The sequence below is a fragment of the Thamnophis elegans genome, chromosome 7 (assembly GCF_009769535.1).
Source record: "Thamnophis elegans isolate rThaEle1 chromosome 7, rThaEle1.pri, whole genome shotgun sequence".
Taxonomy (NCBI): domain Eukaryota; kingdom Metazoa; phylum Chordata; class Lepidosauria; order Squamata; family Colubridae; genus Thamnophis; species Thamnophis elegans.
In genome coordinates, this window is record NC_045547.1 from 19,095,725 (window position 1) to 19,239,903 (window position 144,179).

General features: G+C 40.5%; 1 protein-coding gene across 2 annotated transcripts; it reads right to left on the minus strand.

Annotated features, from left to right (window-relative positions):
- Positions 1-2,507: 2,507 nt before the first annotated feature.
- On the minus strand, positions 2,508-79,715 carry PKP2 (plakophilin 2). Of its 2 annotated transcripts, none has more exons than XM_032221247.1 (13): positions 79,383-79,715; positions 55,818-55,927; positions 52,850-53,505; positions 46,349-46,484; positions 40,436-40,643; positions 32,278-32,455; positions 12,405-12,522; positions 9,922-10,080; positions 7,616-7,789; positions 6,645-6,798; positions 5,469-5,658; positions 5,083-5,158; positions 2,508-3,259 (listed from the first exon to the last, which is right to left on the minus strand). In XM_032221247.1, exons 1-13 carry the CDS (start codon positions 79,582-79,584, stop codon positions 3,191-3,193), a joined length of 2,430 nt encoding a protein of 809 aa, XP_032077138.1. In that variant the 5' UTR covers positions 79,585-79,715; the 3' UTR covers positions 2,508-3,190. The 2 variants fall into 2 exon arrangements, with proteins under 2 accessions (XP_032077138.1, XP_032077136.1); XM_032221245.1 differs by having other exon boundaries at positions 55,818-55,930; positions 79,383-79,714.
- Positions 79,716-144,179: the final 64,464 nt, after the last annotated feature.

Below are 144,179 nucleotides of genomic sequence, written 5' to 3' on the forward strand. Positions count from 1 at the left end.
GTACCCCTATTTTCTGATTTTGGCATTTCCAATGAGTTATGATTGATTTGAGCTGTGGTGGCGCAGTGGTTAGAATGCAGTACTGCAGGCTACTTTTGCTGACTGCCGGCTGCCAGAAATTCAAATCTCACCAGACTCAAGGTTGACTCAGCCTTCCATCCTTTCGAGGTATGTAAAATGAGGACCCAGATTATTGGGGGCAATAGGCTGATTCTGTAAACCACTTAGAGAGGCCTGTAAAGTCGTATTTAAGTCTAAATTCTATTGCTATTTGTACAATTCGTTAAAAATGATTCAGGTCTGAGAAAACTGGGGGTGCTTTAAGTACATCCATATGGCTCAGATATTGCTGGGCTACAAATCATATCACTCTCAATCAGCCCAAATAGAGGGACAATAATAGGAGTTGGAATCAGCATTATCTGGACTCCTGATGATCAATTCAGCTTCCTGAACTACAACATCAGAGGTGGTATTCAGCAGGTTTTGACCAGTTCTGGAGAACTGGTAGCGGAAATTTTGAGTAGTTTAGAGAACTAGTAAATACCACCTCTGACTGGCCCTCCCCAATCTATTCTCTGCCTCCCGAGTCCCAGCTGATTGGGAGGAAATGGGGATTTTGCAGTAACCTTCCCCTGGAGTGGGGAGGGAATGAAGATTTTACAGTATCCTTCCCCTGCCACGCCCACCAAGTCATGCCCACCAAGCCATGCCACGCCCACAAGTCACACCCATAGAACCAGCAGTAAAAAAAATTGAATCCCACCCCTGTGCAATATTCATATTAGCATTAACTTTTTCAAAGAATGTGCTGATGTCGTAGCAAGCTTCCTTTTGCATATGATTCCTTGTATGTGGAGTAAGATTACAAAATTTTATTTTTATGATCGCATGTGGAATAATTCCGTATTTTTAACTACACACCTAAATCTATCATGCGGGACTAATACAAGGATGTGTTTGGAATACCAGGCAGGAATTTAACCCAAACAAACCAAGTTTATTTTCAGAAAAGCTTCCCTGTCGTGTATCTTGTATGTTGTATTTGGTTTCTAGGTCCACCTAGATCTGATGCCATGTTATAATTACTGCAGAGACTAAAGTAAAAACATTACACCGAAAAGAATTGGCAGCTGGAATGGGATTTGACACATCCTCTCTGCCTTTCACAAGAGTGTTCAGCATTGCAACAATAAACAGAATTTCACAGTAACACACCAAGAAGGTCACACCCTCTGGTGAGTCTCTTAACTTCTCCTAGAAAGAATGCATTGTTGAGATGGGTGTGGGAAGGCTAAATAAATATCTCCCGTGCACGTATTCCTAAAAAACCGATTGTAAAGTCATTTGAGTGGAGAGGGACAGATCGTATTTCTCACCAGCCACATGAAACAAGTTGCACTGAGCTGTTAAGGAGAGTGAGTCGCATGTACAGGGTATAAATTCAATTTAAACAACGAACAAGGACATTTTATGACTGTTTGAGTAATATAAATAATTAAACCATTCTTAACATGCTACTTTTCAGTGCTCTTGCCAGGTATTCTGGAGTCTTTCACCTTTGCTTTTACATGCAGTGCAGACCCACAGTATCTTCTCATGCCTATATTGTCTTTTCATGTACCTTAACTTGTAAATGGAGCAGTCTTGCCTGCTGTTTTGACAAAAGAGAAATTGGCCCACACAGTCCATCTCATAAGTATTTAGGATGACTAAGGGAGGACATCACCAGCCTTCAATTGAGTATGTGCAATGCATCCCCTAGGGAGATACACCTGGTGGGACCCAGAAGAAGGGCCTTCTTTGTGGTGGCTCCCTCTCTCTGGAACATCATTTCCCCAGAGATTAGAATGGCCCCCACTCTTATACTCTTCTGGAAGGCGCTGAAGACCTGGTTCTGCCAGCGGGCCTGGGGAACCCAGAGTGGGATGGAGACCGTTAAATGGCTTATGTGACATGTTGTCAGCGGGGAGAGGGGTTATTTTATTGTATTATTTTATTAATTTGTTATATGATACTCTCTTTTATTAGTTTTATTGTTTTTTATATGAGGTTTTTATATTTTTGTAAGCTGCCTTGAGTCGCCATGTGCAAATAGGCGCCAATATAAATTTTCCTAACTAAATAAATTTCCTAAATAAATGCAATTTCCATAGTTGATAGTTGTCGGGTAGGAGTTAGTGTGACAAAGTTTATTTATTTTCATGTTTTATTTATAATATTTATTAAATTTCTACACCACCTATCTTACCTTGGTGACATAATGGTGCAAATGATGCTACTTGTGCAATGTGCATTAATTGCGTCTTTTGTATGATGACAGCATCACAAATAATCTCTCTCTCCCTCTCTCACACATACACACATACACGCACGCATGCACACATTCTCTCTCTCTCTTTAACACACAAACGCACCAGATGCTTATTCCTGATGAATGTTATAGTTAAAAGCATTAGAAACATTTGGTTTCTCTGGTCAAAACTATCATAAAAGAGACCACACTCTAAGATAGCAACTTGGCATTGTTGGAACAAATTTTACACAACAAAATTTGAAAAGTCTCCTGCACTGATAAATTCAGGGTGCAAGTATAGGGAATTTTAAAAAACATCTTCAACAATACTTCAGTTTTTTAAAAAAAACAGTAATCATACATGCAGGATTATACTGAAAAAATTACAACTTGGGAAAATATTATTCAAAAGCAGTTTATACAAAAGTCTGCACATTCATAAAATGTCTGCAGATAAGAGGCAGTTTTGCATGAAGTACTCACTCACTCTAATAAGTTTAGCAAAAGGAAAACTAACACAAGACTTCGGCAAGAGTTCCCACATCCCATCTTCTTTGGTTATTACTTTCCCATAATACAAAATGAAGACATTGATGTGGACAATTGCCCCCAAACTGACCGAGTATAACGTGTGCAATGGTTATCAATTTCAGATATTAAAATTATTTGTTAGGCCTCAGCTTGGATTTCATTATGTTTATAGATGAGTCTTGATTTTAAGAACAATAAACACGGCTATAATGGCAGATAATATGGGGATTAGCACTTTATTCCAGACACCGTTTGTAAATATAAAACACTCTTTCACTTTTTCTCAGTTCTTGGTACTGAGTGAACGATGCTAACATGTCTGTATTGTTTTTCCACAAAGATCTTTAAGACCCCTCCAGGTTTTCAGTCTCTCAGTAAATTATAGGCTCTTAATGTTCGATTGTTGATGAAATCCACTTTCTTATATCCAGCCTTTAAAGTAAAAATAAAATAAAAGGAAATGGAATATAGTTAACTACAATTTCAGGAACACTGAGGTAAATTCTCCCTGAAAACACAATGGTAAATTATTAAACATATATTAGGAATGAAATCAGAGGTGGTATTCAGCAGGTTCTGACCAGTTCTGGAGAACCAGTAGTGGAAATTTTGAGTAGTTCAGAACCAGAAAATACCACCTCTAACTGGCCCCACCCCCATTTATTGTTTGCGTCCCGAGTACCAGCTTATCGGGAGGAAATGGGGATTTTGCAGTAACCTTCCCCTGGAGTGCGGTGGGAATGGAGATTTTACAGTATCTTTCCCCTGCCATGGCCACGAGACATGCCCATCAAGCCACGCACACAGAACCGGTAATAACATTTTTTGAATCTCACCACTGAATGAGATGCACATCCTACTGAAGCTACTTTGGGAGCCTAGAAAGAATATCAGTTCATTTTTTTCTATTGAATTGGATTGAGGCTGGTTTAATTGATTTAAATTAGTGTGGATCTGAAAGACACTTAAATTAGGTTGGGATTCAGGAGGGTGTAGACCAACTATTCATATCTATGGGCCTCTATTTGTTGGTCATGCTGCCTAGTAATTTGGAGACCTGCAGTCTCAACACTTTTGGGAGTACCAGATGTGAGACAACTAGCCTAGATTGTTATTGTGATCATAAATAAACATATACAAATATGTATTTGTCAGAATTGTGACGAGATAGGGAGGAGTGCATTGTGATCCCTATGAAAACAACCTTCTGTAGTATTACATAAAAAGTAAACAGAGAAGTTAATCATGCAATTAAAATTACATTTAATTTGATACCGATTGATAGTGTATATTGTATTTTCATACGTGGAAAATTTCTATTAATTTAAATGGCTTGTTGCCATTGACAGAAACAAATTGAATGTTGCAAAATAAAGCAGGAACTTACAACCTCTGTTGGGCTAATTAGTTGCCACGATTAGTTTTTGATTGATAGGCTGGAGGCTATGTTCTAAAATTGGTCCAGAATTTCCTTTTCAGTTTCACACTTAATTGAAATTAAACATATTTGATGGAATTACTTTCCTGTTATGTATTCATTAGTTTTGGTCACATTACAAGTGACAATTTGATCATTCCGTTTTTGAGACTGCCCTAAGACTTTTACAGCTAAATGCAGCCCTGGGGATTTAGCTTGTGGTCCTGTGATTTAAAGGTGGGATATCTGAGAAATCTAACATGGAAAAAAATACTTTCTTGCTTATTGGTCAGTCTGAAATCTTTCAACAACTTGGAAGCCTTTGGGGAGCTATGTTGGTTGTGTTGTCTCTAGGACACTCTCCCATTTGAAAAAAACAAAACTAAAAAGGGTTATGCGGAAAACAGGTGTTACCTGTCCAAAAGAATGCAGAAGCAGAAAGTGTTAGTAAATGCTACTTTCCAGTTGAAAAAATGTTTTGCGTATACTATTCACAAAAGCATTTTCTACGGTGAGTGTAGCACCATGGTAACCCCAACAAAAGTACATGGATTTCCATTTTAATTAACAATTCCAAATCTCTAATAGGGTTAATTAGGGTTCAGTCTTGAAATATTTCGAATAACAAAAATAAGTTAAAGTAGGACATTCCTTTAAAAATAAAGAAAACCGATACCAAGGAGGAAAAACAAAATGTGGCATGGCTCATGTCTTTAGATTGAAAAGGCGTTGGTTGAGCTGGCCAGAATGTGGATTTTTTTCAACAGGGACCTCAGAAAAATAACCCAAAGGTTTGTAAAGCCGTTTCAAAAGATTCCCGTCTTGTCTGCCAACTTACTTTTTTGTAAGCACTATGGAGATCAGTGTGAGACCATAAGGAATACAAGAGGATCGAGGCGGCTCTGCCACTTTTGCTGGGAACAATAGTAAAAAAAAACTTTTAAAGCAGTTCAGCATTGTACCAGCATGAAGTTGAAAAGAACAAAACATTTCACAGAATTTCAACTCAGAAGAAACCTAGTAGGGAAAATGAAAGGTCCAAAGGAAGGGCACAGGAAAAGGACAGGTAGAAGAGACCATAGGCCATAAAAATATGCATTTTCAGATTCCCTTTAAACATGTTTTTTTTTAAAAAAGAAACAAGAACAGAAAAAATTCTCTCCATGCAACTTTTTGCTGCAAACTTAAGTGTTACAGACATTTATTTTAGGAATGGATACCTACTTGTCACTTTGGCTGATATTAATAACCTTTGAAATGCCATCATTGTTCAAGAGAAGCCGAGCGTTTGAGGAACTGTTTTGAGTCAGGTTGTACAAAGCATAGCAAGCAGAAGCCGCAATATCGTTGTCCACATTGGACGTTGGGACATAATTTGGCAGCATGGCCATCAATTCTGGCAATAGTACTCTGGCTGGAAAATAACCAAGATGTGCCCTTATTCTAAAGTTTAAATATACCCATCACATGTTCTTCAAAACCTGCTTGTATCTATTTAGTACACTATTCAGTTCTAAGGAAACTTTTCCAATCCCCCCCCCTCCTGAAAATTTACTTCATGAAAATGTTGGGATTTATGAGTAGGCATATAGTTGGATAACAGAATTGGCTAATCTGTCATAATCTGAAGGCCTCCAAATTTTGTAGGGCTTCCAAATTCCCAACATTTCAAATGGCTGCAGCTCTTCTGCGATTTGGGCCCTCAACACATTTGGAGATTCACAATTTGGCGAAAACTAGTGGATGCCACCATACCTGTCCAATTCTGATTCCCAAACAACTAAAATAGTGTCTTGTGGCTAGCCATTACATATCAACCTTATCACTTCAAAAAGATTAAACTGGATGCAATTCACTCTCAGCCTTGATAGCCTATTGAAGAAATAGTTGGAATCTTCCGCTGAAGGTAATCATAATATATCAAATTTATGCCCTCTTTTGCTTTTAGAACAGAATAGGATAACAGAATTCAAAGGGACCTTGAAGGTCTTCTAGTCCAATCTTCTGCTTAGGCAAGAAACGCTACACCACTTCAGACAAATGGATATCCAACATCTTCTTACAAATGTCCAGTGTTGGAGCATTCACAACTTCTGGAGGAAAGTTGTTCCATTGATTAATTGTTCTAAGTGTCAAGAAATTTCTCCTTAGTTCTAAGTTGCTTCTCTCCTTGATTAGTTTCCACCCATTGCTTCTTGTTCTACCCTCAGGTGCTTTGGAGAGTAGCTTGACTCCCTCTTCTTTGTGGCAGCCCCTGAGATATTGGAACACTGCTATCATGTCTCCCCTAGTCCTTCTTTTCATTGAACTAGACATACCCAGGTCTAGTTCAACATCATTAGCATCCTATCATGCAATTTAAACCCACGAAAATAGTCTTCATTAGGAGTGTGTATTTACCTATTTCATTGTGCAGCAAGGTGTTACGAGACAAGTTCCTGAGTAAGGAGACTGCTGTTTTCCTGACGCTTACGTTGCTCACATGTAGCATGCTTATAATATTTGGGAGTCCATTGGCCTTCTTGACAATGATATGAGCCACCCCAAATGGCATCTGTTAGGAAACACATACAGCTTTTAGAATTCGCCACTCCATATCATAGAATCTTGTGTACCATGCATAATTCTCTTCCAGAAAGTGGATTGTTATTATTGTCAGTCCCCAAACAAAGGCATGTCAAGTATTAAGAAAACATCCCCACCTCCAAAGAAGAGCAGAATTCTGTGGCAGGCGATACTGATGGTTTCCTTAGAAAGGAAGGGTGGCTAGGAGAACAGATCTAGAAAAGGCTGAGCGCCAAAGAATTTAGGCCTTTGAACTATGGCACTGGAGAAGACTCCTGCGAGTCCCTTGAACTGCAAGGGGATCAAACCGGTCAGTCCTAGAGGAGATCGACCCTGAAGATGAAACTCAAATACTTTGGCCACCTAATGAGAAGGAAGGACTCCCTGGAGAAGAGCCTAATGCTGGGAAAGATTGAGGGCAAAAGAAGAAGGGGAAGACAGAGAAAGAGGTGGCTGGATGGAGTAACTGAAGCACTAGACATGAGTTTAAATGGACTCCAGAGGATGGTAGAGGACAGGAAGGCCTGGAGGAACTTTGTTCATGGGGTCATGATGGACATGACTTCACAACTAACAACAACAACCAGCAGAGAAATTTGTAAATGTTCACTTAGTTTTATCCAGCTCTTTATTGTTGACCAGGTTAATGTTATACTGGTTTAATTATTCTGTTCTATTCCCTATGGATCCATTATAAGTCCCCACCCCCACCCCCTCTATGTGCTGCTCCAAATGTATCCAAGAGAAACAATAGTAAAATAACAGTATTAATACCAGCCACATCCATTTCCTTTTCAGATACTTACTGGTCCACTGCCAGCAGTGAGGTTCTGCAGAGCGCCCAGAGATGCTTCTTGAGTGAAGTTTCTAGTGCTTTCTGCTATTAGGGACAAATATATCCTGATCAGTGTGGAATGCCAGAGCTTTTCAATGCCTCTGGGATTACTCTTTTCTTCCGGCAGAGGCGTATCTTGTTGCTTCTAAAAAGGCAAACAGATTAATATTTCAGAAACAAAGTGAGAAAGAATCAAAGTCTCTTTGGAGTAGAGCTAGTCTGACTCCTTAATGATAGCTAGTAAAATACCAACGGCCCTAAATTTCAATGAATGTCTATCTGTAAATCATTGTGTGGGTTTAATAGTGCAAAAACCCTCTGTAGCAATAGCAATAGCACTTAGACTTACACCATATTGCCAAAAGTATTCGCTCACCCATTCAAATAATCAGAATCAGGTGTTCCAATCACTTCCATGGCCACAGGTATATAAACTCAAGTACCTAGGCATGCAGACTGTTTTTACAAACATTTGTGAAAGAATGGGTTGCTCTCAGGAGCTCAGTGAATTCCAGCGTGGAACTGTGATAGGATGCCACCTGTGCAACAAATCCAGTCGTGAAATTCCCTCACTCCTATATCCTAAATATTCCACAACTGTCAGCTGTATTATAAGAATGTGGAAGTGTTTGGGAACGACAGCAACTCAGCCACGAAGTGGTAGGCTACATAAACTCATCCAACATCAGTGTGTGACCTCACAAATGCGCTTCTGGAAGAATGGTCAAAAATTCCCATAAACACACTCCTAAACCTTGTGGACAGCCTTCCCAGAAAAGTTGAAGCTGTTATAGCTGCAAAGGGTGGACCGATGTCATATTGAACCCTAAGGATTAGGACTGGGATGTCACTTACAGTAAGTTCATATGCGAGTAAAGGTAGGTGAGCGAATACTTTTGGCAATATAGTGTATATCCTGCTTTACAGTATTTTACAGCCCTCTCTAAGTGGTTCACAGGATCACATATTGCCCCCAACAATGTGGGTCTTCTTTTACCCACCTTGGAAGGATGGAAGTCTGAATCAACCTTGAGCCTGGTGAGATTTGAACTGCCAAACTGCAGGCAGCTGGCAATCAGCAGAAGTAGCCTGCAGTACTGCACTCTAACCACTTGACCACCACGCCTCATAATAGGCTGTAACCCCTATTTGAGCAGCCATATAAAGACTGATCATTAAGAACAACCAGCGAAACAAGATTATTGATGCATCTGCTGATTACTCATGATTACTGGGGATGACCAGTTTTATTATCATCTAAAAAAGAGAGTATTTAAAGAGGAAAGAAATTCACATCTAATGGCTATATTTTTCTATAAGTTAGAAATCCATCTTTAGGTTGTTGTTTTTAACCATTTAGTTGTGTCCGACTCTTGGTGACTTTATAGCCAAGTGTTACTCTGTCATGCACAGCTTCTTTCAATTGTTTTATGTTCAACTTTGCATCAGATATGATGTTATCAAGCCAGTAGGTTCTTTGCTTGCTCCTTCTTCTCTATCCACTAACCATTCCTAGTATCATTGTCTTCTCCAATGAATTCATATGAATAACATGGCCCAAGTAAATTAGATATAGTCTTATGATTTCAGCTTTCAGTGATGTATCTGGTTTTATATGATTTAACCCCTCTCTTTTAGTTACTCTGGCTCCATCTTCATAATCTTAATTAATTGTTAGATCCACAGAACATCTGGGGCAAGGAGACATCTGAAAAACTAGATTAACAAATTTGTCTTTGAAGTCTTACAAACTTGGTGCACTTAACTTTATACCACTTTAGACCAACTTTATACCGGGCCTGATGAATGGTTTTATAAGATTAGCAAGTTTTCTATAGCATTCTGGTTTAGTCCTAATAAAGATATTTCATCCTGGAGAAGGTCTGTCTTTGTTGCTGCTAAGAGTTAATGACAATATGATGGTACATAACACATGCATGAATGCATCCATCTGTCCATCAGAATAATCCCCATCTGTACTTTTCAGATTTTCTTCCCTTACTATCAAGGACTACTTATCTTTATTTTATGAATATTGCTTCATATGTAAGGGATCTTTTTCACCCAATATGTCTACATATTACATATATATTCTATATTAGTAAACCTTCAAAGTAGTATCCATCATCTCTATTAAGATTAAAATTCCCAGAATTCCCAATAAGATCCTTCTAGGGATATTTCATTATGGGTAAGTATGAGTTTCAGACAAAAGTTTCTCAGAGATGTTGGGTAGTCTATCACAAAACTGTTGTTCCCTCCTTACATCTCTGTTACCTGCTTTGCTTTCCTGCTCCTTGTTCCAAAACATCCAATGTTGTTCCTGGATGGATCATCCCTTTTTGGCACATAGAGTTTCTCAGTATAATGATTAGGGAGTTCATCCTCTAACTGGTAAGAAAGATTATGTAGAACGCACACACAATTCTCTGTAGCCTGGAAAAATGAACAAATACATTACTCTGACTGTGTAAATAATGGGGGGGGGGGAGAAATCTAGAATGTACTGTAGATTCAAGCATTCAGATAACCATTGGCCTTATTTTATAGCTCTCAGTAATTGTGAAAAGCAACAGTACTGCAAATTTTCAAATCAGCTCTAATTCCTTATCAGGTAAATAGCAGAGATCTGGAATGAATGAATGAATGAATGAATGAATGAATGAATGGAGTTGTGTGTTTAGATGCACTTAGAACAACTAGTAAAAGATGAGAAATGTTAATTCATTTCATACTTGAATAATCTTCCAGACAATTAGGATTGAATTTAAAGTATTAAATTTTACTCGTTTAAACCTTAAGTTAAGTTAAATCTATTAAGTTAAAGCTTAACCTATTAATTACAGTTTCTACTGTTTTGGAACTGGAGATATGGATGCCTTATACTTGATCAACTCTTCCAAACTTTTTAAGTCAGAGAGAAAAAGCGAAGACAACATTGGGGTGCACAAACCCAGCCAAAGGTCTAGGTTTGATAAGATTCTCCATACTTCTTCTAGTTTGCACCATCCAGACATAACAACTCTTCCCACCATTACCAACCACTATGGCTGAGAACATGAGAACAGCATCTGGAGGATACAAAGTTGTAGATCTCTGGTAGTGTTTTAGCCTATGTGGTGTTTGTGCCTTGTAGTGGTGCTTTTGGGTAATCTCAAGCAAGTTGTTTTCAGCAGAATACCGTATTTATCGGCGTATAACACGCAGTTTTAAAACTAAAATTGCAAGCTTAAACCCTGCCTGCGTGTTATACGCCGATACTCCGGGTGGCAGAAGCCCGGGACCCAGTCAAATTCGCTGCGCAAGGTGAAACGGCCGGCAGCAGCCCTGCTCTCCTGCTGCGGCTTCTGTTTCAATAGGGAAGAAAACTTCCTTTCGCTTCCCGGGCTTCTGCCGCCCGGCAGAAGCCCCGGGACCCAGTCAAATTCGGGAAGCGAAAGGAAGTTTTCTTCCCTACTGAAACAGAAGCCGCAGCAGGAGAGCGAGGCCAGCGTCCGTTTCAGTCGCTTCCCTTCTCCGTCTTGATTGCTGGAAGCAGTAACAAACGGCGCGTCCGCTCCGCATCGCCCTGACAACCACCCCAGCCGGCGGCTGCCAGGCCTCGCTGGAGTCAATTGCAAAGCTGCGTTCAGCGCTTTGAGGACCTGAGGCATCTTGGGAAATGTAGTTCCCTATCAGAAAGAATGGAGTAGCTGCGAATTTGTAACAACATAATATAACTTGGTGCTTCGCAGGTTACGAAAATCTCGTTTGATTTGCACACTGTTTTTTAAAAGTTAGATAAAGAAATTATGCTGTGAAAGCGACTAGATAGCCCCCCTCCCCTTCCTGTGTGTGAGAAAGGGAAGGAGAGGAAGGAAGGAGGGAGGGGGGAGGAAAAGAAGAAGGGAGGGGGGGAGAAGATGGAAGGAGAAAAGATGGATGGAAGGAGAAAGAATGGAAGGAGAAGGAGGAAGATGGAAGAAGAAAGGAAGAAAAAGAAGAAGGGAGGGAGAAGGAAGGAGGTAGGAAGAAAAGGGGAAGAGAGGGAAAGAGCAGAAAGACAAAGAGGATGAAGTTGATAGGCAAGAGGAAGGGGGAAGGAAGGGAAAAAAGAGGGAGAGAGTGAAGATGAGGAAGAGGTTTTTGGTTTTCCAAAAAGCAGTGATTCTGATTAAGTTTTTTTGCTCAAAGAGGTGTTTTTTCATTTCATATTTGCCTTTTAAGAGGAGTTAATGTTATAATTCATGTTCTAATGTTATAAATTTTAATCCAACATTAAGTTCCGAGCTTCCAAGTCATTTATTTTTAATGAAAAAAATTTTTACTCAAATTTTTGTGTTAAAATGGGGGGTGCGTGTTATACGCCGGTGCGTGTTATACGCCGATAAATACGGTATATATAAACATGGAACTAAGAATTTTATAGCTGGAGATGTATTTATTATTCATTTATTTCAGCAGTTGCCTGATTCCAAATGACTCTGGGCAGTTTACCCTTTAAAAGCAAGAAACAATAAAAATTAAGAAACAGTTCATGGATGCCCAGAGGAGAAAATCAGAGTAAGTACAGTGATTCAGCAATCACCCTATCTCAAAATTTGAGAAAACAGCTAGATTTTCAAGGACTTTTAAAACATCGGAATGTCTCCAAAACTCACAGCATAAAGTCATTAGGTGATTTATAAGAGGGGATGAATATCAACACAGTTTGGAGACAGTGCTAGAGAGAAATGCTCTCTATCTTAATCCCAGAGATTTCACTGGTTTGGAAAAGTTACCTTATCATCTGGTTTACGATCTGCAGTTGTTCCTTGTATATAATATACCAGCGAATCAATCAATCCATCACATTCCCTCATTTTCTTTCTCCCTTCAGGGCCAGCAGAGCTCATGTTTCTGTAAATAAGGTAATAAAATTGATCACAAGAATATTACACATCAGTTTCTTAGCTCTGATTTTTGTGAAGGATTTTATAACAGAAGATTCCACTTTTGTGTCTATGGCAGTGGTGGGTTGTTGCTGGTAGGGGTGTACTGGTAGTGGCTCATTTGGCCCACCCTCTATAGCTGTTTTTATGGGAAAGGGCAAAATACGCATGCACAGACAGCGTGCAGCCCCTGCGTGAGCTCCAGCAAGCATCTGGTTGTCACAGGGATGGTGGATTACGCATGCGTGCGCAGCTCACATCAGGCACGTGTACAGCGCACGTCCGGCGTGTGCATGAACAGACCACGAGCAGTGTACCAGTAACGACGATAAAAGCAACCCACCACTGGTCTACGGCTTCAGCTTAGAAACATTGCATCCAGGTTTGGCTTTATTGTTCATCCTTATTTAATGTCAGGCTCAGAATCTGTTTCTTTCATACAAGATAGATTACAGATAGTCCTCACTTAATGATAATCTGTTCAGCGAATACTCAACGTTATGATGGTGCAGAACAAATGCTACTTATTGAAAGGCCTCAAATATCAATAGCACCTAGACTTATATACTGCTCCATAGTGCTTTGCATAATTGTAAATTATGCTCTTTGAGCAATTTACAAATGTCAGATACTTCCCCAATTATCTCGGTCCTTATTTTACTGATGTTGGAAGGATGGAAGGCTGAGTCAACCTTGAGCCAGTCAGGATCGAACTCCTGACTGTGACAGAGTTGGGCTTCAATACTGCATTCTAACCACTGTGCCACCCAGCTCAAAGTTACAGCTATTGCAACTCCCCTATGGTCAAGCGATGAAAATTTGGGTGCTGGGCAACCTTCCATACTTATGATTGCAAGGTGCATTTCACCCCTCTCTTGCCTATCTCCCTCTTATCTCTCTCTTTTGGCTCTCCTGCTCTAATGCCACTGCCTACCACTGCTGGTCCTAGGAGTATCTTCCGTCTCCCATACCACTGAGGCACTTCCAGCCAAAGCAGCTGGTAGCTATTGGTGAAGCCTCTGTGAAGCTGGGCGATGCCACCATGAAGGCACTATAGAGACCTCACCAAGGGCCAGCATCTGTTTTAGCCAGATGTGCCTCGTTGTCAGCAGGAGGAAGAAGGTAGTGAAGGTCAACCAGGGATGGAGATGCAGTAGGGGTGGATTGCAGGGTGGCCAACAGAAGAGAGATAAGGGCAAGATAGGTGGGTGGAAATGTTGAAGCAGAGATGAGCACATTAGGGTAGGAGAAGCAGGAGGTCCTTATCTAATGACTGTAACCAGGACTACCGTAACTGCCGTTGCTATGTGATGAAGTCACATAATGTTTCATGTAATGACTATTTCATTTAGTGATTAGCATTACGGACCCAACTAACCAAGGATTACCTTAATCTCTATGATGTGCCCACATTCTAGACTGAATATAGATAAAGCCCCCACCACCATATTAACCCCCATGACATTCCTTCAACAAGCATGAAGACATGGTTTTGCCAGAAGCCAGAGACCCCTGGACAACCAAGTGGTTGGTCTGATTGTGGTCGTCAGGGGTATCATTATGCTTCATCAACCATGAAAGACAGGGAAGGACTTTTGACTATACGGATAGTCCTCACTTAGTGACTTCTTGTTCAGCAACCATTCGAAGTTACAACAGTGCTCAACAAGAAGACTTATGTCCAGTCCTTGAAGTTGTGGCAGTCGCAGTGTCCCCACAGTCACAGGATCATGATTGGGGCACTTGGCAACTGGCACACAGTTGCAATGGTCACAGCTTCCTACAGTCACATCATCACCACTTGTGATCTTCACTGCCAGCGTTCAGTAAGTCAAGTCAATAAGAAAACCAGCCACCACCTGATGTTGTGCTTAATTACTTGCACATGATTCCTTAACAACCACAACCTGAACTGTCATTGTACACTGAAGATCGCATTTAATTTCATTGTACAAGTGCAATGACAATAAAGTAAACTAAACTAATAAGAATATGGCTCAGTTTTTAAAAAATATTTAGAAGAGGGTTATATATAAATTATATATAACTTTTCTTAAAATATGTTAAAAAGCACCATATAAATTATACCAAATATCTATTTGCAGAAAACAAACCTTTGACTTAGGATGCCATTACAAAATGCACTTAAAATTAGAAACACAGATTTGGAATATGACTGAAAGGTGATTTTTTTGAAAGGCATCTGAACTGTTTTTTTTTCCTTGAGGAAGAAAATGTTCTGCACAACTGATGAAGCTTCTTAGATGAGAAGCAACATGTCTTCTTTTCCCTCGAGAAAAATCAGTCCAGCTGCCTTTTGAAAAAGCACCTTTGAAACAACTATGATCTGGATTACTGAAAATGTCCATAGACATCTAAAATGTGAATGTTGTTTTTCTTCCATTTGCATGGTTGGTATGAAAAAGAATAACAACAAAAAAGAATGTCAGCATTACCAAGCAGATTAAGCTATCAAAGTTCTTTCAATTGTTCTGAATGCCTCCTTGGGAGGGAAGGATTTTGGTATAAAACTCATACACTACTAAAATATTTTCTTCTGAAAGTCCCCATCGATTGATGCAGTCTCTCAAACTCCAAATCAACATCTATTACTTTAATTCTTTACTCATATTTAACACGAAGCTTCATCCTTTAAGAACAAGTGGAGTGCATTTAATTCAGAAGTATGTTCAGTAGAGATTTATAACCAGTAAGGGGACAGATTTCTGCTGGACCATTTGGCTTAATTTACAGAAAACAGATTCTATGATTTATTATTATTTATTTATTAATCAGACTTATATACCGCTTCATAGGGCTTTCAGCCCCCTCTAAGCGGTTTACAAATTTTTTTAGCAAATTGAGTCAGCAACTTGCCCCCACAGTCCGGGTCCTTATTTCACCCACCTCGGAAGGATGAAAGGCTGAGTCGACCTTGAGCCGATGAGATTTGAACCGCTGAACTGCAGATCACAGTCAGCTAAAGTGGCCTGTAGTACTGCACCCTAACCACTGCGCCACCTCGGCTCATTTTATTTATTTTTCATCTCTTGTAATTAAACTGTAATTCTATATATGTTGTAAATCAGTGGGGCTTTACCCTCTGAATAGAAAAGTTTAAGATTGCACAGCCCGACATTTGCTTCTCAACAGAAAATCATTTATTGTACATTCTGGCAATTATCTTAAGCAGTGAATAAAAAACATTTGCTCATTAGTTCCAATTTATGTAACAAGGAAACCACTTTGATAGTCACAGGGGAAAGCAAATTTAATGCTTTTCTTGCATAGTGGCAACACCAACTACAAAATGACAGATGTGTGCATCCTTACCAGGCAGCCCAAATCTATACAGAATTAGATATACCCAAGTTAATTGACTTAGACGCCTTTAAAACCCATCTGTTAAATATATTGTAGAACAGACAGTAACGTCTGAAACTGTTGCAATGTTCTGCACAGAGACTATGATTATTCTAAACCAGATTTCTGTTAGACAGCTCAAATAAGAGCCGTTGTTTCTACACTGTATAACTGAAGATCAATAAAAGCATTTTCAGAAATTTGACCCACTTATATAACAGTGAGCAGGTTGGAGATCATGTTGTTTGTGAAATGTGTGCACTTTGCTTGTTCTTCTTAAAATTTGTTTTTGTACAGAGTTTTCTCTGTATTTCTTTTTTAAAAATGTCAATAAAATTACATTACTATTAAATCACTTTGATGTTCTCTTCCTTCTGCATCCCTTTTCTCTTTTGAATTGATTTTGACAGTGAGTCTGAAGGCAGAGAGGGGCTCTTCCTCTGACTGTCCACATTCTCTTATAAATGCCCTCTATGATTAGTTTTTCATTTCTCCCTCCAAAATCCAGAGGTCGGTCTCTCTGGCTATCCAGAGCCAGATGAAACATGTGTGCAGGGACAGCAGAATAGAGTCGAGTCCAGTCGAATCGAGTCAAGTAGAGTTGAGTAGAATCGAATAACAGAGTTGGAAGTCTTCAAGCATGAGTTGAGTCAAGTGGAGTGGAGTGGAGTGGGGTGGGGTGGGGTGGGGTGGAATGGAATGGAATAGTCCAACCCACTGCTCAGGCAGGAAACCCTACCCCACCACAGACAAATCTTAAAAACTTCCAGTGTTGTAGCATTCACAACTCTGGAGGCAAGTTGTTCCACTGATTAATTCTTCTAACTGCCAGGAAATTTCTCCTTAGTTCTACACTGCTTCCCTCCTTGATTAGTTTCTATCCATTGCTTCTTGTCCTTCCCTCAGGTGCTTTGGAGAAGTTAAGCATCATTTACTGCTACTCAATCTTCCCCTTTCAAGCGTTCCCATTGACTCCACAAATGAGAGGAACATGCATTAAATAATTTTTTTTCTTTTACAAGAAGCTTCAAAATGTTTGTTGCACAGTGTGCTTGTTATTTGGGATTCTAGCCATTCTACTGTACTTCATTCCTCTTTGCTGATATTACACAGGTAGTTCCTCATACTGCAACTGCTCAAAGTTACAACGGATCCCTCAACAGCTACTTACAACCTGGTTTTTGAAGTTCTGATGTTGGCCTTCCCCATGTGACCACATTTTGAGCACTCAGGAAATAACTGGCAATGTCCCGTGATCACTAAGAGCCGAGGTGGCGCAGTGGTTAAATGCAGCACTGCAGGCTACTGCTAGATCAGCAGTTCAGCGGTTCAAATCTCACCGGCTCAGGGTTGACTCAGCCTTCCATCCTTCCGAGGTGGGTAAAATGAGGACCCGGATTGTTGGGAGCAATATGCTGACTCTCTGTAAACCGCTTAGAGAGGGCTGAAACCCCTATGAAGCGGTATATAAGTCTACTGCTACATGACCATAATTTATGACATCCCCCCCCCCTAGAAACTGGTTGCTTACTTTCAGTTCCTGTGGGGGGAGGAAGCTCTATAGTGACAATAGATCTGCTTAACAACTATGGTGTTTGCTCAATAACCACAGTATGTGTTTTATAGCTGCCGTTAAAAAATAGGTTGTACAATCAGATCCAGTCATACTATGATCTACTTTGTGACCATCATGCCTTCAATCATAAATGGGCAGGCTCAGTTATAGTCTTAAATTGAGGACTACCTGTATTTCCTTCCCCACACTCCATTTCTCATTCATTTGCTGCTCAGAACAGTTTTTCCTAGACTATTTTTCAGGGGAGGGGGCTGGGCATATTTTTTGATTCTTCAAATGGTGGGAGTTACCCAAAATTTCCGAAGATTTTTTTTCTTTGCAACTGGGACTGTCCTGTTGCACAATCAAAGCAGGACTCTGTCCTTGAAGAGTGGAGAGAGTGAGAGATATCATCAAAATCCTATCCTTCTGTGTGAAAACACACTCCCAATTTAAATATAAGAGAAGCAAAACAAACCATGCAAGAAGTAAACATTCAAGCAGCAGCAGGTTAATGTCTTACAAGAAAGATACACTCAAAACCCTACAGGATAAACCACCTTTTTCCTTGTATATTGAAAAAACAGGCACGATAATCCCAGAAAGTCCTGCTAATCGATTACTTTTTGAAGTACAAAGGATCGCTTTTTAGTTGGGATTATTTGGAGGCAGGGGAGAATGTGTACCAGGCCTTCAATAAAAACAGCTTCTGGTTTTGTTGGGTTTCTCCTGCCTGCTGCAAAGCTGTTTCCTCTTGCTCAGTTAGCTCCCAGCTCATTATTGATGTGGAAAAAAAAATGATTATGCGTTTTCACAAAGCTATGGCTACACTTGAAAGGGCACGTTCACCCTTTTGTCAGTTTGCAAACACTGTTGACAGTGGCATGTTTGCAACAGCTTCTCTTGTGCATAGAGAAATAGTTGTGTGGCGAGAGCTAAATAAAACAAAAGAGATAAGGGTGGAATTCTGAAATCCATTGCTTGGATTGGAGCACCCTGAGTGCATTTCAAAACTAACCTCACAGCCGCAGCTCTAGCAAAAAGGAAATTATCTGATGTTGGATAAACAAAATGGGATTGTTGCTTTGTGGTCTTAGCAGCCATGGAAGACTGTCAAGAAGGGGAACAAAGCCAAGTCAAAAATGTCCTTTTTCATGGATTTTAAGACACTAAAAATGTGTCTGTCCCCCCCCCATGCTTTATTCCTTGAATGGATGCCTGAAGTGAGGGCTGTATACCTCTCTATATATTACCTTTTAATTTTATCTCACCTGAAATGCAAGTTTTTTTAAAAAAAGATCTGAATGACATATTTCATAAACAGAACAGTAAACCATAATTCTGAATATGGTCTGATCTGAAAAAAAAATCACTTGATTGAGATGGATAGGTATAAAAAATAGAAAGAAAGAAAGAGAAAGGAAGGAAAGAAAGAGAAAGAAAGAACAAAAGAAAAAAGGAAGGAAGAAAAGAAAGGGAGGAAGAAGGAAGGAAGAAAAGAAAGGGAGGAAGAAGGAAGGAGAGAAAAGAAAGAAAAAAGGAAGGAAGTTTTAGTAGGTAGAAGTTTCTTACTGATTTCCCCTGGACCTGGAAGCTAAGATGGGATGGCATTCTTAGCACAGGTAATTCGTGACTTACAACCATTTTTTAGTGATCGTTCAAAGTTGCAGATGATACAACAGTGATTGGTCTCATTCGAGACAATGATGAATCCGCATACAGACAGGAGGTTGAACAACTATTTGACCAACATACCATCACTCAGGCTGGGGGGTCAAAACTTACACCCCTCAGAAAGGGCCAGCAACTTGGGAGTCCTCCTGGACCCACAGCTAACTTTTGACCACCATCTCTCAGCTGTGACCAGGGGGGCATTTGCCCAGGTTCGCCTGGTGCGCCAGTTGCGGCCCTACCTGAATCGGGAGGCCCTCACAACAGTCACTCGAGCCCTTGTGATCTCCAGGCTGGAATACTGTAATGTGCTCTACATGGGGCTGCCCTTGAAGAGCATCCGAAGACTTCAGCTAGTCCAGAATGCGGCCGCGCGAGTGATCGTGGGCGCACCACGGTTCGCCCACATAACACCGATCCTCCGTGAGCTGCACTGGCTACCTGTTGATCTCCGGGTGCACTTCAAGGTCCTTCTCACCACCTATAAAGCGCTCCATGGTAGTGGATCTGGCTATTTGAGAGACCGCCTTCTGCCAATTACCGCCCTGGCGTCCCATCAGATCGCATAGAGTTGGCCTCCTCCGTATTCCATCCGCCAGTCAGTGCCGACTGGCGACTACTCGGAGGAGAGCCTTCTCTGTTGCAGCTCCGACACTATGGAACAATCTCCCCGTGGAGATTCGTACCCTCACCACCGTCCAGGCCTTCCGCACAGCCCTCAAGAACTGGCTAGCCCGTCAGGCCTGGGGATAATCTTATTTTTGCCCCTCCCGAATGCTGAGTGAATGTTGAGTTTTACTGTCTAATTTATTTTTGTGCACATTTCCTTTGTATTGTCCTACACTCCCCTTCCTTTTTGATTGTAAGCCGCCCTGAGTCCCCTCAGGGAAAAGGGCGGCCTATAAATGTCTAATAAATCCAAATCCAAATCCAAACTAGCCTCGTGGTGCGACCGGAATAGTCTGGAACTCAACACACTCAAAACCGTAGAAATGGCGGTAGACTTTAGGAGAAACCCTTCCATACTACCACCTCTTACAATACTACACATTACACTATCAACAGTAGAGACCTTCAAATTTCTAGGTTCTATCATATCTCAAGACCTAAAATGGACATCTAACATCAAAAATGTCATCAAAAAAGCACAACAAAGAATGTTCTTTCTGCGCCAACTCAGGAAGTTCAAACTGCCAAGGAGCTGCTGATACAGTTCTACAGAGGAATTATTGAGTCTGTCATCTGCACCTCTATAATTGTCTGGTTTGGTTCTGCAACCCAACAAGACAGACACAGACTTTAGAGGATAATTAGAATTGCAGAAAAAACAATTATTGCCAATCTGCCTTCCACTAACTACCTATACACTGCACGAGTCAAAAAGAGGGCCGTGAAAATATTTACAGACAGAGTCAAAAAGAGGGCCGTGAAAACTTGCAGCCTGGACATAAATTGTTTCAACTCCTACCCTCAAAACGATGCTATAGAGCACTGCACATCAGAACAACTAGACATAAGAACAGTTTTTTCCTGAACTTTGCTAAACAAATAATTCCCTCAACACTGTCAAACCATTCACTAAGGCTGCATTACTATAATATTAGTCTTTTCATTGTTCCTATCACCCATCTCCTCCCACTTATGACTGCATGACTGTAACTTTGTTGCTTGTATCCTTGTGATTTATATTGATAATGATTGTTTCCTGATTGCTTATTTGTACCCTATGACTATCATTAAGTGTTGTACCTTGTGATTCTTGACGAATGTATCTTGTCTTTTTATGTACAATGAGAGCATCTGCACCAAAGATAAATTCCTTGGGTGTCCAATCACACTTGGCCAATAAAGAATCCTATCCTATCCTATCCTACTTTGCCAAATGGTTGAGTCCCTGAAGAATATGGATATAGGGGATAGAAAAACAGTGCTTAATCTCTTGTACTAATTCTCACAAATACCATTACGTTGACTCCACCATTGCAGATTATTTTTCAATATTCTTGATTTGTCAAATACAAGAATTCTCAACTAGTTTGAGCCAGTAGGCACAGTTTGAATTTTGAAAACAGATCCAAGAATTCTCTCAAAAGGGCCTTTGCTTCTGTTCTGAGTTGTGCTTCCCCCCCCCCCCCCGACATCTGTTTTCCACCCTCTTCCTTTGTACATGATTAAGTCTCTTTCTATTAAGCTTCTTTAATTAAGCCTCTGGCTTCTGCTCCCATTTTTCTTTCTTTTAGTAAAATAAAGAAAAGCGATCTGATAGCACTGGGTGCCTTGATTAAAAACAAAACCATAACCAACACATCAATAGTAAGTAGTACTTCATGTAGAAAAGGTTACACTGATTTTCCCAAAGGTGTTTTTTCTCAGAGCTGAAGAAGCTTCTCAAATGAGAAGCGAAACGACTTCAAAGAAAACCAGAAAGTCCAGTTGTCTCTTGAAAAAGCATCTCTGGACAACACTGACCTGGATGACTGAGAATTCGCCATAGATATTCCGTTTACCACGGAATGCTAGAATTAAAAAATAACTGCACAGTTAAAGTAACATAGTACAATCATTTTACTTTGCAGACTTATAATTTGCCACGATTTAATAACCTGTAGTAGTAAGCCTTTATCTCTGAGAGTAAAATTCAGAACTAGAGCATATGCATTGTCTTCCAACCCCTGGCCAGACTGAAATTGACTGAACCAGAGTTGCTGTTGCAACAGAAAGGTTTGGTTCTATTTTCTTCACTCACAGTAACAAGAGACAAATTATGAATGTGGAAATACTCAAGAACAGTACGAAGAAAGATACAAAACCCCGGCTTAAAAAGATGCCTCAGTCTAATACTAATCCATCGCTCTACACCAGGGGTGTCAAACTCGGTTTCATTGAGGACCGCATCAGGATTGTGTTTGACCTCAGGGTGGGTATGGCCTGGGTGGGCATGGCCAGCTTGATGTCCCTCGTGTCAGGGGCACCTGGGGTGGCCCAAGTGCTCTGCCAGAAAAAACAGGCACCTGAGCTCCATTTTTGGCTGTGACGGCCTCTTGCAACTTTCTGCAAGAGAAAACGGAGCTCGGAAGGGCCGCCTGTGGCCCTCCCAAGCTTTGTTTTCACTAACAGAGGCACTGTGGGCTGGTCCATCACTGCTTCCACGCATCTAAAAAATCCGGCCTCCAGGTCTTTAAGTTTGACATGCCTGCCCTACACAATGTTAGTCACCCAAAGACAGATGGTTTGTAAAAACTCAGATTTTTTGAGCAAGTCAACTTTAATGGGAATGCATCATTTATGAATAATACCCTATTGCAGGGGTGTCAAACTCGATTTCCGCATCAGCATTGGGTTTGAGCTCGGGAAGCGGGGTGGGGGTGGCCAGCTATATGTCACGTGTCAAGGGTGTCTATGGTACAGTGGTGGTTTCAAAATTTTTGGAACCTCTTCTGTAGGTGTGGCCTGCTTTCCAGGTCCACTGGTGAACCTCTTCTAACTGGTTTTGGTAGATTCGACAAACTGATCTACCGAATAGGTGCGAACTGATAGGAACCCACCTCTGCCATGGTAGCTCGAGAGATCTGCCAGTGAAAATGGGCTGTTTCCAGGGTGACCTTACTGGTCAGATCTAAGCACCCCACGGGCTGGATCTGGCCTCCGGGCCTTGAATTTGACACCCCTGCCCTATTGGTTAATATCTATGATGTCATTGCTATCTCTTTCATTATTTCCATAAGTTGTTGCTTTTTTAAAAAGTGAAGGATGCCTGAGCAATGCACTAGAATGCTTAATTTACTAATATGTATATCTACCATAAGGTTAGAATGTTTGACTTATTTCTAAGATGAAGAATCAGCTAGGAATGTTTGCAAAATCTTACAATTGTGACCTAACTGAGCAGCTGGAAGATGGCATGTGATTTCCAATATGTCCTGGTACCAGGAGAATTGTTGGGTTGCAGAACCACGAGGCAACTTCTGCATCTCAGACAAAGAGCAGGATTTGTATCCAGCTGCTTGTTTGATAGCTGTAGTTGAGAACACAACAGCCAACAAAGAACAAAAAGAAAAAGAAACCAATTCTTGTAAATGGATGAATTCATGTTACATGCAAGATCAGAGCCTTTAGTGTTCACAACACAATAGGAAGTCCTGTCCACTGGGTGGTAATAAACACAAATGTCAGACAAAGATTCATCATCAAGGATGTAGTTGGTGTTGAAATATTTCAGGGAGATGTGTTTTATTATTACTCTCAAGAGGTGGAACTAATGGAAGATTAATACTCTGTAGTCTCAGCAGCCTAATTAGGCTACAACTAGCAGCCTAATGATTGCTGGTTCATGTTATTATTGCTTGAAATAATGTAGAAGATTGTAAATTGTTATGTTTGACTAATGGGATGAATTAAGTGATGAAGGAAGTTAATGTCTGGAGACCAAGAGTTGCACTTAAATTTGAACGGTATGTCAGATACTACATTTATAAGGCAGTAGGCAATTAAATTACTTTTCACTTTTAGTGTTTAATTATTTTGAGCTTCCATCCTATTATTAGTGGATACCAATGTTTTTTAATCCTATAATTTGTTACAGTGCTTCAAGTTTTGGGGATGCTGTGACCTAGGACAGGGTCTCTGCAACACCCAAAGAGCCATTTGGACCCATTTCCAACAGAAAAGAAAACACAGGGAGCCACAAAACCTGGATGGGCGTGGCCAACTCAATGTCACTCCCACCCAGTCACATGACACCCCCAGTCACACCTACCCAGGTTTTGTGGCTCCCAGTGTCTTCTGTGAGAAAGGGTCCCTCTCCCTTTCTTTCCCCCCTTCTTTCTTTCTTTCTTTCTTTCTTCTTTCTTTCTTTCTTTTTTTTTTCTTCTTTCTTTCTTTCTTTTTTCTTTTTTCTTTCTTTTTTTTTTTTTCTTTTCTTTTTTTTGTCTTTTTTTTTCTTTTTTTTTTTTTTTTTTTTTTTTCTTTTTTCTTTCTTTCTCTCTCTCCTCTCTTCTTTCTTTCTCTTCTTTCTTTTCCTTCCTTCTTTTCCTTCCTTCTTCCTTCCTTCCTTCCTTCCTCCGGTCTTAGGACATCATACCTGGGCTGAAAAAATCTTAGATGGAAGCAAAGCATTCAAGTTTTCTGAATCTCACTGGCTTCACCTGTCGTGGTCCAATGGATTTTTGCTGCCCAGACATGAAATCCTATTACATGCAGCCCTGACAACTTGGGTGTGCATCAGGGAAATAAGGTAAGTGACACCTGGAGTAATCACAATTTAATTTAGGTAAACAAAGAGGGATAGAAATAAAGCCCATTTTTTGTACAGAAGGCTTTCCAAGAATCAGACCTGTAATCTCCCCATAAGGTTCTAAAGCAGAGGTAGAACATTTGTTCTAGACAGCCACCGTAATCAGAATGACCACTCCTGGGTTGAAGAGTAGTGTCAGGCCTGGAAGCCATCTTTTGCTTGGGCCTTCAGACCTGCCACATTTAATTGCTGTGGGGAAAATGGGAGTGGGGATTATATGGAGTGGGTAGAGATAGTCAAAATAACATTCCTTTCTCAGAGCCAAGGACCTTATGACTCCATCTATGACTGGAGGCATCTCCAGTTGGGCCAGGGTCTGCTTGGATGTGTGATGGACATGTGGGTACTGGGCAGGGACTTTAACTTTCACTTGGGTGGGAAACCTGAAACTTTCAGATTCGGTTTTTCCAGATGTGCCAATAGGACATCTCTAATAAAATGGAACTTTGAGGAAAATCAAGCCTTGGCCTTCTTTGTTAGGTTGGAACCCCGACAAGTAGTCTGGTCATATATTTTAGACTTTCTTTCTATCTCATCAACTGCCCACTTGAGGGAACTGAAAATCCCCATAACCAGACTGTCCAGAAAGGGCAGAAGATGGAGGTGGAGCAATGCAAAGGAGGACGATCTTCTGTGTGAAAGAAATAATCTCATTTTATGTTCCGTCCCCCCCCCTTACTATTTCAATATCCCACTCCAAGTTATTTCCCACATCTGATAAAAAGGCCTGAAACCCACCTGAAGCAATGCTGAGAGTCTTTTACTGCTATGGAATGGACATTTAGATGAATAAGATATAACTCCTAAATGGCAATTAAAAACTAGCTGCAAAGAACAAACTCAATAAAGACTTTGTCAGAGATGGCAAATAGATATTACTTTCTTTACAGACAAGAGAGTAAATAAGGTCTACCTAAATGGATGAAGGGTCCACGGAAAGCGAAAATGAAATATTCTACTCCTTAATCACTGAATAGTCACTATCTCTTTTCAATATGTAATAACTAGCTGGATACCCGGGTTTTGCGATGAAACTATGTGATCGGGCAATACGGGAGAAATGGTTCACTCTGGTTCAATCTGTTGGCTCAGTGGTGATCAGTGATTGAAACACATAAGGGAATATCACTCCTATCGCTTTGAGTCCAGAAGTAGTTCCGTAGGTGGAAGGCATAGACATTTTGGTGAGGTACCGACGTTTAGTACTGTAAGGAGCCCAGACCACTCCTGAGTGAAGGAGTGCAACATCTGCTAGTTTGAACTGAGGTAACAGAATGTGAGGCAACTGGCAGTTGGAACACAGTTCTTTTCAGGTGGAGAAGGGAAGTAGAATGTTTAACTCCTTAGCATCAGTAGTGTTAACATAAGGCAACTGGCAGTTAGAACAGTGTTCTTTCAGGTGGGGAGGGGGAGTAGAACTCCTTAGCATCAGAGCATGTTAATTATTGTATGAGAAATACTAACGATGATGGCCATTTCAAAAAACCCTTTCTAGTGAGCACTTAAAAGCCAAGAAGAACATACAGTATGTCCCAAATTTCAAGTTTGTAGACTGTACAGTTCTGAAGATTTCATGATGAGTGAGTGATATTGGCTTTTATATAAAGACTAGATTCAAAACCTCATTCTGACTTTTACTCAGAAGCCAAGACATGTGCCTAGGAATTATGAAGATTAAATCCAGAAAATTGAGGAAACCTATAGTAAGGATTGGAAAACCAATGTAAAGAGTTGCTTGGATAAAAATATGCCTATATACTGTATCTTGATCTCAAGATTAAGAATTGCTAATTTATATAAATACAGAAATTTATATTTAAATTTATATTTATATATAAATTTATATTTACATTTATATTTATACATACATTTATTAAAGTCATACATGACTGACAGGAAAAACTTTACACTAATTTAATTAAATCTAATATAAATTAAAAAGTATATCATTCCAAAACTTTATTTCTGCTGCAGACAGAACAATGTTAATATGGTAGCAGTCCATAGAAGTGGTTCTTAACCTTTTCTTCACCAAGGACCCCCTTTAAATATCTTTTGTGGCCATGAATCATGGCTGCAGATTCTCAAGACTTAACTCATTATTTAAATCATAACATTTGTTCGAGCCTTGTGGAGCCCCTGTAATGACATAGTGGCCTCTAAGGGGTCCATGGACCACAGGTTGAGAACCACTGATCTATAGAAATGATAACAACTTATAGCAAGGATATCAAACTCAAGGTCCGGGGGCTGGATTGGCCCATGGGGTACTTAGGTTTGGCCCACAGGACCCCCTGGAAACAGGCAGAGGATTGGCCCTCTGTGCCTTGCCAGTGAAAACAGGCTCCCGAGCTTTTGTTTTCGGCTGGCCACGCCCCCTGCAACCCTCTGCCAGCAAAAACGGAGCTCGGGAGGGCCGTGCACTCAGGAGGGCCACACTGGCAGAGCGCTTGGCCACCATAGGAGCCCCTGACACAAATGATGTCAAGCTGGTCACCCTATCCTGGCTACGCCCAACCTGGACCCTGGAAGTTACACAACCCTGATGTGGCCCTCAATGAAATCGAGTTTGACACCCCTGGTCTACAGAAACCTGCACTAGCTACACCAGAAATTCAATTGTTAAGAATGAAGTTTCAGCTATAGATAACAGGAAGAAAATATGGTGACAATCTGCTCTCAGGAGACCTCTCAAGATAAAAAGAGAAGCTTGTTGCCGAAACAAGTAAGTGAAATTGGCTTTATTATTTAAGGAGATCATCTAAAGCTTAGGCACAATGAATGGCATAGCTTATATCTATCTATGCTAGTTTCCATGGAGCTCATCTACAATCTCAAACAAAAGGTCACCCTTTAGCAGTGATAACCTTTTAACTACAGGGGCTAAACCTGGACCTCTGACATGCAAACAAGTACTTACAAACAAGGCTAACTTTAAGCTGAAGCAACCTGAAGAAAGTACTTCTATCAGGAAATTCCAAAGAAAGTTTTCATGATTCTTTTGTTTGCTTATTATCTCTTTAGGCAATGAAAAAGGGGAGCCGAGGAAATGTAGAGAGTTGGCCTTGCCTTAAGCAGATCAAGGCAACTGCCTCAGGTAAAGAGGTTAGGTCAATTGAAAGGTCTTGCCCTGTATCTCCATAGCTTTCTAGTTGTGCTCCAATGCTGTGAAGAAAGTTCTCCTCGTATCAGCACTGAAAAGTTTCAACTGCAGCTCTACTGAGTTTTTCTGTGTGATATCTCTCTTTCTCTCTCCCTTCCTCTGTCCTCCCTCTCTCTTTCCCTCTCTCTCTGTCCCCCCCTTCCCTCCATCCCCCCCCACCTCCGTATACACAACCATTCCCATGTGGGAGGATTCATCCACCACACCACCATACTTAACACAGTGTTGGCAATCCCCCCTCTTTTTTTTTTAATCAGCCATAGGTCATTGTGGCAAACAGGACATATTAAAGTGACAGATGGAAATCACAGGAACTACAATAATTAATTTAAATCTGATTTCAATTAGATTAGCTTTTGCCACAACACCATTCATCCATCAAAGGTGAAGTTCATTAATCACTCCCCGAATATATCATACTTCTACATCAAATCCACTTCTAAGATTTTGCTGCGTTTGGGGGCAGGTACATTCCCACCCGCTCAAACCTTGTCAACTTTTAAGATGTGTGGAATGCAGCTCCCAGAATTCTCCAGCCAGCATGAAATCCATGCATCTTAAAGTTGACAAGACTGAGAAGCACTGCTCCAACCAATGCTTCATTCTGTTACCATGTCCTTTGGATGTAATACTAGTGTCTCTTCTTTCCACTGGTACATTTCATAGAAGAATAGTGACATCTTATTTGTTACAGCTGACCTGAGGTTTGGAGCAATGTCAAGACTTAATTTAAAGAGTGAAAGAGATTTTGTATGTGTCTTCCTCCCACTGTATAAAATCAATCAATAATTTGTGAAGTATTTATTTATTAGATTTCTATCCCACTTGTATTACTTTATGGCAAATATACCTAACACTCCTTCCTTCTTCTATTTCCTCCACCAGAACAAAACTGTGAGATGGGTTGGTCTGAGAGGGAATGACCAGCCCAAAGTCACCCAGCTGGCTTTCATTCCTAAAGTGGGACTAGAACCCAAAGCCTCCTGATTTCTAGCCTTGTGCCTTAACCACTAGACCAAATAAGTGAAGCATGGTATCATTTAGCATATTGTGTCAAATTCAGCTGTGGTTTATTCAATTCTATCTATCTATCTATCTATCTATCTATCTATCTATCTATCTATCTATCTATCTATCTATCTATCTATCATCTATCTATCTAATGTGTGTGTGTGTGTGTGTGTGTGTGTTCCAGCATAACTCTGGAACGCCTTGAGCAATTTCAACCAAACTTGGTGCACAGATGACTTACTCTCTGGAAAAAAATACCGTAGGGGTAAGATACCCCTTTCACCCCTTGGTGTGTGTGTTCTATTAAGATACAACTATTGTGCCATAAAATGGCTTCTACTGTCCAGCACAGTGGAGTTGCCATGGTAACGGCTTCACAATACTCCACAAGGGGGCTCCCTCTGTTAAGGGGGAAAATACAACCGTTAGTAATTACTCTTGGTCCAGACATTTTCTCCCTATAAATAAATACCCAGGCAACACTGGGTTATCAGCTAGTGTAGAGTGTATAAAATCTTATCATCTTCTCTTACCGTATTCTATAAAAAAAATTCTTATGATTTTATTGTTATTCTTCGCAGTGAGATAAGTCTTTGGTTACCCTTGTCTGCTTTCCCCAAAGCATCACAAAAGTCAATAATTTCTCTCGGTTCTAATACTCCTGCAATGCTATGACTCTACTAAAGTATCAGACACGTATTATGTATAAATAACGAAATCCAAAACATTCTTTCTATATTACAGGCTGCAGGCTGCATTCCTTGAAGTACCCAAGCCATCAGCATTGTAAGCATCACAAAAGGAGAAAACAAATTAGGCTGTGTAAGCTGGCAGATGTACAAGCATTTAGGCAAATTATTTTCCCAACTGCCCTGTTAGTGGCCTCCCTTAACAATAACTGGCTCTTCTTCTCTACCCAGAAGAAAAAACAAAATCCTGCAGGGAAGGAAGCTACCTGTGAAGACAACAACATCACACAAATTGGCGTATGGAATATCCAACGAACAAGCAGTGTTGTACGTTTACCTTATTACTCTAAGCACTGTTTTGATTTTGAAGTTATATAAACAGAACCTTGTAATGCCGCAAGAAAGTTTTGCTAGTTAAAATAACAAGAACATGAGCAGTGCTCCACTGGGATGGGCCCCTGGCTCATCTAGCCAAGCAGTCTGCTCTCACAGGGGCCAACCGACTGCACGAGGAAGCCCACTAATCTCCCAGCAGATGGCCTTCAGACAAAGTCACTGGGCCGTCAAGGCTAACAGCTGTTGATCTTCAATCACAGGCTTTTTAGCCCCACCTTCCCCTGCTATCTCTTAAACAGACAAAAGAAGCAGGAAGTAAAATCCACAACAAACTACAGAATAACAGAGTTGGAAGAGACCTCAGAGGTCTTCCAATCCAACCCCCTGCTCAAGAAGGAAACTCTATACCTGTGATGGTTTTTTATGGGTTACAGTTGCAGGTGTGACCACATACCACAAAGCAATTCAGTAAATCAAGACCTCTTGTAGATCTAAAACACAGATCAAAAACTTTTCATGCATACTTTCACACAAGTGTGTGGGTTACCCTCTAAGATTTTAAAATTGTTCAAAATCTGACACCCCAGATCTTTGCCTTATGGAAAAGAAATCAAATTTAATTCTGGAGACCGTTGATGCTATCTATGCGTTTTGCAGGTGTCATGATCCCAATCCCTGATATTAAGATTCTCAGTTTTGCTATGCTTTGTATGCTATGCTTTTGATCTGCTGTGAATTTTCGATTGGCGCAATAGAAAAAAAAAGTACCAGAAACAAATGAAAAAATTGTAACAGTACCTTTCGGACTGTAGGAAACAAAATCTTTGATGAATGATCTTTGGAATCTGATATGGCTATGCTTTAAACACCCAGGAATATATGACGTATTTCTCTGTTCTTGCAAAGCTCAGTTGTGTCAAAGCAACTATTTAATTCTATCAGGCCCCAAGAACAAAGAACAGGTGAAATTAGGTCTGAGTACTAATGATTGTTTTTCTTGTATTATTGTTTTATGGATAGGATTTTGCCAGACTAAAAAAACTATTTGCACAACTACAGATATATGCTAGGGAGGATCTGCTTTAACCCTCTTCCTCTTGATCAAACATTCCAAACTCTGCATTATCTTTGCCCTCTGGAATGTAGCCCCTCCTTGCTGGGAATCCAGACTACATTCCACAACATATTCCCAGAAGTTAGGTGGCTGTAACTATTTTACCATCATAAACAAAGTTCTCTTACTTTATCTAAGTTCATCAAAACTAATTTTCCTTGGGCTTCCGCTGTGAGTCATGGCTGATGGAAGATGTCTTCCACGAATGAGTGGAAAGTACTACTAGATAGATCAGGGAGTAACTCTGCCCTTCAAAGCTCTCTGGAGAAGGAGAGAATGGGAGATTGCCCACAAGTGCTCTGACTGTCAGCTTCTTTCAAGGAGACTGTAAAACAGTAGTCTCCCATGAGTCTGAGTATCAGGAACTGAAGGATATATATATTTGTTTTCAGTGGACTCATAGACTTCAATAAGAACACTAAGCCAGACTCACTCACTTTCTAATCACATTTGGAAATGTTCAATTTAACCATTTTACGGATAGTAAAATAATTGGATCTAGGTTGCACCTCCTCCCCACACCCCCGGTCTGTGGAAAAATTGTCTTCCATGAAAGCAGTCCTTGGTTCCATTGGTATAAAGGATCTGTTGAGATGCCCATCTTTTCAAGAGCTGGGTAGTCCATGGAATGTATGATAACCTTTCTTAATGACAGCTGCTATACTCAGGGGCGGGGGGGGTGGGACTCTTACTTCAGAATACATTCAGCCTTTCTTAAATTTTGCAAACAGGTAAAATATATTATTCTAACATGATTTTGGTCCTAACTGACTCAGTGTCTTTCATAAGAATGTCTATGATTTAATTTGCTAATTTTGTTGTTCACTGCCCAGAGTCCACTAGAAGACACTCGGGCAGTGATAGCTAACCTTTTTGTCACCGCGTGCCAAAAATGCATGTGTGTGTGACAGTGCGTATGCGTGCCTGTCCCCATAATGCACTGTGTGCGTGACATCCTTCCCCCGCATCTGCCCCTCTGCGCATGCCCGCCACACCCCCCCCCGTGTCCTGTTTTTGGCCTAGCAGGCCTCCCTGCAGCCTCCTGGAACCAAAAATGGGGGGGGCAGGGCCTCTCCACATACATGCGGAAACCCCCCACCCCCGCATGCATGCACGTCTCCTGCATGTGCCCTCACATGCATGCATAGCAGAGACTCGAAAATCAGCTGGCTGGCGGGAGGCATGCATGCCCACAGAGAGGGCTGTGTGTGCCACCTGTGCATGAGTGCCATAGGTTCGTTATCACAGCACTAGGAAGTCTTCAACTATTGAAAAACCAAGAACTACTTCTGACTAGTTCCCCTATTGCTGTATATCTATGGACAGTATCTTGCCAAACTAAAGCAATGATCTGCAATAATTATAGTATGTGAATTTCTAGGGAGTGTCTGACCTTGCTCTCTTTCTGTCCATCAGACATTCCAACCTCTAGTGTCTTTTTATCTTCTTGAAAAGAGCCCCAACTCCAGACTACATTCCACCACAGCCTTGCAACTGGATTACAAGGCACACACAGTAAACAACTCACCTCAGGCATCCTGTAGCATTGTAGAAGATATCAGGGTCAGGGATGATACTCGATTTTGGATAATCTCTATCTGGCCATCCAGTATAAGGAATAAGGACAGTTTCTGTCAATGGCTGCAGGGCTTCCCAGATCAATACATTTTTCAGCTGGTCATTGGAGGAGAGATTCCACAACAAACCTGCAAAGGCCATTAAAAGAACAGGATGATAAAGTGGCTCTTCAGGGTTTTTTTTCTGATAGCTACAATGAATGGATTAATGGAATTCACTGAATTCTGGATCAGAGACTTATTTCATTCCAGTCTTTCATGTTTCCTTAATCATAAAGTGCAAAATATATCTATATATATAAAAGCCAAATACAACTCACTCATCATGAAATCTCAAGAATTGTAAAGCCTACAAACTTGAAATAGGCATGTGAAATAGGCACTTGGCTTCTAAGTGCTCGCTAAGAAAGGATTTTTTGAAATGACCATCAGATCATTAGTATTTCTTATATAGTAATTAACACACATTGATGCTAAGGAGTTCTACTCTCCTTCCCCACCTGAAAAGAATTCTGTTTCAACTGCCAGTTGCCTCACATTCTGTTACCTCAGTTCAAACTCGCAGAAGTTTCACGTAGGAGTGGTCTGGGGCTCCTTACAGTACTAAATGTCGGTACCTCACCAAAATTTCTACACCTTCCATCTATGGAACTGCTTCCAGACTCAAGCCAGCAGGAGCGATATTCCCTTATGTGTTTCAATCACCGACCACCACTGAGCCAACAGATTGTGAACTGAATTTCTCCTGCATAGCCTGATCACATAGTTTTGTCACGAAACACAGGTATCCAGCTAGTTAGGTATATAAAGAATTCCCCTGGCACATATTTTGCCAATATTTGGATGGTAAATCTAAAGTTAATATATATAGTTTTCTCCATCAAATCTTCATCACAAAACTTCTACTTTTCATCTTTTCACGCTGGAAGTCTACTTTGCCTATACAAACTTCATAGTACAACCAATTCTTTTGGGGGGGGCGAGCCGAGGTGGCGCAGTGGTTAAATGCAGCACTGCAGGCTACTTCAGCTGACTGCAGTTCAGCAGTTTGGCTGTTCAAATCCCACCAGGCTCAAGGTTGACTCAGCCTTCCATCCTTCCGAGGTGGGTATAATGAGGACCCGGATTGTTGTTGGGGGCAATATGCTGACTCTGTAAACCGCTTAGAGAGGGCTGAAAGCCCTATGAAGCGGTATATAAGCCTAACTATTGCTATTGCAGTGGAGAGCCGAGGTGGTGCAGTGGTTAAATGCAGCACTGCAGGCTACTTCAGCTGACTGCAGTTCAGCAGTTCGGCTGTTCAAATCTCACCGGCTCAGGGTTGACTCAGCCTTCCATCCTTCCGAGGTGGGTAAAATGAGGACCCGGATTGTTGTTGGGGGCAATATGCTGACTCTGTAAACTGCTTAGAGAGGGCTGAAAGCCCTATGAAGCGGTATATAAGTCTAACTGGTATTGCTATATTGCTATTTTAAATTGTGAGCTCTCTGGCTCATTGTTACAGCAGAGATAGACAATCTTCCAGCTGTTCCTGAACTAAAACTTCTATCTTCTCCCACCATTGGCCATGCTGTTGGGGCTACTAAGAGTTGTAGTTCACTAACCTCTGGAGTGTTAAAGTTTCTTTCCTTAGAACAGAGAACTCCCATTTTATTTATTTCACTGAGACCTAAACAGAATCAGTGTTATTACTAAAGGCATTGTCATAACTGGGCTTCTATTTCTGAAGAAGTTCAAATAATAGAGTGGGTTTTTTTTTTTCCTTAGTAAAACTTCTGGGCTAGTTTTACTTGCACAGGAGTCCAGCCAGATTAGCCAATTCCTAACATTTTGCCAAAATTTACCCCAGGTTAGAAGCAGAAGGCAGGATGGAGTCGTTAGTGTAGCTCTCAGATCCAGGGCTGTATGCAGATAGGAGTAGGGTCAGATCTTTGCAGCTGTAAGGTAAGTCCTCATCTCATGATGCCCTATGTCCATGATGGTGAAGCAATGGCACACCTACCACAGATGGCATGCATAGCCCTCTATGCTGGCATGTGTGCCATCGCTCCAGGTCAGATCTTGGTGGCATTTCTTTAGTGAGCTTGCATTTCCATGAAAACAACGAAACAGAAGCTCACCAAAGAAAAGAACTTACCTCTTGACGTGCTGCCGCTGATGGGATGCCCCGCCTCCCACTGGCCAACTGGGTCTTTGGGTCTCTGTTGCGCATGTGCACGTTCATGTATGTCCATGCATGCGCATGCACCTGTCAGTTTGGGCATGTGTTCATGTGCAGTTTGGGCACTTTGTGTCTAAAAGTTTCGCCATCACTGTCCTATGTTCTACAGGAATGAATGGTGGTTATTAATTTAAGGAGGGGGAATAAATTACAACACAGAGGAGAAAAAACTGCTGTAGCAGAGGATTTTTGTCTATTTTTGTCAGCTTCTCAACAGGAATTCTTTCACTAGGAACAGTGTCTCCCCACAGGGAGGCCTTTATAAGTGTAGAACCTAATGGGCTTGTAGATATGAGGAACTCCCTTCTGGAGTTCTTCCTGAAATAACAGCTCTTTGGCAATGTTTGCAATAATTAATCTACCAATTATAACCCTGAACTTTTGCTAGCACTGTGATAAAAGTAAATTTACTTTTGGGGCTATGAAGAATTTATTAACAATGTGGTCGTCTTTGTTCTTTCTGTTTTTAAAAGGTACTTTAAAAATAACCCTAGTCTGGTGATTTAATAATTCAGATTAAAGTGTGCCAAGGGAAGTCTGGATCTAATTTGGAATTTGACGAATCTGTAAAAGTTGACGGTAAGAGTTTAAAAGGATCATTTCCCCCATTTTTTTTTTAAAAAAGAGGTTTTGTAAGTATCATCTGACAGTGCATCACATGCACGCTGGATCTGTTCTACAAAGAGAACAATTGTTCAGCTCACTGCTCCGAATCCCAGAACACATCTTTTAAATTTAGTTCAGTGCAGATGGCATTTAAATCTCCGCCCGATACTTTTCATTCTTGGCTCCTGAATAATCATCCTTTGAAAACTGCCAATATAGTAGCTGTGTTGTCATGTTAAGGAATGTGGTGGCTCAGTGGCTAAGACGCTGAGCTTGTCGATCAGAAAGGTTGGCAGTTCGGTGGTTTGAATCTCCAGTGCTGCGTAATGGAGTGAGCTCTTGTTACTTGTCCCAGCTTCTGCCAACCTAGCAGTTCGAAAGCATGTAAAAAAGGCAAGTAGAAAATAGGGACCAGCTTTGGTGGGAAGGTAACAGCGTTCCGTGTGCCTTCGACGTTTAGTCATGCCGGCCGCATGACACGGAGACGTCTTCGGACAGCTCTGGCTCTTTGGCTTTGAAACAGAGATGAGCACCGCCCCCTAGAGTCGGAAACGACTAGCACATATGTGCAAGGGAAACTTTTACCTTTACCTTTTATTGTCATGTTAGGAGGGCAGCGGATAAGCAATACGTAGGATTTGGGCATTATTGCCATATTTATCCTCCTACAGAGGAGAAACCTTTTGTGTTTTTTTTAAAGAAGACTTTGAGATAAAAAGAGCCAATCTGACAATCCTTTAGGAAAAACAATGAAATTATCAAATCTTAATATGCACTGAGCTTAGAAATAGTTGCACTGGGCATGTATATATTTCCGTAATCAAAAGTGTCAGCTTGGTAGAATCTTAGTGGAAGAGAGGTGTGGCTGATTTTCATATTTATGTTCTCCTCATGACAGGCCTGCCTGCCTTATAATCCTTCCTGTGGAAGGAATGTTCTTTCATTTCTTAGATGTATGTACGATGAGACAAGATCAAATGCAGGTTAGGTGCTCCCCAAAGGCTTTTTGGCTCTCCTTCAAAAGCTAGTTTTGGCTGCCTGAGTTTTGCTGTTCTCTCTCTCGCTACCATCTTTACACTATAATATAAAGAGAATGTGGCTTTCTATCAATCTGGCAGTTATTCTTCCAGAGTTCTCTTTCAACCTCTGTCGTAAAACACGAGCAGTTGACAGAACAGCAAATGCAGCCAGTTCTTACAAAGCTATATGAGTTTAGGAAAGATGCTTAAATAATCCATAAATTAAAAAAGTAAAGGAATCAAAGGTGGTATTCAGCAAGTTCTGATCATTTCTGGAGAACCGATAGTGGAAATTTTGAGTAGTCGGGAGAACCAGTAAATATCACCTCAGACTGGCCTTGGCCCCATCTATTCTCTGCCTCCCGAGTCCCAGCTGATCGAAAAGTAATGGGTATTTTGCAGTAACCTTTCCCTGGAGTGGGGAGGGAATGGAGATTTTACTGTATCCTTCCCTTGCCATGCCCACCAAGCCACGCCCACAGAACTGGTTGTAAAAAATTTTGAATCCCACCACTGAAAGGAATCCCTATGGAGTTTACTCCGCTAGTCGGTGCCTAAGGTGGGTGGATGCTCATCTACATTTCAAGGCCATTGAGACAGCGCTGTCTGAAGACATTTCCACGGTCGTGTGGCCATAGAAAAGCAAGTTTTCTTTATTTTGGATTTGAAAGTACAAGTATTCCCTGACTTCAACAGCTCATTTAGGGACTGTTCGAAGTTACAATGGGAGTGAAAAAGTCACCTATGACTGTCTTTCACGCTTACGATGGTTGCGGCATTCCCTGTTGTAATATAGTTGCAGAGCCACGCTGAACCACACAGGAGAAAACAAACTCCTAAAACTCCATAACATCCTGATAGTTCATAACATAACATCCTGAGATGTGCCCTACCAATGACGCCCAGGATTTGACCATATATAGACAGAACTTCCCTGAGCAGTAGATTAGAAATTGTACTTTTACAGGCTGTTTTAACCACATGCTATTGCTCCTCCTGCCTTTGTCCTATCTCAATAAAAGGGGCTCTCAGACCCCCAATCTGGGTCGCTCCATCCCGAGAAAGATCGTGTCCTGTCTTTTCTCCACATTGGCCTCATGGACGAACCACGGGAACGTTACAATTCCCATGGTCATGTGATCAAAATTCAGATGCTTGTCTACTGGTTCATATTTATGGTGGTTTCGCAATGTCCCCTTTTGCAACCCTCTGGCAAGCAAAGTCAATGGGGAAGCCAGATTCACTCAACAACCGTGTTACTAACTTAACAGCTTCAGTGATTCACTTTGCATCCGTGACAAGAAAAGTTGTAAAATGGGGCAAAATTCACTTAACAAATGTTTCACTCTGCGACAGAAAGTTTGGGCTCAATTGTGGTCGTTAGTCAAGGACTTTCTTGTATTTATCCCAGATTAAATATGGTGGGCTAAATGAGAATGACACTTTCTGAATTTGTGTTATCAAATGCTGAAATCTACACTTTTAAAAGTTTGCAGTGCATTGTAGTTCATAAACATACATCATGCACAGCAATGCAAGTTAGAAAAAAATACACACCACAAAATGCATAGATTAGATGGAAAGGCATAGAAATGTTCACAGACGTCCATCTCAGCTGGGTACAGAACTCCAGGGACCATAAAACAGAAGCTTTCTTAGATGTCTAACTGACCATAATGAGAAATATTACGGTGGATTACAATACAACAGCAGAATTGCTTTGGAGGTCTTCTAGTCCAACCCCCTGCTTAGGCAGGAAACCCTATACCATTTCAGACAAATGGCTATCCAACATCTTCTTAAAGACTTCCAGTGTTGGGGCATTCACAACTTCTGAAGGCAAGCTGTTCCACTGATTAATTGTTCTGTCAGGAAATTTCTCCTCAGTTCTAAGTTGCTTCTCTCCTTGATTAGTTTCCACCTATTGCTTCTTTTTCTACCTTCAGGTGCCTTGGAGAATAGTTTGACTCCCTCTTCTTTGTGGCAACCCCTGAGATATTGGAACACTGCTATCAGGTCTCCCCTAGTCCTTCTTTTCATTAAACTAGACACCCAGTTCCTGCAACTGTTCTTCATATGTTTTAGTCTCCAGTCCCCTAATCATCTTTGTTGCTCTTCTCTGCACTCTTACAGGATTACAGGACTCTGTAAAAATTGTACAAGTTCTTCCTCATGTTCTTACATAACAATGTCGAGATACAATACCTGACTATAAACGATTAAGAAACATTGATAAGAGAAACAATCCACAATTTTGAGAAGGAAATTTCACCAGAAAAAAATTGTTGGGGCTATTTAGATAGCTGAGAACAAGCAAACCATTGTATTTCAAGCACTTTTATTGTGCAAGAATTTTAACTCTTATTTCTAAACCTCTAAAATGCAGAGCCTCGGATAACAAGAGACTTCTGCCCACCACCTAACGATAAGATTTTAACATGACTCAAAAACATCTCTAAAGGCGAGCATGCAAAAAGAGCAATCTCTTTAACAGGATTTATATCGTCTTCTGCCAGGCTCCAAACATTCCTGAACAATGACATAAGGGGCTACACAATCCATAGAGGTGCTAATCAAATGGTAACGCTATGAATCTTTCTACAACTTTCCGCCCACCCCATCACCATCACAGGGCTGCCTAATTTGCAATTGTGATTAAGCTGAAGAGAGGTTGTCATCATTCCAGAGAGTGGGATGAGAAGTCTGGCTTGAACTTTGAGCCCAGCGTTTTCCTCAGCTTGTTATCGCTGCATTGCAAAGGGTCATGGGACCCTTTTTCATTGTCTGTGGTTGATGGCTGAGGCATGTAAGGGCATTGTTCTTCCCAGCCTTTGCTGGGTTGAGCTTCAAAAGAAGCAATGCCGTTTCAGGGAAGACCGCTGTTAGCCTGCCAATAATGAGACCTTTCTGTTTTCACTGTAGTTCTTCTCTTGGGCCTGTTTTTCTTCCCCTGAGAAAAACACATACCAAGGGTGGATGGGCCTGAAATCAGCAGTGTGTGGAGCCAGAACCAAGAGTGATAGCCTAAATTTTTCTCTGACATCTTCTTCTCTCTCCTATTCAATTCCACCAAGTTCAGTAGACTGCCCGAATGAAGCCTATTATTATTTCCAGATATATGAACTCCTGGAATTACTAGATAGGATGGCTTAAGACCATGGGAACTGCAGCCCCCACACATCTGGAAAGGGCTACAAGGCAAGCTGGAATAGGCTAGACAGGAGGAACTGATACAGCTCTTCAGTCTTCCATTATCATAGCAGCCTACATAGGATTTCGTCTTTTCTTGATCTAGAAAAATGAATACCATATTTTCGGAGTACAAGATGCACCAGAGTATAAGATGCACCAAGATTTTGAAGAGGTAAATTTAAAAAAAACAGTTTTTGCACTCAGCAGACCTCCCAAACCCTCTGCACACCTCACTTTTCGTGAAAAACAGGGCGTGCAGACAGTTTGAGAGGCCTGCAAAGTGCTTCTGGGGCCCAGGTGGTGGTGGTGGTGGTGGTGGAAATGAGTAAAAAATGGCCCATTTTTGCCCCCAAAAAGGGCATGCATAGCCTTTAGGAGGCTTGTAGAGTCCTCCTGGGGCTAGGGGAGGAGGCTAATGAGCAGAAAATGGTCTGGTTTTCGCTTGTATTTGCCATCCCCAGTCCCCAGGAGCACTTTGCAGGCCTCCCAAACCCTCTCCGTATCTATTTTTGTGAAAGGGGGGGGGGGTTCAGGAGGCCAAAAATGCTGTATTCAGTGTATAAGATGCACCCAGATTTTCACTCTCTTTTTTGGGGGAAAAGGGGGCATCTTATACTCTGTAAAATACGGTAGTTAAGAGGGACATTCGCCCTGGAATTGTAAATTCTGTTCATTTAATGGACTGACCCTAATATTTTGGTATTCCACCCCACTGATTTAATAAAGCGGCTTACTTCCTAATAAATATTGCAGAATAAAAGTTAGAGAATAAAATACACAAGATATAATGTGCATGAGATGATTTTCAGATTTTTTTTTTGAAAACCTAAAATTCATTGTATGGTTATGTAGTTACACAGGGTATTTTTAAAAATAATAAACTATTTAAAATACAAACAAGATGGATAAGTCATGATATAAAAAATTGCACTCCCAAGCTTTATAAGATACTGGAGAACAACCCATAATAAACTCAGCACAACATGCTTATAGAATATAGAATAGAATAGAATAAACCAGGATATCAGTTTTAGAATCTGTATGCACTATGAAACCGTTCTTATTAGTTACCTGTAATTTGCTTTTTAGTCTCCACATCTCTGGTTTGTTGCAGTAATCTCAGCAGGATTGAAATGCCTTTCCGCTCGGACACTTCCAATTTGTTGTCGTTGTCTTCATATACCAGGTTCCTTAAAGCTCCACACGCTGCCCTCTGTACTTCTTCATTCTGCACATTCAGAAGCTCTAAAAGTTTGGGAATACCAAGTAGGGAATACACCTGTGAAGATAAGATTATTTATTTTTATATAGATAAGTTTTTGTCTCAAAGGATTATTTGACTGTTGGATGAAATCAGTGTCTCGAGTTAAGGATACTATACTGCCCAAAGGTTTTCTTAAAGAACAAACTTACTGAATGACCAAACTCAGTCAAGAAAAACCATCTGAGATGTTCTGACAATATGTGGCTTAGCACATTTCTCCTAATCATTAACCATGCTTGCGGGAGAGTCCAGACATCATAATTTAAATGTTTAAAGATAGTCCTTGATTAATGACCTTAATTAGGACTGGCAAATCCACCAAGAAGCAAAGTGGTTGCTAAATGCACCAAAGACAAATTCCCCGTGTGTCTAATCACACTTGGCTAATAAAGAATTTTATATTCTACATTCTAAATGGGAAATTACATGACCTGAATGTGCTTTCTGGCTGGAAAGTGATAACATACTGTTCTCAATTTCACACCTTCGACTTTTGTTTGCCTCTTAAACATTATCCCACCCTTCGCAATGCTTGAGTGCTTCTTACTTCTCTTTGTACACAACAAAAGCAATGCAATCACACCTGGGATTGGTAGCTGCAGGCCTGCTGTGCAAATACCTTATAGTACTCCCTTAAAATCTCTTCCTCTCCAACCCTGTCTGCTCTATGATGCGGTGGGGTGAGAAAGGTCGGGCACAGTACAACATATACTGACTGTAATGGTGGTTAATTTTTTCAGCACTTTCTTAATTTCATAATGGTTGGTAAGCAAGGGCTACCTGTATTGGGTATCAGTCTGTCTATCCTTGAGATAGATTTCCTGCATCGGATGAGGAGAGCACGTCTTCTCCTTCTGTCCTGGCCACTTTTTACAGAGGCACAATTGAGAGCGTTTTAAGAAACTGTTTCACTGTTTGGTTTGGTGGCAGCAGTGCCTCAGATAGAAAGCCCATACAGAGAGTGGTAAAGACAGCAGAGAAGATTATAGGAAGCTTATAAGGATAAGCACTATGTGCTTAGAGCTCAAACCATTGTTAGAGACCCCATACACCCATTTCATGGGCTGCTTCTGTTACTTCCCATTGGGAGGAGGTTTCGAAGTATTTTTAGCAGGATACCAGAATCTGTAACATTGTTCCCTATGCCATCCATCTGGTAAACTTGCAAAATTCGTTCTTCTTGCCATGTACATGTATACATCTGAATTAGACTGTGTTGTTTCTCTGTGTCATATAATATATGTGGCTATATACATAATTTTGTATTTATTTATTTTGTCATATTTATTTAGTGTATATTGCAGGTGGTGACCCTTTGAGAGCTGTATGCAACGAAAATTCATTTTAATGTATGCGGATTAGTGTACATTCAAACTGACAATAAAGTTATTATTCTAATGATTCTATTCAATATGATCCTCCTCCTCCCATTCTGTAAGTCTCTTGCTCTTGTAATAATATTACAATATCCACTAATATTGCTTCTTATAATCTCATGATACCGTCTACCCTGGGCAAGATCATAAGGCAGCCCATTGGCTTCCATAAAAGATGATTAATATATGTTCAAAGACAAGAATATGTCTAATAGTTTGGATCAGATTTAGCCAGCTTTACAAAATAAAGGTGACATTAGTTCATAAAGTGAATATTTAAGCCACAGACTATCCCACAACAATATTGTACTGCCTCATTCTTCATATATGAAATCCATGTGCAATGCTATTTTAAGAAAACACCAGGGTGGGGATGATTTCTCAATATTAATTTAATAATCATATATGAAGTCATTAACTTATGAAATTCACTGCACAAAACAAATTGGTTATTACTAGCTGCCAAACTCCTCTTGGCTTGACTTCCTACAAAATCAGCAAGATACAACTAAGCAAATGACTTGTACTGAATGCTGTAGAGGTAGTCCTCAATTTATGACCACAATTGAGCCCAACATTTCTGTTGCGCAGTGAGACGTTTGATAACTGAGCTTTGTCCCATTTTACGACCTTTCTTGCCACATTTATTAAGTGAATCACTGCAGTTGTTTATTTAGTAACAGGGTTGTTAAGTGAATCTGGCTTCCCCATTGGCTTTGCTTGTCAGAAGGATGCCAAATGGACCTTCTGACATGACCCCAAGACATTACAATTGTCATAATTATGAGTCAGTCAGCATCTGAATTTTGATCACATGACTATGGGAGTGCCGCAACAGTTATGTGAAAATCAGTCATAAGTCACTTTTTTCAGCGTCATTGCAATTCGAACGGTTCCTAAACAAACTGTTGTAAGTCAAGTCCTACCTGTAGTTCCTTCAACCAGTTGATTGCTCTTTGATATTGAGCTGAAGTCCACATTTTATACGTCTATGAGTTTAAATTCAGCACCTTTTCATTATAAGGTTTCCATGGCCTCAGTGGCAGGCTACTTGATACTTCTCATATTCAGTACTATATAAAGGTAAAGGTTCCCTTCACACATATGTGCTAGTCGTTCCCGACTCTAGGGGCGATGCTCATCTCTGTTTCAAAGCCGAAGAGCCAGCGCTGTCCAAAGACGTCTCCGTGGTCATGTGGCTGGCATGACTGAACGCCAAAGGCACATGGAACACTGTTACCTTCCCTCCAAAGGTGGTCCCTATTTTTCTACTTGCATTTTTTACATGCTTTCGAACTGCTAGGTTGGCAGAAGCTGGGACAAGCAACGGGAGCTCACTCTGTAACAGTTCTTAAGTTGCAGTGCTAGGGATTTGAACCGCTGAACTGCTGACCTTTCTGATCGAAAAGCTCAGCGCCTTAGCCACTGAGCCACCACATCCCTTCGGCACTATATAGCAGTTGGCTATTTTGATTTCAGCATTTCCGTCCTGGAAAATTCTTTCTCCGAATATATCACCTACACCAACTTAGATTGTTTTAGAGAGAATTCGATCAGCTTTCTCCAATTTAACTTACTCACCATATTGGACTCAATCCCACCAATGTTGGCTACCATAAACAATGATTGAAATCCATAGAGAACCAATAGGGGAATTCAGCAAACCATCAAATTTCAAATAAATGGGCAAACAATTAACACAAATTGTTCAAATTCTTATTTTATGAAATGTTAATTATAAATCACTCTCCTTTAGAAACAAGAAGAACAACACATACTTTAAAATAAAGGCTAAAAAATAAAAGCAGTTGGGCCTCATGGAACATATACCCAGGAATAATTAACACATAGGAAGTTAACAACTGTCTGGCCCAGTGGTGGGTTGCAGGTGGTACGCCCCAGTACAGGCGTACCAGTGCCTGCCGGGAGCACCGGGTACTGTTCCGGTTCTGTGGAGGGCCCGCTCGCCCACCATCCTTACCTGTACTTGAGCTCTTTGGCACTTCCATGCACAGAGCATACGGGACCTGCACGATGCTCCGCCGAGCAGCTGGAGCGTCACGGAGGCATCGCAGGAAGTAAGGATGCATGCGCGTGCTGCACGCGTTCATATGGTGGACGCCGGGCCCCATTACACCGTACCGGTTGCACCGGGATCTGGAACCCACCACTGGTCTGGCCACATCATTTTGCTGGACCAAGACTGCTGAATACTGAAGACTGCTGAAGTACATGTAATACTTTTCAGTTCTGAGTGAGGTATTATGAAAATCTAATTTATCAAGAGTATGGAATCCCTGAATTAAAAAAAAAACTTTTTGAGCCAGATCTTTGCTAAATTATATTAGAGTAAATGCTCTGCCCAAATAGTTTTCTGATTATGACGAAGTGTTCAGTGCAAAAGAGATAAAGAGGAAGGAAAGAGAATTTGTTTTGATAGTTTGAGGAATGCTCAACACTTCACTATGATCAGTATTTACTCCTTGTTTATCAGTTGTTGAGATATGAAGGTGGTTCAGGCTTTATTAGGGCAGGATATTGCTGCTAAATAATGCTAAACCCTTGTGCAAACAGTTTCATAACACTCTTTTAAAGCTGTTGATGTGCCAAATATAGAAATGAAACAAGAGGTACAGAATTGTGTGGGCTGAAAGTGCCTCAAAGATTTCCAGCCCAAAGTCCTGTGGAAGGTGAGAACATTTTTTATTTATAAAGGAGCAATAGAGACAGCTAGACAGCTTGTCTCCTATTATGGCAGGAAACTGGTCAACGAAAACATGTTTCGGTCAAGAACTCACAGACCCCAATCTGATGTCCTTCAGATCTATTAGAATCACAATGTAGAAAACTCAGTTAAGTTTGCAAAATAGCTGGATGCTGGGAGTTATATTTTCTAAAAATTAGAGGACTCGAGACTAGGAAAAGGTGACCTTGTTTCAAGAGATATCTACCACGTAGGATGAATATACAGATTGTTCTCTGGGAAATCATGTGGCAAAACAGATGGCCATGGGCTTTTTGTTATCGTTTTTAGTCATTAGAGTAAAATGTTGTTTTTTTGGGGTAAGACCAAGCTTATTTTAGTTTTTATACCTCATTCTTTCTCCCCCCCAAATGAATTTAAGACACTTTAATGAGATTTTACCTCATGCTATTCTATCCTTACCACAACCATGGGTACTAGATTAGAATAAGAGAGGCTGATAGGCCTTAAATCACCCAGTGAGCTCTGAGGATGAATGGATACTTGGATCTGAAACTCCCAATCCCAATTCCAATCTCAATCTCAAACCCAATCCACTGTCTTGTTATTATGTCTTTTTTTAGCTTGAATGTATTAAGGAGTCCTCTTTTTATCAATTAATTAAGTACCCCCAAAATACATGTAAATACATTCCTCTCTCTGTCTCTCTTTCTCTCTGTCTATATACATACATACTACAACACACTGTATGCAGAATATATAGGAGATAGACTTACAAATAAAAAGGTAAAATCTCCTTCAGGTTAGCCTCCTATAAATTCTTGGCAACAAATAAGTTGCCAAATTCCTTCCTCTATCTACAGGTAGTCTTTGACTTATGACCGTTTAACTACAGGTCCAAGTTACCTGTAGTCAAAGGAGAAATGTTACTTTTGACTTGTACTGTCATTTACAACTCATTGACTCATTCCACTGCCCCTGTCGTCATGGGAACACAATTTGGGTAGTTGGAAATTGGCTCACATTTACTGTACAACTGGCTGCAGTCTTCCACAGTCATGGGATCATAATTTGCAACCTTTTCTGCTGTTTTCCAGCAAAAAAGTCCCATTGGGAAAGTTGGATTTGCTTAACAACTGCACAATTCAGTTCGCGACTGATGTAAACGTAGTTGTAAAATTGGGTCTGACTTGATCTACGGTGCAACAACTTACGTTGGAAATTTCTGTACCAAATGTGGTTATAAGTCAAGGATTACCTATATGGCCAATCTAGCCTATTATTTTGATATTTTATGGCAAGTGTTCCATCCCAATTATCAACCATATCCAACACTGTTTAGTTTTCCCAAAATAGCCAAGTTTGTCTAGGCATCAATACGGGCTTATTTCGGTCGACTGCTCCTGAAAATTAATTTTCTTATTTGTGTCACGTCTGCTCCTATCTTCCCTTCTACATGCATTCCTTTGAGAAAACAGGGCTCATCTGGAGCTAAATGAGTTAATATCCACCAAGGATTTTTTCCAGGATGTTTTCCCATTCGTTTCTGCACATTATTTTCTTCCACCAATTCCGTATACAAGACTTTATAGGCAAGAAGTATTGAAAATCTGAAGAAAGAAAGAAAAAATATCACTCACTTTCCTTCTGGCTTCTGCTCTCTGAAAGCTCTCGTGCTGTATAAAAACAATTGCTGAAAGAACTCGAGGGGACAAAGGATTTTCACTTTGCAATATATGTACTGCACGCTCCAGGTTCATCTCTGCTTCTGGATTCCTGGATGATTTAAACACAAACAGACACCAAATCAACAGGAGAAGGCAAAGATAAATTCTTTTTGAAGAGGAGTCTGACATAATCTTGTCTATGTAGTACAAAATTTTGCCACTGACTTTTTCTGGGATATTTTCTTCAGTTTCTACTGCTTTGGGGTCCCCCATCCAAGCAGACCTGAACCTGTTTAACTTCTGACCCAGACAGAACCTACAGTGATTAAAAACAGCTGGTCTTCTGGAATCTTAAAAGGCCACCAGATTTTCTACGAGAAACGAGTAAAATAACAGCTTTGTCATTAAATGTAATCTTCAGGGGACAAAGGATGATAGATTTATGATATTAAAGTTCAAATTAACAGAGGTAAAGATTCATTACCCATACAGAACTGTTCTTTCCTTTACAACTTTCCTTTATAATGTGAACGTTCAGTCAATTCAAGACCAGATTGGACTTGTAAAATATATCAAGAACCACAATCTCCCAATAGCAAGGTTAGGACCCAAAGTGTATAAGATCTGGTTATGAACGGGGCTTTACAAGCGCAATGAATGTTTGAGTCCCAACATCATATTGAATCAAAGCTAACCAAAATTCTAGGCAATCTTCTATATACTGGTGTATAAAAATGGCTGTCTGTGTGTCTGTGTCTGTGTGTGTATGTATGTATATTCCAGCATAACTCTGGAACACCTCGAGCAATTTCAACGAAACCTGGTACACAGATGACTTACTCTCTGGAAAAAAATACTGTGGGGGTAAGACACCCCTAGTGGTGTGTGTGCTGTTAAGATATAGCCTGTTGTGCCTTAAAAAGGCTTCTACTGTACTGCCGTAAAATGGCTTCTGAACAGTGCAGTGGAGTTGCCATGGTAATGGCTTCACAGTACTCCACAAAGGGGCTCCCTCTGGTAAGGGGGAAAAATCCAACATTAGAAATTATGTGTGGTCCGGACATTTGTCCCCTATAAATAAATACTCAGGCAACATCGGATTATCAGCTAGTATAATATAATAAAGCAGAACCATTTTGCACTTCAGATTGCATTTGATCTATCCCTTCATAGACCACTCTTGTATGAGGTCATCATATACAACATATATGCTTTTCTATAAATTGTTGCCCAATTTCTTATTAGTGTAGCCTTTCTAACTTGAAACTCATTACAGTGGATGCATTGAATTTAACTCCCATAAGCTTCCAACCTCTTGGAAGGTTCTGATGCCACCAGCCAACAAGAAAGAGGAAAAATCCTATGGATAATTTGAAGAAGAAATCCCTACACACTAATTATCTTGATGCAACATTTTATACCGTATATACTCGAGTATAAGCCGACCCGAATATAAGCCGAGGCACCTAATTTTACCCCAAAAAGCTGGAAAAGTTATTGACTCGAGTATAAGCCTAGGGTGGGAAATGCAGCAGCTACGGTAAATTTCAAAAATAAAAAATCAGTGTTATTTGAAACTCAAAGTTATGTTTATTCAAGGGACCCGCTTAATTAAAGTGTTCTATAATATCAGTATGACTTATAATACTGCAAGTCTGCAATATTAAAATACTTGTATAGGGGATCCCCGGGATCCCCCGAAGAGATCAAATCACAACCAGTATGCCACCTTCTTGGTATATTGTTTTTATTTTCACTGAGTTTTTTAAAATGAGCATTATTTCATCCTTTTTTTCTTTATGTTTGATTGGTATCTGCAATTTGTGTTAATTCTGTTCATACATATAATATAAATGAAAAACCCAGCTCTCTTAAAAAATATTTTAAGTTCTTTCTGGTGCTCCCTTTTAGAATTGGCCAACTAATATTTCTGTTCACCCAACTAATGTCAGGCAGAGTTAACTGAAAAAGTAATTTTTCATGAAAGGACATTTTCCTAGGATTTTAATTGTTCTTACTGTCAGATTGCTCGTTATTTCCAGCTTGAGTCTCCTTCTGACAAGTTTCCATTGCTTCTTGTCCTGTCCTCAGGTGCTATTGCTGCCGCCGCCTCCTCCTCCTCCAACAGCACCAGCACATTTGCTGCCCAGAGCTGCGGCTGAGGTGAAGCCGCCAAAGCTCCCGCTGGCGCCCCCGCAGCGTTGGGCGGATATCCGGCAGTGCTGTTGGAGGAGGAGGAGGCGAACCAGCCTGCCATCGCCGGCCACCGCTAGCCCCGCCGCTCTTCCCACCCCCTTCCAAGCCCCACAGTCCAGCGGATGGAGCAGCGAAGCCCCGGGGCTTCGCTACTGCTCCCCGCATTTTCTGCACGGGGATCCCTTGGAGAGGGGATTCCAGCCTGCCATCGCCAGCCACCGCTAGCCCTGCCGCTCTTCCCACCCCCTTCCACGCCCCACAGTCCAGCGGATGGAGCAGCGACGCCCCGGGGCTTCGCTACTGCTCCCCGCATTTTCTGCACGGGGATCCCTTGGAGAGGGGATTCCAGCCTGCCATCGCCAGCCACCGCTAGCCCTGCCGCTCTTCCCACCCCCTTCCAAGCCCCACAGTCCAGCGGATGGAGCAGCGAAGCCCCGGGGCTTCGCTACTGCTCCCCGCATTTTCTGCACGGGGATCCCTTGGAGAGGGGATTCCAGCCTGCCATCGCCAGCCACCGCTAGCCCTGCCGCTCTTCCCACCCCCTTCCAAGCCCCACAGTCCAGCGGATGGAGCAGCGAAGCCCCGGGGCTTCGCTACTGCTCCCCGCATTTTCTGCACGGGGATCCCTTGGAGAGGGGATTCCAGCCTGCCATCGCCAGCCACCGCTAGCCCTGCCGCTCTTCCCACCCCCTTCCAAGCCCCACAGTCCAGCGGATGGAGCAGCGCTGCAGTGGCAGGCTGGAATCCCCTCTCCAAGGGATCCCCGTGCAGAAAATGCGGGGAGCAGTAGCGAAGCCCCGGGGCTTCGCTGCTCCATCCGCTGGACTGTGGCGCTTGGAAGGGGGTGGGAAGAGCGGCAGGGCTAGCGGTGGCTGGCGATGGCAGGCTGGAATCCCCTCTCCAAGGGATCCCCGTGCAGAAAATGCGGGGAGCAGTAGCGAAGCCCCGGGGCTTCGCTGCTCCATCCGCTGGACTGTGGGGCTTGGAAGGGGGTGGGAAGAGCGGCAGGGCTAGCGGTGGCTGGCGATGGCAGGCTGGAATCCCCTCTCCAAGGGATCCCCGTGCAGAAAATGCGGGGAGCAGTAGCGAAGCCCCGGGGCTTCGCTGCTCCATCCGCTGGACTGTGGGGCTTGGAAGGGGGTGGGAAGAGCGGCAGGGCTAGCGGTGGCTGGCGATGGCAGGCTGGAATCCCCTCTCCAAGGGATCCCCGTGCAGAAAATGCGGGGAGCAGTAGCGAAGCCCCGGGGCTTCGCTGCTCCATCCGCTGGACTGTGGGGCTTGGAAGGGGGTGGGAAGAGCGGCAGGGCTAGCGGTGGCTGGCGATGGCAGGCTGGTTCGCCTCCTCCTCCTCCAACAGGCAACAGCACTGCCGGATCCAGTTGTAGACTCGAGTATAAGCCGAGGCGGCTTTTTTCAGCCCAAAAAGTGGGCTGAAAAACTCGGCTTATACTCGAGTATATATGGTAATAACCGGCCTTACTACTAGTCAAAGCATATTAGCTATCTCAGAGAGCAGGTACAGGTGTAGGATCAGTAGTATTCTCTCTCCCATTATTTCTCTTGAACCTTCTCAGCTTTTGAAAGGTAGAGCTTCAATTGGCATAGGGCCAGCTCTGTGCATTTAAACTAGTGTGATGTTCCATTGCAGATCCATTGCATAAGGCAACATGATTCTGTTTGGAAAACCGCTGACAATCCATGCACTACATTGTTATATAAGTCAAGCATGAGTCTATTTTTCCAGCCACTCTCTATTAACACTGATAATTCCCAAGTTTAATCTGAAGTCTACAATTGCCAGTATCACACAGATATACAACAAAGATTTTCTTTACTTCCCCGGTATTTGTTTGACAGCCTTTCATCTATCCTATATCAGTTCAGTCTTTCTATTTGCTCCCTATCAGTGAATAGCAATCTTACAACATAATTAGACATGATGGCAATGTTTGTCTTTAAAGTCATCAGCCTTGCCCACAGTTTGCTTCTATGGATGGATATAACCAAGATATAGAAACCAAACATTTAACAATTCTTTGGTGCATACAACAAGTCCTAACAAGCCTATTAAGAAGCAGGATCCTTCTGAGATTTAGTAAGATGTAAGTTGATTTCCATGATAGACAAATTCTAGATTCAGTTCATAAACTATTCTAACACATCTCCAAGCCATTTTTCTAGCCTCTTGACTCGACTATTATTAATCTAAATAAGTGTGTTATTTACTCATTGCTACATTATATTGCATCTTCCTTTTAAAGGGTTGAAGGTGTACTATATCTCATAATTATTATATGAGATTGGTAAAGAGGTACAGTTGCAATTATTCCATGGCTTTTCCTGCTTAGTATCAAATATATGTAGAACTGAGGGAAACTTAGTTTTTTCATGCAACTTACTCTAAAGCCACTCCTGTTATTTATCTGGGTTTGGTTAAACACATTTCTCTTTCTTTAACAATGGCTGGATTCATACATGATGTGCCAACCTAAATATATGACATAACACATGGAGGTAGCACAACCAGAAACATATTGAGAAGAGGGATTTCTTCTTCCTTTTTTAAAGGAGAATGACTCTTCTGTTAAAAATAACTATAAAAGTAAATAAAGTATACTGGCAAAAGTATTACTTGATAAAAAAATAGTTTATTTTTATCTATTTGATTGGTAGATTCAACCCCAGTCATTTAGGCATTGCAGCCCTGGTAATTATGCCTCAGTTGTTTTATTTATCACTCCTTATTTAGAACTGCCAAGAATAATTTGTAAAGAAAAATAAAGGCTATTTCAAGAAACATTTTTTAAGGTGTACTCATCTTTTTTCTACATGTCTCAAATTTATCAGCTGTTTCTATCTGGATTGAGATATCTGGCTTCTATCTTGCATTGGGAAACACTGATATCACCTAGAAGATTCAGCTGTTACCTTCAATCCAGTTGTTGCCATAGCTGGAACTAGCTCACTCCACAAACTTGTTCCGACCTGATATTACATGAATAATCCCTCCTCCCCTTCTACTTTCCTGATACTGTATATCTTAATAGCTCCAAACTTAATTGCAGGAAATACAAACTCAATCACTAAGAATCAGTAGAATGTAGCAGGATTTCCAAAAGTGAGCAAATGAAATGAGAATTGGAAAATGAGAATTAGTGGTTAATCATGAATTAAACTGAAGCTTAACATTCTGCCTTTGGGAAATGAATCAATTCTAACACACATATTTAGCTGTGTACACTCAGAATTCTCTCTGATTTAGTTGAATGGGACTCAATACAAAGAATATTAGCTGGCTTCCTATGGTGTACTAAACTATCATTTCTGCTGGCCATTCTTTGTTGAATAAGTCATAAACTCATTAACAAAAATTGTCAAAAATCAATCTCTGTGCATTATCAAAAATCAGAAAAGAAAGTGGTGGCAGAGTGGTTAGAATGCAGTATTGAAGGCTAATTCTGCTGGCTGTCAGGAGTTCGATCCTGACTGTCTCAAGGTTGATTCAGCCTTCCATCCTTCCCAGGTTGTAAAATGAAGACCCAGATTATTGGGGGAAATATGCTGACTCTGTAAACCACTTAGAGAGGGCTGTAAACCACTACAAAGTGGTATATTAGCCTAAGTGCTATTGCTATTGGAGAAATATCACTGTACTATGCACTTCAAAAGTGAAGATGAATGAAGGCAGAAGCAAGGATTGTGGGCATAATTCTGCTGCCCAGGGGGATATATGCCGGATAGATGGAGAACATCAGCTGTTCCTGAACTAACTTTCTAGAACCCGTCACTATTGGTCATGGCAACTGAGCTTCTGGGAATTACAGTTCATAACTCTAACTAACATATAGTTCAACATTTGGAGGACTTTTTATATACTGCCTTGATGTGAACCAAAAATGCACTACCGCCGAGTGAGTAGTCTTGGGCAGGGGTGTCAAACTCAAGGCCCGTGGAACAGATCTGACCCACAGGTGCTTAGAGCTGGCCGGTGGGGCCGCCCTGGAAACAGTGAAGGACTAGCCCACAGTGCCTCTACCAGCAAAAAAGAAGCTCTGGAGGGTGACCCTCCCGAGCTCTGTTTTCGGCTGTGATGGCTTCCTGCAAATGTTTGCCAGTGAAAACCGAGCTCGGGTGCCCCCGACATGAATAACGCTGAGCTGGCCATGTCCACCCTGGCCACGCCCACCAGCAATCTGGTCAAATACAACCCTGATGAAATCGAGTTTGACGCCCCTGGTATTTTGCATTGCTAATAGTGGCGCAACTTCAAAGACATACCCTATTTGACATCTGCTGGCAGATATCCTTTCCTGCTCAACGATGCCATTTGCTCCAGCAGCAGCCATAGCCGCGGTCATTGTCGTCCTCTTCCCACCTCCCTCAGAGAATGAAGTTGACATGGAGGCTTCCTTCGTGCTCTGCTTTCTGACGGTGCCCTGATGCCAGCTTGAATGCCTGTGCTGGGTTCCAACTTGGGAATGCATAGAAGACCTGGCTTGGCCCACCGCAGCCCCGGAAGTGGGATAATTCTCCTTCTCGAAAATATTGCTCATACTCTGGCTATTCCTCACACGCTGATACAGAGGCACTCCTGGACTGAAAGGTATATAGTCCACCATCGTCTCATTGGTCGGCTCAATGTAGAACTGCCTGGGGCCTCTGCTGGAAGGGCTGCGGCTTGTGTAGCCAAGGATTTCAGAGCGAGCGTATCTTGGCGGCAAGGCACAGGCTCTCTTGCTCTCATTCTGTCGAAATGTTAAAGCCTTGTTATAGCGCATGTCAGCGTGGAAGAGAAACGGCTTCTCGGGAGTGCTCTCAGGCGAAACCTCCAATCTCTTCAATGGCTGCCTGTGGAATCTCTCTTCCATTGCCCTGTAGTTGTAAGGAAGGCTGCGAGGGCCCCAGCCATTTTCATAGCTGCTTTGGGAGCCAATCTGTTAAAGCAAAGAAAGTAAAACTAATGTCAGCTTTGGAAGCTACCACATTTTTCGGTGTATAAGACACACCTTTTTACCCCCTAAAAGAGGGTGAAAATTTAGGTGCTTCTTATACACCGAATGTAGCCCCACCCACCCATCGGCCTTTGGCCTCTGCCTCCCAGCGATTTACCTCCTTGCAGCAAATGGGAAAATGGGGCTTGAGGGGGCAATAGGCTATGGCAATCCCTGCAGCATGAAACAGCTGATCGTCGGGAGGCCCTGCTGAAACTGAAATTGAAAGTGAAACTTGCTGTTTGCAGGAAGGAGTTAAGTTGCATCCTTAGCACTGCAACTTAACAAATGTAACGGAGTGAGCTCCCGTTACTTGTCCCAGCTTCTGCCAACCTAGCAGTTCGAAAGCATGTAAAATATGCAAGTAGAAAAATAGGGACCATCTTTGGTGGGAAGGTAACATCGCTCCGTGCACCTTTGGTGTTTAGTTATGCCGGCCACACAACCACAGAGACATCTTCAGACAGCACTGGCTCTTAAGCTTTGAAACAGAGATGAGCATCGCCCCCTAGAGCTGGAAACGACTAGCACGCATGTGCGGGGGAATCTTTACCTTATATACAGTGTTTCTTTCTGGAATGTGATTTACATGTGAGGATCATGCCTACATGATTAAATTGTTACTCTCTACAAGCAGCTATCCAGTTTTCAAGGTTATTTTAGTTACCAAACAGAAAACACGGTTTGCTGTTTCCTCATAGGTTTATATTGCATTCCTATTCTTCCCTTCCCAGTGTAACCTAATTGTTGTAACCTTGAATGAAAAATAGATGAAATAGCTTTTAATTCTACATGAGGAATTAGGCAGGTGCAAAGTAGATTACTGATAGTGGAGAAATGACAAGGCAAAGCAAGCAATTACATAAATGCAGACATTGTAATTAAAACTGGGGCATACAATTTAATCCAAGCAAGATGTTTGAGTCTACAGGATCCACGCTAAGCCTGGATAATATAATAACAAAGATAAAATTCTTTTTTGGCTTATGTGCAATCAGAAGCCTCAGAGTCTGATATGAGGATTAAATTCCTTCCTGGTAGGGAGACTGTATTGGAGAGCAGCTTTTCCTCTTTAAAATATCTCTGTTTTGATTCTACCTTGGTTTGGCTATATAGCTAAGATAGTGATTCATTTGTAAAATTTGAAACATGTGCTATTTGCCAATAATAAACAGATGGAGTCAATTTTTGCAAGCATAGTGAGCAATTAACAATGCAGCCTACATGTGTTCATTCAGAAGTCAAGTATGTCTTAACACTACATAAGTGCGTATAAGATTGCAGCCTGAGATACCATTTTTTTCCAATGTACAAATAGATTCTCAACTTACAAGCATAAGTGAGTTGGAAGTTGTGTGTGACCAGACCCAATTTTACAATCCTTTTGCAGAGGTTGTTCAGGAAACCCAATGATTGCTATAGGATGATTTTGCTGGAATTTGGAAGTAAATGCTGATTTTGGGAGAAACCATCATAAATCATGGTTATGTGACTGTGGGGTGCTACAAACAGCTCTAAATATGGACTAAAATGAGGACATGTGACCGTGGGAGGAGGGGTGGACCTCAGAACTTAAAATTTGGGGAGTAAGTATCTCTTTTGGGGTCTGTTGTAACTTTGAATGGCTGCTAAGCAACCAATTGTATGTTGAGAACTACCTATGTACATCTACTGAATTCATGGCTTCCTATTCCAACGGCAAACATACCCTTGAAACAAACACATGATATCAGTGAACTGTTTAGAAGAGTTATGCTAGAAACCACTGAACTGGAGATATTTCTCCCAACCATGGAGACCTCCCCTTTTAAAACCTATGTCTTCTCCTGCGCTGCAATGAAGCTTCAAAATAGTTTCCTCGGATATCAAATAGAGGCTAATTTAATATTTTTTTAGCCTTTTGTGTCGCAAAGCCTACAGGGAGAAATGGGCTGGGAGAGAAGGAATGGAAAGGAGAGGAGACTAGATACGGGTTAGAAAAAAACCTTATTTTTATTTCACTAGCTGGGAAATTCTGGGAGTTGAAGTCAACACGTCTTAAAGATGCTAAATTTAAAACCAAGAGATACTAATATAGAGGTTTACCATGCCTAGTTGTTGAATTTGTAATAATGGAGAAAAAATCTTTGCACTTTAAATGCAAAAACCTAAGAAAAACTCAATAGTATTCTCACTAATAGCAAGTTGACATTCAAGCTGCCAAATAAGACCTAATTTACATTCATATAAATCTTTATGTATTAAAGACTTCTTACCCGATGAGACTGATAATATGAAGTTGCAAAAGAAGGTCTTGAAGCAAAGTCTGTTTCCACTCCATCTAATTCATATACATACTCTGGAACACTGCTAGCCCGATGCAAGCCTACTGTAGAAATGCAGGAAAAATAAGATTTCAGTAAACCACATAATACGGTGGTCCTTGACTTACAACAGTTCATTTAGTGATGGTTCAAAGTTACAACAACACTGAGAATACCATATTTTTCAGAGTATAAGACGCACTGGAGTATAAGATGCACCCAGGTTTTGAAGAAGCAATTTTTTAAAAAAAGTAGGTAGGTAGATAGAGGGATAGAGAGGGAGAGAAAGAGAGAGAAATATAGTAGGTAGGTAGGGAGAGAGAGAGAGTAGTTAGGTAGGTAGGTAGATAAAAGGAGAGAGAGAGAAAAAAAGAGAGAAATACAGTAGCTAGGTAGGTAAGTAGGGAGAGAGAGAGTGTAGATAGGTAGGTAGGTAAGAGGGATAGAGAGAGAAATAGAGATAGATAGATAGAGAGAAATACAGTAGATAGGTAGGGAGAGAGGGAGAGAGTAGGTAGGTTGGTTGGTAGGTAGGTAGAGGGATAGAGAGAGAAAAATAGAGAGAGATAAATACAGTAGATAGGTAGGGAGAGGGAGAGAAAGAGAGAGTAGGTAGGTAGACATATAGGTAGATAGAGGGGGAGAGGGAGAGAGAGAGAAATACAGTAGGTAGGTAGGGAGAGAGAGTAGGTAGGTAGATGTTTCCAGGTATATTTATCCATGTGCTGGAGAAGGAAATAGCTGACAACCTGTAGTACCTAAAACTTTGTTTCTGCTGGCACAGCACTTGATCAATGTAATTCTCATCAACCATTCTAACTAAACAGCTTTCCAAAAGGGAAAAAAAAAGTTTTGCACTCTGCAAACCTGCCCAAAACAGCCCATTTTTTTGCAAAAATGGGCCTTTTTTTGTCAAAAAAATTGCATGCATAGCCTTATGGAGGCTTATAGAGTGCTGGGGGGGGGGAGAAACAGCCCGTTTTTCGCTCATTTCTGCCCTCCCCAGCCCCCAGGAGCTGTCTGGAAGCCTCCATAAGGCTATGGTGAAGGGGCGGTGCTTCAGGAGGCAAAAAATGCTGTATTCGGTGTATAAGACGCACTCAAGATTTTCAGCCTCTTTTTAGAGGAAAAAGGTGTGTCTTTATACTCCGAAAAATACGGTAGTGACTTATCACCCTTTTCCACACTTATGACCGTTGCAGCATCCCCATGGTCACATTGTTTACATTCAGATGCTTAACAACTGATTTGTATTTATGACGGTTGCAGTGTTCAGGAGTCATTTTGCGACCTTCCAACAAGCAAAGACAATGGAGAACCCAAATTCACTTAACAAAGTCGTAGCATGAGACAAATTCACTTAACAAATTTTTCACTTAAACAGCATAAATTTTGGGCTCAATTGTGATCGTAAGCTCAGGACTACCTGTGAAAGTAGACCTGAGGCTGCTGAATTATATCAGCTGGAAAGCCAAACCAGGAGTTATAAGAAATAAAAAGAATACAAGTAATCCTCAACTTACAACCATTCCTTTAGTAACCATTCAAAGTTACAACAACTTAAAAAAAAGGTGACTTATGACTGCCCCGATGCTTAAAATAATCACAGCATCTCCACACTCACATGATCAAAATTTGGGCACTTGGCAACCAGAGTGTATTTGCGACAGTTGTGGTGTCCTGAGATTGTGTGATTGCCATCTGTAACATTCCCAGGCAGCTTCCGACATGTACAGTCAATGGAAAAGTCAGATTCCCTTTACGACTGTGTGATTCACTTAACATTTAGAGTGATTCGCTTAACAATCAGGCAAGGAAGGTCATAGAAACAGGTGTGACTCATTTAACAAAAGCTTTGCTTAGCAATGGAAATTCCTTGTCCCATCTATAGACAATATTTGAGGACAACCTGTATTAACATGCTTAGAAGGAGTTCAACATTTGTAGAAAGAATTAGAAAACACTTCAAGAAGAACTAAATCTAGTTCTTTTTTTCTTTTTCAATGCCGTAGGGATCAACCAGACAAAACATTTGCTTTGTGGTTGGATAAGTTGCAAATAGAATATTAAACAGCATTTTATCTACAATGAATGAAGGACCATGATGGCGAACCTATGGGCATATGTGCCAAAAGTGGCATATGAAGCCATGGTTGCCCGGCACACGCAGCCTTGCCTGTTTGTTTTCTGGGTTTCTGGTGCACATGTGCACAATGAACAGCTGTCCTTCGTGCATGTGGCAGTGCCGAAAACTGGCATGCGCATGCGCACTGGCCAGCTGATTGTCAGGCATGCATGCACACTAGAACCTGGAAGTTCAGTTTTTTCAGAGCGCAATCCTTTTGCGCACGCAGCAGTGCCAAAAACCAGCATGCACATGCGCACCAGCAAGCTGATTTTCAGGTGTCCATGGATGTCAGAACCCAGAAGTTCAGCTTTTCCAAAGCGTGATCCCATCATGCACGCGGCAGTGTCAAAAACCAGCCTGCACACATGTGCCGGCCAGCTGATTGTTGGATGGGCATGTGCGCCAGAACCCAGAAGTTTGGCTTTTCTGGAGTGTGGCCCCAATAAGCATGCGTGTGTGTACGACATTTCCACACGGCTTTTGGGGCAAAAGGTTCACCACAGTGGTGGGTTGCAGGAAGTACACCTCGGTATGGGTGTACTGGAGGGTGCCTGGAGCACCCGATACCGTTCCGGTGCTCCGGAGGGCCCACCTGTCCGCCTCCGCTCCTTACCAATCTTTTAAGTCTTTGGCGCTTCCACGCACAGCACCTACGTAATGCTGCGCTGGGTAGCTGGAACATCGTGGAGGCGCTAAGATGCGTACTGGTTGGAACGGGATCCAGAACCCACCATCACTGTTGTAGGATATAGGCAAGCCCATTGGGTAACTTTGAATTGCAGTAGAAATTGGACACAGTATTCAGTAGGACACTTTCCAACTTCATGTAATGTCAACATCTTTGCTTCACAGTTTCTTGTTACGTTCATTTTATCTAAGTTCAAAAGCCACTTAAAGCCACTTGAGTAATACGAACTTCCAACTTCAGTAGTGGAACACACTATCTTTTCTGAACTAAAACCAGGAACACTGTACAGTTATAAGGAAATATACAAGAACAAACATCAAGTAACACTTTCAATACGTTTCTGCATAGTATAATTGAAGCACAGAAGTTTATGGCACTATTTTTGAAATTTAATATTACAACAGCATTCAGAGAATCTGGAAGCCCCACCAGGTTGGTTTCTGTCTATGAACAAGAAATGATGATTAGACTGTTTTTATGCTTTATTAGTGAGATAAGAAATAACACAGGAAACATACTTGGAATACTTTCCCTCCATCACTAAACAAAAACTCTTGTAAAATGTATCTCAGCCTATTTCTATAAATACAAATGTAGAAACCACGGTTGATTCTCTATAACAGAGAAGTCATTTTACTATATAACTTATTTGCTGTCCCAGAACAACTATGTCCCAAAACAACTTTAAGATTCATATTCTCCCTTTTATGTTTTTTTTTAAGATTAGTCTTGGAGCGCACAGCCCTTCAAAGTAAAAGAAATATGTACAATTATTTTAGGATTGCTGCTCTTTATTTTAGCTGCTCTTGGTTCTTGAATTGTCTGTTGGGAACTTGAATTTAAACATGGCAAAAGCTAAATTTGATCTAATTGGTTTTCTTTAAAATTACAGATGGTAGCCAGTAGGTAACCAGATCACCACTCCTGCTATATATCAATCCAGAAAAGGTGAAACAAAGCTACATTCTATCATGTATTCTTTGCAATTATTTCATTTGTAAAAGCCTTGCCAAAAGAATTCCTCCCTTTCTCATTAATAGAGAATTGATTTGGATATCAAGATGGGTGGCATATAAATTTGATAGATAAACAGACAGACATAATTCAATTCTATGTTTATAGATGCCACAGCAATTGTACATCCCAAGTCGGTTTGAGGATAAAGTTAAGGATGTTTGCCTCTTACTGTAAGGAAAATGACTTTCTTGTCTATCACAGCAAAAATTTTTTAAAAAACCACCTAATTTTCACTATCCTGCATTATAGAGCTGAGGTGGTGCAGTGGTTAAATGCAGCACTGCAGGCTACTTCAGCTGACTGCAGTTCAGCAGTTCGGCTGTTCAAATCTCACCGGCTCAGGGTTGACTCAGCCTTCCATCCTTCCGAGGTGGGTAAAATGAGGACCCGGATTGTTGGGGGCAATATGCTGACTCTGTAAACTGCTTAGAGAGGGCTGAAAGCCCTATGAAGCGGTATATAAGTCTAACTGCTATTATCAGTCTTGGGAAACTGATTACATCAGCATTAATCAGGTTAAATCCTTTATGGGTTAATTTCTTCGCTACCTTAACATCCTGGAAGGGTAAAGTTTGAATTCGGGGGGGGGGGGGGGGATCATTTTGCAAATGCTATTTTACATGTTGCAGTGCTAACAAGCATGACGGTTATTAAGATCTACAGGGCAAAGGTCATGTGTTAAATGATCAATGCTGCCTACGTTGGTAAATATTGTACTGAAGTCAGCTCTGTTAGATATACCCCATTGTGTATCCAACTATTAAACTAGAATTCAACCTAATCTCCTTTGAGGATTGTATACATCTTGGCCCCTAAAATATTGGCATAAGCTCATCTAATTTTTTCCTCTGGCATCCCAATTCTCTGAGACCCCCTTGGTTAAATATGGATTTAAAATTCTGTGACCCTTCTGCTAAATATTTGAGCTCAATCTCAGGGACTCTGAGTGGACATAAAACAATGGTATTTGATTCAGACCAGTAGAAAATTCATTGGTTTCCACTCCTAAGATAAATAATGCCATCAGTTAGAATTCTGCAGCATGGTTAAACAGGACATAAACAGGGGTGGGCTGATGGAGGTTCGCACAAGTTCGGATGATCCTCTAGCTAGGATTCTGCCCAGTTTGACAAATCCCCAAATGCCACTCCTGGCTGGCCACGCCCACCCCTCCCTATGCCACCCCTCCCAGGAGTCTCCATGGGGCCCTTTCATCATGCCAGGTAAATGCAGGGCCCGCATGGAGGCTCAGGGAGGGGGGAAATGGGCCTACCAGAGGTTCTGGAAGTCCAGAAACAGGCGTGTTTCTAGCCTCCAGAGGGCCTCCGGAGCCCAGGAGGAGCAGTTTCCGCCCTCCCGTAGGCTCGACAAAAGCCTCCAGAGCCTGGGGAGGGCGAAAAACGGGCCTATCAGAAGTTCTGGAAGTCCGGAAACTGGTCTGTTTCTGGACTCTGACGGCCTCTGAAGCCTGGGGGAGGCAGTTTTTGCCCTCCCAGAGACTTGAGGAAAGTCTCTGGAGCCTGGGGAGAACGAAAAATGCCTCCCTGCCATGGTGCAGGAGGCTGACTAAGCCACACCCACCATGGCCACACCTACCCAGCAACGGGCTAGTGAACCCGATGTTGCAATTTTTGAAGCCCACCCCTGGACATAACCCCCAAATAAGATGCATCATTATCTTTAAACTGGAAAAAAAAACGGTTCCCATAAGAATGTGTCTGCCCACTCTTGCATTGTGGTGCAGTCTGGCTGTCTCTTGTATCATTAAACTTTTGCTTATTCTACATTGACTCCAGCTATTGATCCTCCATTACTTTCCCATGCTCTGGATTCTTTCAATTACAACCAGAGCAAGCTTTCCTTAATCTTCCTCTCTGTCTCCTCTGAGGCCACCAGCAGACTGTGTGTAGATTAGAAGAAACATATGGCAGATAAACTGCAGAGCAGAATTGTGGATTAATGAAACTCTTTTACCCATACCTGGAAAGTTAAGCATTTCTGCAGAAAATGTGAGCGGCAGGGACCCTGTTTTGTCTTGCATTCCTGAAAGATCAAGTTATTTGAGCTGTAATCTATTTCTTTGGTTACAATCGGATTTCTGTTCTAATTTATTTTTTAATCATTCTCTCAAGCTGGGTGTCTCACCCCAAAGTCTCCAGCATACCAGATTCAGTTGATTAAACTGGAATACTGGTTTTTATATGAGTTGCGAAATTCTTTAACGCAGGTAGCAATATGCCCAAAATATATAGCAGAAGTGAACTAAATTACTTGATTAAAAGGTTTGGAAACGATTAAGTACTATAGTGATGTGATTTTCCTCACTAGATGTTTTAGTTTTAATTTAAACAAGAACATAAGAAAAGTTGAAGGTTATATGTAGCACAAGAGCAGAATTGTTTTACATATATATAAAACTTCTGATATATATATATAATAATATAAATTGCTGTATATTTTGCCACTAACGGTTAATGCTGGTATTATGATGGTGCTTCTGCATTTTTGGACACCAGATCTGAAACTAAAAATCTTTAAGAAAGGTTTTTATGGATAAGTAGTGGTTAACCCACATTGTGGTTATAAATTTACAGTTTACATGTTTAAATATTCATTGTATGTATGTATGTATGTATGAGCTGTGTTCCATAAGGGAGGAAGGAATGCTAATTACAGTTGGGAGGCGGGTGGATGGGCCTGTCACGCGCATAACAGCCAAATCGATCAACATTGTATAAGGCAGGTATCTCTTTAATGACTTTTACACTCTACACTCTGTTAGCAGTTGCTAACAAAAGCTAAGTGAGAAATATAATTTTAAAGTTCCGGAGATCACAATGTCTGTTTCTTTTATAACTACACTTGGAACTCGCATTTTTAAGACAATTCACAATATTTACACACACACACACACACACACACACACACACGTGTGTGTATGTGTGTGTGTAACTGGCCAATCATCTCAGATTACAAAACACATTCTAAGTGTTCACAGAAGCTACAAATTGTCAGCTGGAAAACAAAAATAGTAAATTTGGAGGAGAACTGAGGAGAACTAGTGAAAAATAATATCTACATTTAGAAATCAGTTGACAACATTTTCGTGCTAACAAACATCAGTCCCAGGCAATGCTTTACAGATTAAAGCAGGAACGTTTTCCAGTGCTTGGTTGTGAATTCTGGATTCTAACAACATAGCAAGGTCATTTGACCTAGATTAGCCTAGATTGTTGTACCCTGGCTTCACAAATCAAAATGACCACTAAATGGCAATAAGAAAATATTTTTGCTATGTAGTAGCCATGTGGCATTATGCAGTTTAGATATGGACCTACTACAACCACGTCAATGGGTTCCAGAGCACTCCTGTTTACTTACTTGGACTCAAATCAAGGGTGGATAAGTTTTTCAGCTAGTGGTCATCCAACCCTATTGAGCATGGGGGAATGATGTGAGTGTGAGATAGGGGGGGGAGGGAGAGGGGAATAATTGAAAGTGGTTGAAATCTAGTGAGATCTGCAAGAACCTAGAAGAAATCTATAAGATTTGGCTCTTTCATGAGGGTTCTTTTATTTTCACTTTCGTGTTTCAAAAAGTCTTAATTTCGATGGCAAGATGCCCATCGGCATTGTGTCCTATCTACCACCTAAGTCCATAATGTCTTTCCATTTAGTTCTTCTAGGCACAACAATATTTGCCTCTGGTAAGTCTCCAGTGATGCATTGTTGTTGTTTTTGTCTTTGTGTATCTTAATGTCATACAAAAGTTTGCAAGAACTTTTGTACATAAACAGTAAAGTTTTAAGGAGTGCCTGAGATTCAACTGTTTCCTTCCTTCCATTGCATCGCGTTGCAGTGAGGATTATGTTGTTGATCAAATGCAAGTGGATATTAGCTGTTTGCAAAATGCCCAAATTCTTTTTCACAAGTGCTATACAGCGTCCTGATCCGGTTGCCCCTAATTAATAAAGGTGGTCAGTGATGAGACTGAGTAAACCCGAAACAATAGGGAAGATATTCCATGTTGTTGGGGCAACTATTTAAAGGACCCATTAATTATTCTTAAAAGAATTTTAATCTCTTTGCCAGAGCACAAACCATATGATTTGGGTGAGAGGCAATAAAATGAAACTCAATGGAAACTCCCATATGAAAATAAAGCTAAAGAGAGCTGCATATTAATTACTCAAATAAGTCTCCATAGGAAATACTAAAAACAAAACAATCAAGATGCTTTATCTGCATGGTTTCAAGGTTCAACCGTCAAGGGAAACAGAAACAGTCTCTTGCCACAGAGGTCTCATTCATCCTTCAATCCATATTCTTCCTTCTCTGCATAAAACTACCCTGATCTAATTAAACATAAGCGGATGTGTTTGCCTACAAATAGACCAAGACTTTGCCTGTCTTGATACAGTTTAGCCACTCCAGTTTAGCAATTCATTTACAAATTAGTAGATAGCTTCTCAAGGGCTTACATCTGATCTAATCATTGGGTTACCCCAAACTCATCTGGGTTCATAGCATTTTGCATCTGGTAAGTAGGGACTTGGATAACTTCCTTTCATAAAACTTGGATAACTTTTAGAATAGAGTAGAATTCTTTATTGGCCAAGTGTGATTGGACACATGGAATTTGTCTTTGGTGCAGATGCTCTTAGTGTACATAGGGAGAATAATACATTCATCAAGAATAAAAAGATACAACACTTAGTGATAGTCAGGGTTACTAATAAGCTATCAAATCAAACTAGGAAACAAAAGCAATATAAATTGAAAGATACAAGCAATATGGTTATAATCATAAGTGGGGAGAGATAGATACTAGGAAGAAAGATAATAATAATAATAATAATAATAATAATAATAATAATAATAATAATGTCACAATCATAGACATCGCAATACCAGGTGATAGCAGGGTCGCCGAGAAGGAACATGAAAAAATCGCAAGATACCAGGACTTAAAAATCGAAATTCAACGACTATGGCACAAACCAGCAGTGGTAATTCCAGTGGTAATTGGCACACTGGGTGCTATTCCAAAAGCACTGGAATTACATTTAAAACAGTTAAAAATTGACAAAATCACCATCAGTCAAATGCAAAAAGCCGCACTGCTTGGATCTGCACGCATATTACGAAAATACGTTACGACGTCCTAGGCCCCTGGGTGGGGCCCGACTAGTAACCAATGCCAAATCCGGCGAAACAACTGGCCGCTGTGGTACAATTGTACAACAACAACAATAGTAATAATAATAATAAAAAAAAAACCTGGGCAATACCAGTTATAAGATACACAGCTGGTATAGTTAACTGGACACAAGCTGATTTGGACCTTTTGGACCGAAAAATCAGGAAACTAATGACAATGCACTACAGTTTACATCCACGTGGTGATACTGATAGACTATATCTGCCCCGAAAATCAGGTGGCAGAGGATTATTACAAGTGAAGCAAACAGTTGAAGAAGAAAAACATGCACTGGCTGATTATTTAAAAGAAAGTCAAGAACATCTATTAATCGAAGTAAAGAACAAAAATCTACTGAAGACCCAACAGACGAAACAAGAATACAGAAAAGATGTGATAAAATCAAGAATGAAGAGTTGGCAGAACAAAGCACTGCATGGCCAATTTCTGGAAAAAATAAAAGATAAAGTGGACAGTGAACAAACTTGGTTATGGTTAACAACAGGTACATTAAAGAAAGAAACAGAGTCACTAATCCTGGCTGCGCAAGAACAAGCTATCCGCACAAATGCCATTAAGGCCAAAATCGAAAAATCCTCTGATGATGCCAAATGCAGACTTTGCAAAGAAGCTGATGAAACTGTTGATCACATACTCAGCTGCTGTAAAAAAATCGCACAGACTGATTATAAATTGCAGCACAATTCAGTAGCGCAAATGATCCATTGGAATTTGTGCAAAAATTATAATATTAAAACAGCAACAAACTGGTGGGAACATCAGCCTAAAAAAGTCACCGAAAATCAGATGGTCAAGATCTTGTGGGATTTCCGTATACAAACGGACAAAATACTGGCGCATAATACACCAGACATCACACTGGTTGAGAAAAACAAGGTTACAATCATAGATATTGCAATACCAGGTGATAGCAGGGTCGCCAAAAAGGAACATGAAAAAATCGCAAAATACCAGGACTTAAAAATCGAAATTCAACGACTATGGCACAAACCAGCAGTGGTAATTCCAGTGGTAATTGGCACACTGGGTGCTATTCCAAAAGCACTGGAATTACATTTAAAACAGTTAAAAATTGACAAAATCACCATCAGTCAAATGCAAAAAGCCGCACTGCTTGGATCTGCACGCATATTACGAAAATACGTTATGACGTCCTAGGCCTCTGGGTGGGGTCCGACTAGTAACCAATGCCAAATCCGGCGAAACAACTGGCCGCTGTGATACAATTGTATAATAATAATAATAATAATAATAATAATAATAATAATAATCCATAAAAAGGGGCAAAATCACTGCATGTGAGGGAATTGAAATGCCCAATGGCCAACTAATTAAATGCAACGAAAATGAAGCCTACAAATACTTAGGCATTCTGCAGTTGGATAACATCAAGCATGGAGAAGTAAAAACTATTATCAGGCGAGTGTGCACCAACAGAGTTAGGAAAATTTTAAAATCTAAATTGAATGGTGGAAATACAATCAAGGCCATAAATACCTGGGCAATACTAGTTATAAGATACACAGCTGGTATAGTTAACTGGACACAAGCTGATTTGGACATTTTGGACCGAAAAACCAGGAAACTAATGACAATGCACTACAGTTTACATCCACGTGGTGATACTGATAGACTATATCTGCCCCGAAAATCAGGTAGCAGAGGATTATTACAAGTGAAGCAAATAGTTGAAGAAGAAAAACATGCACTGGCTGATTATTTAAAAGAAAGTCAAGAACATCTATTAATCGAAGTAAAGAACAAAAATCTACTGAAGGCCCAACAGACGAAACAAGAATACAGAAAAGATGGAAGAAGACGGGGCTTAGCAGTGAGAAGATGGAGTTTCAGGCTATTCCTGAAATTCCTCTATTCCGAAGGATTTTTGGACGGGTCGTTGGACCCTAGCTGTCCCGTAGAAGACAGTGAAAGGTGAGGGAAGATCCAGTGACCTCAGAGACGATCGCAAAGTCTCTGGGGGGCGTGGAATTAACCCCTTCCTGCCAATTCCTTTTTGGATTAGCTGCATGCTAACCGAAACTGCAGGTTGCCCCTAAGAACGGTCTGAGTGGATTCACCTGGTAAGCTGATTTTATTATTCAAAGAGAGACGGTCCGCACTAAAATCTAAGCTAATTGAAACCAAAGAACAGAAGAATCCAGCGGCGAATCGGCTTTTTTAAAATGGATTTATGGCTGGTGGTTACCCTATCTTTTAAATGCTTTGAATGCTGTTTACGTGGATAAAGAAAAGTTTACTTTATTTCAACACCCCCTCGGGCCTCCCTGAATTGGGCTGTAAACCATTTTACTATAATTTGGCTTCTTATAACTTGACACTTTTATTGCTTGGCTGTGTTGATCTAAGATCAGATAAGATTGCATAGCTCTCAGTGTGTCTTCATTTGCGAATATCTTCTGCGTCACATCATGGCGTCTGTATTTGCTTCAAGTGATTCATTTCAAAAGATTTTTTCTGTTTTTCAAAGGTTGTTTGATACGTATGAAAAATCTGAAAAAGAATCTGAAAAAAAAAATAGACTATTTGTTGCTTTTAACACTAAAATATGAAGGAAAGAATCAGAATGAATGTTTGAATGCTCCTGAAATTCAAATGCAGAATGCTAGAAAGGAAATCTTTCAACTTGCTGACAAGCCGGGCATCTGGTTCACTTTGGAGGCAGAAAGAGGAGGGGGAGCCATACAGAAAATTTATTTCAAAAGACAGAGCGTAGAAGGAATGAGAAACATTAAAGAATCTGTACTTTATGAAACATTATCTGCAGAATTTTTGACACCACCCTTGAAAATTCAGGACAAATTGAATGGAATAAATCAAGGACAACATTATTACATCAGAGGCATCCTAAGCAAAAAGGTCTGAAGATATTTCTGTTTGGACTTGCCTATAAAAACGTTTGGGGAACTTGTTTTAAGAATGGTAAGAGGACTTTGCTATTGGAGAGACATAGGCTGATAGATTGAAGAATACAATTGAAAATTAGCTAAATCTAATTACTCTTATTTGTAATAGATATAGCTGAATAATAATTGATATTGATAGTAATGTATATAATGTGGAGTTGACATGATAAATAATAATTGGATATGAGAAAGGAAGGTTGGAAATATTTTTGGATTATATATAAAGGGTTTTAATTACAATAATTATTACTATTATAAAATAAAATATATACAGTTAAATGTTAACTAATATGGGGAAAATGTTATGATATATGATATAACTATATAAAGAAGGGAGAATGATAATAAATTATACTGTATGGAAGATGGAATCTCTGGTATTAAATATTATGGATGTTCAGCTAAAATAGGATATGAGGATTTGATGTTAATAGAGGATTTTACAAACAAGTAATGAAATGTCAGCATGTGGCTATGGATTAATTCTTTGGCATAGTTAAGGATGAAGGATGTTTAAACAACTATAGTCAACTAAAAGTGGAGGTATAATGATGTTAATATAGAAAACATTTGAGCTAAGATATTTGAATTAATATGAAATAATGGAAGAGATGCACCAAAACATGTTGTAACCAGCTGATATACTTTTTTTTGACAATATATACCTGTGTTCGTTTTTTTCTCTCTCTTTTTTTTTATTCCCTGCCTTGTCTTTTGTTCTTTTTGTCTTTTTTGCTCTTTTTTGTGTGTGTGTGTGTGTTTTTTTTTTTATTTTTTTCTTTTCCCACTGGTGTGGGTATGTATTGTTTAAGAATATTATTATTAATAATATTTTTAAATAGTAATTACAGTCAAATGAAAATGGATATATGATGATGGTGATATGTATGAACATCTGAGTTAAACTGCTTGAGTTATGTTTGTTGACTGTGGAGGAGATGTAACAAAGTTTATTTGTGATCAACTGATACATTTTTTATAGCATGTAAAGAAAGATGTTGTACCTGTTTCAAATTAAAAATTAAATTTTTTAAATATATATATAAAAAAAAGAATACAGAAAAGATGTGATAAAATCAAGAATGGAGAGTTGGCAGAACAAAGCACTGCATGGCCACTTTCTGGAAAAAATAAAAGATAACGTGGACAGTGAACAAACTTGGTTATGGTTAACAACAGGCACATTAAAGAAAGAAACAGAGTCACTAATCCTGGCTGCGCAAGAACAAGCTATCCGCACAAATGCCATTAAGGCCAACATCGAAAAATCCTCTGATGATGCCAAATGCAGACTTTGCAAAGAAGCTGATGAAACTGTTGATCACATACTCAGCTGCTGTAAAAAAATTGCGCAGACTGATTATAAATTGCAGCACAATTCAGTAGTACAAATGATCCATTGGAATTTGTGCAAAAATTATAATATTAAAACAGCAACAAACTGGTGGGAACATCAGCCTGAAAAAGTCACCGAAAATCAGATGGTCAAGATCTTGTGGGATTTTTGTATACAAATGGACAAAATACTGGCACATAATACACCAGACATCACACTGGTTGAAAAAAATAAGGTCACAATCATAGACATCGCAATACCAGGTGATAGCAGGGTCGCCGAGAAGGAACATGAAAAAATCGCAAAATACCAGGACTTAAAAATCGAAATTCAACGACTATGGCACAAACCAGCAGTGGTAATTCCAGTGGTAATTGGCACACTGGGTGCTATTCCAAAAGCACTGGAATTACATTTAAAACAGTTAAAAATTGACAAAATCACCATCAGTCAAATGCAAAAAGCCGCACTGCTTGGATCTGCACGCATATTACAAAAATACGTTACGACGTCCTAGGCCCCTGGGTGGGGTCCGACTAGTAACCAATGCCAAATCCGGCAAAACAACTGGCCGCTGTGATACAATTGTATAACAACAACAACAACAATAATAATAATAATTCATTCTTAGTAAATTATTGACAGTGTTGTGGGAATTAGTTGTTTAGCAGAGTGATGGGGTTCAGGAAAAAACTGTTCTTGTGTCTAGTTGTTCCGGTGTGTAGTGCCCTATAGCGTCGTTTTACGGATAGGAATTGAAACAAATTATGTGCAGGATATGAGGGGTCTGTAGATATTTTCACAGCCCTCTTTTTGACTCATGCAGTATATTATATTGTGCAGTATATGTGTATACATACATACATACATACATACATACATACATACATACATACAGTGTCCGTGTGTGTGTGTTGCATTTGTGCTGATAAATAAAGGGAGACTAGTATAGATCTATTTCAAGCTATTTAGCTCTTATCAGCTGGCCATACCCTGCTAGCTTGAAATAGATCTATATTAGTCTCCTTTTATTTATTTATCAGCACAAATGCAACACAAAAAATGGTTTTCTGCTTGGAAGGCTCCTAGGGTGGAGCTGAAAGGCAAAAGGGAAGCAGTATGCTCCCTCCTATATTTGGGCACACCAGGTCCTTTGACATAACACTCTGTGTTTGTGTGTGTGTGTGTGTGTGTGTGTGTGTGTGTGTGTAAGTGTAATATAGTGCAGTATACCAATAGTATCTCTGGAATACTTTTGGCAGTCTGAAGCACCATAATTTGTTATAGCAAACTCTCTCATACACATACAGACATTAGTAGAGCATATTAGAAACTTTTTGGGGGGTGGGGTGGGAAGACTAGTAGACGAAGCAGCTTCACCTTCTGGAGAGATTGTGTCACCATAAATCAGTTAGCCTTTAAGGTGCCAGGAACCCTTCTTTTATTTATTTTCCTCTCACTCAGAGGAAAAGCAATTATTTAGAACAAAGGCTAAGTAGAGAGATTAGATTTCCAAGGAAAAAGGAAGGGATCTTATCAGTTTAAAGCTGGATGCCTCATCTTCAGAGTTAGAAAACCAGCAGTCTATCATTAGGATCCTCACAAAATGGTTAGCTTATATAATATTCTGCCAACAAGAAATAGCCCATGGTGAAATCAAGTACTCTAAAAGGGATTTTATGTTGGCATTAAGTTCCAATTTCAGGAGCCCATCTTTCTCCAGGTTTCAAACTTCTATCATTAAACTCATAACAAAACCAAATCCATTATTTTCCAGCTGTTGAAGGGTTTCAATAATATTCTCTCCTTGCTTTCATTTCATTCATCCTTCTTGGACCACATATTTGAGATCAAGAAATTAAGTCCCTTGACCCATAATAACAAAACATATTTTAAAACCTAATGTAGGGTCATTTTACCACACTTATTTATTCAGTTAGGATTTGTTGGCAAAAGATATTATTTATTAATAATTGGAGCCTGGTTGATCTATAAACATTCCCGTGTTCCAGTGGTGGGTTTCAAAATTTTTTGGAACCTACTCTGTGGGTGTGGCCTCCTTTGTGGGAGTGGCTTGCCAACCATGTGTTTTCCCTCCCTCCCTCTCTCTCTCTCTCTCTCTCGCCTTCCTTTTGTCTCTCTGTCCCTTTTTTCTTTTTTTCTTTCATCTCTCACTCTTTTTCTTTCTTCTTTTTCTTTCTTTCTTTCTTTCTTTCTTTCTTTCTTTTTCTTTCTTTCTTTCTTCCTTCCTTCCTTTCTCTTTCTCTCTCTCTCTCTGTGTCACTCTGTGTGTGTGTGTGTGTGTGTGTGTGTGTGTGTGTGTGTGTGTCTGTCTGTCTGTCTGTCTGTCTGTCAGTGGTGGGTTTCAAAAAATTTTGGAACCTCTTCTGTAGGTGTGGCCTGCTTTCCGGGTCCACTGGTGGAACCTCTTCTAACCGGTTCGGTAGATTTGACAAACCGGTTCTACCGAATAGGTGCGAACTGGTAGGAATCCACCTCTGCCGTGTTCCAAGAAAAATAAGGCAACATCTTATATATCATTTGCAATGTATTTAACATAGTAAGATATATTTAAAACACTCCCTTTAAAATTTTTATTTTCTACAGAAAGATATTGGAAGAGAAAAAAAAAAATCTGTACCAAGGAAAACAGAGCAACATCTAAAATAACTGATGTAATTAATTTTTAGTTGCATAATCCCCATGGAATTATCTGCCCTATTTGCTCAAGTAAATTTGAAATTCTTTGTTCATACAAAACAGAAACCTTTTGTTCTGTATATAGAAAATGAACAACATCAGATATGTAGTCCAGTATCACCCTTTTAGAATTGAAGAACTCTGCAGGAAAAGAACTTAAGAACGGTGCAGATTTTTTCCCCCTGTGTATGAAAATCCATTGCTATATAAAGAAATCCCTGAAACTGACTCCTATGTACAGATGATCACTTTTGAGGACTGCAGATCTTACGTTGCCGTCAAACTTCTTTTAACTTCAAACGGGTGCATGTGCAATAAAGCACACTTTAATGTATAATTATGCAGTTCCTGTATTAAGGAACTTCAATCGCTACAGAGTGCTTTAAACATTTACTCTAGCATTTACAGGAATTACTGTATGAATATTATAGTCTGCAGAAAGCAGCGTCTCAACAATGCAAAATGATCTGAATTTAAAAGGTAGAAAAAGCGACAAGGAAACAAAAAGCTGTTGCCACTAAACCCAAATTGCAAATGTTTCACATCACAACTGCTCTTAGGCTTCCTCAGTTACAGGTATATTCTAATAAGAAATTTATACTACATCTTTCTACCAGATTTATTTCCGCCTATGGGCCCGATGCCAATTTTTAATTAAGTTCATTGGCCCGCCTCAGATAAAGACATGTTTTAATTACTATCTGTATCAAGGTTTGTAGGCAAGAAGAATCACAAAGAATGCCAATATTGAAACATCTCAGTGCTTTCTAAAGCAGGAGTGTCAGACTCGATTTCATTGAGCACCGCATCAGGGTTGTGTTTGAGCTCGGGATGGGGGCGTGGCCAGTTTGACATCACTTGTGTCAGGGGCACCTGTGGTGGCCCAAGCGCTCTCCCAGCGAGAACAGACTCCCGAGCTCCATTTTCAGCTGCAACCCTCTTCCAACGAAAACGTAGTTCAGCTGTGCATGACCCTCCTGAACTCCATTTTCACTGGCAGAGGCCGGTCCTTCGCGGTCTCCAGGGTGGCCCCGCAAGCTAGATCTATGTACCCATGGGTCCCGGACCTTGAGTTTGACACCCGTATTCTAGACAGTACCGATCTTTGATGATAAAGCTGCCCCCTTAATCTTACAGAATTGGATCTTTCTAGCTCTCTGCAGATTCACCCAAACTTATCATCACTTAATTAATTAAAGAACAGCTTTCCTACCTCTTTGGTTAAATTTAAAAAAAACTTAGTGGAAATCTTTGCAGATGCAGATAAAGCTCTTGAGAACATGTCTGTAACCCCAGTTAATACAGAATATTATTGAGTCACTGTAACCTTAAGCCTGTCACTTTTGTATCTACTTCCAGGATCTATTGACATTTATTATTAATATTTATAGTTCTTGCCTGCAGGCAGCTACATGTTCCTTTAAGAAATTCACTGGTGGATACGTCCTGTGCTTCTTAAACACTCACACTTTCAAATATATCCATTGGGAAATGAGCCAATAGATAATCCTTTTGCTTAAAGCACTTCCATTTACTGTTGCAGTAAGAAACTTACAATTCAAAAGCATAGTGTTAAATAAAAGGTAAATAAAGGGCAGACTACTGTAAAAGCTCAGGAGAGAGTTGATAAAAGCTAAGGGTTGCACATTTCTTTCTTTTTAAAAAAATGCTTTTGTGAACCAAATGCTGGCTGAAATTCTTAAGGCAATAGACTACTGTCAGTAAAGAAAGAAGGTAAGCTTCTTCTACTAATGCAACTGTAAAAAAAGACTTTCCCATACAGTATTTGATAAGTGGTGAAGACAAATTAAGAGCCTTTAAGAAATCGTAGTATGCATTTTTTTTACAGTAGATTGAGTATCATACATACATAGATCCACTCACTATGATGTGCATGGCTTTGAATGAACTGTAACATATCATTCAAATCCTAATATTGGATCAACTACTTTCTAAAAACTAGTTACTGAAATCTCAGCTTTTAATTTTTTAAAAAAAGTTTAGTAGCTCAACATTCCTCTGAGAACTTCTGATCATAAACACGAGTCCTACTTTGTTCTATCTTTAGAACAAACACTGTAATGTAAGTTAACTTAAGAGATAACTTGGATCACGCATTGTCCTAGGTCATGTTGTCTATAATCCTACTTCATTAAATAAATCACCCATTAGAAGAATTCAAACAGCATCCTGAATCCCAATGATTTAATATGCACTAAAGCGAAGTGAAAATAGTCCCCGATTGGGTATTTAAACTAGGATAAGACTAATCTGACATTCAAATGATAAACAAGCTAACAATAAGAACCAAGAAGGAAACTTCAGTGAACCATAACAATCCAATCCAGTTTGCAAAATAGTAAACGCAGAGATTCACTTGCTTTGCAATATTGCAAAGAGAAGGACATTCTTCCTACAATTTGGGATGCTCTAAATCAATCAATCAATCAATCAATCAATAAATAAATAAATATTGCCTTATTTTGGCCAGTGACTATATCATAAAGGTTCCCCTTACACATATGTGCTAGTTGTTCCTGACTATGGGGGGTGATGCTCATCTCTGTTTCAAAGCCGAAGAGCCAGTGCTGTCCGAAGATGTCTCCATAGTCATGTGGCCAGCATGACTGAATGCCAAAGGCACACAGAACACTGTTACCTCCCCACCAAAGGTGGTTCCTATTTTTCTACTTGCATTTTTACATGCTTTCGAACTGCTAGGTTGGCAGAAGCTGAGACAAGTAATGGGAGCTCACTCGGCTATGTGGTGCTAGGGATTTGAACTGCCGAACTGCCGACCTTTCTGATTGACAAACTCAGCATCTTAGTCACTGAGCCACTGGATCCCACACACAGGCAAAATGGCATATAGTTGCATAAAATAACCCCAAACCAAAAGTCACAAAACAAATTTATCTCAACTTCACAATTAAAGGGAATTGGGGAACATGTCTTGTTCCAGTGAGGGGAAGTGAGTTTTGTCATCTAAGTCTATATAGGCTTCGACACACATTTTGGCTACCTTTTTGTCCATCTCTGGACTGGAACAAGCAAGGAAACATGAATTGTGATGTTTCATAGGAAACTTGGAGGCTGATAAAGCAATAGCTTATTTACCAGAGATAGGCAAACATGATCCCTATACAACCTGTGGAATTCAATTCCCAGACTTCCTAAGCCAGCATCCCAGAAATTCTAGGAGTTGAAATCCACAGGTCATAAAGAGGCCATAGATGTCGACTTCTGCTATATAATATGCAGAACTCTTACAATTATGTCGTAAAGAGATAAAACATGAGGAGAAATGGAGGTAGGTTAATTTATGGTTGGTACCTTCAGGCCAGGGAGTGTATCTAAGATATCCTTGGATTGACTGCGGAATTATCTAGTTAAAGACGTTAGTCATAAGCTTGTCACCCTGGGGGAACATTCAGTCTCTACGTTTAGAGAAACAGCTAATAGAGACAAGTTTCCATTCTTGAATGAAAGAACTAGAGCTTCAAAGAGTTTGAAAAAAGTTCTTCAAACATCATTTCAGTAAGAAGGAGTGACAAATATATTCCTTACTCGATTGTTGACAAATCATGCTTTATGCAATTCTATACCATACATTGTTTATAGTGGAGTTATGAAAATAGCAACCTCTGATTTCTTCACAGAAGCATTCATACTAGATACATACCAAGTATCAAAAATAATATTTGTCAAGGGATAATATGGAGGCTGAACTAACATCTCCAAATGATTTTATCCTCAAAGTCCTGCTTTATATATTTCAAACACATATCACTTGACTTCCCAATACCAAAACCTCAAGGCAGTGTGAAAGAATCTGATTATTTAGTTGATTAGTATGGTCACTTTTTGAGTAGTTGGGTGGATGATGTGGGGGAAAATTAAAGAAGCTAGTATTTTCCTTTTAAAAGGAACACGGTGGCTCAGTGTCTAAGATGCTAAGCTTGTCGATCAGAAAGGTCGGTAGTTTGGCGATTCGAATCCCTAGCGCTGCGTAACCGAGTAAGCTCCCTTTACTTGTCCCAGCTTTTGCCAACATAGCAGTTCGAAAATATGTAAAAATGCAAGTAGAAAAAATAGGGGCCACCTTTGGTGGGAAGGTAACAGCGTTCCATGTGCCTTTGGCGTTCAGTCATGCCAGCCACATGACCACGGAGATGTCTTCGGACAGCGTTGGCTCTTCGGCTTTGAAACGGAGATGAGCACCTCCCCCTAGAGTTGAGAACGACTAGGACATATGTGCGAAGGGAACCTTTACCTTATTTTCCTTTTGCACATAAGATCCATACACAGCCATGGCAAAGAATAATGGGAAAGGGCCAACAAAGGATATCAAAAAGTCAAGATGGTGTTCACAACTGCACAAATGAGGGCTCACGTGAGGATGCCCCTGGGAGAAAGCACACAAGCCACATCTCTGTGGTCATGTGGCCGGCATGACTGAATGCCAAAGGTGCATGGAACACTGTTACCTTCCCACCAAAGGTGGCCCCTATTTTTTCTACTTGTACAAGCACAAATTTGGGTGGTGATAAAAGTTACTTCATGGAGTGGTGTTAATATGGTTCTGCAGTTCTAGTCTTTTTCAACTTAATATCAAAGAACTACCAGCGTTCCCAGGGCTCCATGACTAGGTCTTTGAAATATGGATCACGGTAATAACAGTTAAAATTATTACTATACAGATAGTCCTTGACTAAAACAGTTCATTTAGTGATCATTCAAAGTTACAATGGGATTGAAAAAAGTGACTTATGACCTTTTTTTCACTTATGACCATTGCAGCATTCCTTGTGGCCATGTCATCAAAATCCAGATACTCAGCAACTGATTCATATTTATGATGATTGCAATGTCCTGTGGTCACATCATCATCCTCTGTGACCTGCTGACAAGCAAAGTCAATGGGGAAGCCAGTTTCCCTTAGCAACTGTCATTAAATGGGGCAAAACTCACTTAACAAATGTTCCATTTAACAACAGAAATGTTGGGCTCAATGATGGTCATAAGTCGAGGACTACTCATATAGGATTGGGAAGGTGAATGTTTTAACAATTGGGTAAAAGCCTAGGCTTAAAACTTTTTATGTTAATTGTGTAAAGCTTCCGTAGGCTTAGTGATCAAAACAGATAAGTGATATTATTGGGACTCCATTCCAATAATAGTAAAATAGTATTTATTTCTGAGATTGTATTTATCATATAATGTAATGTAATATGTAATGAAATATTGAAAGTGAAATATTTTTAACACTGAGGGTTTTGTTTTATTTATTTCATGTATTATAGGGCACAGATTTTCAACATCTCTTAACTTTGTCTTCTCTTTTAAATATATAGCAGCAAGCAATAAAATTTGCAATGTGGTGTGGCTGCATCTATTCTACAACAGATTTTTATCAGTTGACCTTATGCAAGATGAAAGTCGGCTGTACTATAAATTTGAAAATGGTCCATCCTACTATATCTAAAAAGATCATTTGCAATGACCCATAAATAACTGATCTTAAATTGGGGTGGTTTTGTATGGACATTGGCTCCTTCCTCAATGTTAATAATAATAATTTTATTAAATGTATATGCTTCCCAACTCCCAGTGACTCTTTCTGACAAGGTGACTTAGTAATATATATGAAATTGAAAGAGGAAGTCAGACATAAAAGGAAGGAGGAAGGGAGGGGAAGAACAACCTCATAATTGTACTGTTAATAATGATGCAAACTGAGAATAATGACTTATTCTAGTGAGACCCAGGGTCAAATTTCTCCACTCAGCCAAGAAGCTCATTGGCTAACTTGGATCATATGCTCTCTCCCAGCCTGACCTATCATCTCAACAGTCTTGTTGAGAAGGCAGAACAATGGGAATATGATAGTCATCTACGCTATTTTAAACTTCTGAAGAGAAGGTGGAATAGAAATTATGGATTCATCTACCTGGAGAATTGGCTCCTGTATCCACAGCCTAGACTGGCATAATGTTCCCACGACATTATGAGACATACAGTATATCTCAAAAAAACAACAACAACAACAAACAGTTGGGATCCCCAGCAGTTGACATACTATATCCTATGGTTATGGGGATTTGAAGATGTAACAACATTGTCAGGTGTGCATTCCAGGACAATTAAATAGCCTTGTCTTCCATACACTTCCCTCTCTCTATCATTTTCTGTGCAGTTTTCTTGGCAAGTTTTTTTAGAAATTGCCAAGAAAACTGCACAAGTTTTAGAAGTCTAAAAACTTTTAGAAAGTTTTTTTTTAGAAATTGCCATGGAAGGAGACCATTGCCTCCTTCCTAGGGCTGAGAGAGGGATCACCCAGCCAGCTTTGTGCCTAAAACAGGACTAGAACTCACCGTCTCCTAGATTATACCGTAACAGCTACACCAAGCTGGTTCTCACATATCTTTCTCTAAGCCTATTTTAAAGCAATGGCAAGATTGCTGATGAGTTGTAAAAGTTGCCTGCTAAATTGCAGATTGTTTATTATTATTTTATTTATTTGTTTTGTCAATCGTTTACAAGATAATAGGTATAAGAATAAACATGAGCATGAATGAAATGGGTACGAATAAATGGGGACAGTAGTACAGGGGCGGGAGGCACGACGGTGCGGTTATGCACGCCTTACAGACCTCTTAGGAATGGGGTGAGGTCAATAATAGACAGTTTAAGTAGAGCCAAGGTGGCGCAGTGGTTAAATGCAGCACTGCAGGCTACTGCTAGATCAGCAGGTCAGCGGTTCAAATCTCACCGGCTCAGGGTTGACTCAGCCTTCCATCCTTCCGAGGTGGGTAAAATGAGGACCCAGATTGTTGGGGGCAATATGCTGACTCTCTGTAAACCGCTTAGAGAGGCCTGAAAGGCCTATGAAGCGGTATATAAGTCTACTGCTATTGCTATTTAAGGTTAAAATTATGGGGATCTGAAGATGTAACAACAGAATCAGGTTGTGCATTCCAGGCATTGTGACCACTCTGTTGCTGAACAACACAACAAAAAAAGATTGTAGACCATTATAAGTTCCCTGTAACAAGAGATTGCATTACAGGTGCCTTTGTTGGTTTTAAACCTATCTCTCCAGTCCAGTCCAAAGTTAAAAGTTTCAGAAAGTTACGTTTGTTTGCTGCAGGAGATGAACTGAGGTACTCAACCGGATACCCTGCCTGCACCAAGAAAACTCTGCAAACACTTTTGTGGGAATACAAAACTTTGCCTGAAGTGTAATCCGGTTTCTTTCCCTGGCCCTTTGTGGGGAAGTTTTTACAAGAGCCCAACTTAAAACGCAAGAAGAAGACTTTAAAAATAAACAATGAAAGAGGAAGCGGAGGCGTAATTAAAAAATGCTTCTCTCACCTTAAAGGCGAAGGGAAAGGAAACTTTGAAGAAAACCATTCGCTCACCCGAAAAAACCGGACGGAGGGAGGGAGGGGGGGGGAGAAAAGGGCCCTGGGAAGCCGCTCCCCTGCCGACCCGAGGCACTCACCGTTGACTAGGGAGCCCCTGCTTTTTCGGGCCAAGGTCTGTTGGATTTGCCGCTGAATGCGGAGCGACTTTTGCGCTTCGGCTCTCCCGCCCGACAGCTTCGACGGCAAGGCGAGCGTGGAACTGTCCTGCTCATCCAGACCTTGCTGGCCCAAAACGGTGCGGATGTAGCCGGGGTCGGGACTGCAGACGGGAACGGCCATGGTGGCTGGGCGAGAGAGCGGACCTCGGCGGCTGGTGGGCAGTTGTCGGCCGCGCTCGGCCGGGACGGACTGAACTGGGCTGGGCTGGGCTGAGGGACCTGCCGAGGGGGTTGAGCGAGTCTCCACCTTCTGGCGGAGGAGCGCGGCGGCAACAGCCGGCCCCTCCCTTCCACCCAGCCACCCACCCCGCGGGAATCTGCCGGCCGCACCCGCGGGGCAGCTCCGCCTCCCGGGCCTCCTGTTTGGGCGCGCGTCACCTTTCATCCAGCCGGTCCGCCGAGTTGCCTCTGGCGCTCCGGGAACTGCGGTGATTTCTCCTTGCAATCTAGTGGCGGGGCAGGTGGGGAAGCAAATGGCAGAAGGCCAGAGTGGGGTCTTTGGGTCGTTACTCGGGAGTAAGTCCCCTACACCGTGGGGACCGCGGATAGCGATCACTTTTTAAATGCTGCCATAGAGTAGCAGGGCTCTCCTCTTATAACAACCACTTTTTCCCAAGTTAGACCTTCCCCAACATAGCAATAGCAATAGCAGTTAGACTTATATACCGCTTCATAGGGCTTTCAGCCCTCTCTAAGCGGTTTACAGAGTCAGCATATTGCCCCCAACAATCCGGGTCCTCATTTTACCCACCTCAGGATGGAAGGCTGAGTCAACCTTGAGCCAGTGAACCGCTGAACTAGCAGTCAGCTGAAGTAGCCTGCAGTGCTGCACTCTAACCACTGCGCCACCTCGGCTCATGGTGCTCCCATCTTTCTCTGTGAGCATTATAAAATGCAACACACCCAGAAGTTAGACAAACAAGTCTCCTATAATGGAGCTCTTTTCCTTCTATAAATTAGCTGGTCTCAACACTTCTAGTGTAATGGGATCCCACTATCCATTTACTGTATAAACTGTCAGTCCCGAATCCTCTGTATACCTTAACCTTTGACTGCAGACTCAGTAGCCTTAACTCTTCAACTAAATCCAGGTTTACAAATAATCTGTTATTAATCAATTTGATATGAAAGAGCAATTGATAGTTTTGTGGTAACATCACTAAGTAATACCTTAGGACAGGGGTGTCAAACTCACGGCCTGCGGGCCGGATGTGTCACATGATGGCCTCGTTCCCCCCCCCCCCCGTTTAGCAAAGGGGAAAAAAAGTCCCGATACATCATGTGACTATGCCAATTTGACACTCCTGCCTTAGGATAACTTCGAAGCAATTACCTATTAAAATGACCAGGGAATTAATACTAGACCAACAATCAAGGTGAAACAATTCCCTAATCAAGAAACTACCGACTTAGTAAAGCTAATAGTAAACAACAGTCCAATCAAGGAACTACCAAGACCACTCCCACCAGCACTGACAGAGCAAGCCACTAATGTATAAAATGTGAGCAAACCATATTTCCTTACTAGCATGGATGATGTTACCTAGTTTGGTAATAAAATGTCTGCAAAGAACACCCTCAAGCTCAGAGAACACCAAGGACTCCGGAGTTCAACCTACAAATATTCTCTGCTATCAGCACCAATTATAACGCTGTGTTGATATTTTAAGAAACAGTTGCCATCTTTTGAGCTAAAATGGTTCGAGGGGGATATCAGTTTATTTCCAAGACACTGCAGGGAGAGAAACAATTTTTGTTATGTTCATCTTTTCAAAATAACACCAATGAGCTTTTCACCCTTGGATCTTGGATTTGTAATTTCTCTGGATTACAAATTAACATTTTCAGTAAACTCTTATCTGCTGTGTTGCAATGCTTACACACAGTTTTTTGTCTGTGACTCAGGAAGTTTCCGGTGAATGCTAATCCATGTTTGGAAATCTTCCAAACTGATGTCAATCTCTTCCCTACCCAAAAAGGAATAAGTGTTGAATCATTCCTTTTTTTGGTAGCGTTCTACGGATACTCTTGCATACCTATTGGTAAACACTATTTTTTCTTGAGAGTTGCAGATAGTGGCATTATGACTGAGTGAATGAGGACTTGAATAAAATAAGGATGTGATGGCCTTTAAGATCATAAAATGTGTTCTTTTTTAAAATTTCTGCAGGTTTTATCTTTACGTTATCTTCTTTTATGAATTTACACAACAGTTAGTTTTATTGCTCTTTTAGATATCGTACCTGTATTTGATTGGATTTTATAGTTACCACCTCTTTTTTCTGTAAACCTGCCAAGGAATCCTGGTTCTTGCAAAGATGAACTGCAAATAAGTACCATTTTGAAAGACCTGGAAACTAGTCTTCTCTTCATCAAGGCTATATGGAAGAACAGAAAAACTGTGGCTATGGAGCCTATATTCATTGTTCAAATCAACCCAGAGCTCTCAGTTGAGGCACAAATGACCAAATGATCCTACTTCAGATGTTATGCAAAGACCCAGCTCTCTGGGGAAGGCTTTAATGCTGGGATAGAAAGGAAGAGGAGGAGGAGGAGGAGGAGGAGGAGGAGGAGGAGGAGGAGGAGGAGGAGGAGGAGGAGGAGATAACTAACATCAAGATGTATGGATTCAGTTACAGGTGGCAATGGAGGCTCTATTGGAAGACCTGAACCCCATGTTAAGGGCAGATGTCCATGGAGAAAACCTATCTATGCAGTTGTTAAGAGTTCAGAATGACTTGATGGCATGTAATCAATCACCATTCTTTGGAGGGGAATTTATCATATTGGCAAAGGGTGATACAGCTCTCCTAGTGTTGTGGAGAAAACGTATAGAGTGTATAGAGTTCAATTCCTGAAGGAAAGGTGAGATGGAAATACAGGTGGTCCTCATCTTACGGTCATCCGTTTGGTGACCATTCAATATTACAATGGCACTGAAAAATGTGACATACTTATGACCATTGAAGAATCTCCCTAGTCATGTGATCAGGCATTTTTGCAACTGGTTCATATTTATGACAGTTGCCGTGTCCTGGGATCAGGTGATCACTATTTGTGACCTTCTGACGAATAAAATTCAATGAAGCTGTTACTAATTTAACAACTACAGTGATTCACTTAGCAACTATGACGAGACAGATTGTAAAATGGGGCAAAACTCACTTAACAACTGTCTCGCTTAGCAACCAAAACATTGGGTTCAATTGTGGACGTAAGTTGACAACTGCCTATATAGGGATAAAAATTACCACTTCCTATAGGGAGAGAGTCTGTAGAGATTCTCAGTACTCCAGGTCATGTTCCTCACTATCCTGTCAGAGTTGAAGAAGCTTCTTGGATCAGAAGCGAAATGTCTTCAAAGAAAAAAACAAAGAAAGTCCAGTTGCCTCCTGAAAAAGTACCTTTGGGACTATAGGGAGAGAGATTTATCTGCTTTGAATGTTCTTCACTATATTTTATACTAGCTGGATACCCGTGGTTCTATTTTTCACACTTACGACTATTGTAGCATCCCCATGGTCTTGACAGACTCTCATTGTTATCATCACCAACAAAGTGTATCTGGAGAAATGAAGGCTGCTGCTGAGGTCCCACCATGATACTCCCTATCCTGTGGTAGACCTGCCCCTGAACTTTGAACGTTGGCATACAATTTCCTTCCTTCATCTCTCTGGTTCTAAAAGATGTCATTCTGAAGCATCTGTTATATTTCTGGGCAGTAGAAAGACAGTATTTTCCCTTTAACTGGTGTTAAAGTAGAAGGAACAGATTCGTCAGAACTGAGGAGGTCAGTGTAAGAAGTGAGTTGGGGCTGGGACACTATGCAGGAGAAATTTGCTTCACAATCGGTTGGCTCAGTGGTGGTTGGTGATTGAAACACATAAGGCAGTGTTTCTCAACCTTGGCAACTTGAAGATGTCCGGACTTCAACTCCCAGAATTCCCCAGCCAGCATTCGCTGGCTGGGGAATTCTGGGAGTTGAAGTCCGGACATTTTCAGGTTGCCAAGGTTGAGAAACACTGACCTAAGGGAATATCTCTCCCTCCGCCTTGAGTTCGGAAGCAGTTCCATAGATGGAAGGCATAGACATTTTGGTGAGGTAGCGATGTTTAGTACTGTAAGGAGCCTCTGCTCCTGAGTGAAGGAGTGGAATATGTGCCAGTTTGACCTGAGGTAACGGAATGTGAGGTAAGTGGCAGTTGGAACGTTTCTGGTGGGGAGGGGGAGTAGAAGGTCTAACTCCCTAACATCAGAGCATGTTAATATATTGTATATGAATATACTGTATATGAAATACTAATGATCTGATGGTCATTTCGAAAAACCCTTTCTTAGCGAGCACCTAGAATCCAGGAGGAACGTACGTGCCAAATGTCATGTTTGTAGGCTTTACCGTTCTGGAGATTTTGTGATGAGTGAGTGGATTTCGCTTTTATATTTATAGATATAAATATTAGGAAGAGCCTTCAAATTTTCAATGGCGTCTCACTTAAGTAAAACAAAGAAAGAATGGTAGTAAGAATGCATTTCAGAACTTGACTTTAATCATATCGGGGCGGGGTTGGTAAACAGTATTCCATAAATAGAAAGGAGAAAGGGAAAGTCTGCTTTGCATTGCACCGAGCCATATTCCTGTCTGTTTGCATACACATTATCAGAACCAGTCTTGGCAATGAACCTTTCACTGACACCATGCAAACAAATGAAAAGCCAGCACTGTTGAATTTGGAAACCACCTAAAGGCAAAGGTTCAACTCCAAAGGGAAACTCTACCTGAATGCTTATGAACAATTCTTCAGACTAGAATATCTGAGTAATTACTTAGGTTACTAACTCAGGGATTGTGGTTGACCAACATAAAGCTGGTTTCTTGATATTTCCTACTTGTATTTTATTAGCTAATGGGTTTCTGCTCTGGGCAAGAGATTGGAGTAGAAGACCTCCTATGTCCCTGTGATTTTATGAAATTCTTTTTTTCCTTTTAGTAGAAGAGAATATATAGAATGTAGAGACACAGAGATAAACCACGTTTGGATAGGATCCAAAACAGACAAAGCTAAGAAGAAAACAAAAAGAACACATTCACATCCAAATAAGCAGGGATTAACACCAGACAAAGAAGCAGAAAACAATAACTTAATCAAGGAACCATCAAGAACAAAAGCGCACCCCAGTTTAAAACTGGCAGGACAAGCTACTGTATATAAATAGGGAGCAAACTCCATACTCAGTTGCGCTGATGATGTTACTTAGTTGGGTGGTGAAATGAATTCATGCAAACAAACAATCTCACACAACACTAAGGATTTCACAATTTCTTTCTCTTTACTGAGCGGGCAGCTTTTAATAGTCAAGAACCATAGAATTTGAGGTCCAGGGTTGATTTTGTAAGATACTGGATTGGATATCAGTTTAGAATTTCTACAGCCTGTCAGAAATGGCCCAAGGTCACCCAGCCAACTTTTATTTCTACAGTGGGAATAGAACTCATTCCAGCTTCTGGCCTGTTGCCTTAACTAACTAGACTAATCTAGTACACGTACACACACTCACTCACTCACTCACTCACTCACTCACTCACTCACTCACTCACTCACTCACTCTTAAAAGAATAGTAGCTTTAATAAAAATACCAAGATCAAATTTGCCTGGAAGTGCAGAATGCTGATTTTTGCACCTAAGTTTTAAAACTCTTAGCTGACAAACTTTCCCAGTTCCCAGGAACTAGTGAACAAATTCCTAGTTTGAAAGATATCTGGATTGGTTGTAGATACGGTCAAAACTTTTTTTTTCTTTTATAGCTTCCTTTCTCCTAATTTTATTTCACAATATGGTACTGGTTAATGTTTTGCTATTATTATTATTTTTTGTTGCTTTGTTTGATCTGGTGTAGAGTGTAGTGAAGGGATAGGAAACTCTACTGTAAATGTTGTTGCTGTGTTCCAAGCGGTTTTGCCATCATTCACGCTGGAGGGGCTGTTGGAAATTGTAGGCCAGCAACATCTGGAAATGCAGAGGTTCTTTACCCAGGTGGAATATCCAAGAGACTGAATTGCAAAGCATGAAAAACCTGTTTTGAATCTCACCTCACCCTTGAGTTCTCTGAAAAGTTAGATTTATGCAGCTGCTGTCCCTTGATCTAACCGGTATGTTGGAAAGTAAAACTAACTTAACTTCTGGAGCTGCTATACAGATTCTAATTAAACTAGTGCCCTCCCTTTAAAGTGTTTAGAATTTTAAAATTTATTCAGATATTATTATATAAATTTGTTTTTGTTTGTACATTCCTTAGTTAGATTATATGAAAAAACTGAAAGGGAACACAGGATAAAAAAAAATCCCAATAAAATAAAAATAGAAGACTTTATATGAAGTCTCTCTCCACCCCCCACAGTCTTAAATGTTTTATAAGCAAAGATGTTCTTAGTCTGAGTGAAGTAAATATGTACATTTTAGCCTTTTCTCGGTCTGCATTCTTGAAACAGCAGCAACAATTTTATCTCTGAAGACAGTTGTACTTCCTGTTCTGCAAGAAATAATAGACAAGGGGGAAAGAACAAAAGAATACCTACTTGTTGATGATTTATGTGGATGCATGCATTATATTTCAACAAGCCACTCATAGGTGAAAGTTACAAGATTAGTGAATTAAATCTACGTTTGGAATATCCACTATAGAAAGCTGATATGTGAACTTATGTATCCATTTTACAGGAAATGATGGATTGGAAAATGTTTTGCAAGATACTGTTGGAAGAAATGTCCTTCTGGGTTCGGCTCCAAGTGGGGAAAAAGACACTGGAGGCATGGAGGCTGCTTGGAATGATGGTTTTAATGGTGGACAGGACCACATGGCTTGAGTCCTGAACAGAAAAGGTGATCACATGCTTCAATGTTGGTGGAGAAGAGAAGAGAAGGGAAAGCAAGGGCGGAAGAGAAGCTGAGTCCCTGGTTTTATCCCCCTCTGGCCTTTGATCTTGAGCTTGTATTCTGATTGGTTGTCAGACTCCCATGGGGCCATGCAGGGGCAACTCTCTAGGCTGCGTTTTGAATCCAGGTTTGGTTGAGTTCTCAGATGCCATGTGGTGAGTTGGGTAATGCCTTAATCCCATCACTCTGCCAATTACCTACTGCCAATTACCTACTGCCAATTACCTCCACGCGACCCTCCATGCGACCTATTAGATCTCACCGATTAGGCCTCCTCCGAGTCCCATCTGCCGGTCAGTGCCGACTGGCAACCACGCGGAGGAGAGCCTTCTCGGTAGCAGCTCCGACCCTATGGAACGATCTCCCCGTGGAGATTCGGACCCTCACCACCCTCCAGACCTTCCGCACAGCCCTCAGAATCTGGCTATCCCGTCAGGCCTGGGACTAAGATTGTAATCCCGCCCGAATGGTATGAATGTTGTGTTTTTTAATTATGTATTGTCTTATATGTTTAAAAGTTTGTCTTTCTCCCCCCTTCCCTTTTTAAGTTGTGAGCCGCCCTGAGTCCCCTCAGGGAAAAGGGCAGCATATAAATAAACTCAATACCAATACCAATACTCTGGAGCTGAAGGGGAGAACTCTTTTTACTATGTAAAGTGGAGTAGCTCAGGGTTTAATGGTTCATTGACAAAGGGGAATGGGCAGGAAGCTGCAGGAAGCTATTCTGTCTTTTAAAACACGTTTCTTACTTTTTCACATCCAGAGAAATATTCTGTCTTTTCAATATTGCTTTTACATTGTGTATTGTTCTGTTCGTCTTTTTTATTCTTTATCTGTACCCCCTCCCTTGACTTGGATTGTGAGCCGCCCTGAGTCCCCTTAGGGGAAAAGGGCGGCATAGAAATTTAATAAATTCAATTCAATTCAATATTTCCTAGGATATTTCATTTTTCTGGGAGAGGGCTAGGTGATAACTTCCTACAATACGAAATTCAATAATCACACCCATTAAATTCAAAACTCAGACCACAGCATCAACATATATCAAGGTTTTTTAGCTAAATGTAAATTTCTCAGACTTCATTCCTAAGAACAGATGGAATCACTGTTAGGATTTCACACTGTGAAAATACAGTCAAGGACGAACAAAAATACTTTGACATATTTCCAGACTAAACTCTACAATGAATATTGATTACATGTTTTTACTAATACTGTAGCGCAGTGGTCTCCAACCTTGGCAACTTTAAGACCTGTGGACTTCAACTCTGGGAGTTGAAGTCCACAAGTCTTAAAGTTGCCAAGGTTGGAGACCACTGCTGTAGTGTATGAAGAACTTAAAAACAGAAAAGAAGCTCTATTGACACCTTGTGGCTAATATGAGGAACAGCAGTCATGAAAAGTGGAATTTAGACAACTGTTACTGTAATGTGATTGAATCAAAGTATTATTTATATTTGTTTGCTCAATAAAATTGTTAATGTAATACATTTAATAAAGATAACAAAGGGCAATGCAGAGGAAGAGGGGAGAGCAGCTTTGCATTCCAGGTCAGGTTTCAAACTAGGCAAAGGAGCTCCCTCTGCACTGCCCTTTTAACATTTAACCCTTCATTGTCTCCTTTCCGTCTCACTGCACCAGGCACCTGCTTCTCCCCCTTCTTTTTAAAACTTTTTTTTTTTAATATGAGGAAATATAGTTACTGCAAAGAACAAACTGTGGCTCATTATCCTGTTTTGAGTTAAATAGGCCATGTGGAAAGGCAGAAGGTGGGGGAAGGTGCTGGCTGACGGCTGCTCCCCGTCGCCCAGTAAGAACGACCCACAATACTGAGGTCTCTCACGCAGTGGTGGAGGCCCTGGGAAGCCCAGGGCAGGGATTCCTGAGGCACCTCATGTGCATTTAACCACCCCTGCATTCACACCTACATTTGTTTATCATATGCCTTGGGATGATCCAGGATAAGGGCTCTTTCACTTAATGAGTTTCAGTTAACGTCCTCCAACCTTACGAACAAAACGGGCATGCTCTATTATTGTCGTAAGTCAAGGATTACCTGTACATGACTTTTTGAAATTGGATCACACCCTAACTTTTGGAAAACTATAGATAAAGCAATGCATATCCTATGGCTTCAAATCAATTCTATGCATTTAATAAATGAGTATAAAAATCTCAATAGAGCCAACTTGTCATAAGAATATGATTGGCAAGTTCTTGTAAAGGAAGTTAATGGTTGAAATATCTTGGAGTTAATATTTTAATCTCAAATGGGAAATTATACAAGTATAATTATGAATCACTTTGGCATAGTACACAGTTGGAGTTGAAAAGGTGGGAAAAACTGCATTTGTCCTTGCTGGGTAGAATAGCGGCAGTAAAAATGAACATTTTACCAAAATTTTTATTTCTTTTTCAAATGTTACCAATACTTAAAAGAGATGCGAATCTCTTAGAATGGCAGAAGGGTATCAATAAATTTGTGTGGGCAGGAAAGAAGCCGAGGGTAAAGATGAAAATAATGCAAGATGCACGTGAAAGAGGAGGATTGAAATTACCTAACTTAAAATTATACTATGATGCAGTGGCATTATCTGCAATTAGTGATTGGATTCATCTAACTAATGACAGAATTTTGAATATCGAGGGATATGACTTGTTATATGGTTGGCATGCTTACCTGTTATTTAACAAAAAAACGGATAAGAAATTTAAAAATCACATCTTAAGAAATGCTTTATTGCGGGTTTGGAAAAAATATCAACATAAACTAAATGATAAAGTGCCCATGTGGGCAATTCCTAGACATGCAATTGAAAATATGAATGTAGAACAAAAACACGATAGAACCACCTATAGACAACTTCTTATCTCAGAAAGAGGGGTGATGGAACTAAAATCTTTAGAGGTACTTAAAGAAGAGAAGGTAGTTCAAACGTGGTTTCAGTATGGTCAACTACAGGCTAGGTGGAAAACAGATCAAAAAATTGGCTTTGTAAAAGTTGAGGATAATTTGTTTAAACAAATAAGAGATCAAAGCTCAATGCATATAAAGAGGATATATAATGTATTAGTACAGATGGATTCTGAAACGGAACTGATTAAGGATTGTATGATAAAATGGGCTCAGAATATCGAGGAACCAATAATGCTTGAAACATGGGAAAGAATCTGGGTAAGAAATGTGAAATTTACACAAGCACAAAACTTGAGAGAAAATTTTTATAAGATGTTTTATAGATGGCACCTAGATCCTAAAAAGCTTGCCTCTATGTATCCAAATGTTCAACCTAAATGTTGGAGATGTGGTTCTTGTGATGCTACATATTTTCATATATGGTGGACATGTCGTAATGTTAAGGCATTCTGGATAAAAATATGGTGGATCCTGCAAAACATCTTTAAAAGAAGGATAAAATTTACCCCCCAGTTGTTTTTACTGGGTATATGTATTGATTTTACAGTAGCAGAGACTAATTTGATTCTGTATTTAATAACGGCAGCAAGACTCTTGGTGGCGCAGTATTGGAAGAAGAAAGATTTACCTACAATTCAAGAATGGACTTTGAAAGTTATGAACTTAGCCGAAATGGCCAAAATCTCAGCATATCTCAAAGAACATTCAAACGAGAGATATAAACGAGACTGGAAAAAGTGGATTGATTACATAAAAAGTAAATATGGGACTAAGAAACTCCAGATAGCTTATGCTTAGTATCAGTAATAATTTAAATTGTTTAAAATTTGGGTAACAGTAAGAAGCTGAGTTCAATGTAGAGATATTTTAGACTGTGATTGTTCAAAAATTATACCACGTATGGTCTTTGGGAAGTCGGGGGGAGGGAAGGGAGGTGGGGATTTAGGGGGAGGGGGGAGGGGGGGAAATACAATATGTGTTAAATTCCATGATTGTATTTGTATACTGTGGCTTTTCAATGTTAGTGCGAAAATAGAACAAACCGAATATACTGGAAGGTAATAGATACCGAAGGAAAGAGTCGAGTGAAAGAAGAAGGAGGGTGGAGAGGGTGAGAGAGAGGAGGAGGAGAAGGGAGGGAGGGAATGGAGAGGGAGTGATAGGGTTAAGGTTAGAAAGAAGGGGAGGGGAAGTAGGCGTAGAGGGGTGTGTGAGAAGGAAGAATGAAAGTTGGAGGGGGTTGAAAGAGGGTGTATGGCAGGCTAAGGTGGTATACTGGGTTTGTATTGTAGAGGGCATTTTCTATATAAGTGAGGGCCGTGTTTATTATTCAATGTTATATGCCCTGATTAAGCACAGTGAATATGTGATTGTATAGAATGAAAACATAATAAAATATATATTAAAAAAAAAAAGAAATCATTCCAATATCTCTTAAACTGATTATTTTTTACCTTAAAGTTGGTGTTTTTTTCTCAAGAAACTCTTAATAATAATTTTAGTAACCCTTACATTTAAACAGATAAAAACTAATACAAACTACAAATAAAAAAACTATAATAATAGAAACTCTTAAACATTTGAGTCTATTGTTCACAAACAACCTTCACTGTATCCAAAGTTAAGGTATGTCTTGCTCCATTTTGTGTTAGTAAGTCAAATTAAATGCTCTTCTCTATCTGGTTCCCTCTAGCACCCAACATTCAAATTCCTATCCAGATGTGCAGTACCTGAATATGAAGCATTTTCCCACAGGAAAATTCTTATAATTAATTTCCAAATTTTATTTCAAATTTATCTGGTCCCCTAGTCTGTTTGTAAATTTCTGAAGTCAATCAACTTTTTGCTCTTTATTAAAAAAAATAATTAAATCCATAAATTTATCTTTTAAACTTCTTTCACTAAAGATGAAAGGAAACTTAGCCCCAAACTCCTTAATAGATGAAAAACAATTAAGAAGCAATTTCCAAAGTTTAGTAAGAAACAAAATTAGTCACACTTTGTGTTTTTATAGGCTAAATTGAAGTTATAAGAGCTGAGTTGAAGTCAACTCCAGCCACTAAACTCATGAGATAATTGCATAAAACTTCCTGCAGTTTACTCATATGGAATGTCTGTCTAGACTCTAGAGTGAAGTGGGCAATCTCACGATCTCTCCTTTATCTGCAGAGATTTTGATATCCAGAATTTACCATTTGATGCCATCACTGTGCTATCCTTACTCCTTCAAAGATATCTAGCTCACCATGACTCCTCACTGGAAGTCTTCAAGAAATTCTTTATGTTTGATTCAGAAGCCTCCCTTTGTGTGATTGTTTATCAAGATGCATAAAAGGGAAGCTTAATATTTCTTCCATAAAATTGTCACACCATCTTTGATGGCACTGTAAAAATGATAAATTATAGCTGTGAAGACAATTAGATCAGATTGTCTCATTAGCCCAATATTACAGACTGGCTGTTTAATCTTAGCTGAATGGTAGACAATAAAGTCCCGTCAGAAATAAAACAGGGTCCAATTAAAGTCCAATCTTGGGAATTTGCATTCATGGCAGAATGGATACTTGTACATATGAATCTTATAAAATGTAACTATGGCTTTATCCCATGGAAACATTAAATAATCATCCCCCCCCCCAATATTTATATCTTTCATTGTGCTAGGTAGCATTACTTTAGTCTTCTATTTTTAAATTTCTAGAATAAATATCCTGAGTATTTCAGTCAGTTTGCTTCCTTCCCACTACAGGTTGGTGAGATGCAGGCAATAGTATGTTAGCCTGCAAACCTGTCTATAATTTAAAGATATTGGAGTGCATAAACATGTATCTGCTATGGTGGCATTTGTGATATAAGCAACAAATGTGCCCCAAATACCATCATTACTGTTATCAGTGCATGATTCATGTGACATAGCAACAGGTATGGCTGGTAAGTAAATCTGTACCTTTCTAGGATTCTAAATAATGGATGGAAACTAATCAAGGAGAGAAGCAACCTAGAACTAAGGAGAAATTTCTTAATGGTGAGAGCAATCAACCAATAGAATAATAATCAGAAATTGTGGATGCTCCATCAGTGGAGGCTTTTAAAAAGAGACTGGACAACCATTTGTCTGAAATTATTGAGCAAGATATTGGATTAGAGGATCTCCAATGTCCCTCTCAACTGTATTATTTTATGTTCTATGGTTTAAAAGTATTATGCAAAAGCTTTGATTGATCAGAGCCATGATGGGTGGTGGAAATCAATATCTATGAACCCCTCTAGTGATGGCATGTAGAAGATTGCAAAGTGGAATGCAAGAGAAGTAAATGGTAAAGATTGTGAATTAAACTATAAGAAATAAAAATAGTTACCGTGTGTGGTGGTTAAACTAAGTGAATGGAGAATTACACAATAGATTTGAGTGTAGGTGATCTACTTTGGAGTGAAGTTGATGAAGATATGGAAGAGCGATTGTGAATGTAATAGCTAAAATTTCACTGGTGAGTATTAGCTGCTGTTTTCTAGGCTCATGTAAATAAAAGTAAGAATCTTATATGTTGCGTTTAATGCTCCAGTGAGTAGTAATAATGAAACAACTGGAGATGAAATTGAGAAGGAAATTGTGCAATAGCCTGTTTGCCAAACATGACATTTATTATGTCAGATGAGGGGAAAAAAATAATTGAGACATTTGGTGATCCATAAATAAACAAGAATGGTAACTGTTCAGAAATTATTTGGTTAAGAAAAGTGTGTTTCAAATATGAGATTTACTTCTGTGAGTTTTTTGTAAATTCAGCAGCATAGACATGTTTTCTTGGTACAGAGCCAATCAAATGTCTTCGGAGAAAGAATTCATAGGCTGTTAGCGTAACACCAAGTGCAGATGAAAAAAATGTTAAATCCAGAGAGATGGGGGAGTATTGCAAAGAGTCTAGCAACTCCTTCCTTCTCCCCTGAACCTCTGAGGTGTAAGAGGAAGGGAAAGGAAGACATGGGTGAATTTGCCATATTGTTATTATAAAGCTAAAGGTAAGGGTTCCCCTTGCTAGTCATTCCCGACTCTAGGGGGCGGTGCTCACCTCCATTTCAAAGCCAAAGAGCCAGCACTGTCTGAAGACGTTTCCATGGTCATGTGGCCGGCATGACTAAATTCCAAAGGCACACGGAATGCTGTTACTTTCCCACCAAAGGTGGTCCCTATTTTTCAACTTGCATTTTTACATGCTTTCAAAACCGCTAGCTTGACAGAAACTGGGACAAGTAACGGGAGCTCACTCTGTTATGTGGCGCTAGGGATTTGAACCACCGAACAGCTGACCTTTCTGATCGTCAAACTCAGCGTCTTAGCCACTGAGCCACCGCATCCCTATTATTATTATTATAGTCTATCTCAATATATAGCTGTATTCTTTTCATGGAGTCATATTTTCTGATCTGGTCTATTTTGAAGGTAAAAGTAAATGTAAAGGAATCCCTGCAGATTTGACTCTACTAATTGATGATATGGGGCAGTACTCATCTCTGTCCCAAGGCCATTGAGCCAGTGCTGTCCAAAGTCATTTCCCTGTTCATATGGCTAGTATGGCATTGTGGACATCTGTTACTTTCCCAAATGGTATTATTTATTCACATTCACATGGGTTTTGAACTGCTGGGTTCAAAGCTGGGGTGAGGATGGGAGCTCATCCTGTCATGTGGTGCTCAGGTTTCAAACTTGGGCTGCCGGCTTTCCAGCTAACCAGCCTGGTGTCTTAACCACTGAGTCACCATGTCACCCTATCCTGAAGGGCTAACAATAACGAAAGGGAGGGAAGACACAGGAAGACTTATAAAAGTCTGTAATTATATCTAGGGGACAGTGCTCATCTCTGTTTCAAAGCCGAAGAGCCAGCGCTGTCCGAAGATAATTCTGTGGTCATGTGGCCGGCATGACTAAACGGCGGCACAATGAACGCTGTTACCTTCCAACCAAAGGTGGTCCCTATTTTTCTACCTGCATTTTTTTATGTGCTTTCAAAATGCTATGTTGGCAGAACCTGGGACAAGTAACAGGAGCCCACACCATTATGTGGCGTTAGGGATTTGAACCGCTGAACTGACAACCTTTCTGATCGACAGCCGCAGTGTCTGAGCCACTGAGCCACCACATCCCTCCTTAAATAAATAAACATTTATTTAAGGATAAATAATTAATTATTCGTATTAAATAAATAATTAAATAAATGCAAAATAAAAATAAATACACCAGGAATAAGATATGTCAACATGCCAAGGGGAGGGTGAATATGTCAGTATCTTCAGACCAAGTGGCTGGCAAAATATTTAGTCCGACATATTGGGCACATTTTTGGTTTTGCGTTAAAAGTAAGCTTGTAATGCTGCTTGTTAATTCTTTCTCAGCCAAGGGAAGAAAAAGAGAGTAGGAGTCCACACAAGATGTCAGGACCATGGATAGCTCCAAGAAAAGCTGAATCATCAAGATGCATACAATGCAATAGATCCCAAAAGATCCATTGAAAACTAAAACACTGCTTCAGGAGAGGTCTTGAAGAATTCACCCTGAAAGAATTCAGTGGGGCTTCACTAGGCATGTATATCCGAAACTCATGTTCCATCATTCTATAAAACTTAGGTAAAACTAAAGGTTCCCCTTGCACATATGTGCTAGTCATTCCTGATTCTATGGGGCAGTGCTCATCTCAGTTTCAAAGCCAAAGAGCCAGCACTGTCCGAAGACATCTCCATGGTCATGTGGCCGGCATGACTAAATGTGGAAGGCACACAGAACGCTGTTACCTTCTCACCAAAGGTGGTCCCTATTTTTCTACTTGCATTTTTACATGCTTTTGAACAGCTAGGTTAGCAGAAGTTGGGACAAGTAACGGGAGCTCACTCCATTACCTGGCACTAGGGGCTCGAACTGCTGAACTGCTGACCTTTCTGATTGACAAGCTCAGTGTCTTAGCCACTGAGCTTCCCTTCTGTAAAACGTACTTGTATTTAAAGAAGTGGTGGTTTATTCTTCAGGGCTGGAAGAGAAATAGTGGGCTTTCATAATCAACATTGTAGCTTTCCACTTAGAGAGATCATAACCACCTTTTCAAAGACTCAGAGGTTCTCTTCTCATGACATTGAAATTGAGCAATTATTTCTCTAATTCATCAAGAAGCATTAATATCTTTGGGATCTACTGTTTCTTTTTATTGAATAATAAACTGAAGCCATTTCTGAATAATGATAGTCACAGGAAATCTTCTTTCTCCTCAGACCATGTCTTCCACAAATTGCTGTATATATTGAGAGGCTTCTGACCTTTTTCCCCCCTACTTGGCATGCATGTTGATGTATATTAAAATATTTATTTATAGATTTATATTCCAGCTTTATTTTTTACAACTCAGGGTGTCTAGTACTATTTTTTTTACTGTACAGTAAGTTTGTAATAACAAAATCTTGCAAGGATGTTCAATGTTCAATGTTTATTACATTTGTATGCTGCCCTATTCCCGAGGGACTCAGGGCGGCTAACAAACAAGGTGGGGAGGGGGGAAATACAAAAAACAAACAAAGACAAAAACAAATACAAAAGAAAGCTTAAAAACAACACAACAGTTGCAACAATTCAAGTGGGGCTGGGAACTCATCAGCCCCAGGCCTGCCAGAACAGCCAGGTCTTGATAGCTTTGCGGAAAGCCTGAAGGGTGATGAGGGTCCGAATCTCCACAGGGAGATCGTTCCAGAGGGCCGGAGCAACCACAGAGAAGGCCCTCCCCCGAGGGGTCGACAGTCGACATTGGCTAGCAGATGGTATTCGGAGGAGGCCTAATCTGTGGGATCTAATTGGTCATAGGGAGGTAATTGGCAGTAGGCGGTCTCTCAAGTACCCAGGTCCGATACCATGTAGGGCTTTAAAAGTAACGACTAGCACCTTGAAGCGCGTCCGGAGTCCAACAGGCAGCCAGTGCAGCTCGCGGAGGATAGGTGTAACATGGGTGTACCGAGGTGCACCCACAATCGCTCGCGCAGCTGCATTCTGGATAAGCTGAAGTCTCCGAATGCTCTTCAAGGGCTGCCCCATGTAGAGGATGAGTGCGTTTTCACACTACCTCCATTTTATCTTTCAGACAACTAGTGAAAGCCTTGTGTGGGATGTTTAGCACTAGCACTTAGACTTAAATACCGCTTCATAGTGCTTTATAGACCTCTCTAAGTGGTTTACAGAGTCAGCATATTGGCCCCAACAATCTGAGTCTTCATTTTACCGATCCCGGAAGGATGGTAGGCTGAGTCAACCTTGAGTCAGTCAGATCAAACTGCTGGCAGTCGGCAGAATTAGCCTACAATACTGCATTATAACCACAGCACCACCACAGCTCTTTATTTAGGTTTATTCAGGTTAAACTCCTGCCTCAGACTCAGTCCTCTTTTATCTGACCATTTTCTTCCTCCTATACTTCAAGGCCATTCCCTCTTCCCTCTACACCTTGGGCAAATTTTTGGTAGTTATCAGGCCTGCCTCCTGTTCTCTTGACATCTCCCCATCTTGGTCTATTTAATTTTGTGCAAGAGGTTGACTGTCTGCATCCTGAGAGTAAGGAATACACTTTCACATGATAAAAATGGTGCTATGGCTTTACATAGGCCCCGGTCTGCTCATATCTGAAGACTCTTCCCTGGATTGAAAGGATTTTGCTAATTACTGCCCAGGCACAAAGTCTCCATTATTGCGTTGTTGGAAAAAATGTCCATCTGGGTTCACTTCCAAGTGGGAAGCAAGGCACTGGAAACATGGAGACTGCTTGGGAAGATGGTCAATGGTGGACAGGACCACATGGTTTGAGGTCCTGGGCAAAAAAAGAGCACATGGATGATATGTATGTATGTATGTATGTATGTATGTATGTATGTATGCATGTATGTATATATGTATATGTTTCTTTGTATATATACACATAAATACATCTATCTATCTATCTATCTATCTATCTATCTATCTATCTATCTACACATACATACATACATACACACACACGCACACACGCACACACACATATATGAATACACACACACACATACACACACACCTACCTACCTACCTACCTACCTACCTACTTACCTATCCATCCATCCATCCATCCATCCATCCATCCATTTATACCCTCTTGGGCCCCATCTTGGAGCTTCCCCTTTCTGTGTAAGAAATGTATTCTGATTGGTTGGCAGACTCCCATGAGGACAATGCAGATTGTCTGAGTCCCAGGCTTGGTTGAGACTTGCTGGGTGATGCAATCTCCCCAGGTGCCATGCGGTGAATTCTGTTGTTAGATGGGTAGAGAGCTAATCCTATTATATCCTAGGGGGGGAGGGGAGATCTATTGCTTTGTAGATAATTTGGCCCAGTATTTTGTTTTGTAGGTAACCAAAATATCTGCTGGGGGCAAGGAGCTGTGGCTGAGTTTCTGTCTTAAGTGTTTTATTTCTCTTTTAGGGGACCCTTTTTAACATTTTCTAAAATATTTCATTCTTCTGGGGTGCTAACTTTCTCTAGCATGAACTCAACAATCAAAGTATTTAGGTATTTTTTTTATAACAAGCGTTGTTATATGAAGGAAACTGTGATGGATCATATTCTTTTTCTTGAAAATAACATTTTAAAAGTGTTATTTTCTGTTTAAAATCCTGTCCTTTTCCAAGAGTGATTTAAAAATAAAATTAACTGTTACAGGAAAACAAAGGAGGGTCAGGTGATAGGGTGATGAAATTGACTAAAGGTAATGTTATTCGTGATGAGACTCAAGTTCACACATGATTTGAAATAAACTGACCCTAACATTGATTGTGGGTCTCTGTATTTGATGTGAGAAACACCAACCTAACCACTTAGTTTTCTTTTCCCATAATTATATGGCAGCTGTATTTCTGGAAGCCAGAGTAATATTAGATGAAAGGCACTTAATAGAATGTGCTCTGTCTCGGGCTCTTCGAACTCAGGAGAAATTACACAAAGTAGAATTAGGTCACCATGACCTCTCATCATTGTGTTTTCTCAAAAGGCAGAAATTAATCACTCCAATCTTAGGCTATTGTTGTGCTAATATCTAAACGGACCTGTCCTGCAGGCTGAATTCTCCTCTGAGATAACTTGGTTTCATTTTCTAGCTTGTGGGCATTGTAATATAGGATTGTGGACTTCTTTAATACAGGATTTTAAAGTGAGATGATCTGATGAACTGTAGCTTTTCTCAATCTGGTACGGTCCAGCAAGTCTAGGAACTTTGGAAATGATATTTCCAATAAGGTAAAGGTTCTCCTCGCACATATGTGCTAGTCATTTCCGACTCTAGGGGGCAGTGCTCATCTCCATTTCAAAGCTGAAGAGTCTCTGTGGTCATGTGGCTGGCATGACTAAACACCGAAGGCACATGGAACGTTGTTATCTTCCCACCAAAAGTGGTTCCTATTTTGCTGCAGGGCCTCCATGTGGCCTATCTTTGATTGGCATTTTTGGTTGCAGGAGGCCATTCAGGCCAAAAACAGGGCAGAAGGGGCCACATGTGGCTCCCCCGTGGCCTGTTTTAGCCAGCAAAGTGCTATAGGAGGCCATTCAGGCTATAAACAGGGCAGAGGGCACTGCACAATGCCCCCTTTGCCCTGTTTTGGCTAGCAGGGTGCTGCAGGAGGTGTCCATCCCATCTCGCCCCCGCTTCCCCCCCTGCCAGCCCACGGAGAACAACAATGCTGATCCAGCCCTTGAAGAAATCCAGTTTGACACCCTTGTTATAGGGCTTGGTGTGGCTCCTATCCAGTGGTGGGTTCCGGATCCCGTTGCAACTGGTACAGTGCAACGGGGCCCAGCGTCCACCACATGAATGTGCGCAGCATGTGCACACACACGCACAATGCACGCACACATGCACACAGCACGTGCATGTGTCCTTACCTCCTGCGACACTCCACGATGCCTCCACGATGCTCCAGCTGCTTGGTGGAGCATCGCGCAGGTGCCGTACACTCCGTGTGCATGCGCAGAAGTGCCAAATAGCTAAAATACAGGTAAAAAGGGCAAGCAGGCAGGTGGGCCCTCCGGAGCACCGTACTGAAACGGTACCAGTGCTCCTGGCAGGCACCGGTACTCCCGTACTGGGGCATACTCCCTGCAACCCACTAATGCTACTATATCTTGGAATCTTGTCAGAGATTATGAGACATTGTGAGAAAAAGTTCTGGTAAATTTAAACATTACAGTATAACGTATCCACATGGCTGTATGTTGAAACATCAGTTCTTCAGGGAACACGTTTCATCTTGCAGGCTGATGATTATAAGGTCATACTTCAACTCCAATTGAAATTGACTAACCAAAGAAATATTTAAAAGCAAATTCTTAAAATGTCTCCCTGAAATATAATGCCATGAAGGTGAAAACCTGAAACCTGATTATTGAAATGTCATGTCATTTACTGTGTCTATTTTTCATTCTTTTTTAAAAATGCCAGTAACCTTTGCAATATATAAGGCCTCAAAAAGAATGAATCTGACAGGCAAATAAGCACAGGCTTAGCTAGTTAAGACTCTTCTCAATTTTTCATAAGAATCAAACACGTATTTTAAGGAACAGAACACAGTATTTGCTAGGTTGATAAAAAAAAAAAGAAATACAATCCTTGAGGGAGGAATTGCAGACATGAAAGAATATTCTAGGGAAGAAATTTCGGATATTAAAAACAGCAGGAAGACTTCATGTAGTAAAGATTCCAGTAATTATAAAAGTAAGTAAGTAAGTAAATGAGTATTTATTGCAGTCTTCGACCAGCTTAAGAAGATTTCGACAAAGTGATATGAAACAGTAACATTGAAATCCAAATTTAAAACTATCAGATTAAATTTAATTGCGGGACTTTCTTACATAACAGAGGAATGTTTATCTTCGTATATAAGGGCTGAAGTTCATGAGAAGGAAATTGTTTTATAAACAAGGGGCAAATGGGGGAAACTGGAAAATCAACAACAACCCAATGAATGTTTCTTGAAAATAGAATAGAATAACAGAGTTGGAAGGGACCTTGGAGGTCTTCTAGTCCAACCCCCTACTTAGGTAGGAAACCCTACATGGAAGGAAGAAGCCCAGAATTTAAATCAGTGCAAATTCCAGGTGTTGTTAAAATGGAGACCTTCATAAGCATGGCTTCCCAATTCCTTGCAAGGAATCTACTTGTTTAATTAAAACACTAGGTAAAGATAAAGGTTCCCCTCGCACATATGTGCTAGTTGTTCCCGACTCTAGGGGAGGAGGTATCTCAGTTTCAAAGCCGAAGAGCCAGCGCTGTTCAAAGATGTCTCCGTGATCATGTGGCTGGCATCACTAAATGCCAAAGGTGCACGGAACACTGCTACTTTCCCACCAAAGTGTTCCCTATTTTTCTACTTGCATTTTTACGTGCTTTCGAACTGCTAGGTTGGAAGAAGCGGGGATAAGTAACAGGAGCTCACTCCGTTACGCAGTGCTAGGGATTCGAAACACTGAACTGCCAACCTTTCTGATCGACAAGCTCAGTGTCTTAGCCACTAAGCCACCCTCAACACTAGGTAGACCAGACAATTTTAAATCTGATTATGTCCCTTGTCATCTCCTTCTTACACTTCTGTGAATTAGGGACGTTTTGTGCCTGAGCGTCTTCAGAATATTATTGGTCTGCCGTGTACTTCAGAAATGTCACTTCTTGTTACTTTGATTCTGGAGCTTTCATGTCTCTGTCAAGGTCATTTTTTTTCTTCCTACAGTTATTGAATATCTCTAGCACTTAAGATCATCATTTTGAGGCTGTTTTTGTCTTGACAACCTATCCTGCGGAGTCCTGGAATTGCAGTATATAATTCAGTCTTCTTCTTGACAGTCCTTGAATAGGTTTAATTCTGACTCCAATTAATTATGAACCACATGGCCAACACATTTGGAAGACGACAAGCTGGGGGATAGCTAATTAAGTGGCCTTAATTAGTCCTGTGTTTTGAGGTTCTATTATCAATTTATACTGTGTCCTAAAACTTTTGACACTTTTGGCTGACTCTGTCAGAGGCTGGGCATACAGTACAGAAATAATAGACAAAAAAACCCATAACTCATCAGCATACAATTTGTGTTTTAAGTTTTCCAGATTCAGAAATTTGTATAGTTTTAGTGTTACTCTAAAATATTAAGCCAGAAAGTAAGGTGAAGCAGGCAATGTATATTAAATTGCTTGCTTGTTAATTTGCATTAAATTCCTTCTTATTGCTCATCTTTCCTTTCTTTTAGTAAGTAGCATTTTGGCCAGCCAAAGATATAATGCAAAGAATTACATGAGAATAATTGGAGCTTGTTGCAGGGAATTAAGGTGCAGAGTTTTTGTTTTATCGTTTTGCTATTTATTAATTTTGGTTGTTTTATAGATACTGGTTTTACTGTTGTTGTGAGCTGCCCCAAATTGTTGACGATGGGAAGCCATATAAATCTTTCAAAATAAATAAATAGCAATAGCAATAGCAATAGCAGTTAGACTTATATACCGCTTCATAGGGCTTCAGCCCTCTCTAAGCGGTTTACAGAGTCAGCATATTGCCCCCACAGTCCGGGTCCTCATTTCACCCACCTCGGAAGGATGGAAGGCTGAGTCAACCTTGAGCCGGTGAGATTAGAACCGCTGAACTGCAGATAACAGTCAGCTGAAGTGGCCTGCAGTACTGCACCCTAACCACTGCGCCACCTCGGCTCCTAAATAAATAAATAAAAACACTTTGAAATTAAAGAGAAACTTCTTAACAGTGAGGATAATTAACCAGTGGAACAGCTGGCCTCCAGAAATCATGGGTGTCCCATGGATGTTTTAAAGAAAAGTCTAGACAGTCACTTATCTGAAAGAGTAAATGTTCTCCTGCTTGAGCAAAGGGCTGGATTAGAAGACTTCCAAGGTCCCATCCAGCTCATTTATTCTATTCTATTGTAATTGCTCTGCCCTGAAACAGAAAAATGTTATGTATGACTGTCAACATCAAAATATTTTTTTCTTTTTAGTAGTCTGCTTGTCAGGAGTATAACTTAGAGCAGTGGTGGGTTGCAGGCAGTACGCTCCGGTATGGGTGTACTGGAGCCTGCCCGGAGCACTGGATACCATTCTGGTATGGTGCTCCAGAGGGCTCACCTGCCCGCCTGAGCTCCTTACCGGTCTTTTAAGTCTTCAGCGCTTCTGCACACGCTCATGGCACATACAGTGCACACTCATGGCACGTAAAGCGCCTGCGCAATGTTCCTCTGAGCAGCTGGAGTGTTGCAGAGGTACTAAGACGCATACGTGCGCATACCGGTTGGAACGGGATCCGGAACCCACCACTGCGTCAGAGGTGGTATTCAGCCAGTGGTATTCAAAAATTAAGACATACATAAGCAAAATAGTATAATTTGACCAATGTTTCTGAAACCAATAGCTAGTGTACACTAGCGGTGAAATCCTCTGGTCTGCTACCGGTTCAGTGAGTCTGCTACTGAGTGTGCACTTTGTGCATGCCTGAGGTGCGCCCGTGCAGCGCTGAAAAAGGAACATTTTGAAACCTTCCAGGTAAGTAGAACAGCGGGGGGTGGGGGGAGAATCCGCTGTGCCATGTGATTTAGATTAACTAGAAAGCAGGACATCCAATGATTCTAGCTAATATAAATTGTGCGTCACAGCTGACCGTCGCCTGAACTGGTAACATTTTTTTCTACTGAACCAGTAGCAGTTTTTATTACCGGTTCAGGTGAACCAGTCCGAACCGGTAGCATTTCATCCCTGGTTTACACCTAGTATTATACTAACCTATGGTTTGTGATAATTATAGTATCTTGAAGAAGTCATAATGGTCAGGCTTGTTGTATCAAACACATTACATGAAACTTAAACCATGGCTTTCAAGTCCCAATGCTAGCATTCAACAATTTTGCTATGTTTAAATCCATTTTCTACTGTGGTAAAGCCGCCAAACCTTTGATGCCCCAAACACCACCTAGAATTAAGCAATATTACATCTGCTGCATTTGCCAATTAAGCCTTTACTTCTGTCATTTTTCCCCTGTACTCATTTAATTAAATAAAGCTTCAACTGTGTCTCCTGGCACTCATCAGATTAATTCATCATGTCTTTCATTAACAGAAATAATTGAATTAGAATATATGAATTGGCTATATCTAATTTAACATTCATTGATAAAACTGATCACAAGGCCTCACCTAAATGTTTATTGCAGCTTCCCATGTTTACTTGACAGTGATCTCTTGACCTGCATTCAGGAAAAGCTTTAAAAAATAGAAAGAAAAGAAAAGAAAAGAAAAGAAAGAAGGAAGGAAGGAAGGAACTTTTAGTCCAAGCTTTCCCTGGTCCTTCCCAATACAGACCTACATGGTCCAGAACATCTTGGGCACTGCTTTGGACTACACTGAATTGCAAAAGCAGTATATATTTTTTAGAGATGGTTCACACTAGTGGTGAAATGCAAATTATTTTACTACCGGTTCTGTGGGTGTGGCTTGGTGGGCGTGGCATGGGAAAGATACTGCAAAATCTCCATCCCCTCCCCACCCCTGGGGGAAGGATATTGCAAAATCTCCGTTCCAACCCAACTCTGGGGGCCAGCCAGAGGTGGTATTTGCCAGTTCTCTGAATTACTCAAAATCTCTGCTACTGGTTCTCCAGAACCTGTCAGAACCTGCTGAATCTCACTCCTGGTTCATACAAAGGGTGCTGAAAGAGACTCCCCCACCCACCGGTCTCTAATGTATTAAAACCTGCAGAGCAAGTCCTTTATAATTCCAGGAATACCTGCTTACTTACCTATCTATTATCATGCTATTCCATTTTTGGGGGTGAGCAGATTTAGTCAGCGTGCAAAAGGACAAACTGGTATGAAACCAGAGAAATTAAAGATTTGACATTTAAAAAAATGAGAAGGAAACAAGGCTAAAACTAATTTACATCAACATTACTCACTGGACCTCCCTGTTGTTTTATATCCTTGCAAAACGTTTTTGATTTCACCTTCTCTCACCACATTTATATATCACTCCATACATTGACAGTTTTCCTTAAATTTCTCATCTTTTTCTTTCTGATGGAGGATCAAATACAGCCGTGACAACGAATCTATGACAAGGATGCCACAGGTGGAACATGAAGCCATATTTGCCAGCACGCGAACTGTCTGCTCCAGCGCACATGCACACACCAGCCACCTGATTTTTGGCCTTCCAGAGGCCAGGGGGAGGCTATTTTCGCCCTCCCCAGGAAAGCCACCAGAGCCTGGGGAGGGCGAAAAATATGCCCAATGTGCCAACTGGAAGTTCTCCTGGTAGGCCTCTTGGCCCTGTTTTTCACCATCTCCATGCTTTCCTGAAGCCTGGGGGGGAGGGCGAAAAGGAAAAACCCAGCTCAACTTGGAGGCAAGGAGTGCGGCACATGTGTGTGTGTGTGTGAGCGTAGGGGGGAGGAGGGAGAGTTGTGCACACATGCGCATATGGGAGCACAGTTTGCATTATGGGTGCCGCCACGCATGTGTGGCCTCATGCGCACGCATCCTCACATTTTTGGCACCCAACAACAAAAAGGTTAGCCATGACTGAAATGCAGTCTACTAAATACTGAGCCATTTCTTTCCCTTAATGTTCCTCCAGTTTGCAACCAGCCCTGCATAAAAGCACAGTCATGACAACCAATAGAGCAGAGCTGAAGTACGAAAGGCTCTAAAGCACCTGAGGGCAAGACATGAAGCAACAGACAGAAGCTTATCAAAGAGGGATCCAACCTAGAATTAAGGAGAAATTCTCTGTCAGTGAGAATAATTAATCAATGGATTAATGACTTGCCTCCAGAAGTTGTGGGTGCTCCAATGCTGGAGGTTTTAGAGAAGAAGTTGGAGAGCTACTTGTCTGAAATGTTAGAGGGTCTCCTGCTGGAGCTGAGGTTGGACTAAAAGGCCTCCCTTCCTCGTTCATTATTCTCTTGTTCTGATTGACGATTAGATTTTCCAGGATAGCGTTGGCTTCCCATTGTGTCTGCAAGGACATAAAACAGTTATGCAACATATTGAAAAAGGGGTAAGGGCCCTGGTTACATGGATAAGGATTTCATCTTGACATCTTAAACAGTTCCCAGCATTAACTTTACCGAGCAAATTGAGGCTGTTCAAGGGCACATATAAGACATCAAGTTTGCAGAGAGCAAGTTCATTGAGAGAGTAAAAAGGGAAAGCAATGGTTTAGGGCCGTGATGGCGAACCTATGGCACACGTGCTAGAGGTGGCATGCAGAACCATCCCTGTGGGCATGCATGCCACCAGCTGGTCTTTGCGAGCACTGGAGTGCTGGAAAATGGTGTGAAAACAGCCTAAAAACCCAGGCCAGTTTTGGGCTGTTTTCCAGGCCGTTTTGGGGCTGTTTTCCAGGCCGTTTTCCAGGCTGTTTTCCAGGCCATTTCCAGGCCCTTTTCAAGCCATTTTTGGGCTGTTTTCAAGCTGCCTTTGGGTCAATTTCAGCCTGAAAAATGGCCATACAAGCAGCCTGAAAACAGCCTTAAAATGCCCCCCAAAATGGCCAGAAAACGACCTGAAAAGTGCCCCCCCCCAAATGGCCAAAACAGCCAGAAAACAGGCATGTGCATGCTGGCCAGCTGATCTTCAGGTTTCTGGCACTCTGGCGCACGCACATACACACACGTTCTGGTTTGGGCACTCGGTGATGAAAAGGTTCGCCATCACCAGTATAGTGTTTCCCTTTTGAGGAGGGGGTTGGACTAGAAGACTTCCAAGGTCCCTTCCAACTGTTATTCTGTATTCCACTAAGCCCATTTCTGTAGTGCCATACCTGAAATTCTTATGTTGTTGGCTAATTTAGAATTTAGAAGCTGTCTATTAAAGCAGATTAAAAGAAGTGCCAGAACGGAAGCAAATGAATCATGTTTATTTAAATTGTCCCCATTATTTAGAGCCCCAGAAGTTCTTCCCTGATCTGCCACTCTGTGAGCCCAAGTAGCAGGATGCTGTCTGTAATTCAAATCACAAAGGGGGTTGTTTTTTGTTGGGTGGGTTTCACAACCCTGCCAAGCCTCTCTTTCCACCCTCTGCCTCTAGAGATGCTTAGTTTAGGCACCAGCAAGAGAAGGTTACATATTAATGAGGAATAAGTGTATATCAGGCACGGAACAGGGGTGAAATTCAACTGGCTCAGGCAAACCGGTAGGAACAATTTGAATAGGTTCGCTGAACTGGTAAAAACCACCCCTGGTTGGCCAGGCCCACACTCGCCCACTTGCCCGGTCTCCACTCACCACTTCCAGCTGCTCACTCGCCTGGACAAATCCCCTCGGTACAGCGGCAGCGGGCAATGTATGCATGTGCATGGCCGGTGCATAGAACAGGGCAGTGGCTCAGCATGTTCAAGAAGTGGAACAGCTCCGGTAATTTTTGCTGCAAGAAGCCACCGTCTCTTTTTTTGGAGTAAGAAGTGAAAAGAAGAGCCGGTGGCTGCAAACACCTCGCGACAAGGAGGAGTGAGATGCGGGCCAGTGGTGACGACTCAGCCCTGGCTTGCCTTCCCTGGCAGCCAGCCATGGGAGGAAGTGGCGAAGGGAGAGCAGAAGGTCTTTGACAGATTAGGCCAGGCCTGGGCAGAAAATAGGTAGAATAGAAATTCAATTTTTTTCCTCCCTGGGCGCGCGCGCGCGCGTGTGTGTGTGTGTGTAATGTGACTGAGTGGGTGTGCCCCAGTGGTGGGATTCAAATAATTTTCCAACCAGTTCTCTGCCCTAATGACCAGCTGGGTAGGCGGGGCTCGGTGGTCATCTGATCATGTGGGCATGGCCAAGTCAACGTCACTCAGGTCAATGGGCACTTGTCCTTAGTTGTTACAATGGTAATAAGGTTTAACAGAAGAGGCAGTTTCTGTAAGCAGGGCAATAAAGATTAGGCTAAAAACAACACCAGAATGCTTCCTTCCTGCCTTCCTGACAGGATTAGCCCTGCAAAAAGGGAAAAAAACAAAAGATTTCTTCCAACAACCAGTTCTCCGAACTGCTTAGAAAGTTACCAACCGGTTCTCCCGAATAGGTGCGAACTGGCTGAATCCCACCACTGGTGTGCCCCTGAGTGACGTCGAGTTGGATGCCCACTCAGTCACAGGACACCCCCCCTCCTCACCAAGCCACACCCATAGAACTGGCAGGGAAACTGGCACGGAGAGCTGGGGCAAAAAGAAAAGGAAAAAATAAACAGCAAAAAGTTTGCTATCCCACAACTTGCAACAGTAACTAGGGATAGTTAGCTTGTCTAAGAAGTGTTTTTTCAGCCTTTAATTGAACAGTGCAGGTCAATCACAGGGGAAAAACGTCCACTTGAACTTAGGGGAAAAGAACAAAGCAATACAGCAAATTGCAGTCCTGCCAAGAGGCAGCGCATGCTCTTCCTTCCCTCTTGGCCCCAAAATATTAAATGCAGCCCAATTACCCTATAATTATACTCCTTTGCAATAAGAGATCGACAGCTACTAGTCACTGAATGTCCAGGCCGGTCTGAAAAAGAAGTTTGTTTAATAACGTGTTTCATGCATACTTCTCTGTGAGTTAAACCAACAGGGAAGGTAATTGGGTTCTCAGTATAGGCCACATTCATTGCTGCCGTCTCCCATGGCAACCAAACCTGTTTACTTGGGGGATTAAAAATGACACTTCGTTCTTCCTCTCTCTGTAGGAAGGTGCGGCGAAGAAAGCAGCCGTGTATAATGGGAGAAAAGTCCTGCGGTGGTGATGGGGGGGGGGGGAAATCCTCTTATTTTATCCCCTTATCCCGCCCCCCCCCCAAAGTTAACTTTGTAACTTGAAATCTTGAGCATTTAATACAGTCTGGCCTCAGTTTACGATCACAATTGGGCCCAGAATTTCTGTGGCCGTGCCTGATTTTACAACTGTTTGCAAAGTTAAAAACAACCTGCTATGGTTGTTAAGAGAATCACTGCATTTGTTAAGTAAATCATGCGGTCATTAAGCAAATCCAGCTTACCCCCCCATTGACTTAGCTTGTTGGAAGCAGGCTGGGAAGGTCAATACAAGTGTAATAAATACAGACCGGTTGCCAAATACCCAAATTTTAATCATATGACCATTGTGGATGCTATGAGTGATGTGGTGGCCTAGAGGTGGAGCTCTCACCTCACTATCAGAAGCTGTGAGTTCGAGCCTAAGTAGAGGCAGATATTTCTCTCTGTGGGCACAATGAGAATATATCTACTGAAAAAACCCCTGCACTGGCAACAGGAAGGGCATCTGGCCAGTAAACACTTAGTTCAGTGGTGGGTTTCAAAAATTGTTCGAACCTACTCTGTGGGTGTGGCCTCCTTTGTGGGAGTGGCTTGCTGCCCATGTGATCAGATATGAAGATGCCGACAACACTTGTCAGAACCACCTTAAATTACCTCACACACAGCACCGGCATGCATAAGAATATGATGTAAACTTGTTTTTTAAAAGACATCTTTGGTTTGCGTTAAAACAACTTCAACACACGCAATGTTCTGATTGCACCACAAACGCAGTAGTCATCCTTACCTTTCACAGAGGCACTGAGTTTTATAAATATGAGCATGATAGTGTAGAATAATCATATCCAAGGACCAGTGGTGGGTTTCAAAAAATTTTGGAACCTCTTCTGTAGGTGTGGCCTGCTTTCCGGGTCCACTGGTGGAACCTCTTCTAACTGGTTTGGTAGATTTGACGAACCGGTTTTACCGAATAGGTGCGAACTGGTAGGAACCCACCTCTGACTTAGTTACATTCAGTTGCCCAAACCCACCCTGCAAGGGATTATGGGGTCCTTAAAAGAAGATGATGACCATGGGGATGCTATGACGAATCTTTAAGTGTGAGGATCAGTTGTCATTTTTTCCATTGTCAACTTTGAAAGGTCACTAAACAAATGACTGTAAACCAAGGACTAGCTGTAGTTTGCTTCCAGCTATGGAAAACTCTGTCTACCCGAGAGGTACATTGATAATTTCTGCTCCCTATATAACATGCAACATGTTTCCTTCATTGAACCGAAGAAGCACATTGCGAGCCAGACGGATCTTGCTTATGCCTGAAACTAAATTAAGAAGCCAAATGTTTTGTGCCTGAATGTAAAATAGGCAGCTATAAGAGGAAAAGACCATTCTTGTCTATAAGAAGGCATAATTGCAAATGAGAAGTTATTGTGTTTTAATCCAACCTTAACTTTGCTTAATACAACTGGTTAAATGTAACAAGTTCAAAATTTCCAGCTATATAACAACATTACCAAAGATGACAGCTCCGATCACGCCTTACCCACACAAGCACGAAGCCGAAAACACCAGCCTGAAGATGGCGAATGGGACCTCGCCGAAACGTTGCCAAGACAATCTCAATCTTACATAGGAAAAGATCCGAATACAACAAGAGCAGCGTACCTACACCCGTGAAAATCTTCTGTGGGAAGTTATCATCCAGCCCTCTCCCAGAAAAATGAAATATCCTAGGACATATTGAAAAGGCAGAATATTTCTCTGGATGTGAAAAGAAACATGTTTTAAAAGACAATAGTTGCCTATAGCTTTCTGCCCATCCCCAGCTAATGGGCCATTAAGATGGCCAGGCTAGCCCACTTTACATAATAAAGACTTCTCCTCACTGCAGCTGTAGGGGGAAGGGATATTACTCAACTGACCACAAGGCAACTGAGAACTCATCACAGCCTAGAGAGTAGCCCCCTGCATGGCACCATGGGAGTCTGACAACCAGTCAGAATACATTTATTACAAAGGAACAGGAAACAGAGAGGTGGGACTGAACAGGGTATAAAAAGCCTAGCAAGCCCCTTCCTCAGCCCTTCTCTCTTCTTCTCCATCAACATTGAAACATGTGATCACCTTTTCTGTACAGGGCTCAAGCCATGTGGCCCTGTCCAACAATAAACCATCTTTCCAAGCAGCTTCCATGCCTCCAGTGTCTTCTTCCCCACTTGGAGCTGAACCCAGAAGGACATTTCTTTCAACCCTTCAAAAACATAAATAAGTTTCAGTTTCATTCCGCAAATGTTGTGATTATTCAGAAATGTTTTGTGTGTATGGTTACTCACTGAAAAAAGACAGCACGCTGGGTGAGCCTACTGTTTATCTTCACTGGTTAAAGAAGGCTAACTCAGCTAAACATCGAGATAAAGATAGCATGATGCCCAGAAGGGAAGCCTTATGAAAAGGAAAGAGAAATAGAACAAAATAGAAATAGAATAGTATGAGCTAGAAGGGACCTTGGAGGTCTTCTAGTCCAGGCCCCTGTTCAAGCAGGATAACCTATACCATTTCAGGTAAGTGACTGTCTAGTCTCTTCTTAAAAACCTCCAGTGATGGAGTGCCCACAATTTTGAAGGTAAGTAGTTCCACTGGTTAATTGTTCTCACTATTAGGACAATTAATTCCTCACTTAATTCCAGGTTGCTTCTCTCTTTGATTCGTTTCCAACCATTGTTTCTTATCCTGCTCTCTGGTGCTTTGGAGAGTACCGTATATACTCGAGTATAGGCCGACCCGAATATAAGCCGAGGCACCTAATTTTACCACAAAAAAAACTGAAAAAGTTATTGACTCGAGTATAAGCCTAGGGTGGGAAATGCAGCAGCTACCGGTAAATTTCAAAAATAAAAATAGATACCAATAATGTTTTTGAATATTTATTTCAAAGAAAAACAGTAAACTAGCGGTGTATTCAATGAAATACTTCACTCACCTCATGATGCTGATGTCCCGCTGTGATGATGATGTCCCGTGCAGCCGCGGGAGCGATGTCCCGCCTCTTATGACACACGGCACAGTGATTCCTATCATTGGATCACTGTACCAGAGGAGGTGGGACATCGCTATGTGGCTGCTTGCCATAACAAGGAGGAGGTGGGACATCGTTGCAGAGCGGCAGGAGCGGGAGGAAGGGGAATCATAAGACAGCCCTGCATTACATTAGAACGTGAGGAGGGGGGATGGTGCGGTGCGCGCTGCGCGGCAAACTGACACAGAGGGAGGGGAAACTCACAGGGGCGCCGGGCCATTCACGAGCGTCACCCAGTGGCATGGCCCCGCCCCTTTTTCTCCTCCATTTCGGGCAAATTTTTCACTGACTCGAGTATAAGCCGAGGCGGCTTTTTTCAGCCCAAAAAGTGGGCTGAAAAACTCGGCTTATACTTGAGTATATACGGTAATTTGATCCCTCTTCTTTGTGGCAGTCCCTCAAATACTGGAATACTGCTATTATGTCACTCCTAATTCTTCTTTTCTTTAGACTAGCCAAACCCAAATCCTTTTCTTCTTTTCTTTAGATATTTTAGTCTGCAGGCTTTTCATCATCCTAGTTGATGTGCAATAATGTGAAGAAGCATCCCTCTCTTGTAAAAAGGAAAAAGATATGGAGGATGAGAATGAGGCATAGAAACATGGCTTAAAAACTTTGCCTCTTGGATGGTCCTCAGAAATGGACTTAATAGGACACTTGATAAAGCAGCTGAAAGGGAGGAAGGGTAATGCATATTCTGTTGAACTGATAAGCTTTTGAAGTTGGAGAATGTATAGAGGGGTGCTGCTTAATATAATGTTCTGAAACCTGAAATGAGGTCATGTTAGAGAGAAAAATGAGGCATTCTTGGTTTTTTACTTGCAAGTTTGAAAGCTTATTGATCTACTGATCTACTGATAATGCTTCCTCTTGGCTGCAGCCATTTTGTTTTGTTTTGTTTTTATTTTGTGCTTCACTGTTGACTTGTTATAACTCCTTGAACAAATCTCTGCAGTTTTCTTGGCAACATTTCCAGAGTGGTTTTGGCTGCTTCTTAGAGCTAAGAGAGAGTGACTGGCCCCGGGTCATCTAGATCAGGGATGGGCTGCTCCCGGTCCTGCCCAGATTGGCTGAACTGCTAGTAGAAGTGGCAGGAGGCTCCGCCCACCTGCCTGGATGCTTCTGTGCATGCGCAGAAGCGCCCGAACAGGTAGTAACAAAATTGGCAACCCACCACTGATCCAGATGGTTTTGTTACTAAAGCAGGATTGGAACTCTCAGTCACCTCAGTTTTTAGCCTGATGTCTTAACCACTTACACCAAACCTGGCACAGAAATGGCTGTTGCCAAAATAAGTAAGAAATTCAGGATATTCCTTCTTTAGCCACTAGCAATCTGAATTTAAGGAGAAGCTATAGTTGTTCCTCTGTGATAGTCTTCGAATTCTTCTTGATCAAAATCCTATTCTGTTCCATTAGCAAGAACTATTAGGGAGATACAGATTCTGTTTAACAACTAATTCCCACAACACTGTCAAATTTACTAAGACTATATTAGTATTATTCTTCTCTTCCTTCCTAGTATCTATCTCTTCCCACTTATAACTATAACCATGTTGCGTGTATCTTTCAATTTATATTGTTTTATTTGTTTACTAATATGATTTGATAGCTTATTAGTAACATTGACTATCACTAAGTGTTGCATCTTTTTATTCTTGATGAATGTATTTTATTCTCCTTATGTACCCTGAGAGCATATGCACCAAAGACAAATTCCTTGTGTGTCCAATCACACTTGGCAAATAAAGAATTCTATTCTATTCTATTCTATTCTATTCTATAGGGAAATAATTACTGTTTTCTCCTTGCTGTCATTGTAATAATGTTTGAAAGAATTTTGTGATGATTTGTGAGGCTGAAATCTGAATAATGGAAAGAAAACCATCAAAGTTATTTTATATGATTAGTTCATCCAGTTTAATTAGGTACCATTAGTTAACACCTGTGCTGATTTTGTTTTCTAATAATCTTTTGAAATACATATTTTAGTGGGGTTTTGTGTTTGTGGGTGAGATATATCTTATCATCTTCAGTTATAAGGTATACAAAAGAAAGCTTTAGAAGCATTAGCTTCGAGGAAGAATTAGCTTAGAGCCGAGGTGGCGCAGTGGGTGAATGCAGCACTGCAGGCTACTTCAGCTGACTGCAGTTCTGCAGTTCGGCTGTTCAAATCTCACCGGCTCAGGGTTGACTCAGCCTTCCATCCTTCCGAGGTGGGTAAAATGAGGACCCGGATTGTTGTTGCGGGCAATATGCTGACTCTGTAAACTGCTTAGAGAGGGCTGAAAGCTCTATGAAGTGGTATATAAGTCTAACTGCTATTGCTATTGCTATAGCTATTGTAAAATGTGATTATTAAAATGAGTTTTCATTTAAGTGTTTTTTTTTTCCAGAAGCTGCAGCATTGGGAAATTCATATGCCACCTACCGAGTGAGCTCTTTGTCCCTGATACTGCTAAATTGTCAGGTGGATTAGTTAATTTGTATCTCCAATTAAATAAAATATATTCTTATCCAGTCAATTCTGAACGCATTTCTCATAAAACCCAAATTCATTCGTATATAGTATTTTCAATATTGTTTTTCCTGACCAGCAGAGGGCATCACTGGATATAAATATGTCTTATTTTAATGTGTATATAGAGACAGGAGATTTAGAGTTTATTTAAGGTGAAGAGTCTTAATGGTTTTTGTCTTTTTCTCAGCAAAAAGTATCTTTACATTTATTTATGCCATGGTAACACTCTTGGAGTAAAATATACATGACATTACACAGTAGGTGAACAAAACAAACTGTTAACAAGAAATAATTGCATGCTTTCTTGAAAGCTTTTTGTTAATCTTTTCTCTCTGAATTAAGAAGTTTGGACTCCATGTCTAAACCAACAAGTCTCAATTGGTTACAAGCAGCTACTAAAATATCAATTTCTGCTGTCCATTCACAGCTGCTATACGGTACATACAAGCAATCTCTTTCTCTATTCCAGAGAGTATTTTGGTTGCAGTGCTTCCGCAATCCGAAGAGTTGGAGAAAAATGCTGGTGTTGCTTCAACTCACCAGAAGCCAGGAGCTTCAATGATCTTGAGGGGTGCTATTGATTGGAAGATGTGCTCCAGGTAGGATCACCTCCAGCAAGGTAAGGCTACCCCATTCCATCACTGGCTGGGAAATTCTGGGAGGTGAAGTCCAATCATCTTAAAGTTGCCAGTGTTGAAAAACACTTACCAATAAGGAGTGAAGCTAAGTTTAACATATTATGAGAGTAAGATAGGGCTCTGCAGGCATAATGGAAGCCACACTTCTTAGGACAGGGGGCGGCAAACTGCGGTTCTGGAGCCGTATGCGGCTCTTTCATCCCTCTGCTGCAGCTCCCTGTTGCTGGTTGGCGCCATATGTTTGAGAGGAGCTTCTGGTTGTAGGGAAAGCACGGCGCACCAAGAGGAGAGACTATGGCAAGGAGCGGGTTTTCTGGTCAGCTCCACAATTGATAGGGCTTTTGGTTAGCACAGATAGAGGAAAAAGGACGCTGTGCTAGGAGGAGACTCTATGGTGGGGAAACCGGGCTTCCAGTCGATTACAGAATTGAATGGGGGGCTTCCAGTTAGGACCTCTGTGGCTCTTTGAGTGTTTAAGGTTGCCAACCCCTAACCTAGGAGGAGAAACACCAAAATTAAACCAGGAAGAAGTCAACGGCAAGGCACAATTGTAGCATTGCCAAGAAAACAGTATAAATATAGCTTAAAGATTTGGTGCCAGTGAGACTCCTAGGTTAAACAGAACGCCTGGAGTTACTGAATTTTTCCCAGAAAATATGAAGATACTGATGCAGTCTGACTAAAACTGTGAGCACTCATGATGCCAATAATGTAGAGGAGCTCTTCATTTTTTAAGGGTGGAGAACTGTGTCAGAATGCTAAGGCTCCAATGCAAGAATATTAAAAACAAAAGCAACAAAAATATTTTTTAGATGTGAGTTAAAGGAAAGCCAGAGATCACCTGTTGCAAGGAGAACGTGGTCAGTTGGTAATGAGAAGGCAAGGCTTAAATTCTATGTTACATTCCTCCCCCCCAAAAAAACCCCCAGAAACAGAGTCGTCATTATGCCACCTGGAGAAACCGTTGCTTAGGACAGGCAAGAAGAAAGTAAAATGGAATTAAACTAATTTAAACTCTTCAAGCCAGGCAGATTGATTTGAACCAAGTTGATTGAAGGAAGTCAAGGAAATGATTGCAGAACTATTTTTGGCGCTGTAATCTTGGAGAACTCTTAGAGGAGTATGAGATTTCAGAAAACTAGAGGAAAGTAAATGTTGTCCCTATTTTCAAAAAAGGGAAAGGAGGAAGACCTGGAAAACTATACACTTGTCACTTGATATCTACTCTGGGCAAGGTCCTCAAGTTTAGTTTAGTTTAGTTTAGTTTAGGTTTATTTGTATGCCGCCCTTCTCCAGGAGGGACTCAGGGCGGCGAACAACTCAAAGGGGAAAGGGAACATAAACAACAGTACACATAATTAAAATACACGAAAATCACACAGCCATACAAGTCGAGAGGGGAGGGGAACTCATCAACCCCAGGCCTGCCGGCACAGCCAGGTTTTGACAGCTTTCCGGAAGGCCTGGAGAGAGGTGAGGGTCCGGATCTCCGCGGGGAGTTCATTCCAAAGGGCCGGAGCTGCTACAGAGAAGGCCCTCCCCCGGGTAGTAGCCAGATGGCATTGGCTGGTGGACGGAACCTGGAGGAGGCTGACCCTGTGAGATCTGACGGGTCTTTGGGAGGTAATTGGCAAACTAATTATCAGGCAGCAAGTTTGCAAGCATATGGACAGGCATGCTACAATTAGCAGGAACCAGCATGAGTTTGTCACAAACAAATCATGCCAGTCTAACCTTATTTGCTTTCTTGATAGAATTTTTAGTTTAGTAGCTCAGGGGAATGCCATAGATTAGCAAAGTCGTTGACAGAGTGTCTCCTAATATTAGCTTTAACAAAATGTTAACATACGGGCTAGATGACACTAATCATTAAATAAACATGAGTTGGCTGAAGGACTCAACCCCTCCCTCCCAAGTATTGATTATTAGCCACAAGGCTAATTCCTGGACCCTGTGCTGTTCAACAACTTTATTGATGAGTTAAACAATGGAGTTGTGGCAACACTTATAAACATTACAGATGGCAGAAAACCAGGGGTGGGTGGGTTAAATTTTTAGATAAAAGAAACTGGTGAGGTTAGCAACAATTTTAAAAAACATGTCCACCAAATCAGATATGGTTCCTACCAGTTTGGACTGGTTCGGTCAAATAGGTAGTAACTTGGCTGCCCATGCCCCCGAACTGGTTCTATCAGTGGCACCTATGGCACCGCCATCTTGTTTTTTGCTTCTGCGCATACTACTGTGCATGCACGCATAGTGTGCTTCAAGCATGTGCATGCATGCAAAGTGCATCTCTGAGTGAACCAGCAGTAAAAGAATCTGGAACCCAACCATGCACCAAATATTGGAAATGTAATCAAATACCAGGCACATATTATCACATGTGGTGGACCTGCCCAAAAGCAAAAAAAAAAATTGGATGGAAGTGCATATGTGGTTAGAGAAAATGTTGCGGCAGCATATAGATTATAAACCAGAACTATTTTTGTTAGGCATAATACCAGAAAAATATGATAAAGGAAATGTATATTTGATATTGCGCATTTTGACAGCAGCAAGAATTGTATTTGCACAATATTGGAAAAATGAAGAAACACCTACAGAAGACGATATAATTAAAAAAAATTAGACTGTGCAGAAATGAAGAGATTAACACTGAAGATAAAAGAAAAAGAAGACACAGAGTATTTTTGAATTTGCGATTTGTTTTTAATCAATGGTTGGATAACAGAGGTAGAAACCAGGATACTAAAAAGTATTACTATGACTCAGACAGTATGTTATTCACCAAGCATTTATTGTATATAAAGAGAAAATATATAAATAAATTGGAAAAAATCTTTAATGAAAGGAGATGGTTAAAGCATAACTAGTCTGGGCTGAAATGGCCAAGATAAGATGGAATTTAACAGGGAGAATGTAAAAGACAAATATAAGATGGGGGACAGGCTTGGCAGGAGTACATGTGGAAAACAGGAGCAAGTTGCTGCCAAGGTGGTGAGAAATCTGGAAATCAAGCTCATGAGGAATGGTTAAAGGATCTGGATACATTTAGTCTAGATAGCTGAAGGGAGATATAATAGCAATCTCCAAAGATCTGGAGGACAGTCTTACAAAAGAGGGAATGGAATTATTCTCTATTGTCCCAGAGGACACTGTTAGAACAGGTTCACAATAGGCATCAGTAGGAATTTCCAAACTATAGAGTTCTAGCTGTGGAACAGGCTGTCCTACAACATTGTAAGTTCTCCTTCACTAGGGATCTTCACAGAGAGGAAGATCCATACTTATCTGCCAGAGATGCTGTAATACATCTTATACTGAGCATGGGTTTGGACTAGATGACATCTAAGATAACTTCCAACTCTGTGATTCTAATGAGAATGTAGAATATGAGAAACATTAATGGAAATAAACATGCAGAAACAAGTAAACTTAGCTCAACAGTTGAGATCTCTGATGCTAACTGACTCCTCCATGGTTATGATTTAATCTCCATTGTCTTCTGGGATATCATTGACTGGAAAGCAAATAACACGGATCCTTCCTTCCTAGGTTTCATTACAGCTTTTGACATTCTCTTCCAAGAAACCTGGACTATGGATGATCTATTTATACTGAATATTTCTCCTATGCTCTTAAAGCATCATTGTGAACCTCACTAAGTGACTCAGACAAGGAAATCAACTCCACAGGCAGGTTTGAAGTACTTTCATTGGGATTAGTTATAACAGCAGGTTCTTGCAGATTTGATTGCCATGATTGTACTTCCTCCTCCTTATAGTTCAGTGAATTAGGAGCATCTGCCTGAACTGCTTTCTTGCCCAAGCAATGGAACTGGCATATGTCCATCAATGTCTTCTTCCTTATTCCCTACAGTCACCTTATGTAAATGATATTCACTGAATTCAAAATTCTACATGATTATGTTAGAGCCTTGTATCAGTATGGCTCTAACTCTTCTCCTTCAATGTAAATCTCAAAGTACCGGTAGTCTATGCCAGAGTTCCAAGTAATACACCAATAGCAAACAGAACTCTGAGGCAAGTAAGTTCCTCAAAGAATAGATTTATTGGATATATCATATTGGCACAGGCTGGTGAAAACTGACTCTAAATATTCCCATGGTCCAATCAGTGTGCAACCCGGTTGCTTAGGCAACGTCACTCCTCCTTTCTTCAGCCACCTGTGGGAATGTCCTTGGTTCCCAAGGGTATACTATTTTGTTTTGGCTACCAAACCCCAGCTATCACTATTTCCCCCCTTCCTAACTCTCATCTCCACTGTGGCAACCCTGGAGCCTCAGTCAGGCCAGCACCAGAGTTGACAGTCTACTTATTAACATGTTGATTGGTTCTCCTCTGATTCCCTAGAGGCCGAAGTTCAGGGATCCGATCCACCAAGTTGCCAGCCTCAGGAGTCAGCAGACAATCCACCAACTGACAATGATGTGGGCACCAATCTGCAGAAGCAGATGAGAAGCAACTTGCACCTAAAAAGGTCTCCGCATGTGCACAACATTAGAGAAGGGGAAAAAATGTACATTTTTGCAATGAAGATTGAAAATCAAGATGGCGCTGCCGCTGCTGGAACCAGTTTGGGGGCGTGGCAGGCCGAGTTGCTACCTACTGGGTCGAACCTGTCCGAACTGGTAGGAACCCACCTGTGGGGGTGGAGCAAAGGAAATATGCTCAGATTCTTTCCAACACCTTTAACTGAGCTCTACCTGCAGCTGATGTAAGAATAACTGCCCGAGATTGACCTCCATGGGAAATAATTTCCCAACATCAGATCTGCATTCTAGTATCTTTACTTCCTGCTCTGCTTCTTGATTCACAGAATCACAGCCTGGATCAGTTTGATGAAACTTCCTGCTGTTTGACTCACATGTCTCTCTGACACCCTAACCGATTTCTCTGGACCTACACCAAGTTCAGCTCTAAACAGAATTTTGTGCTGCCTGTATTGTGCCTGGCTACCAGACAAGATTCACCCCTCTCCCCTGTATTTTTTTGGAACGTACACACACTTTTGCTCAGCTGGCTTTCCGTCTGCCTGAAGTACTATTTACCAATAAAACACTTGTTTGCAGATGTTGCACTAGGAAATGCTGGTGACTGGAGTACATTCAATTTACCTCATTTCAAATAGCCTCTTTCCCCCAAATCAAAAGAAATCTGGTAGCCTTTTATTAAAAGAAATATGTTTTTTTTCTGAGTGCAGCTCATTCATTACTTCCTCCAAAACAGAACTGCTTATTCCCAGTTCTAGCAATCTAAAAAGAAGCATTGTAATACTGCAGCTTTCAGATGGCACAATTAGTTTTGATTTATATATATAAAAAAGAGCTTTCAGTTGCATTAACTTTCCAAATACATCCTAATAACGTTTACAACACAAAATAAGCTAAAACACCTTCTAAAATCTAGGGAAACTCTGAGACGAACAAGGGAGTTGAATTATAACTGCTAAACTCAAATATCTTTCTTGGTTCTGGCACTTTTAACTAGCCTCCTTGAGAACAGAGGTTTGGGCCTATCTGCCAAATATTCAAATTAGACAATATTTTCATGATAGGACCATTAGACCATCCAGCTGTAACTTATGTTTGAGATATTTTTGTTGACTAGTCTGTGATTCCCATCTTAGGTCAAGGACCTGATTTCACAGTGAAAACCTGAAAAGTCTCAGGAAGAGATTTTATTTTCCTGGAACTATTAAAAGAAGTGTGACTTCTGCCCGCATTATTTCTTTCCAGCTTTGATGGCAGAGAAAACCATAGCAAATCATTAAATGCTTCCAATGGTGGCTGTCCTGCTCATAGTAACAGCTCAGCATGTTTTCCTACTGATTAAAGCCACACTGTTGTAACCTCACTCTACAAAAATAAAGGCAATAGATTGTGTTTCCCAAATTTATCAGCTTGAAGAAGAGTGGACTTCAATTCCCAGAATTGCCTTGATTTCTTGGTCTAAGGCAGGGGTCACATGTGGCTCTGGAGCCGCATGTGGCTCTTTCATCCCTCTGCTGCGGCTCCCTGTTGCCAGTTGGCACCACAATTTTGAGAGGAGCTTCCAGTTAGGTGGGGGAAAGCACGGCATGCCAGGAGGAGACTCTATGGCAAGGGCAGGTTTTCTGGTTGGCTCTACAATTGATAGGGCTTTCGGTTAGGATAGGTAGAGGAAAAAGGACACTGCACTAGGAGGAGACTCTATGGTGGGGGAACCGGACTTCCGGCTGGCTCCAGAATTGAATGGGGGGCTTCCGTTTAGGACTGTTGTGGCTCTTTGAGGATTTAAGGTTGCCGACCCCTGGTCTAGGATACCTGGTGGGGTTGACAATATCTGTTAAGAACATGGTGAGGGAGGTGGGCAGTGTGACTTCTGCCCATGTTATTTCTTTCCAGCTTTGATGGCAGAGAAAACCATGGCAAAGCAGTTTCTGTAGATTAGCCTGTATTATTACCACCAGGTGATTGGAAGGAAAAAGTTGGAGAAGTAAAGGAATTTAGAATTACAAGAAGATCTAAGCTGATAAAAATAATAAATGCAAATTTTAGGTTAATAGAATTTTGTGAAGATAATTCTTTGTTTATTATATGCATTTGCCCCAAGATACGTAAAAAGAGACCTTGGAAATAAACATGGACACCATCAGATGCACAACTCTTGAATCAAACTAATTGTATAAAAGGAAATAAAAGATGAAAAAGTACAGTCCAGTTAGCCAGCAATTGCTCAGATGTGTGTTGAGGAACAGCTATGAGACACAAGTTTTTTTTTAAATTATGTAAGTGCCTTTCAGAACAACCTAGCAAGACATCCTGTACCAACCTGTATCAAGACAAAGAAGTTTTACCTGTATAATTTGAATGTGTCCACACTTCCCTGAATGAGCAGTAACACTTAGACTTATATACAGCTTCATAATGCTTTACAGCGCTCTCTTAAGTGTCAGCATATTGCCCCCAACAATCTGGGTCCTCATTTTACTGACCTTGGAAGGATGGAAGGCTGAGTCAACCTTGGGCTGGTGAGAATCGAACTGCTGGCAGTCAGCAGAGTTAACCCCCAATACTACATTCTAATCACTGCACCACCAAATACAATCCATATTATGACTCTTCAGATCCCTCTTGAGCACAAGACTTTCAGGGAAGTTCTAATAAGTAATTAAAAGTCTAATAATTAATTGAAAGTATTGTGCTCAAGAGGGATCTGAAGAGTCATAATATGGATTGTATAAATCCATATGGTGGTGCAGTGATTAGAATGTAGTATTGCGACATTATTATGGTTTATTATTAAACCATTATGAATGGTCTCTTTTGGTTTAACATAGCTATTTCATATCTGCCATAATTCCAGATAGCTGGATGGATGGATAGACAGACAGACAGACACATTATCTCCAACTGTTAGAGAAAGAAAGCTGTTCAATGAACATTCCCAGGTTATAACCAAAATGATTGGAGAACCATTTTCAAACTGAGCTCCTTCTGTTCACTGTTGCCATTGTTTAAATTCTAAACAAATATACAAGTGCAAGAAGTGTATACTCTATGGCAGTGATGGCAAACCTTTTCAGCACCAAGCGCTGGTCTGGGACGCGACCCGGAAGAGGAGCAGCCCAGGGGCACTTCCATTTTCCAGGGGGCACATGCACATAAATTAACAACCAATTTGCCCAGCACCAAAAATGTGAGTGTGTTGCCTTCTGCGCATGCGCTTTGCTTGCTCACGTGCCTTGCGTGCATGCGTGCCACTTCACAAATACGGCTATGGGATGGCATAGTGCCAGGGCAGATGGACGGGGCCCCCTGCAGGTCACAACTACCAGTTCGCCTGAACCTGTCTGAACCGGCAGTGGCCCACCACTGCCGCATGCGCATGCGAAGATCAGCTGGCCAGCACGCATGCTCAGGCTGGAAAATGTGGGACCAGCTCTTCCACTTTGGGCATGCTTGCTATAGGTTCGCCATCGCGGCTCTATGGAATATTTCTTTGACATTTGTCCCAAGGTCATTAAAAGAATCAGGAGGAGCATCTGGCTAAATTAATTAATAAATGAACATTGACATTTGGCAAATGGAGTTCATTCAATATACTTGAGGAGGAGAGAAGAGGGGAACCCATTTTGAAAAAACATAAGAGTAGCAACATTCATGGCTGTCTGTTTTGATGTTGCTTGTATTCCATTTTTGGCATGATTTATTATTCTGATTTCTCTGAATGTACTGTTGTGCTTCAAAGGTAGAATAAATCTTTCTCGTTTCTAATTTCTCTCAGTGTGTTTACATACATAATTTTGAAGACCAAGGATGTTGTTTGTCTCTGTGGGTGCTGTGTACTGATCTCAGCCATAAATCCTGAATTTCTGTTAGAAAGCCAGAATTTCCCCTAGCAGTGAGGTAAGTCTCCCAGACACATTTCTGGTCTGAGATGTTAAACTTGAAGGCTGGATATATAAATAAATGTATGGTTTCCCTCTTCTCTGATGAAAATTCTAGTTTGGCCTTGAAAAGATTTGATAGACAGCCAACAGCCTTGGGATCCAGAAACGGTAGGAATCAATCCAGTCACTCACAGGAACATAACCAAAAGTAAAAAAGTAACCAATAAACACACTTATTGCTAGGTGGCTCAGTGGCTAAGACGCTGACCTTGCCAATCAGAAAGGTCGGTGGTTCAAATCCCTAGTATAGGTCTCCTGCGTGAGCAGGGGGTTGTACTAGATGACCTCAAAGGTTCCTCCCAACTCCGTTACTGTTAAGATCTTCTACTCTCAAGTTACAAGATAGGATGGTACCAGTGGTGAGATTCAATTTTTGTTTACTACCGGTTCTGTGGGTGTTGCTTGGTGGGCGTGGCGTGGCTTGGTGGGCATGGCTTTGCGGGCGTAGCAGGGGAAGGATACTATAAAATCTCAATTCCCTCCCGATTAGCTGGGACTCGGGAGGCAGAGAATAGATGAGGGCGGGGCCAGTCAGAGGTGGTATTTACCAGTTCTCAGAATTACTCAAAATTTCCACTACTGGTTCTCCAGAACTGGTCAGAACCTGCTGAATACCACCTCTGGATGATACTTCTTTTTATAGTGTATGCCTGAAAGTTTTCCTAATATTTTTCTTTCTGCTCTATTTTGTACAGTCTGTATATTTAGACAGATTCTGACTGACTTCTCAGTGAAAAAGAAAAGAAAAGTGAGCTAATGGCATAAAAATACATGAAAACTGAAATGATAAAACTTATTATTTTTTTTTACAAAGCAGCTTTAGCTGCTATCTTCCCTCATTGAACAAGTGCCATTTTAGCTATTGTTCAAACTCTTGCCATTCTTTCCGGTAATGTCAATTCAGCATGTCAGGCATCATTTCCTCCACCCATATAATTGTTCCATCTTTTTAAAGCATCAACACTGGCAGAACATTAAATGAGCAATAAAATCTAAACAAGAAAACCTTGTTTTTAAAAACCAAAATGATGAACGCTCTTTGCTAAATTAAATACCAAAGCAAGTATATTTCATGCATGTAAAATCTGTCTTCCCTTTTCCCTTAAATAAACAAATGTATTTAAATTTATTGAATATAATTTATGGTTGGTTGCACAGTCAGCCCGATGTTTAGACTGGATTGCTATTATTAATTTAAATTTATCGGCTGTCCAACTCCAGTGGACTCTGGGTAGTACACAAAACAAGGGAAAACATAAAAGCAGCTAAAAATATTGAATCAGACAGGCAGCCCAGATGAAAATAATCTAATAGATAGCAAAAACAACAAAACAAAATAGGGGTCATTGAACAAATCATAAATATCAAGCCCAGGCTTGGGACCAAAGCCACATTTTCAAAGCTTTCTGAAACCTTAGGAGAGAAAGTGCTGTATTTCTGGAAGAGATGCTGTTGCAGAAGTTGGGGGTGGCACAACAAAGAAGACACACTTCCTTGGTCCCATAAGATGACAGTGTTTAAAGGAGGGTACTTGGAGTGCACCCACTCTTCTGAAATGCATTGAGTATGCAGATACAAGTGGTGCCAAGTGGTGCCTCTACACAGTACAGAGCTTCAGAGCAGAGGAGGTATTCAGCCGGTTATTAACGGTTCAGGTGAACTGGTAGTGGCTGCTGCTGGAGGCTCCGCCCACACGCCCCGACATAATGCACGACCTTCTGCACATGCAAGTGCGCTCACATTTGCAAACAGGTAACGAAGGTAAGTGTAACCCACCACTGCTTCAGAGGTAGTAAGAATAACCAGCATCTGGAATTTGAAACCAATGCAGATTGTGTAGCAATTGTGATGCACGGGCACACTGAGAGGTGCTTGTTACAGCTCATGCTGGTGAACGTTACACCAGTTGTAACTTGTAGCTGGTCTTCAAGGGCAGTCCCACATAGCATGCATTGCAACAATCCAATTGTGAGTCCCACCAGGGTATGAGTGACTGTCTGAAGGGCCTCCCAGGTCAGGAACTGGTACAACTGGTGCACAAGATCAATCTTTACAAAGGCACTCCTGGCCACAGCTGCTAGGGGCAAGTCCAGAAGGGCACTCAAATTGCACACCAGTCTTGATTGGAGGAATGCAGCCCCAGCCAAGTCCAAAGATGGTGATCTTGCCAACCCAATGTGTTCAAACAGTCACCCAATCTTGTTAGGATTGAACTGAAATCTGTTCTGCCCCATTCCAGATCTGAAAAAGCTTCCAAATCTCGTGGCTTTCATCTAAACCAAAGTTCCACGCATTACTACTACAGAATATACAAGAATTAACAAATGGTAATAAATTTTAACTATCGATTAAGAAAAACACACACTGCAGGGGTGTCAAACTGGCAGCTGCGGGCTGGATGCGTCATGCGCAGCCATGCCCACCCCAGCTCTGCAAAGGGGGAAAAACACATGATGGCAATGTGACACCGCGACAGTGGGGTATTCAGCCGGTTTAGACCGATTCAGGCAAACCGGTGGAAGTGCGCGCTCACAGTTTCAATGTGTGGCAAACCGATGGTAAAATTATGTGAAACCCACCTCTGTGTCACAAGTTTGATACCTCTGATACACAGCACAAACCAAGAATAAGCAATCAAGCAGAGTATCTTTGCAATTAGGAAGCAGCAGATGGAAGTAAACACATGTAAGTTTCGTGCTTTTTTCAAACATGAAACATCCAAAAGATTAAAGCATCCTTGACCTTCATGCGGGCTGGTAATAATTGCTCATCCTTGTCATTTCCTTGGTGATTACATGGAACTGGTTTGCTGTTACATTCTTCTGATTTTTGGTTCGTTTTAAGTTCTTGGGCTTAGCTACAAGTCTGAGATTTTTGACTTCCCATTCAAGTATTAATCAGATCTTCAAAATGAAAAAAAAAACCTCTAGCAGTTCTCTCGCCTTCACAGTAGAATGCCAAAGTGCACATAATAATAACAACAATGTTATAATGAAAATGTTAGAGTGTGCAGAGATAGACAATTTACAAAAGAAATAAAAGAAAAGGAGGAAACAGAATATTATATGGTATGTAATGAGTAGTACAAATGGCTAGAGGACAGGTGTGAAGCTTAAGGAAAGGCTAAATGAAGAAGACACAGGAGTTAGAAATTAACATATAGGTAGAGATGAACAAACATGTATAAATGGAAAGAAGGATTGTAAATTAAGGACTGTCTATAATAGTATCATATGTATAGACAAAGAGGAATTGAAATTAGGGGGAAGAAGCACATTTACAATGGATGCATACCGAGGTGGAAATGTGGTATGGAAGGAAATTGCAAAAAAATATTTTTTCTTTTTATCTTTTTTTTTTTTTAATTGTTAAAATAAATATAAAATATTAAAAAAATAACAACAACAATAAGCAGGTGCAAGCACCGATAATTCTCATTGCTCCACTTTTTCTGTTATGCAAAATGGCATTCTTAGCTGGAACGACTTTTACATCTAAGAACATGGCTAATTCTTATTGAACACCTCATTGTTAGGTGTTCCACATTTCATAAGTGGGAAATTCTGTGGAATGCTTCAGAATGGTATTGTCTTTGCATATGGGACGTAGGCTGCCTTTGTTATCAGATTTTTGCCTGTTAGTTTTGTAAATACTTGTATTAAAGACTTAGAGCAGCGGCCCCCAAAGGTTTGAGCACCAGGGACCAGTTCAGTGGAGAGAGTTTTTTCCGCAGACCGGAAGGGGCGTGGTTTTGCATGCTACCTGCTTCCCACGAATGGAGCTTCACTTGTTTGCATGGCCTGGTTTCTGGCAAGCCCCTGCCCAGTGCCGGTTCATGGACTGGGGGTGGGTGGGTTGGAGACCCCTGACTCAGAGCACCAAATGTCTAAGTTGACATCAAGTTCCCAAAGAGTAACAAGTCTATGCTGCAGGGAGTTCTCATTTGTTGTACTTGGGGCTCTAAACACAAGACAAATTGCTTTGCTCCAAAATCCCAGTTTTCTTGTAAACCGCAAATAGCTGAAAGGTTGCTAAAGCAAAGAGTGAAGGGGAGAGATTTAGCCGCAAAGAAACATTCATCCTCTTCCTTAAACCTCTGATAACGATTAGGTTATCCAGGAAAACAAATACTGCCACAAAATAGCCCAGAAGGCTTGACAAAAAGGAGAGATGAGGACTGTAAAGTAGCTCCCGCTAAGACACACCCCTTTTTTCCCCTTAGGAAAAAAACCCCACAATTTAAAAAAAAAATCTAAACAAATTAAAAAGTTGAGTGTCTCTATGACCCAAACGTTCCCTTGAAAACAGTGCTTTTTCCTTCAGTTTCACAAGCTCTGGGGAGCTTTTAGGACCTGGAGGCATGATGCATTTTTAAAAGAAACCAAACAAAGTTTCATAAAAAGGAAATGAAAAATGCATGAGCAAAAATGCAGTTTCTCCAGTATGAATCACTTAAATCCGTGTGTGTGTGTGTGTGTGTATGAATATGAGAGAGGGAGAGAGTTTGCAATTTGAAACTAGGCAATTTCAGATCTTTCAAGAGTTATCTTTGTAGTCAATCTTGACTAAGTAGTATCACTTCCCATTAGGAACCAGAGCGTTGAAATAAGATGACAAATATTCTTTTATTGAAAAGCTGATATCTAGAGGTTTCCGAAGAGTTCCCCTGCAAAAGTCAGAAAAGGAGACATACGGACATGGCTAACTAGGACAAATCAATGTTTGGATACTTAACACAAGAATTTGGTTTCTTTTATGATAGGGGAATGAATGTATTTATTTATTTAGATAGATTTATTTTAAATCGAGGAAATCAGGTTCAGATCTGCACTTACCCGTATTCTCACTAGGGTAAATAGTCCCCTTTACTTTTTCTTGCTGGCTGGCTATGAGAGAAAAACACAGGTAGTCTTCAACTTGTAACTGTTTGTTAAATCAGGGTTCTAAGTTACAAGGTTTGAAACTTCAAAATATAATTGATTCTACCTGTTTTGCAAATTCTTTAGTTCGTCTATGGAGTCACAAAGGTTATAGTTATACATTCTCTCATGCCAGGGCTTAATCCTGCATTGTAAGATTTATTCAGATCATATACTGAAACACTTTCCTTTCTAATTTATGAACGCCTTGCCGGTACGTGCGCTTAAATTCATCTACAGCTCACAAATCAAAATGGGCATTCTACTTAAAAAGTAGAAAATCAAAGTGGGCTGTGTCAGAATGTCAGAGGATGAAAGATTAAACACGGTGGTTATTTTAACTATTTGTCAGTTCTAACTTTTGAGACTCTCAGTACTTGAATAACTGTTCTCCACAGGACATTTACACCTTAAGTTTAATTACTTGCCATAATCAATTCCTTTAAATATACTTCACATAATATTCTGCATTAATATGTCAGGCATCTTTCCTATTTCAGCAAGGAATAAAATAACAAACAACAATTCATATTTTGAGGAACCCAAGTTACACAAGAAGAAAATGTACTGCTCTATGTATTTTTTTATGATACATAAATCACCTAGCAATTACAATAGCAATAGTACTTATATACCACTTTACAGTGCTTTACAGGCATTCTCTAAGCAGTTTTCAGCATATTGCCCCCATCAATCTGGGTCCTCATTTTACTGACCTTGGAAGGATGGAAGGCTGAGTCAACTTTGAGCTGTTGAGAATTGAAGTGCTGGCATTCAGCATAATTAACCTTCAATACTACATTCTAACCTCTGCGCCACCACAGCTCTTAGACTACACCTAGACTACAATAGTGTAAATTTCAGAGAGTACTTGTGGTAACTCTTAAAATTTGGGATTATTCTTTCCTTAAGATAATTAGATAAGGAGGATAGATTTTAAGGCAAGTCCAATTTCGGTGATAGATCTTGACATCATGTATCTGATGAGGATTGAAAAAGATTATAAGGTTTTCTTTGACTTCATTGATATCAGACTTGACACCCAATCAAGGAGAAGAATTTTGATCTCTTATCCTTTGTTATCCGATATACTAAAAATAAGTGGGAAAAAATGGCTCAGTTAAATAGCAACTTTTGGAAAAGAATCCAAAGTAATAAGTAATCCAATAACAAGATAAACCTGATTTCCCACTGAATGGAACAGAGAAAGGTTTGAAGCTGGAGAAGGATATGAAGAAAGAAGTACCATTTCCAATTTTTAGAGGCCCTGGTAGTATTCTACCAACTAATACCCTAACGCTAATGCATTCAAAGGGAGGCTACTATTTTCACTTATCTGTCTCTAAGTGAGTAACAATCCAATTGTCATATGTAGGACACTATGGTGCTGAAATAAATAGATGTTTTCGTCCAGAGACCTGCTAATTTCCCGAAGCTAGTCTTAGTATGAAAAAGCGAGAAGTTTCTGTGAAGCCATATAATATAAAAGGTTACTAACAAGATAATATGTGCTGTGTAAGAGATGGAATTAATGCATTTATCCCACAGTTTATGGTGTCACAAGAATGTCAATAGGTAGAGATTCTCCCTGTCAGATAGTCCTACTAATGGAAGGAACAGGTTCTGTAAGATAATGTCAACAGTCAAAGCGGTAGGGTTAACAATGAAAGAGGACATGACAATAAAGATAACATCTGCAAATTGTGCTGAAGAAACGAATCTAAGGGCAAAATTAGCTTTTATTTCCTATTTTCCTCTTGCGTTTTTCTACCCAGATTCTTAGTCAAGCTCAAGCATGATGGTCCTTCTACATCCTCTGTGGAACCAAGTTAGGTTGGTGACTGTTGGAAGAAAGTGCTGTGAGTATCTCCTCAAGAGATTTGCCAAACTGTTTATATTTCATTAGCAGAAAAAGACACCAACTTTCTCCTATTTGCTTTAGGATTTAGAGAGATTTTTTAAAAAACCACCTTGATGTGAGACATTGTGGGGAGTCAGAGAAAGCTGAAGGAAATCCAATTAACAGATTATCTCTGGCCTAAATAGGGGGATATCTGGCCAAAAACATTTCAGAGACATTCTCCCCCTCCCCATTTAAAAGTCACTACAAAGGATGATAAGGAATCCAGAGATTATATAAATTGGATGCAACATATCAAAGATTATTTAAATGGGATATAGGCAATTATTGGGTGGATTAAAAATATGATCAGATTAATAAGCAAAATTTCAGGGAAGATTGCAGGATGCACAAATAGCATCCTCAACTTACGACCACAATTGTGCCCAAAATTTATGTTGCTTAAGTAAGAAATTTGTTAAGTGAGTTTTATCCCATTTTACGATTTTGCAGATCTTAAATTAGTGACACGGTTGTTAAATGAATCTGGCTTCCCTATTGACTTTGCTTATCAGGTCACAAAAAGTGAACAAATGAGTCCAGGACACACCAACTGTCATAAATATGAGTCAGTTCTCAAGCATCCAAATCTAAATCACGTGACCATTAGTATACTGCAAAGGTCATAAGTGTGAGAAATGGTCATATATCATTTTTTTCTCTGCCGTGGTAATTTCAAACTGTCACTAAACAAACTGTTGTAAGTGGAGGGCTATCTGTACTCAATTCCACATATAATGGTTACTTCTTTTATTAATATATTAGACTATATAACAATTAAGGTTCTCAAAGCTTTATCTGATAGACATACATATATACCGGTATATATATATATGTGTGTGTGTATGTATATCTGTGTGTGTATGTTCCAGCATAACTCTGGAGCGCCTGCAGCAATTTCAACCAAACTTGGTACACAGATGACTTACTCTCTGGAAACTAATACTGTGGGGGTAAGACATCCCTAACACCCTGAGTGTGTGTGTTCTGTTACAATACAGCCTGTTGTGCCGTAAAATGGCTTCTACTGTACAGTGGAGTGGAGTTGCTATGGTAATGGCTTCACAGTACTCCACAAGAGGGCTCCCTCTAGGAAGGGAGAAAATCCAACATTAAAACTTACATTTGGTCCTGATATTTTCCCCGTATAAATAAAAACCTGGGCAACACTGAGTTATCAGCTAGTATTTTATAAAGGAGAGCTCTCATATTATTATTATGGGTATTTCACTTTGGATGGTTAATTGTTTCAAAACTGTTAACAAAGTTTTAGGATGATGGGTTGTCTTGCATCCCTGGCTACAGAAATTTCTAGAACTTTTAGTGGTAGGTAGTCCTACATATACTGTTTTCATGCTTATTAGTGCAGAAACTTAATTAGCTAAATAGTTAAGTGTTTAAATAAGATCTGCTTATCTAGCTGGGGTTTGCTTGGTAAGATACATGCTATTAGGCCCAACAGATTACTTCTAAACTGTACCTCATTTTCCTTGGTTAGAAAGTTCTGACTGTGGTTGCAGAACCAAGGTTTAGAATCTAGGTCTCATCCATAAGGATTGATTCTTTGGGAAACATCCAGACAGGCAAAGAGGAGGAATCAAGTCGGGAATTGGTTTTGAGTCATTGCGTAGCTGCAAGAGACCCAGAGCTAACCACCCCCCTCTCAAATTCCATGAAACTTGCAGAATGTGGGTTTGGCTAGTCTAAAGAAAAGAAGAATTAGTGGTGACATGATAGCATTATTCCAGTGTTTGAGGGATTGCCACAAAGAAGAAGGGGTCAAATTATTCTCCAAAGCACCAAAGGGCAGGAACAAGAAATAATGGTTGGAAACTAATCAAAGACAAAAGCAACCTGCAGTTAAGGAGAAACTTCCTAACAATGAGGACAATAAACCAGTGGAACACCTTGCCTACAGAAATTGTGGGCATTCCACATCACTAGAGGTTTTTAAGAAGAGACTAGAAAGTCACTTATCTGAAATAGTATAGGTTCTTCTGCTTGAGCAGGGAGCTAGACTAGAAGATCTCCAAGGTCCCTGTTGCCTTCTGGCAGAAGATACACAATAATTAAAACTTGGACCACACATCTTCTGAACAGTTTTTATCCCAGAGCTATAATTGCACTCAACAATGAACTAAAGGGCCACCAGTAAAGCTGTTGGACAGCATTTCTTGGTCTGTTGTGTGGATGCTTGGGTGGTTTAGGGGCAGGGAATTTTTGGTGGGTGGGGATATGCGTGGGGATTGTCTTGTGTGTTGGGCTTGGTCTCTGGGTGTTATATGAATTTCACTGTATGGGTATACTGTGACAATAAAGTATTCTCTTCTTCTCTTCTCTTTTGTCAGAAACTGGTGGGGAAGGTTTAAAGAGCCGAGGTGGCGCAGTGGTTAGAGTGCAGTACTGCAGGCCACTTCAGCTGACTGTTATCTGCAATTCAGTGGTTCTAATCTCACCGGCTCAAGGTTGACTCAGCCTTCCATCCTTCCGAGGTGGGTGAAATGAGGACCCAGACTGTGGGGGGCGATATGCTGACTCTGTAAACAGCTTAGAGAGGGCTGAAAGCCCTATGAAGCTGTATATAAGTCTAACTGCTATTGCTATTGCTATAATCTCACCGGCTCAAGGTTGACTCAGCCTTCCATCCTTCCGAGGTGGGTGAAATGAGGACCCAGACTGTGGGGGCGATATGCTGACTCTGTAAACCGCTTAGAGAGGGCTGAAAGCCCTATGAAGCTGTATATAAGTCTAACTGCTATTGCTATTGCTATAATCTCACCGGCTCAAGATTGACTCAGCCTTCCATCCTTCCGAGGTGGGTGAAATGAGGACCCAGACTGTGGGGGCAATATGCTGACTCTGTAAACCGCTTAGAGAGGGCTGAAAGCCCTATGAAGTGGTATATAAGTCTAACTGCTATTGCTATTGCTATAAGGTTGCAAACCACAATCAGCAGACCTTATGGCTGCAACTGGCCATAAACGTGAACTGGTTTACCAAACACCCAAATTGTGATCAGGAACTATAGAGGTAGTGCAATGGTCGCAATTGGGAGGACTGGTAGTAAATTTACTCTTTCCGTTGCAACTTTGAACCATCATGACACGAACCACTGTACATTGAGGGCTACCTGCAATTTATTTCTCTATTGTTGCATTTGTATTAAGTTTTCTAACCTTGTTAGCAGCCCAGGCTCTGCAAGAGGGCGGCCGTATAAACTCCATGAATAAACTACATAAATAAATAAATGGAACAGCCTTAACAGAAAGGGCACTGAGCATAAAGAAAGCATATGCCTGTACAGAAATTCATAAAGCAGAGATTTGAAAAATCCGTAGAGGCTATTTGGTTATAAACACGAAAAGGAAAACAAGTGTTATTGTCATGGGAGCTTATTGTAAACTACTTATGACAGACAGAAGATACAGAGGAGGCCTTTCTGCATTAGATGATCGATTCGTCAAAGAGGCATGTGACAGGGGCAATGGGAAATTCAGCTAGATTGACTTCTGATAGAAATGTAATTCTGCCGGTAGTCAAGGATTTAAGAAATCCAGGAACTGGAACAAGGAACAAAAGGGCACCCTTTCCTTGCATGTACATTTTACAGTGTGTGTGTTTCTTTTTCTTTTTTTATAAAGTTTTTTTATTTTTTTCATTTTCATAACATAAAACCACATGTATACTATTACATAACCAACATCGTATTGTATTATTAAATGTTTACATCAATTCATCTTACCAACAACTCCCAAAAACCAATTATTGGCTCTTCTGCTCTCCATACACCATATTTGTACCTTATCCATCACTTTCTTCTCCTTCTCTCCTCCTCCTCCCTCCTTCTTTTTCTTTCTTTGAAAGGCTATTGTAGCTTGTTGCCATATTCAATTTGCATTATTTCCTTTTCACTTTTTTTTTTTTAGTATCATGAACTTTAAAGCAGGGGTGGGCTTCAAAAATTTCAGCAATGGGTTCTCGGCCCGGTTGCTGGGTGGGCATGGGCATGATGGGTGTGGCCTAATCGGTTTCCTGCACCATGGTGGGGGGGCCATTTTCTCCTTCCCCAGGCTCTGGAAGCTTTCCTCGAGCCTCTGGGAGGGCAAAAACTTCCTCCCCTGGGCTCTGGAGGCTAGAATGGCCCATTTCTGGCCTTCAGGAATTTCCAGGAAGCCCATTTTCCCCCTCCCCGAGTCTCTGCATAGGCCCTGCACTTACCTCGCATCCAAAACCCGTAACAGCCCACTCCCACTTTAAAGTTGTCATGATAGGTAAGAACAAGCCTTAGTGTAATTAATTCATTGAAACATAATTCTCCAAGACTAATTAAAACCTCCTAGCTTCAACTGAAACACACACACACACACACACACACACACACACTTAATACAGCTTTGCTTAATCCCCACAGGACTTGTTTACCCTGCAGGTTAATTTCTTCTGATATATTTCTGTAATTATCTGCCTTACACCTATTTGTTTTCTTCTCTCCAATGCGGACATCTATGGACAGATGTTACATCTGATACCTTTTGAGCACCATGCAAGATTCAGTGCCCAGTTGTGCACAGCTGGAGATTGTTGAAAGGTTCCACATCGGCTCTCTGCTTTTTGTTCTTGTAAGTAGCAAGGACATTCTTCTCTACATGCATATCTTGCAGATCTATAGCAATAGCAGTTAGCCTTATATACCGCTTCATAGGGCTTTCAGCTCTCTCTAAACAGTTTACAGTCAGCATATTGTCCTCAACAGTCTGGGTGCTCATTTTACCCACCTCGGAAGGATGGAAAGCTGAGTCAACCTTGAGCCGGTGAGATTTGAACCACCGAACTGCAGATAACAGTCAGCTGAAGTAGCCTGGAGTACTGCACTCTACCCACTGCACCACCTCGGCTCTTCTGTATCGTATTCATAAAAGGAACAAAAACAATGCAAGAAGACTTGTCTTTTTTTGCAATAATTCAGGGAGAATTCTATTCAAGTTTAATAGGTACATGTATATTAAAATTTAAAATGCAGTTGCTCAGGATGGATCACAATTTGTGTGTGTGTGTGTACCCGTGTGTGTGTGCACACATGCGTGTGCAGATACACCTGTTGGAAAAAATGTCCTTTTGGGTTCAGTTCCAAGTGGGGAGAAAGACACTGGAAACATGGAGGCTGATTGGAAAGATGGTTTTAATGGTGAACAGGATCACATGCCTTGAAAATGTTGGGTGAAGAAAAAAAGAGAAGAGATGCATACATAATTAAATTTTAGGGGGATTTTTTTTGTCTATGATCCAGGAATGGCAATTGTTTTATTTAAATATATATATATATATATATATATATATATATATATATATATATATATATATATATATATATATATATATATATATATATATATAATTTAAATGTTGCAATTATTGTATCACGGAATGTTAAAGAGTTGGGAGGTATATGTAAGAGAAGAAACTTTTCAAGTGTTTGAAGACAAATTATTTCCTGCAAGGGACTCACATTCTTCCTGGTGAAAAATATATTTTACTTAGAAAGAGGGTGGAATCGATTTAAATGGAAATTCAAATATGACTTGAGGAGTAAAGTATTAAGAAAATGTTAAACTTCATAGACAGCAAGACACTGTCAAAATATCAATATGCATGTTGCTGCATATTATATAATTTTGGCGATTAAGTGCCTGGAATTGTTTGACTTAGATAAATGTTTGTGGTTCAACTAGTTATATTGTTTACAGTTGATTTGCAAATCTTTTTGATTTTCAGTGGGACCAATTAATTGTAACTGGAGATTTTAATGAATGAAAATATCTATTACATATTTAAATACACACCTCCCTTATTTTTCGGAGTATAAGATGCACCGGAATATAAGACACACTAAGATTTTGAAGAGGCAAATAAAAAAAAGGTTTTGCACTCTGCAAACCTCCCCCAAAGGTCCATTTTTCGCAAATGCTGCATTATGGGAGGTTGTATTCAGTGTATAAGACGCACCCAGATTTTCACCCTCTTTTTTGAAAAAGGTGTGTCTTATACTCCAAAAATTATAATACTTATGCAATCACCTATGTAGCAATAAAGCAGGAATGATAAATAAATAAATTGACAGTTTGTCAGTAATAACAAAATATCAATCTCATCTTATGTCCCAAGAAACAATCAAATCATACTGGTAGTCCTTGGTTTGCGTCCTTAATGGAGCCTGCCCATGTCATGGACTCAATTTTGTGACCTTTTTTGGTGGTACTCTTTAAGCAAATCACTGCAGCTGTTAAGTAAACCCATTGTTAGCTACAGTATGTTAGTATTTTTGCTGAAAATTGGAACGCAAATGCCGGTTTTTAGCAAAAAACATAAATCAGGATCACATGACCACAGGATGTGGAGAGGGTCAGCTGTTGTAACTTCAGAACTGGATTGAAAATTCCTTGGGGGTTGGTGGTTTGGCATAGTAATAGCAATAGCAATAATAACAGCACTCCAATTATATATACTCCATAATGCTTTACAGCACCTTCTGGGCAGTTTACAATGTCAGCATATTGCTCCCAACAATCTGGATCCTCATTTTACTGACTTTGGAAGGATGGAAGGCTGAGTCAACTTTGATCAAGCATCAGAATCGAACTGCTTGTTGTGGGCAGTGTCAGCCTGCAATACTGCATTCTAACCACTGTACCACCATTCGGTCATACATCTGGTTGCTAAAATCCTCTGAATCCTAACTATCCTGCCAACCAGAACTGGCCATTTTGTTCTTGTGCACAATTTTATTGAACAAATGTACGTGAAAAATGAAACACATTGTGGCAAACACTGCCCCCTGTCTCCATTGATGAATGTAGCACTTCTACTGAACTGCCAGTGAAACAGGAAGACAACAGGGGAAGATTTAGTAGCAGCTGGTTTAACCTTGACAAAGACGGCTGTCTTAACAATTTAAAATATTCATACTTTTGGCATGATGTGAATTCTTCTGTCAAATGTTTTGCGCAATCTCCAAATGGATAGGCCTCACAATAAAATTAAAAAGAAAAGAGGCATGTTGATTATGGAGGTGTCAGATGATCCTGTTGAAGACTCTAAACATTTCAATTGTGGCAAGATGACAGAGTGAGAATTAAATATTTGCGATGTGGTTGAAGGCTTCTGGGCAGTATCTATAACACTGTTGAATCCTGCAAAACATTTAAAAGAGGACATTCTTTATAATATAATTATGCAGGTAAACATTATACAATATTTATAGTACCAGCAACTCTTTCTCTTTTGCTTTGGTTAAGAGCTTTCTTTTTGAAATATTTCTTGCTAACGTTTTTAAGAGTGACAAAGTTGAAAGACCCCATTAAGATGCATGGTTCCAAGGACATTGTAAATTGGTTGTATGTGAAAGTGAATTTCTAATCAGCAAAATTCATCAAAATGATAGATATTCCCACTTTTTCTCCTTCCTAATCTTTCAGTGACCCTGCATACACTGGTTTCTAATGAAGCTGGAGAGAGCCGACTCTAAACATTTAAATGTAATTAAAAGAGAAGATATATTGGATAATTACTCAAGGTATAGGCAACACACAACCAATATAATCAAAATAAATTGATTTAACACTTTTCTTTTCAGGTTTTGCAGTACTTCAAATGAAATGTTCTACTCTCAGTTAGAAAAAATGATCAAATTAAATATACGAGAATAAACATTGTCAGTGTATTCATTATTCATTGTTTAGGGAAATTTTGAGTATGCATATTTTCTTCAGCAAAACTGGGGTACATTTAGTAATGAGTCCATGCATACATTCTTGAGATTATATGTTGTATTCTGAAAGGGTTAACTTTCAATGTGAATATTTTTGGAGGCACTATGTCTGTGTACCAAACCTTCTATTTTGCAACATGTCCAGTCAGCAAGTGGACAGCTGTATTTTCTACCAAGGACCTTCAATCAGCAAATGGTCAGGAATGGACAGCTGTAGTTTCCAAACAGCCTTCCAAATCAGCCCCATATAGCAACAGTTCCCAATGTAGCAAGTTTAAGATATGTGGACGTTAACTCCCAGAATTCTCCAGCTAGCATATATTGCCATATGTCTCACTGCAAATTTTGTATTGTATTTTTGTATTTATTAGTTTGCCAAACATGTACAAGATAGCAGGTATAAATATAAACGTGGACATGAACGAAAGAAATGAATACAAATAAATGGGGACAGTAAGACGGGGACGGTAGGCACGCCGGTGTGCTTATGCATGCCCTCTTTACGGACCTCTTAGGAATGGGGTGAGTAGACAGTTTAAGGTTGAAGCTGTGAGGGTTAGAGGATGTAATAATGGAGTCATGTAGAGCATTCCAGGCATTGACCACTCTGTTGCTGAGGTCTGCAATCGAGTTTGGAATGGTTTACCTTGAGTTTGTATTGATTGTTTGCTCGTGTATTATTGAGGTTGAAGCTGAAGACGTCATTGACAGGTTGACATTATTTTAGATAATAATGGCCCAGAAAATATCATAATTCACAGTAGCCCACCAGCCAATGCTTTCACCTTTGAAAGAGGTCATAGTCTTCTTCTCTTTAAGAGGTCATTCCCTTGACCCAGACCTTATGGACAATTTTTGGTTGTCTTCTTCCTCACCTTTCCTTTGAGGATGATAAAGTCATGTTTAGTTAGAATAACTATGTTATATTGGGAGCTCACATGCATTTATACGGTGCTAATATGTCAGAAATGGAAATTTGATTTCAGGAGTCGATTGAATGTCTTGACCTAGAAATAAACAATGCCAATTTATTTCCCTTATACTATGGGTTTGTGACATTTTTACTCAATCTTCATTGCTAAGTGAGGTTTCACTTTATCTTTGTTCTGAAATTATCAAATGGTATTCCAAATTTAAGTCATCATTAATAAAAACTGAGAAACGTTTTATTTCTTTAAGTTCTTGTTGAATCTTGGAGATAATATTTTCTTTCTAATACTGGTATTAAGACCTTTTTTTAAAAAAAGAAAAGAAAATGGCTCTTAATTATATATTTATGTACTTCTGTAAATAAGTAAGTAAATAAATAAACTGATTACCGATTAAGATTACAATCTGTAACTTCTTTACAACTTTAATAGTTATACCCTTTCCTATTTTTTCTTTCTTCTCCCTCTCTCCATTTTTCAATTCTCTTTAATTTCATCTTTATTAAAGATGATCTTTCTAAAAAAGCACAAAAACTCCTTCTTTCCCTTTCCTTCACACTGGAATCAGAAGAAGAACTTATTTTTAATAACTAAAGCACTTTAATGCAACTAACTCAATGGGCATGTTCTAGATCTAGATGAAATAAACCTGGATCGGTTTTTTTCCCCCCATCACTGAAATTAGATTATTTAGTGATACCTTGCTGATACATATGTGAAGTTAATCCTATAAATTTAATTTGAAGTAATCCTTCTATTTAGCCTACTCTCAATCCTCCTCAGTGCAAACATTTCTTACACATGTAGAAATTTCTTTTAGCTAGATTATCTCCTGATTTTCTCATTCTTTGGTTTCTAAGTGATATAGCTGCTGTTATAATGTCTGATCATGTTCATGGAAGTTTAATAATGTGTACGTGATGAAAATTCAGAACAGATTTCTGAATGGTCCCAGAATGTTAAAGGCTTGGTTCAACAAAAGAAATAGGAAATTTTATAGCTTTTGTCAGTATTAACTGAGGCTCATCATTTTCTTTGAGAGGGGACATCATAAAAGCATTTATTTGAGTGCTTGTTATTATTTTCACAACTGGCTAAAGTTGAATTTTAGAGGAGAAAATTAAAATCAATATTATTGTATGCACCCCATCTATCTATGAACTGACAGACATCTTTGGTTATCAATAAAGGAGAATATTTGTAGCTCAGAGTTGAAGTGGTGCTCTCTGAGCTGGATTGTTTTCTTGCAGATGTTTCGTTACCCAAACTAGGGAACATCATCAGTGCTAGTAAGTGCTAGTAAGGAGTAAGGTTTGCTGTCAGTTTATAATATGTACTTACTAGCACTGATGATGTTACCTAGTTAGGGTATTGAAATGTCTGCAAGAAAGCAAGCAAGCTCAGAAAGCACCAAGGACCTCTGACCTTTAGTTATTTCTAAATTTAGATTTAACATCATGGGTGAAATCCAGCAGGTTATGACAGGTTCTGGAGAACAGGTAGCAGAAATTTTGAATAGTTTGGAGAACCAGTAGCAGAAATTTTAAGTACTTCGGACAATCGGCAAATGCCACCTCTGGCTGGCCCCAGAGTGGGGTGGGAATGGAGATTTTGCAGTGTCCTTTCCCTGGAATGGGGTGGGAATGGAATATCCTTTCCCTGCCATACCCACCAAGCCGCGCTCACCAAGCCACACCACGCCCACCAAGCCATGGCCATAGAACTAGTAGTAAAAAAAATGAATTTCACCACTGCTTAACATCCCTTATTCTTCCCAAAAGAATTTTTACTGCATGGGACAAGATAATTATGAGGAGAAAAATCTAATATGTTATTGACTTATATACTTAAAATGAGTTAAGCTACATACTATTGTACCATCTTTTAAAAGTGACTCAAAGAACAATAACAATTTGACAAGTGGTGTGAGCTCTCTTTATTTTGTGACTGGGCTCCTATAGCAATTTATTCTTAGACCTTCTCTGTGAAGTCCTTTCTACCTTGAACTGGGTCACAACTATGCACTTTGCACAAGAACCTTCTCTGGTTCTCCTACATTGATGATTCTCACTTAATGACAGCTCATTCAGTGACTATTCAAACTTGTGACAGCGCTGAATGAAGGCACTGATAACCAGTTCTGAAAGTTTTGGCTGTTGTAGTGCCCTTGCAGTCACATGATAATGATTTGCAATGTCATGCCCAGCTTCCCACAAGCAAAGTCAATGATGAAGCTTAATGACCCACAGTGATTCAATTAACGATAGTAACTGTGGACTACAACTCAAAAAAGTAGTGCAAAATCATAAGCCATGAAGAGATGTGGCCCAAAGAATTGCCAACAGTTGGACACAACTGATGGGATAATGTCATCGACAAGAGGGGACTGCAGAAACTGCCATCACTAAGCAGCATAATCATGTGATAGCACACTATACAATGTCAGACTTAGGGTATTCCAAGCCCAATGAACATAATTAAGGAAGGACTATCTGTACAGCAGCTCCATTCATTGCAGGATCCTTCACTTCTTCCATGTAAGAGAAAGGGTCTTACATAAACATTTGATTTTGGTCTTTGTGGGGCAATACTCAATCTTTTATTTCTTCCCTTACTTCTTCCATGTATATCCTTGATGATTCATACAGCTTTATTTTAATTTTTTTGTTTTTTCCAACAGCTTCTTTCTGGTTAAGCACTTTTCAGGATCTGTCTTCTAGAAGTCCAGCATAAATCTTTGCCTAGTCTTTGATCACAACCAATTTAAAAGGGCAAAGAAAGGGTTAGCAAACACATTTATTTCAGTTAAATGGACAGATGCACTTGATCATGGCTTGTGAGACACTGCAAAGCCTGATCCTTTACCAATTAGGTACCACACTGACATTTATATTTTATTATTTATGGATTTTTTTATTCAATTGATTTTTTAAAAAACTGGCAGTTTTGGTAGGTACAATATTACATATTTAATTGGTTTTGTTGCTTTATTGATTGTGGACTCAGTTTTCTTTATTATATTTTATAATTTCATTGTGTAAAGATCTATATTTACTGGATATATTTGACATTTTGATGTTTTTATTATTTTGAATTGATTGTTTCTATGTGCTGTATGGAAAGTCAAATTGTAAATTAATATTTGTACATTGTGGATTGGAAACTTAACAAGAAGAGATTGAAGGATCTGGATATGTTTAGCTTTTAGAAAAGATACCTGAAAGGAAATTTGATAGAACATTACAAGGTCTGGATCTTTTCTTGATTGAGTCAGAATTCAGAAGTCGGATGAGTCCAATTAATTACCACTGGTTTGTACTCAAAGATCAAGGTCAGGTTTCTGCCAGGTACTACTGCCAGCAGAGACAAGAGGCATATTCTTAAGATAGTCAAGAATGCAAGTAAGGACTGTGAAGTTGATGCTATTATACATCTTGGCACAAATGATCTGTCCCAAAAAGTTGTACTTTCTGTGAAGAATGATTTCCAGAGCTTGAGGTATGAACTTAGTAGTATAGGTTGTAGGCTTATCTTTTCAGAGCTTTTACCAGTAAATAAGGAACAAAAAGGGAAGGGCGAGTGTGTAGCAGAGTTTAATGTGTGGCTAAAGAAGTGATGTAAAAGGGAAGGCTTTGGTTTTATTAGTCATGATGTCTGCAGCTGGTCCAATGAAAAACTGCACAAAAGAGATGGTTTACACCCATCCAAGAAAGGGACTGAGTTACTTAGCATTAAATTCACAGATTTTTCTGGATAAACATTTAAACTGAACAGTGGGGACAGAGAATTAATTGATACAGAACATTTCTGTCCCCAGCAATCTAAAATTCATAGGATTATCAGTGCATGTAATACAGATGTTTGTGCGGGTAAGATTATCACTCCCGCTGTCAAGCAAAACCAAGCATTTAATAGTGAGTGCCATACCATGTGCATGAATCATACAAGTGGCAAGAAAATAGGGGCAGTCAGGCATAACACAGGTTATGTAGACAGGCAACAGGAAGAAAGCCGAACTATTTAACTCATGTTTTGTATCTGTCTTTATACAAAGGGATAAAACAGTCCAACCTATTAAAAACAGCACCACAAAAATCAGATTAGGAACACAAGTTGAAATAGGGAAGAAAATGATAAGTGAGCACCTGTCTACTCTAGACGAATTCAAATCACCAGGACTGGATGGATTACACCCCAGGGTTCTGAAGGAACTGGCAGACGAGATCTCAGAACCACTGAACTAGATCCTGGAGCACCGGGGAACTACCAGAGGACTGGAAAAGAGCTGATGTGGTTCCCATCTTCAAAAAAGGGGAAAAAAACAGATCCAGGTAACTACAGACCTATCAGCCTGACCTCAATACCAGGAAAGATTCTGGAAAAGATAATCAAGCAATGAATTAGTGAACACCTAGAAGCAAACAAAGTAATAGCCAAAAGCCAAAATGGGTTTGTCAAAAACAGATCATGCCAGACTAATCTTATTGCATTCTTTGATAATATGACAAAATTAGTGGACCAGAGGAATGCCGTCGATATAGTTTACTTGGACTTCAGTAAGGCATTTGATAAGGTAGACCATAACCTACTACTAGATAAAATAGAAGAATGTGGGTTAGACAGCATCACCACCAGATGGATTTGTAACTGGCTGACCAACTGCACTCAACATGTAGTGCTCAATGGAACTGCATCTTCATGGAGGGAAGTATGCAGTGGAGTACCCCAAGGCTCTGTTTTGGACCCAGTACTCTTCAACATCTTCATCAATGATTTGGATGAGGGAATAAATGGGGAACTCATCAAATTTGCAGATGACACCAAACTGGCAGGAATAGCCAGAAGACAGGCTAAAGATACAGAAGGATCTTGACAAACTTGAACATTGGGCACTATCTAATAAATTGAATTTCAATGGTGAAAAGAGTAAGATTCTACATTTAGGCAACAAAAATGAAATGCACAGGTACAGTATAGGTGGTACCTTGCTCAACAGTAGTAACTGTGAAAGGGATCTTGGAGTCCTAGTGGACAACCATTTAAATATAAGCCAGCAGTGTGCAGCAGCTGCCAAAAAAGCCAACAGAGTTCTAGGCTGCATAAACAGAGGGATAGAATCAAGATCACATGAAGTGTTAATACCACTTTATAATTCCTTGGTAAGGCCACACTTGGAATACTGCATTCAGTTTTGGTCACCACGATGTAGAAAAGATGTGGAGACTCTAGAAAGAGTGCAGAGAAGAGCAACAAAGATGATTAGAGGACTGGAGACTAAAACATATGAAGAATGGTTGCAGGAACTGGGGATGTCTAGTTTAATAGAAAGAAGGACTAGGGGAGACATGATAGCAGTGTTCCAATTTTTCAGGGGTTGCCACAAAGAAGACTGAGTCAAACTATTTTCCAAGGCACCTGAGGGTAGAACAAGAAGCAATGGGTGGAAGCTAATCAAGGAGAGAAGCAACTTAGAACTGAGGAGAAATTTCCTGACAGTTAGAACAATTAATCAGTGGAACAGCTTGCCTCCAGAGGTTATGAATGCCCGGACACTGGAAGTCTTTAAGAAGATGTTGGATAGCCATTTGTCTGAAATGATGTAGGGTTTCCTGCCAAGGCAGGGGGTTGGACTAGAAGACCTCCAAGGTTCCTTCCAACTCTGCTATTGTATTGTATTGTATCTGCTTTTTGGAGAATCAGATATCATTAGCTTCAATTCTATGAAAGTTAATTGTATAAAAACTGTGTGGCATGGTGGCCTAGAGATGGAGCTCTCATCTCATAATCAGGAGGTCATGAGTTCAATCCTAGAAAGTGGGAGATATTTTGCTCTCTGGGTGCAAAGAGAAATATCTACTA

Coding starts and splice junctions, on each gene's coding strand:
- PKP2 (XM_032221245.1), bottom strand. CDS start 79,584: ATGGCCGTTCCCGTCTGCAGTCCCGACCCCGGCTACATCCGCACCGTT. Junction 12,523..32,277: donor AATGCTACAGGATGCCTGAG/GTGAGTTGTTTA, acceptor CCTTATTTACAG/AAACATGAGCTCTGCTGGCC. Junction 5,659..6,644: donor CTTGCTGCACAATGAAATAG/GTAAATACACAC, acceptor GTTATTTTCCAG/CCAGAGTACTATTGCCAGAA.